Raw genomic sequence first — 144179 nt, forward strand, 5'->3', positions numbered from 1 at the left:
TTCCTTTCTGAGACAGCTAGATGAGGTGGAGTTTGCAAGGAAATGTAAGACAGAGTCTCAGGCGCTTGCTGTCTTGTCAGTAAAATGATACATGGACGCGTGAAACGCCTAATAAAACATACAGGAACCCATCCTTCTTTTGTTGTAAGAACTTACTGATTTCTCAACGGGTAAGTACAGTTCATTGTAATGTTGCCTTTTCAACAGCAAGTGAAATAAACACAAAACCCAGCAGTAGAAAATTCACTCGTTGGATGTATACCCATAAGCAAGGAGAAAGAATAGGATGACAGATTTAGTTCATGGGGAAGATTTCCCAGGAGTTGGAAAGAATGCACAAGAACAGCGCACTCTGATGGAAGCCCGCTGGGGGAGGCGACAAATTCGGGCGACGCAAGTTTGCTCAGCCTGCTAAGGGAAGGAATTAGGAAAAGCCTTCTCACATTTGTCCTCACTTGTCTGGGTTTTCTGTGTGGATTTTCTTCTGTGGAAGAAGAGACTGAGTAACTTTTCATGTAGTCTCCTGGTTTTATGACTGCTTTGCCTGCCATATGTGTCAGGAGGTGAAGACATTTCTGTTCTTTCCGCGGCTGGCAGGTGAATTCCTCTTCACGGGAGGCCCATCCTCGTTGGGGAAATACTCAATGGGGCCACTCAGAGCAGATCAGTCTGGGGCGGGTTTTGGGGGGGGACTGGTGCTGAGGCCACGAGGCCACTGGGGATGGGCGGGCAGTGCAAGGAGAAGGGGTTGTCTGCTCCCCATGGAGGGAGGGAGGTAGAGTTAGGAAGTGGGGGTGGAGGAGGAGAAGAGAAGATATAGGAGATGTCAGGGTGTGGGGTGTGGCATCTGATGACCCCTTTGACTCCTCCCAGACACTATTAACTTCTAGAGATAATTGAATAGAAGGACTAGTTACAGAAGTCTCCAAGGGTCTGAGTTTCCACGTTGAGGGGGAGACAAAACAGAGCACCATTTGTGAATGTAGGAGCTCAGCCTAAATCCCCAAGGCACAGCTGGTCCTAGCTGACAGCTGGGTTCCATAGTTCATCCCTTTAAGACATTTTTTTTTTTTAATATCTAAACCAGTACCCATTGTGTGCTTTGCTAGTGTTCAAATTTGGGCTGAGCCAGTACCAGGTATCTTTTTGGTTCTCCTCAACTCAAGGCACCATGATTCTTTTTATGCTCTAAATTGTAGTTTCTGAAACTCTGGTCTTTGAAGGCCCTCCAGGTGGTCTGTGGTTGCCCAAATGCAATGAGTAGGTTTTGTTCGAAGAGTATTTTCTGCTAGAGATTTGGACTCTCCATAAAAAGGGTACAGAAATAGTTATTTGATGATTATAACCACAAAGACGGTCACATGCTAAGCAGACACTTCAAATGGCGTGGTTGTGGTGGGGGCGGTGTGTGTGTGTGTGTGTGTGTGTGTGTGTGTGTGTGTTCCCTGGTTGCAAGCAGAAGTTTTGAGGTGGGTGGTCCAAGGGATTCTTACAATGTGGTTCATAGTCTAAAATCTCACTTGGGATGAAGTGAAGCCAAACACTTATAAGACACCAAGAAATCAAACCACTTTGTTTGAGAATCTTTAAAATCGGTATTTGAAACTGATACTTCAATTGAAAAAATATCTTGACCCTAGACCTTTGCGATTTCATTTCTGACCATAATGGAGGGATATCTTGGCCACATAACCCTCATATCCAATTTTATTTCTAGTAGTGTAAGTAGCTACTCAGCTCTGAAGTTTAGTGCTGAGCCGTATTTTAGGGGATGGTTTGGGAAGATAGTAGCTAGGAAATCCATCCTTAGAAAAGGTCTTTTCAGGGGCGCCTGGGTGGCTCAGTTGGTTAAGCGACTGCCTTCGGCTCAGGTCATGATCCTGGAGTCCCGGGATCGAGTCCCGCATCGGGCTCCCTGCTCGGCAGGGAGTCTGCTTCTCCCTCTGACCCTCCCCCCTCTCATGTGCTTGCTCTCTCTCACCTTCTCTCTCTCAAATAAATAAATAAAATCTTTAAAAAAAAAAAAAAAAAAAAGAAAAGAAAAGGTCTTTTCAAAACCTTCATTAATCTTTATCATCATACCTATCTTCTAACTTCATTAAAAAAAAAAAATAGTATTCTACCCAGGGGTTCAAAACCATGGCAAGAATGCAGACCATTCAGAGAGCAAGAATTGGTGGCAGTAGAATTTTATTTAATCCCCAGATCATAAAAAGCGGACGTAGCTACAAGGATGATGAAAGAAAAAATGTGGAGGACACCTTCAACAAAACGAGGTGAAAAGGATTTCCCAGGATTCCATACATTCAGGATATGGCTGGGTGTGCCAAAATGTGAGACAGCAGCAAGGCTTGAGAGAGGAAAGAAACATGGGAAAGATCTATGAGCCAGAGGATCTATAAATTACCAGACTAACTCAGCCCTGAAAGAAGACAGCCATGCTAGGAGAACCTCGGTGAGCAAATTGAAAATCATCCAGTAAAAAAGGCTCCAGTCGGTAAGATGGCGGCCGGGCTGTGCGGCTGTGGTGGTCTGGATCACAACCCCGCGGACACACCCATGTTCTAGTTCCTGGAACCTGCGAATGTGTTTCCTTACATGGCGAGAGGGACTTAGTAAATGTAATTAATCTAAGGATCTTAAGATGGGGAGGTTATCCCAGGGTATCCAGGTGGGCACAATATAATCACAAGGGTCCTTATAGGAGGAAGGCAGGAGGATCACAGAAAGGAGATATGACAACAGAAACAGAGGTTGGAGTGACACATTTTGAAGATGGAGGAAGGGACCACAAGCCAAGAATGTAGGTCAGCTCTGGAGGCTAGAAAAGGTAAGGAAGTAGACTCTCCCTCAGAGTCTCCAGAGGGAGTGGGGCACCGCCAATACCTTGATTTTAACCATGTGGAACATATTTTGGATTTCTGACCTCAAGAATTGCAAGCTACTAAGTTTGCATTTTTAGCCACCAAGTTTAGCAGTAATAGAAAACTAAAAAAGTAGAAACCACATCTCCCAGAATCCCCTTTCCTGTGTGGCCTGGTTAGAGCTGGCCAAAAGACAAACTTGGACAAGATGTGGGAAGTGGGAGCAAGCAAAGCAAGAGCCATTTCTCTCTGACAGTCTTTTTGATAAGGTGCCCTGTAGGGTCCATCCAGGTAGGCCTCTCTCCCCTGTGCTAGGTGTCTAGCTCTTCCAGACGACAGGAAGAGCCACGGCAGCCCCAGGCCCCCCATCATATGCTCGGCTGCGAACCCACAGAGGCCATAGCTACATGGAGGCGAGAGCTTCCTAGAGATCCCCTCTACGAGTTTCCCTTCATGGCCCTACTTCAGCATGTACACGTGGCTTTTCGGATTCCATTGCATTCTCCTGCCTATCCCATAAGGCCAGAGCCTTGAGAGGACTAGTTCAATAATGCTGGTGTTTCTCTAAGTGATTCTACCATTTGTTCTGCAATGAATGGGTTTTTCTATTGTCCCAGAAACTCAACAACACTTAATACGGGCTGATTCATTTTGAACAATCCATAAGCTATGTGCTGATATCTCCTTGTGGCTTTACTTTGCATTTCTCTGATAACTAATGAGGTTGGGCATCTTTCCCTATTTTTAGCGGCCTTCTGGATCCCCTTGTTTCTGAAGCATGTCTGACTTTTGCCCATTTTTCTACCAGGTTGTCTCCCCTTTCCTTACTGATTCATGATTCTTTGTATACTCTGGATATTAGCTTTATCAGTACTCTGTATTACAAACATCTTATCCCAGGATGTGGCTTGCCTTTTCACTATCTTTAAAGATTTATCAGTCTTTTTTTTTCTTTTTTTTTTTATGGTTAGTGTTTATTATGCATACTAAAACCCAGCAGTTCTACTTCTGGATGTATGCCCTAGAAAAACTCTTGCACAATTCTCCAGGTACAGGAATATTCACAGAAATGTAGAGGGAGAAATGTAGAAGCTCTGTAAGTGTCCATCGAGAGAGGAGTTGGGGGGTGCCTGGCTGGCTGTCAGTAGAGCATGTGACTCTTGATCTGGGGGTGGTGAGTTTGAGCCCCACACTAGGGGTAGGGTTTACTTGAACAAAAACAAGAAACAGAGAGGCGATGAATCCAGGTGGGCATGTCCCTACACAGTAATGAACTACAAACCCATGTGTCCATATGGATTTGTCTCAAAAAACTACAGTTAACTGAAAAAAAAAATTTATTTTATTAAAAATTCAAAATCAGCCCATTATTATTTGGGGATTAAAAAGAATACCAGAAACCCAGAGGTGTCAAGCTCTAAAGAGAAGGAAGGGGGCGATTCCTACAAACCTCAGGATCATGGTTACCTCTGGAGGGAGGGGATGCGAGGTGAGACCTGCACGCAGGGGCTTCTAAGGGGCTGGCGACACTCTACGTTTCAACCTAGCAGGTGTGGGCACAGCTCTTCCCTTTATTCTTCTTCGTTGAAATGAACATATGTTTTAGATAGTCATTGTTACGTGGTCTATTTTCTCAATAAAACATTTGAACAGGTACGATGCTCCGACAATCATATTTGTCCTGGGTTAAGGTCGCTGAAGGTGAGAAGATTCAGAATAGTTTAGAATGCCAGCTGTGGAGCTGTCTCATCAGAGTCAGGCGGGCCAGGGGTTAAAACTACAGTCTGCCAGCCTACCCCACCCCCCACCCCCCACCTCCCTACCCCCCTGCTACTGAATCAGAATGTCCCGCGGAGGTTTGGGAGCACCCAGTCCCCCGCCTTACTCAGCCTCAGGAGTGGCTCCCTACTGCCCTCTCGTGGCCAGTTTTCCCAACCAAATTGAGCAGAGTAAACCAGCCCAGATGGGCAAGGGTGCAGACTGTCTTGGGATCAGTGGTCTGTCCAGGCTTGGTGGCAGCTCTAAGGACTTGTACAATTGAACTAGATGCCAAAACACAGTATCTAGGACCCACCAGATTGTCTAGTATTTCTATCTGAAGTCCTAGTGCTCTAGCCCGGCTTACTTGCCTATAACGTAATCCATGCTCCTCCTGACAGAGATGATCTCATGGACCCAAAGACCCCACCTACCTGCTCCAGACCCTCTTGCAGCTTGGTTCTCCCTGCCCGTGGAGATGCCCGACTCTGTATCCTGCCTCCCCACCTGGTCTCACCATCTGCACACACCTGCCCAAATTACTGGGTCTCCTTTTCTGCCTGAACAAACACCTGGTCTAACTAGACCCCTCCCTGATCCTAGGCTCTCCTGCACCATTCTCTCCTGCCCTTTGGCTTCCACAAGGCCAGAGCTATTAAGAGGGTAAGAATCAAAAGCTGCAGAGAAATGCAGCCCTGAGGCAGATGAATGCTCTGAGGCTGCTTGAACACACTCAGTGTCTTGCTACTTCGCTTTCCCCCATCCTTCTCTTCCTCAGAGGGTCAGAGTTTCTGATTCCTGATGTAAAGCTTGGAACAGGCAGGTTCATTCAGAAACATCATAGAATTGGTGTCACTCAAAGGAAGAGCCTGGACCAGACCCCAGGGGCAGAATCCAAGTGTGTAGAGTCCCCGCTCACTTTGCCCCATCTCTGTCCCCAGATTAGACCCCGTTAGGATCCTGAGTTTGCTGTACATGGTCATCGACCCCTCTTGAGTGAATAAGTTCTTGCTTCACCCCCAGGAGCCAATAGCCTGCCCAATGGAAGGTGGTATAATATAATAATTAAAAATGAATTTAGAATAGGAATTGGATTATAATCTCTGCCTGCTTATATGCTTGGTAGTCTTAGGACATTGTTTTAACATTTCTAAACCTCAATTTCCTCCCCTGTATAATAAGGATTATATTTAACTCGAGTTTGTTGTGATTATCGAATGAGACAGAGCATGAAAAAAATGCTTATCACATTTCGTACACATGGAAGTACTTAAAAAATATATTTGTTATTATTTATTATGAAGTCCAGGGCCTGTTAGGACTCAATGGGCTGTATCTTAGGGGCAGAGTCGTTTGGGGCCCTCGGAAGCATCCATTGCCCAAAGACTCCTCTTGGAACAGCCTGGAAAAGGGTCCAGTGTGACTCCATCCTTCCTGTTTTCTCCAAACCCCATCAGGGCCCTGGCCCAGCAGCTGGATTCGAACCCTCAGCCCAGGGATCACCCACCCTTCCTGTCTGTCAGTCAGGTAGGCCACAGACCTGCTCCATCAGGAGAGGGAGCCCTCCTTCTGTGTGCTCTCCCTCTGGCCTGCTCCCTCCCCTTCTGGCCTTTGCCTCACCAACACTTTGACCAGATACAGTTTTCCCCACATCCATCTGTTGTCACTCAGAGTCTGGGGACTGAGGCTTCCCGGTCTAGAGAACACTGTGCTTCCTAATCCGGTGTCACATCGTTACAAGCTTCAGATGCAACAGTTGACTCCCTCAAAGCAGCTCTTCAAAGCACCCCAGGGGAACAAAACAAACAGACAAAAAAGCAAAAAACACGTGATGTGCTTGATAACGCTCAGCTGTGAAGCCCTCTGCGTGCGCCCACGTCAGCACGCCCAGCCGACCTCCGCTCCGACCCTCCACCCCGCCTTGCTCACTCAGTGCTCTCTTCCTCCTGCCCTCCCAGCCAAATTTCTGGGGTGAGGAGCACGGATCCTCCTTGGGCTGCTCCTACTTGAAGGTGGCAGTCCAGGCCTGTGAGATGGCCCATTCCTAGGGATGACAGAATTGACCAGAACGCATACCCGAAGCAGCCTCCGCCTGGCTCACTGGGGATATTTCCTTAAGTCATCCCTCTGTTCTCTAGGACACAGAGCCTGGTGTGTTATTGAGAACACCGTGAGCACACTCGCCTTGCTTCTAACCACAAAATAAACTCCCTGTTCGTTGTTAGACCTAGAGGACACCGGAACCCTCATGGCAACTATGTGACCTGAGTTATGGGTCCAGCTCTGCACTTACCGGCTAGGTGACCCTGCTAAGTTACTTTCCCCTCTCTGGGTTCATCTGACAGATGAAGGGGGTGGGCTGGATGATCTCAGAGGGCTCTTCCAGCTCTGATGGGTCACCAGCAGGTTCACCAAGGCACAAGATAGTCACACCTGCTCTTTCTGGAGCACCGTCCTTCCGAGAAGCTCCAGGCATTTGGACGGAGGGGTCTGTCTGCTTTGGTCCTCCATACAACTTCAAGGCTAGGTCCTTGACTCATCGATGACATCGATCCTTTAAGGTGACTTGCTTGAAGCCACAAAGTAAATCGATGTCAGAGCAGAACAGCCTCTCGGCTCTCCCTCCCACCTTTATTCCATCAAGCCGGCCCAAGATGATGAACACCACTGCCACTACCACCCCCAGAAAAATTCCTCCTAGCTCTACATCCATGCAAAAACTTCTTTCTAACTTAAATTTTAACCTTCAGGATGGTGTGTTATTTAACATAGATGATCACCATGCAAAACTCTTCCTTTAACCTGCATGAAAGAACATTTAGAAATTGTGACACTATAGGGCACCTGGGTGGCTCAGTCGTTAAGCATCTGCCTTCCGCTCAGGTCATGATCCCAGGGTCCTGGGATCGAGCCCCGCATCGGGCTCCCTGCTCAGTGGGAAGCCTGCTTCTCCCTCTCCCACTCCCCCTGCTTGTGTTCCTGCTCTCGCTGTCTCTCTCTCTGTCAAATAAATAAAAAAAAAAAAGAAAGAAATTGTGAAACTATATCCATCAGCTTTTTCTTTCCATGCTTTGTCTTTTAAAACACAAGAACTTCAGTTTCAATACACAGCCCCCACGCCACTCGGGGCCTGGCGGGTGCTGATTCGTGGGGAGACTCGGTATTTGTTTCAGAAGCTGAATGCTTAATAGGCACAGCTCCCTGGCACAAAACCCCACCCTGACTCAGCGGAGGATTGAATCCCCACAGACCAGTCAGGCTCCCGGGAGGAAAACCACTGAAAGCAAACATTTTTTTTTCCCCAAGGCAACATTATCTTATCTCTGACTTTTTTCCCTTATCTAAGAAGAGAGGATCGAATTCTTCCTGCTTTCCCAGGGCAATGCTTGCGCTGTTGGAAGCAAGGCTGATTTCTAATTTCCCTCTATGATAATCGCAACTGGCACGCAACTGTATTAAGAGAAAGTAGCGATTTGGAAAATCTCATGGTCAGGAAGTCTCTCTTTAGATATCTGTGCTTTATTGTGTCACCATTATTTTTATGAATAGGCTGGCTTGTCCCAGAAAGTTCTGCGACCCCACCCAGGTAGGAGAGTGGGCAAGAGTTTCTGAAACCCCTAGGGATGGAGGTGGGGAGCAGAGTGCTGGGAGGGCCAGAGAGCAGAAAAAGCTTATGGTTGGGACCCAAAAGAAACAAAATGCTAGACCTTGAAACCAAAGGCCAGGGACACCAGCAGCTGAAGGCAGAGCCTAAACCCAAGGACGGAGTGGGGGGAGGGGGGGGGGGGGGGGGGGGGGGTAGGGGGGGACAGAAACAAGCTCCCTGGCATGAGAAGCGAATGGCCACACTGGCAAGGTGCCAGGATGATACATGAGCCTCCCCAAGAGCTTAGCGCACCCTCAGGAAGAAGGAGAGAAGGTGCATCAGGGTGGAAGATTCCCAGACTTAAAATCTAGAAGTAGCTGAGTTACCTTGAGTAGGTGATTTTGATCTCTTCCATTGCATTGCTAGCCAGGATGGAAAGATCCTCCACTGAGTTCAATTACAGATTAGTAGAGCAAGTGACATTTCTGCATGTTTGAATCTTACAACTGAAAGTCTTATCTGCTCTACTAGCAATATTTTGTTTTACTAAAGGATGTCATCTGTATAAGAATGCACTGACTCCCTAACTCCCACACAGTTTGTGAAGGTAAAAGCCAGAATCTTTTTTCTCTTTTTTTAAAGTGCCATTAGACATGGAGCACCTCAAATGTTTCATGTCCAACCGGAAATTTGTTTATATGTGTACAGAGGAAAAACAGCAAAAGCTGGTTTTGTATGAATACAGATGTGATTTATACAAAACACAGCTCCTTCTTGACCTGCTATATTTTTAGACCTCTGTTAATTATGTTTTTGGCAACATAATATGTTGGAACACATTCTCCTTTTCCATACAGGCATTGCTCCTTCAAGTGCGAAAGCACGTTAGCAGGAGAGCAGGCTCATGATCAGGCGCCCTGTTCCCTAAAGAGAGTTAATTGGCCAGCATTACTCTCAGGAGATAGGAAATATCTGGGCCTGAGCTATTCTAATACGAAGCCAGGTTTAGAAATCTGACTCACTTGTATTGAAACATCTAAAGAGAGACACCAGATCTGTTCATGAAGCAATTTTGTTTGCTCACCCACAAGTCTCTTTGCACAATAGCCTCCCTATTCTGGCTGTTTGACAGAGTCTACCTGCTACAGCAGAGGCGCAAATGACAGTTACTTGTTTTTCTAAAACAGCTCTCTTTCACGATGGCATGGGTATGAGCAGCTGTGGCCATGGAGACGTAAGGAATATCTGGGGGAAATTTTCCTTAATCATAAAAAGAAAGAGATGCAGGAGGATAGTCTCCTTCTTCCCGCCTGCCTTTAGAAGCACTTGTGAGAGGGTATGATTCCTGGAGCTGTGGCAGCCATCTTGCTACATGAGGATGCAGGCCTAGGATGAATGTCAATATGCTGTGGGTTGCAGCCTGGAAATATGGGAAGTGTCTGGCTCCTAATGATACTGTTGAGATGCTGACTCAATCAGGCCTCCAGACTTTTTGAGATGTGAGATAAGAAGAACCTTAAATGTTTAAGACACGTCAAGTTGGTTTTCTATTACTTGCAGCCAAGCAGTAATTAAAAGTCATAGGAAAGAGAACTAATTTCCATAAGCTGTGAAAATAGAATAAAAATATTTTAGTTTGTGCTCTAATTCTCCTGCTGTGATTCTCTGGATTTAGTGTTAGAGTCCTCTTCCCTTTCCCCTCCATCCCATTCTCCAGAGGTAAATGCTTCATTCTCTCTGGGGGTCCACAAGCCCGACTCCCAGCTCCCCTGTCCTCTCAGTACCAACCCCCTCAGTGCCTTGCGTCCCATTCTGGATCTGTTCCTGGTAGAGGTTTCTCCAGAGCTCTGTTTGCAGTGCTTTTAGATGGCTCTTGCATAGTACCATGACAGACCAAATAAATGACTTCCTTATTATCCTGGATATTTGGATATTGTAAACACACATGAGCACAGAGTGGAGAGCTTCTCTACTATTTTTTGTGACCCTGTCACCACGTAGATTTTCATTCTTTGTTTTCTTCTTCCTTCCACAACTCTTAAAGATATTCCCTGTGTATTCCCTTTAATGATCTAATTGACGATCTCAAAAAGTAGTCTAATAAATGCCTTAAACCATAGTGTACAGGATAAACACAAAGTACCAAGAGGCATAGTCCCTTCGAGTTGGAATCTTGAGAATGGTAACAAATGTGGGCCATTTTTTTATCCTTTCTTATCTTTGTGCTCCCTCTCTCTTTCTCTTTTTCTCACTCACAGGAGAAATTGCGAGAAGAACCTCTAATGAAGCACTCGATTTCCCAAATCTGAATTTCATTTGGTTTCTTTTGCATAAAATACCAAAAATGAATAAAGAACAGATTTAACAGTGGTTCCTCCAGTATAAGGTTGCCTGACCTCATTTTTACTTTAGAGAAATTCAGCAGATCACCATCCCTACTGCTACAAGCAAAGTTTCTCAAAGGGTGGTCCGTGCGACATCAAGTCAGAATAATATTGTGAAATGCAAATTTCTGGGCCCCATCTCAGAGCTAAGAATCTGAAGTCTTGGTGGTCAGAGAATCTATAAAATAAGCAAGCAACCCAGATGATGTATATGCACATAAATATCCCAATCTTTCAGTTTACCATTTTAATTATAAATGCTACCTAAAAGATTTAGTGGGCTTTGCAAAGCAGAAACCAGTGACAGTAAACCTTATTGAAGTATATGCATATTTAGAAAGAATTACAAACACTGGATAGTATAATTCTGATGAGAAAAGTAGTTTGATAAACAGAGTGAGCTTTAGGCAAAATTTAGGTCTCTGAGGTGAGGTCAAAAAATTCCATTTAATTTTGGAAACTTGAGTTCTCCTTTCTCAGCTTCCCTCCAATTCCATATTCCATGACCAAATGGGCCTTTCTCTTCTGTAACCTACCTTACCTGGCATTAACCAATTAAAAAAAATTTTTTTAAACAGTCACGTAGGCTGGTTACGTATGTGTAAACTTGTCAAAACTTCAGGTTGAAAAGTAAAGAATTCAGATGCCAAGGCATTTTAATTTATCCATCCATCTATTTATTCATTCAAGATATATACTAGTGAATGTCAAGTATTGAGGATAGAAAACAAATAAGACATGGTCCATGCTTTTAAGAAAAATTATCTAAACTTAGAAATTAAGAACTCATATCACATTCTTTTGATGTTTGGGCATTGCTTAACAAGCCTGCCCGTGGAGTATTTAATTCTTTAGAAAAATGTACGTGTGTTTGACTGGCTACTCACTGTTAATTAAGGGCTTAGATTCCATGATGTGACATGTAACTTCTAGATCTACCAGCACCTGGTGGGGGCGGGGGCGGGGGGGGGGAAGCCATGAATATGTTAAACATCCTACAACAAATAATTCTCTAGTGCCAAAAGTCAAAGTCGACAGGACTGAAGTTGGAAAACCCTGTTCCAAAGAGCTTCAAAGGCAATAATTTGGGAAATCAGGAGACCTTTGTCCCCTTCGTGAGAGCAGTTTGAGTGGTTTCTGCCCTGGGCTGATAAATGGTTGGGGAAGCAGGAAGCGAAGTCTTTCAGTGGGAAATTTTCTCTTACAGTTTCTGGTAGTGTCTGGTGTGAGATAAGGGAGAAACACCAGAGGGGAGGCAGGGTTAAGAAGTTTTTTTAGGAAGGATAATTGGTGGTAGTATTTAAAAATATTTGGATCAATTGAAATTTTCATTTTTCCTTTAGACATTTGATGCCTTTGAAGCCCTAACCTAAGCCACGGTGGCAATGATACCATGTTGTTGAAAGATCTTTACAGTTTTTACACATTAAAAAGGGGAGAAAATAATGCTACTTATTTTTGGTCATGTCTTCACAATCGCAAATATTTAGCAAAAGAAAAGAAGTGCCTTTATGTTGAAAGTTGGATTCTCATAATTATTTTTTTTGAAATTACTGTCGCCCTATAAAGTTGTATTGCATTTTTCTATGTGAATATCTACAGGATTAAAATTAGTTTAACAGTCTTTCATTTATTAAATACAGACACCCCTTGAGTTATACTTCTTATACCATGAGTGACTAGCCAGTCATTACATCTAGAAGAAAAGTTCCTCCCAGTGTCCTTCTGCTTGAGAAATGGGAGTTTTCCATTACAGAGAGAGAGAGAGAAAGAGAGAGTAAATGTCATTACTGTTGGAATTGTCTTTATTATTATTATTATTATTATCATTATTTTTAAGGAGCATGGAACAGTTGTTTTGCCTCAGTTGAGAAATCAAAGAGCCCCGTGGCTGAACGGATAGTTCTTTCCTTGCTAGGAAACTCAGCAGAGGCTGTGGTTGGAGGTAGGATGAAATTTTTTTTTTTTAATTAGTTGGTAATCAGATGCCATAGCTGGAAGATGGGGTCTCTCTTTTCACTGGACAGCTATTAGCTGCTGCAACCAGCTGGGATAAGTCCACTTTTTTTTTTTTCCTAAGTGGAAACGGCTAAGGCCAAAGCTATAGATGGGTGATATCCTGAAATCAACAGTTCTGAGTGAGAATTCAGCTGAAACATACAGTATGTTTTCGTATAGATTATGAAGGATTTTATGGGGTTACCTAGAAAACAAACCACAATTTATAGCATGATTTTCAGAAGATATATTCCAAGTTCCAAACAAACTATAATTATTTTGGATCCTAATACCTCTGGGTTAGTCACTTGTTTTATGAGGCAAGCTTTCTTCTAAAATCATTACAGTGGTGAGTTTCAATTTTCTTCTTTTTCTAGATTCACTGTTCTATGTGTCTTAAGTGTAATGATGGGAGTCTAAACTTTATAAAATGGAAAAAGTTTTAACAATGGTTGGTGAATTAATGTGTCTCTGTTGGGGCACAAGAGGGGATTCTTCCTATAGATTTATTTGCACACAAGAGGCTTTCTCTACTGAACAATTTTTTGAAAGAGATCTGCTCCAAAGGAGAAAATAACGTCTTTATGTAGTCTGAGGATAGTGGGTCTGGGAAACTGCTAACCTAAATTTTCCCCAGCAGAACCTTTTACAAAATTGAGTTACTACCCAAGTTCAAAATGAAATCTTTTGTTCTACTTATGTATAATTGAAACTATCCTGGTATTTCACCTAATTTGTACATACATGTATTGTAACAATATTTTGCCTAACTGATGAACATTTGACTTTATTTTGAACTGCCACAAGGAAACTGACCTTGGCTTGTGAAGTTGACATACAAATCATCAAGAATGTCCCTGAACATTTTCTCTCAAGATGAAGAAAACATGCAGAAGGGAGGGGCAAGATTCCTCTTTACTCTGAATCTGTTGAGTTCCATTTTCAAGTTTATCCAAGGCTGTGCTTTGAACAGGCTGTCTACAGGAAACCAGAGTAAGAATGTGACTTAGAAAGCCTTCTGCAATTACTGAAGAAATTTCATTCCTATCTTCAAGTGTCCCAGAAAAACTGCTGATCATCAAGCAAGGTTGGTATCAATCAGGCAAAGTATATGCCTTTCTGAAAATGACTGTTTCTTCACTGAACAAAAACTTAATTTTTCTAGCCAAACAGGAAGTTTCTAATAAGAATTCCATATTTCAATGATGTCATCATATTTTTAATAAATGGTTTCAACATTGGATTGCTAAGTAGTATTACATAAATATTGTTGCTAATTTTTCTTTCCTATGTATTTTTCTAAAATACCATTTAAGTTTTATTCAGCACAGGAATACTGGATCAACTATTTTATTGCATTTAAGTGATTAATAGCTTATTCACTAATTACTTAGTCTTGTGGAAACAGTTAATAAACTTACTCTTATGCCTTTTCCAAAGAAAGCATTTTTCCCTCGGAAGGTCCAATTTAGTCATAGTAATCTCAGAGTAATTTCATAATTTGGGGGGGGTAATTTTCTTATGTTCTGGGGGTCCCCTAAAAGTAAAAATGCCCCCCAAACACCCCACTTGCATTAGACACAGTATTACTTTTCCTCTTTTCCCCAAGTCTATTCCTAGCCTAACCTGAACATGCTAGATCCACCATAATTCTGTATGTACCCTGTGGCTTAGAGATAATGGTTAACCCCTCGAGAGATGCTCCCCATGGGGTAGAGTACTCTGATCTGGATATTCAGGCCCTCTTGTAAGAGGAGCAGTCAAGGCTGAACCCCATTATTAACTGACTTGGGAGATGCAGACAGGACAATATCACCTGCAGACTCCTGGGATGTGCTTATAAGAGGTGTTCTGATGAGCCTCCTTCGAATGTTCTATCACGCATCAGGATGCCGGCCTCACAGGGTGTGGCTGAGAGGAAAAGCTCGCAGACAAAGCTAGGTTTGACTATTGCCTCTAAAACTGACTATGTGACTGGGGCCAAGTTTCTTCACCTCGGCAAGCGTCCGCTTCCCTACCCGAAACATTACTTGTCTCGCTGGGCTGCTAGGACCATGGAATAAGAGGATTCACATCTGAAGAAGGAAGCAGGAATGGAGTGTAAGACGCAATCAGTACTTTTGCCGTGGCCGTTGTTGCTGTTGGCTCTCCTCTGGTCTCCAGGTCTGATTTGGGAAACTTGGAGCTTCAGTTGTGCTGACTGGCTCCTCCATGTTGCTCTTTGTGCAGCCAGCCATGGACCCCTCTCTCTCTTCATGGTGGGTGTGTTCTTAATTTTAAAATAATGTCTTCAGTTATTTAGCAACAAAATACTTCCTTGACTCCGGCCTGGAGAAGAAGGTAGGTGTTGCTGTTTTGAGGTAGGAGTTGGTGGTGACCTGGTGGCACTCATTATATTTACAGCTCAACCTACAGTTCACAGAAATTCAGGTTGTAAATTAGAACACTCCAAGAGCAAAAATATAATAGATTGGAATGTAAATGGCAATATCTGACCATCACCAATTCCTGAGCCTTAAAGTAAAATCCAGATCAAATTTCTAGAACAAAATAAGAGTATAGCTTCTCAAGGGAATGGAGGCAAAACCCTTGATTGCCTTCTAACTAAACAGTTTCTTTGCCTTTAATGGTCTGTTCCCTGAGTAAGTTGATAGGTGATAAAAAGATTTGGAAATAATTATAGAAGGAAATATAAGAAGAGTTAACTATAGAATAGATTGATAACTGTTACAGGGCTAAAACCAACTTGGTCATTCAGTTGCTTCCTGGAAACAAAACCACTTAGATAAAACCCAAGAAATGAAAAAATAAAACAAAACAAAACAAAAAAAACCCTGATAAACCCATAACACATGCTTTACCACAGGAAGGACTACAAAGTTCTTAATGCTTTTCTCTTGACTATACATATTACTTTCAAAAAATTTTTTTTCAAAATATTTATTTAACATTGAGTATGTGCACTGTGCCACGCACTGAGGATACCAAGATAGATACATCCTTGCCTTGAAGAGGGTCCCAATCTCAAGGCCCCGATAGTCACTGACCAAGCAGTAATAACACAATGTACAAGAGAGAGGCGTCTGCAAGGCAGCAGGGAGGGGTTTTGTGTTTGTTTAATCATTATCTTTCCACAAAAGTTTTGATGGGGGCATGGATGGATACATCTTTGGGGGAGGAGAAAAATGTACAGAGTAGCTTCTCAAGGGAAGCAGATTAAACTGGATGAATTGGTTTTTGACAAGCAGTAAACAGTAGGGCATTCTAGGCACAGAGAGCAGCCTGAAGAGCACACAGACTGGAAAATCTGTGGCTTATGGAAAGATGATAAGGCAGTTTGGCTGTAGCTGAAGTACAGGATGATGCCTAGTAGGGAAAAGCTGGAGAAGCAGGTGAGGACAAATTGTGAAGGGCCAGATCATTGTAGCACTGTGCTAGTTGTGACGGAGAAAAGTGTCTTAATCAGTTCCAGCTGCTATAACAAATTACCATAGGCTGGGGGGCTTAAATGACACTTATTTCTCACAGCCCTGGAGGCTGGAAATCCAAGATCATGGTGCCAGGGTAGTTGGGTTCTGGTAAGAGTCCTTTTCCAGGTTGCAGACAGCTGGCTTCTCACTGTATCCTCACATGGTAGAAAAAGACAGCTCTGGCCTCTTAGTCTTCTTATAAGAGCAATAATCCTATTCACAGGTCTCCAACCTTGTAACCAAATTACCTGCCAAAGGCCCTGCCTCCAAATTGCATCACTTTGGGGATTAGGGTTTAAGTATATGAACTTTGGAGGAACACAAACATTTGTCTATGGCAAACAGAAACTTTGAAACTCCTAATGGTTGTTTTCCACACCCCCCCTTTAGTAGTTCCTTTGACGCTACACTCGAGTAAGGGTGGGGGAGTCATTTCTTCTTTTTTAGGTTATCCCTACAACAGTACCTGGCAAGGGTTGCTCCTCTCTGGGCTGTTTAGTTTTAACTTTACCAAACGTCAATGGCTACCACTATCTCAGTTTCTACCTCTCAGATAATTTTTACTGAGCAAGGAACAGAATCAACAGTACTGGCAGCAGGGAGAGGGACCGATGTTATGTAGGCGTACAGAAGTCCGGCTATTTTACCCTACTTCCTGGACTTGAAGAACAAGTCAGTACCAGCTGCCATCTTCCTTTTGGAGCAAAGAGTTGGTAAGGCTTTGTTCTTAGCTCACACTCCCTATTTTTATTGAGGATCTCTTCTGTGCTGTGCACTGAGGACATAGCAGTGAACAACTCAGTGGGCTGCTTCTGGAAAAGCTTTAATCGCAAGGTGCTTTAAGCTTTTTAAGTATTATAGAAGAGACAGTATCCAAATCATATTTGTATCCAAACCTTATTTAAAAAAACAAAAACAAAAAACCCTATGATCACCCTCCATAACACGTTTACAGTATATTGTATCCTCGTCAAACAAAACAAATATTAGCATTATATTGTAATATCCTTGCGAACCGTAAAATAAGAGTCAAAGTGGTTTTGGAATGGAGTGCTCTTCTAGCTAGTTTCAAATCTTAGAAGTGTTAGCCTGCTGTCTTCCAAAATATAACTTTGTTTTAATAAAATGACTGTCGCTATGGCTAGGCTTAATTCTTTAATGCAGCTTGCTTAAAACTCAAAAAACACCTTATAGTCTCAAGGATCCTATAGAATCCCCATCAGCAAATAGCACTGTATAGATGATAAAATAAGCTTTTTAATTTTTCGTAGAGCAAGATTTTTTTTGGATAAATAGGAGTGATCCGTTTTTAATCCCATTCAGTACATTGGTGGGGAATTTAGTAATCAAGACTTAAGTTCTCTGCAAGCCTAAATTTAAAGCTCAAAGTGGGGGCAATATAGAAAGGAGTGTTTTTGTTTGGCAGAGTTTGTTTTCATCGTACAACCCACAGAAAAGTGAAGTTGGGTAAAATCTCTTATGTTAGGGATCTGAGAAGCCTGTGGTTTTCTGCTAAAAGCAACTCAGAATGGTGGGGGTATGAAGAGGTTGGGGATTTTAGTCATTAAGATGGGACCTGAGTTAAAGTTAAGAAACGTGGTTTCGGACACGATTACTTATTAGTGTAAGACGTCTGCGCTACCCTGTAATGCAGATCAAACTTCAAGGTTGTGCCTAGGAGGGCAAACAAAGAAGGGTATACAGGGCGAGGGGTGAGTTTGGACGCGGGAAAGAGCCAGGGGCAGGCGGGTTTGGGGAGCTGCAGTGATGGGACGAACGCGCTGGGCCGGGCGCCCGGGGGAGACGGGCTTGGAGGGACGGCGGCATCCCGGCAACAATATGCGGTGCGGGCCGAAGCGCCGGCGGAGCGCATTCTCCTTCTGGAAAAGGTGCGCTGGGCGCCGGCCCGGGTCTGTCGAACCCCCGCGGGAAGAGGCGGGAGCCGTAGGGCGAGCGGCCGCGGGCTCCTCCCCCGGCGCCTCCGCTCTCTAGGTCAGGACGCGGCGGGCCGCGGGGCCGAAGGTGGGGACCCGCGGGCTCCGGGCTGCTGTCCGCCGTCCGCCGCTCCGCTCCCGGCCGCAGGTCCCGGGTCCCCGTTCTCCGACCGCGGAGAGGCCCGCGCGGCGAACTCAGGTGCGTGCGGACGTGGGCACTGGGCGGCTCGGCTGGCAGAGGCCCGACGCGCCCGGGGTGCGGAGGGCTGAGGCGGCACTTCCGGCGGCCGCCGCGGCACTTCCGGGTCCCGCGGGCGTTGCCGCCGCCAACTCCCTGCGAGGCATCCTTCCGCCGGCCGGCGCCGCGTTGCGCCTTCCCGGTGGCAGAGTCGGCTGGCGGTGGCTTTCCCTTCCCAGGGCAGCCCTGTCGAGCCGGCGTCTGGAAGCTTCAGTCCTGGAGCTCGCGGGTGTTTCCACGCAGGCCGCCCGTCGTGGGTGCTTGGGGAGCTGGCGGTGTGCTGCCGGCCCGGCGGCTCCCTGCAGACCGGAGGGGTTGCAGCCGGAGACACTGGGTCGCCTCATAGCCTCCGCTCCTGGGTCTTACCTTTCAGCCTCCGGCAAACATTTTCGTTGTGTTGTGTTTTGCTCTGACTCCGATCCTCTACCTATTTTACTACAAAAGGAAGGCCAAATTTTCAGTGCCACAAATATTTGCAAATAAGGCAAACATCAGCGAGCCCTGAGTTTAAAAGAAATTATTAAACAGGGAAAATAGTGAGAACCTAATGAAATAGGAGTATTAGAATTCACTTAGAAAGTACTAGGTTATCCAGGTCGCCGTGAGGAATCTGATTGCCAATTCAAGGTCTCAGAGGTAATCCTTTGGGAAACAAACCGCAGGCCTGAGTGTAACCCATGATGTTCCTTTCCCCTTCTTGCAAAATTTTTCATACATCTTCCAAGTACCAGAGTTACATTTTTATGTGCTTCCCCCTAAGATTCTGCTGATGAGTTAAATGAATATATATGCTAGATATTGCTGAAAACATTGTAATTTGATAAAGCACAATTTCCATTTCTAAAAATTAATTTTAATGTAGAAATTTCTTTAGCGTTAACATTTTGGTGATTTATTACTTCAGTAGGATTCTTGGTTCTCATCTGCAAATAATTATGTATTACCCATTAATTTTAGATGCCAATATTTTTTATTAAAATAATGTCTCATTTTCTATCATTACTAGCACCTTACAAACCAAACTTGTAAGGGGAATAATACTTAACATTTGATTATCTAGTCAATATATTTTTTAATTACTGTTTTTATATTAAAGTATAGTGTACACTAATTTGATAATTAAACATATAAAAGTTACATAAAAAATGTAATATAACCTTTGAAATTATACTGCAGGTAAGCAAGTATTCTGATTTATTACTTTGCTAGCTACTTTTTTTTTTTTTTTAAGATTTATGTATTTTTAGAGAGAGCGAGTGAGTGCAGGGGACAGGGGCAGAGGGGAAGGGGAGAGGGAGAGTCTTGAGGCTCCAAGGTAAGTCAGAGGAGGGGCTCGATCTCACTACCCTGAGCTCATGACCTGAGCAGAAACCAAGAGTCTGGCACCTAACCAACTGCGCCACCCAGGTGCCCCTGCTAGTTACTATTTTTAATGAGTGACATTTTTCAGATTGGTGGCTTAGAAGCAGGTGTATTTTGTATTGATATAAAATTGAAACATAGCTTGCTCTATTAGTCTCTAATTGTGGTTATTCAAAAGCAATACCTGCTCCACTGATTGATTGTTGTTTTTCCCCCAGTTGATTTTTATAGTTCTGAAATCCTGAACATCTCTGCCCAGTTCAGCATCCTCCTTCATATCCTTATGGATGCTTTCTGAATCTTCCTCATGCAGCAGTACATCCAGGAGTTATCAGGGTAACAGATTTCTTGTCCTAGTCAGATGGCCCCTTGACAGCTGTATGCCTCAGTTTGCTTACCTGCAATAGAGATAATAACAGGACCTGCCTCCAAGAGATAATTTGGAATCGGTATAATTCCTAAAGAAAAGGTCAAACATGGGCGCCTGGGTGGCTCAGTTGGTTAAGCGACTGCCTTCGGCTCAGGTCATGATCCTGGAGTCCCTGGATCGAGTCCCGCATCGGGCTCCCTGCTCGGCAGGGAGTCTGCTTCTCCCTCTGACCCTCCTCCCTCTCATGCTCTCTGTATCTCATTCTCTCTGTCTCAAATAAATAAATAAAATCTTTAAAAAAAAAAAAAAAAAAGAAAAGGTCAAACAAAAATTCATGCTCCTGGCCACCTATTTATACCTGGGACAGTCTCAGGGATAAGATCGCCTTCCTAGGTAGATTTTGACTTCAATTTATTTACTTGATTAAATGAAAATAATTTCAAACTAGGCTATGTTTTTTCATGTAAAGTTCAAGGAAGGCCCAGCAGGAATGAGCCAAGAAAGCAATCAGAATAGGAAGATTTCTTTTAATAGACCTCCGGATCAGCATATGAACATTCTGCATTAATCTTTTTATTGACAAAAAGCCAAGAAGATCAAGTTTGATGCATGGTTATTAGATGTAATACAAATGGAAGTCATGGGCATGTAATGACTTTTCTTAATATCTGTTGCCTTTTTGCAATAATCTTTCAAAATAATTTAGTTTGGAGATAAATTTTTTGTGCGTGGAAATAAGTATACAGCTAATAATAATTACCCACAACTTCAGCTGCATTGATCCCAATCTACTGCTGGCCTGTCTCCTGTTTGGGATAGGCGAGGACAAATGGTTAGACTTACAGTTCCGTTTTACCAATTAGGTAAAAATGCTTTTTGCTTAAAAAAAATTAATTCCAGGCAAACTTCCCTGAGGTCAGGCAGGCCAGATTAAGCACACAGCCTTTCTCCTAGAATCTTTGGCTTTAGAAGAAGGGATTCTTAATTCTCTTGGATATAATATTCACCAACATCTGAGGTAATTTCTGGGAAGTTACTATTTTAAAATCATTAGTCCTCTTTTACACTGAGACCTGTAATGAAATGGAGCATCCAAATAGGATCCTCCCTGCATTCAATGCATATCCTCTATTATATTACTTAAGGAATCTGAGAAGACATTCTCTTAGGCAGACTTCTTGGAAATAATCTTCTTATTCACTCTCCCATGTGGCACCATTTGAAACACCACATTCAGTTGCTCATTTAAAGTATAAGAAACAATGGCTTGCTCAAGTATGTGAGATCATGGGATAGAGACCATAGGAAGGTACGTTTCAGGTATGCAACTGAATTCAGAATTCGCATCTTTCCAGTGCTCCTTCCCCTGTTCTCACGCTCAGCTGTTTATTTTGTTTCCTAGTTCACTTGGAACAGTGAAGCACCCACAGAGAACTTTCATAAGCTCCTACTGTCACATCTACCCACCTTCCTGAATCTGCTCACATAATCTGCCTTTTCTTTCATTCCTATGAATGAATGGTTTGTGTTTCCATCAAAGGTCAACGTCTGTGCCTGGGTACTGCAGACCATCCGTCCCTCTGCCTTCTCAAGGTTACTGCTGCAGTGATTCTCTGATCTTTTACTTCATCATTTTATCTTCCTTTTAAAAAAAAAATTGGATCTTGTCCATGCCCAAATAGAAATGCTATTATTTCTCCATCTTTTTGGCACCATTTTCCAATATAGTCATGACATCATTTCTTCTCTCCTTACTTGCTGTTTGCCCATTTGTTCTTTTTTCTCCCTCTTCTGACTTCTTTTGGCTAATTGAGTATCTTTACTATTACATTTTTATCTCCACTCTTGGCTTATTATTTATACCTTTATGGAGTTTTTTAAACTGTTCTTGTTTGTTTAGTGTTTGCCCTTGGATTTACAACTGTACATCTTTAACTTACTATTATGACACTGCATTATAATCCAAGACCCTTACAACAGTATGTCCTATTTTATCCCCTCCCATACTTTGGGCTATCGTTGGCCTCATTTTTTACTTCTACATATGTTATAAGCCCCATAGTTGGTTCATATCATTTTTTTTTAAAGATTTTATTTATTTATTTGAGAGAGAGAGAATGAGAGACAGAGAGCACGAGAGGGAAGAGGGTCAGAGGGAGAAGCAGACCCCCCGCTGAGCAGGGAGCCCGATGCGGGACTCGATCCCGGGACTCCAGGATCATGACCTGAGCCGAAGGCAGTCGCTTAACCAACTGAGCCACCCAGGCGCCCGGTTCATATCATTTTTGCTATAATAAGCGAATGTTTTATAAAGAAATCTTAAAGTGAGAAAAATGACTTTTCATATTCACCCTCGTATTTGCCACTACTGATGTAATTCATCTTCTGTGTAGATTCAGGTTTCTATCTGTTATCATTTTCCTTCTGCCTGAAGAACCTCTGTTAGCATTTCTTGTAGTGTGTGTCTGATGGCAATGAATTCTCTCAACTTTTCTTTGCCTAAAAAAGTCTTTGTTTGGGACGCCTGGGTGGCTCAGTCATTAAGTGTCTGCCTTGGACTCAGGTCATGATCCCAGGGTCCTGGGATCGAGTCCGGCATTGGGCTCCTTGCTCAACCAGGAGTCTGCTTCTCCCTCTGCCTGCTTGTGAGCTCTCTCTCTCTCTGACAAATAAATAAATAAAATCTTTAAAAAAAAATAACCACTTAAAAAGTTTTTGTTTTACCCTCATTTTTGGAAACTATTTCACTGGGTATAGAAATGTAAGTTGACAGTTTCTTCCAGTACTTTAAAGATGACACTCCATTGTTTTTTTTGCCTGAATAGTTTCTAAGGTGATTCACTGAGACAATGTGCGCTATAATCTTATCCTTTTTTCTCTGTACACATGAGGTCATTTTTCCCCACTGACTACTTTTAAGATTCCTTCTTTATCACTGGTTTTCAGTGTTTTTGTCTAATTTGGAAATTTTTTGGCCATTTTTCTTTCAAATACTTTGTATACCCCTTTTTCGTCCCTATAACTTGAACTATATATGTTTTATTTAGACTGCTCGATATTGCCATAGGCTGTGCTTGGTTTTTCATTTTTTTGTTTCTTAGTCTTAATATGTGTGTGTGGTGTATGTATATACACATATTTTTTAATTTAAAAAATTTTTTTTAAATTTAAAATTTAAAAAATTTTTTCATTTCTGTGTTTCATTTTATATGATGTCTTAGTCCATTGGAGCTGCTGTAACAAAATACCATAGACCGGGTGGCAACAGAAGATTTATTACAGAACAACAGAAATTTATATCTCACAGTTCTAAAGCTGGGAAATCCAAGATCAAGGCACTGACAGATTTGTTGTCTTATGAAGGCCAATTGGTTCATAGACGGCACCCTCTCCTTATAACTTTACAGAGTGGAAGGATGGAGGGGTATCTGGGGGTTCTGTTTTATGAGTGCCCTCATCTCATTTATGAAGACTCTGCCTCCTGAAGGCCCCACCTCCTAATACTATTACCATGGGAATTAAGATTTCAACATATGGATCTAGAGGAGACACAAACATTTAGTCTGTAGTAGATGGTTTCTGTTGCTTTGTCTTCGGGTTTGCTGACTTTTTTCTCCAGAATGCTTTTTCTTCTATTAATCTCATTCAATAAAATTTTATTTCAGATATTTTATTTTTCATCTCCAGAAGTTCTATTTGGTTCTGCTATTCTATTAAGTCTGCTTAATACCTTCTATTTCTCTCATCATGTTGATGTTTTTCTTTAACATATTTTTAATATTTATATTAAGTAGTGAACATATTTGTAATAGTTGTTTTAACATCCTGTCTGCTAATTACATCATCTCTGTCATATTCCTGCTTCTTTATGTATTGAGTAATTTTTGATTGGATGATCAACATTGCGATTTTATGTCATTGCATTCTGAACGTTTTCAGTTCCTTTAAAGAGTTTTGGACTTTCTCTTGGATGCAGTTAAATTTTTTGTGAATTAGTTTGATCCTTTGGAGGCTCGTTTTTAATCTGTTTTAGAGCAAGTCTAAATAAATCTTAACTCTAGGATTAATTAAGCCTCATTTCCAAGGCATCACCCTTCTGAGATCCCTACTGAAAGTCTCAGATATTTGGTAAACACTCTCTACTCTGGCTGGTGGGAATTTGTGTAATCTTTAGGAATAGTTAGGTTTATAGCTTCCTGGAAATTGTTCATTTGCCTGGCCTGATGGGGTTTGATTATGCATGTTCAGACTGGTATTCAGTTAAAGATTTAAGGAGACTCCTACGCATATTTCTAGAGCTCTTTCTCTACATACTTTCCACATCTTCAGTACTGTGCCACACGAATTCTAGGTCCTTTAGTTGCTCTGAACTCTGTTCTCTGTTCAGCTCAATAGACTACCAGGCTTTGTTTGGTTTTCCTCTTCCTGTGCCATAGTCCAGAAATGCCTCCAATTAAAAACCCAGGGAGATCATAGGACTTCCCTCATTTGTTTCCTTTTTCTTGGGGATCATGGGTAGCAGTGCTATATCAGTCTGCTCCTTGAGAAAGTGTCAAGAAAAACAAACCAGAAATTTCATGAATTTAAATTCCTATAACAGACAGTTTACCATTATTTGTAACATTTCTCTCAAATTGCTAACAAAATTTAATAAGGGTGTTTGCAAAGTACTGGATATTGATGGGAAGATAATTTGGGGAACTTCAAAGTCTGTAAAGAAGCCTCACTATATTTTATTCTAAACACAGAAGTTTATTATAGTACTAACATACTTATTGCCATTTTAAAGTCTTGGAAGGAAAAGAACTTTATATTATTATAAATATGATATTTATATTATATTATATTTTATATACTTATTTATATATTTAATATTATATATTTGTATATAATATTATATATGTTTATTTAATAATATATTATGAATTTTACTATTGTTTTCCATTAATGGTCTTCTGATTTTAAGAACAGAGATAAACAATAAAACTTGTGAAGATGGGATATACCAAAGAAAAATTATGGTGCATTTAGTCAAAGTAGCTGAGTTTATGTGGAATTAGGCAGACTAACGCTTGAGCCTTGAATGTAAAACAGTGAAAGTTCAGATGGAGAGAAGAGTCAAAGAAAGGACATTTTTGCTACCTTAAAAAAGAGGAAAATTTGAAAGAAAATAAAAACATTAAGACCTCAGACAGAAATAGAAATGTAAAGAGCAGAGGCATTCTGGGTCAAAAGGAGAAAGGAGATGAAGCCTGCATGTGTTAGCATTTTTGCTCTGCGTGCTGAAAAAAAAAAGAGATGAGGTGGGTTATAAACTTGCCAGAGCTCTCTGATATATTTTATATTCCAAATCCTTGGGCTTTTATAATGTTTATTACTCTAAGTATATGTGTGAACTGGGTACTAAGAAAAAGCTCCTTGGACTTCCTTAAAGACTGGATAAGACTCAGAAATCAGCATACTAATTTTATACAGATAAAGGGTGCAAACACAGTTAAGCACAATTTGAATTCTCAAATAGCTTTTTTTTTTTCAGAAATGTATAATGATGCTTTTACCACTATACATCATACTCTTTAAAAATTCGGATCAGTCATGTAGAATACAAATTCTGAATTAAAATTGAAACTTTACACTGGACTTCAGTGATATCCTTAAAGTAAATCTTTCGATGGGGCCACATACATTTTAGGGGTAAATATATTATACTTATTTATAAATTTTAGTTTATGATTTATCGTGTGTGTGTGTATGATGTAGACTTGACTTCTCTTGATTGAGAAAGCTTTAATATTTTTGTCTTGGGCGAAGACAGAAACAACATTCATTTACATTTATGCTTTCAATTTTAGAAACAAAACCCAAGAAATGCCTCATTCCACAAACAAAGAACTGATACTTGGTATCATGGTGGGAACTACTGGAATCAGCTTGCTTCTTTTGTGGTACCACAAGGTTCGTAAATCAAGGACAACATTGAATTTACCTAACGTTCTTTCTCTGGGTAATAAGTTTGATTCTGTGACTTTTCAAGATGAAATGTGTAATGGCCAAGGAACAGCTGCAATCTTTCAAGGAAGGCAGCTTCAGATATTGGAGAAGTTAAACGAATTACTGACAAATATGGAAGAACTCAAAGAGGAAATCAGAGTTCTTAAAGAAACGATTCCAAAGCTGGAGGAATATATACAAGGTGAACTTGGAGGGAGGATAACTGTTCATAAGATAAGTCCTCAGCACAGAGCTAGAAAAAGAAGGCTTGCCACAGTTCAAAGTTCTGGAACAAGCAATAGTTCAGAGGAAGCAGAAAGTGAAGGAGGGTAAGTTTCTTGATGATGTTTCCCATGCTGAATTGATTATTTATCTCATTATTGCTATTATTTAGATACCTTCATTATACATTTCCAGTTATGTATTTTGCTACGAATAAGATTAAAAAAAGAAATGATTTTTTGGCTTACATCATAATTAAAACTATATTCAATAGTGGTCTGTATTTAAGATAGTTTAGACTGCAATGACAAAAAGAATATAAGTGACTTACTAGCACCAGGTGCCATCATGTGAATAATAAAAAAGTCATTAATTGTTTGCCAAAATGTGTAACCTATTTTTATATGTGGCCATGGTGTCACCCCTTATATAAGAACTGTACAAGAAGTGCTCTCAGCTAGAACTTTCTGTGATGACGGAAAAGGTCTAAATCTATGCTGCCAGTACGGTAGCCATTAGCCACCTTAGCCATTAAGCACCTGAAATGTAGCTAGTGCAAATGAGAAACTGAATTCTTAATCTTATTTAATTGTAATTAATTTAAATAGCCATGGGACTAGTGGCTTACGGAATTGGGCAGTGAAGACCTAAAAAGATCTGAGAAGGTACAAGTGATTCAGTTTCATCCTCACCATCCTCAATGGTAAACCTTTGAATTCTAAAACCAAGAACATAAAAAATATTCTTTTAGAAGAAAAGCAAATGATTTATGAGTTTAAAAAAACCTGTGCCCAGCTAGTGTTTCTGAGGTGTAAAATAGGCAAGTAAATAAAGAATCACTAGAGGTTCTTTAGGGCAGGGACACTATGTTTATTTTGTTATATTCTTAACACCTTGCTCTTGTACCTAGCACAGAGTAGATGCCAATAAATATTTCACGAATGAATGAGTGTTCTGCTAAATCACCATGGAATTGGGAGAAGAGAGGGGAAGGGAGAAGAGAGGAAACAAAGGGTAGGGATAAAAGTGTGATTTCATAGATAAAGAAATGTAAATGGTGGAGCAAGTCTTTGATATCATGCTAGGACTGGAATTACTTAGCATTTTTATATATGAACTGGAGACATAACTCTATGAAAAATCTTTCAGATAGGGAAGAGCCACAAGTGGTAGATCTAGATAACAGGAAGATTTTAAACATTTGTGTTCCTGAACAGCGACAAGTTGTAGACTGATTTTAAAATTGGCAGTGGAGTCTTTAAAAGGAATTGAAAAGAGTTCTAAATATTCCAGAACTGTAAATCTGAAAAGGTCCTGTAAATTATTAAGGGTATAGAGAACAACAGCTTTGTACTCTAATGAGGACAAAGATCCCAACACAACATTGGACATCGATGAGTTATTGAAGACCAGCAATGGTTATCATACCTTTATGTAAATCTAGGGCATTTCCTCATGAGGAATCCTGTGTGCAACTTTGGCAAGCACATCTTTGAAAGGACATAATCGATCTTAAGGACTAGCCAGAGAAGATCCCCTAGACTGGGAGGAGAGACGGCAGTCCCGGTAAAGGAGTGGAGGCCAAAAGGCTGAATATGCCCTTCATCTAAAAAGACCCAGGTTAGATTGAGCACAGGCTTGTTCAAGAACTTCTAAAATTCTAGGAAGAGAGGCAACCTTTCATAAGTTTAAGATAAGTTTGGGACAATCAGAGAAAGACAATTATCATATGGTTTCACTCATATGTGGAATATAAGAAATAGCGCAGAGGACAATCGGGGAAGGGAGGGAAAACTGAATGGGAAGAAATCAGAGAGGGAGCCAAACCATGAGAGACTCTTAACTACAGGAAACAAAACTGAGGGTTGCTGGAGGGGAGGCGGGTAGAGGGATGGGGTAACCGGGTGATGGGCATTAAGGAGACCCCGTGATGTGATGAGCACTGGGTGTTATACGCAACTGATGAATTATTGAATACTACATCTGAAACTAATGATGTACTATATGTTGGCTAATTGAAATTAAAATTTAAAAAAAGGTAAGTTTGGACAAATGAAAACAAGGTAACTGTGGGACTTAATTAACTTCAAGTAATGGTATAGGCATTCACTGTTTATGTGAGTTCAAGAAGGATTTGTGAAATTTCTAAGTAAGAGTCACAGATGGCTAATAAAAACTTTAAGACTGATGTCAGGTAAGACATTCCCTCTTCTTGCTCGATCCTGGGTGCCTTTGTTAGCAGTAGAATAATACTAGGATAGAGGCAAGGGAGCCCTAATGACTTGGACTAGATTACAGTGAATGGCCCTTAACACCGCAGAGGGAAACTTTTTCCTGTTTAGCTATACTTCAATAAAATAAACAAAACAAGCAAACAGACACTTAATGTGGATTTTTTTTGAGAGAGGAATAAGATACAGAAAGATTTAATACCTCTTTCTAAATAAAAAACCTAGAGAGAAAGTTTTTAAATAAATAATGTACTTTTTAAAAACAAGGTCTCGGGGTGCCTGGGTGGCTCAGTTGGTTAAGCGTCTGCCTTCAGCTCAGGTCATGATCCTGGAGTCCAGGGATCGAGTCCCGCACCGGGCTCCCTGCTCGGCGGGGAGTCTGCTTCTCCCTCTGACCCTCCCCCTTCTCATGCTCTCTCTATCTCATTCTCTCTCTCAAATAAATAAATAAAATCTTTAAAAATAAATAAACAAAAACAAGGTCTCTATAAAGTATATTTGTGTAAATTTTAGATTGCCTGTCCTGATAAACCTCCCAGGGGACAGAAATGACTGGTCATGGTAAGATACAGTCCTAGCCCCATTAACATATTTAAGTTGAGATGTATACATCTTAGTGTCCTTGACAGCAAAATTAAAACATCAAATGATAATTGCATATTCCATATGTAAAGTTTATCTTTTACCAAAGGTTCCTGGAGCTTTTTGACTTCTTTTAGTAAAAAAGGTGCCAGTCACAATTTGCTGACACTGTTCTTTTTACACAAAAAGAGGGAAGAAATGAATTATATCCTTAGGTGGTATCCAAACCTTGAGTGGGTCGATCAGTAGAATGCATTTTCTGCCAACAGTATGTTCTGCATGCCTGTCTTCGTACACAGCATCATTGTGGACATAGGGATTTATGCCTTTTTTGGACTTAGCTAATTTCATCTACTTCATGGTGGAGGTGATGGTGCCAGAGGCTCAAATTCTCATAATGTGGCCATCAGAGGGCCTGTCAAGTTTTTTCCTTTTCCTTCTTAGCACTAGCGAGAACATCTTGGAAGGCATCTGTGCTTCTTGGTAATACTATGTTTTGACGGATTTTGTTTTTGTCCCTGATCCAAGACTTGGAGTCAGCCACTGCCTTGGCAGCGCTGGTTCCTTTCAGGGACAAATAGTACTAGACAGTAGCAGCTGGGTGTGCAGACACATACTGTTTGTAGGCAGGATGATACCAGAGCTTGTTTGGGCCCATTTAGGGTCAGGGTAAAGAAAAATAGTTTTAAATATTTTCCACATCATGAGTTCACATTGGTGTTTTCAGCTTAAACAGAAGTCCTTCCTTATTTCTGAAAACTTTTTAGCTTGTTTTCCTTTTCAAGCTGCTCACTGCTCTTTTTTCTGCCAACTTTTATCTCTATTGCTCTATCGAACCATGGGTTTAAAAAGTTATTTAAATCACAATGTTATGTGGAGGTGCCTCAAAAAATTAAAAATAGAGCTACCCTATGACCCAGCAATTGCACTACTGGGTATTTACCCCAAAGACAAAGATGTAGTGAAAAGAAGGGCCATATGCACCCCAATGTTCATAGCAGCAATGTCCGCAATAGCCAAACTGTGGAAAGAGCCGAGATGCCCTTCAACAGATGAATGGATAAAGAAGATGTGGTCCATATATACAATGGAATATTACTCAGCCATCAGAAAGGATGAATACCCAACTTTTACATCAACATGGATGGGACTGGAGGAGATTATGCTAAGTGAAATAAGTCAAGCAGAGAAAGTCAATTATCATATGGTTTCACTTATTTGTGGAATATAAGGAATAGCATGGAGGGACATGAGAAGGAAGGGAAAAATGAAGGGGAGGAATTGGAGGGAGAGATGAACCATGAGAGACTATGGACTCTGAGAAACAAACTGAGGGTGTTAGAGGGGATGGGGGTGGGAGGATGGGTTAGCCCGGTGATGGGTATTAAGGAGGGCACGTACTGCATGGAGCACTGGGTGTTATATGAAAACAATGAAGCGTGGATCACTACATCAAAAACTAACGATGTATGGTGACTAACATAACATAATAAAATAAAATTTGAAAAAATATTTAAAAAATCACAATGTTATGTAAAGCTTTAGAAAGCTCTCTTTCAAAAGATCCATCTTGTTCCACTTTAGATTAAAGTAATATCCCATAATAAATTCATAGTTCTTTGTTTTAAGTGAGCTTTACGAAGGATAGATGTGTTTCAGGAAGCTTGGGTGGCTCAGTCCGTTAAGCGGCTGCCTTCGGTTCAGGTCATGATCTTGGGGTTCTGGGATCGAGCCCCGCATCGGGCTCCCTGCTCTGTGGGGAGCCTGCTTCTCCCCCTCCCTCTGCCCCTCTCCCTGGCTTGTGCTCACTCTCTCTCTCTCTCAAATAAATAAAGTCTTAAAAAAAAAAAGGACTAGATGTGTTTCAAAATGAAACATTTTTATTAGATAAATCAGGGCTGTATAAAAATCCTACAGGCCTTCTTTCTTTTTTTCTTGACGTAGGTATTTTCCTTTTAGTGTTAAGTTCATATGATAGCTTCAGATAGTATCAACAGACACACGATTATTTGAAAAGAAAAACCCCACAAATCTACCCCCAAAAGAACACCAAGCCATAATACAAGCCACAGTACCTAGTACCTTAGATATTACTCTACAAATAATAGAGGATGGTGATGCCGGCAAGACCACAGGCAGAAACAGGCTTTTTGAGATTTTATTTAAAACTACTTAAATTTTCAGGGCACCTGATGGCACAGTCAGTTAAGCATTCAACTCTTGATTTCAGCTCAGCTTATGATCTTGGGGTTGTGAGATCGAGCCTTGCCTTGGGCTCTATGCTCAGCGGGGAGTCTGCTTGGGATTCTCTCTCTCCCTCTCCTTCTGCCCCTCCCCTGCTCGCTCATTTGTGCTCTCTCTCAAATAAATAAATAAATAAATCTTTTAAAAAAATCCTTGAATTTTCATTTCATGAGCCAAAATGTAGTCTTTGCTTTTTGTTCATTTGCATTTTTTATTCTTACTATTATTTACTTCTGCCAAGTCAGTTTTACTGTTGGACTTCAATTTCTCAAGCCTTTGAAAGACAAATTCAGATATTCATGATGTACTTCGGTATTCTTTCATGTTGTAGAAGAGCACATTTGCACACAAAAAAATGTTTTCTGTTTATGATTTTTAAAAATAAAACCTTACCACATAAATGAAATCCTTTTTGTAGTCCTTTCTCTTGGAGGTAACCATTATCTTAAAGTTGGCACAGATTCTTCCTTTGAAAGTTTGAATGTTTCTCCTATATGTGTGTGATTATATCAACAATGAATAAATGGTGCTTGGTTCTTAAAATTTACATAAATGGCATTATATGGTATATAACATTTTATAACTTGCTTTTGCATCAAATGTTTCTTTAAGATTTTTCCAGATTGACATATATAAATTTATTTCACTCTTTTCAGTTGCTATTTTGCATTCCATTGTATGAAATGCCTTAATTTATTTCCCTATGGATGGATGTTTATTTAGGTCACCATCTTTTGGTTCTTCTAAACAATGCTTTATTGAACACCTTCATATTTCTTTAGGCATATGTGGAATAATTTCAAAGTTTACACTTAGAAGTGGATGCTGAGTTATAGATCAAATATAGTGTTATGATATATTACTAAACTATTCCTCAGAGTGTGCCAGTATATGAGAATTCTTATTTTCCCATACAAATTTATATAGTTAGACTTTTTAATTTTAGGCAACCTGATGGAGATGAAGTAGTAACTAATCATTATTTCCATTTGCAATTCCCCCGAACACTAATAAGATTGGGCATCTCATCATAGTTTATTTGTATTTTGGTCTTCTCATCTATGAATTTCTTTTAAAAATGAAATAATAAAGGAAGGTAACACTAACAGTTGGTGTCCTCTTCATTGATTCTCTGAGCGTGTCCATTAAACAATGTAACAGAATGTTAAAGAGAGATACTGTGTTCTAATTTTAACCAGAGTCCCAAAGGCCAAGAACAGAGTGATAAGGGCCAGGTCCCCTTGCATTCTAGACCCTCCTGGGCAGGACTTGCCAAAAGATGGAAGCCATTGCCAGTGTGAGCATTCACCCACCAGTAGCCTGTGAAAGGAAGCATTTCTTCCGGGAAAGTCGTTCCTGTGCCGGGCATCCCACCAGTATGTGTATGATGCTGAATGCTATAGGAACAGATGCCATTGCTCAGGCAGAATGTGTCGCACGGGAAGAGCGACAAGGTAGAGTGCAGAGCCTCTTGGCACTAGCACTGAGGGAGAGGGCAGAAGTGGGATAGCATGCCTTTGGTGTTCTATCTAAAAAGTCATTGCCAGACCCAAATTTATCTAGGTATTCTCCTGTGGTGTTGTCTCAGAGTTTTACAGTTTTGCGTTTTATATTTAGGTCTGTGTTCCATTTGGAGTTAATGTTTGTGAAGCGTGGAAGGTCTGCATGACTGACCACTCTTTGTCTAGGCCATATGTCAGGATTGTGGGGAGAAACCCTGAGGAATGAGGTGATGTTCCCCTCCAGGACCAACAGCACATTTAGCAGATTTGCTTCTTGGGGTAAGTGTAGTGGGTTCCCTAAGCTCAGCATTCCTTTCTTTGTAACACAAATCAGTGCAAATGCAGGAGTCTCCAGGCCCTCTGCGTTGCCCTTGTGGGACCTGAGGTCTGGGAGAACCAGCACAAATATGCCAGTGATCATACTGCTGGATTTGCTGTGCATAATAAAGTCCTCTTCTGACCCAAGAACCATGTGTGAGACATTAACTGATTAAGGTATTAGCTTATATGTAGGGTAAAATCAGATCACCAAACTGACAATTATATGATGAAAATGAGAGAGCGTTAGGCCTTCGAAAACTAATTTGTTCAGAGGTTTCCCAAAGAAGATTATTAGGAATGGAACAAAATCAGAAGGTGGTAGCAGGGTATTCAGGATATCGAGAAGTAAAAACGTTTATATTTGAGGCAGTGTTTTATGTCATCACTGGCTTGACACACATACCTGTTATATGGATAGGGCTTCAAGTTGGTTTGGAAAAGGAGATGACAATATTTCTTTTCTGATAACTCTATTACCCTTGTCTTTAAATGGATATAAGTTGTTTCAAGGAGTTAGAAACAGTAACACAGCAGATCTCTGTAATCTGTGCATCTGGCCCACATGATCAGATGGCATGCTTTACTGCCAACATAGATAAAGCTTATCTCATTCTGGGGGGCAATGATGTTGGCTATTTCGGTTTGTTGGTTTGTTTTTTTTCCTTCTCCATATATCTTTGGACCAAAGTCTGTAATGGTGACTTTTCCATATCACTGGAGGGTATAAAAACCCGGGGTGAAGAGTGTTCATGTGAAAGTAGAATGAATTAGTAAGCCAGGGGTGTGTTGGGCGGCCAGTGAGAGAGACAGTCCCAAGCAAAAGATCGTGCAGATATTATATATGTTACTGCCTTCATCCTGTTTTCTCGTCCCTTGATTTATTGGCTGACACCTTGAACAAGGTGAAGTCAGAATACACATTCCCCCGTCACGTGAATTGCAGCTTTTCAGAAAGGCAAGCCACAGAACAGTTTTATCCAAACCTGATGTCATAAGATTCTAGAGTCTGCTGTCATCACATTCTGTGTTATTGCCATGTTAATTCCACACGCAGCTTGAGTGTTCAGTCTTCTGACCTGTTCCACCTACACAGGGCATTTTATGGCTTAAGGATGATGGCTTAGGAAGGAAGGGAGAGATTTACTTTGGATTAAATTTAATATGGGAAAATGCTTAAGGTAAGCCTTTAAAAAGAAAAGAAGAACCCCCCCACTGTTCGATATGTTTCATGTGCTAAAGAACATTGGCATGTTCATGAACCCAGCTTTAACGCTTCCTTTAGTTGCCCACAATAACTGAGTATGAGGACTACCTGGATGTTTATCTGAAGTATTCTCTCCAGAGAGGTCCTACTTCATCCATGGTTAATATTTTAAAATGTATTAGTCAACAGGGCATACATTTATTCTACTTATCTCCTTTAAATATAGTAGTTCGAGAGTCTCAAACAGATACTATGATTTACTATTTTTAAAAGAGGAAGCCCTCTCCTTTCCTTCAGGGGATATTTTCGTTCTTGTGCCTTGTCATATGTTTCCCCTGGTCTGTCTTTCTGCCTGTTTCCCTGAGTCTTTCATCTGATCTTCCCAAGGTTTAATAGATTGGGCAGGTACTGTGTAGGTAGAGATAATCTTTCAGACTTGGGCATTTTGGGAGGATACATCTATGTGACCATCAATTCCGCTGCCATAATTCTCTCATTCCCTATTGTTTCCATATTGATAAAGTGGGTATTACTCTCCAGGAGGCTTGGCAGGTCTCCACCTCTGCTCCCTATTTTTTTTTCCTCATTTGACACTTTTCTCACTCTAGCCGCAGCAAACAGGACCAGAACGTGCAACCAAATTATCCTGCAGATCCAGTTACTTCAGACCCCGTGCAGCATGGAGCCTCTTCTTTCACTCATCGAACTCTATCTCTTGATCCTAAAAGAGCTCATCTGTCTGTAATATGTAATGTCAGTTCACGTAGTGAAAGTAAAAATTTATCTTCTTCATCAAATTTATCTACTCACTCATATTTCTCTGGAAGAAGACATTATTTACTTGCTAAACTTCAGAAAAGCTGTATTTTCCCTGACCATCAACACAGTAGAGCTAACTTTGATTCTCAAGAACAAAGAATCTTCAGTGATTTAAAATCAGACCATTTTGGCCTTCGATTCCAAAGTTTTTTCTCTGCCCCTAAACTAAGTATAATTTCCTGTTATGAGAAAGCTAGTTTTTTTGATCTTCAATCAAGTGATCGTAGCATCTGCATTCATCATAATACAGATGAAATTGAAATGGTTTGTAAAAACTCAAGTATTACTGGTGCTGAAAAATATCTAAGCTCTTGTTCTCCTGAATATAACATTACACATTTTATGAGTTTTGGAACAAAAGCTAATCCTTCAACCTATCCACACACTGTTGGCGGAAACACCTGTCAACACAGCACAGCAACCTTAGTTTCTCTTCCAGCTGTTCTTTCCTATACCTGTCAACAAAACGAAACTGCCACCGATATTGAAGAAAGAGGCCAATCAAGGAAAGTTGCCCTTCATCCTGTTCTCAAAGTCACCATACAGATCATTCTCCACCTGTGGTTCAGCAGCATCCCTCTCAAAGAGTAACTTCCCCTGTTTTCTGTAATGTTGGATTTTCACTTTATAAAAAAATGCTAGTCACTTTATCCCACCTCAAAAGGACATTTCTTTAGATTCCTTTGAAGATGAAAACATTGCTATTCCATCTTATGATGAAGACACATCTTCATCCAAAGCAATTCCTAAAATAAGGTCGCCTCAGACTTTCCACTCTCTTAGAAGGGTAGCTCAAATCAGAAAATTTTTCCACAAGGCACACTCTGTAGAAATCACGGCTCAGCTCTCCTAGAAGTCTCCCATCTCACTAAGCTTCACTGCCTTTTCAGAAAAAAAGACCTCCACATTGCAGTCTAAATTTAACTTTAATCGCTATGTTTTTTTTTGAAAGGTAGCTTATTGACATTATTGGAATTTGGAAGTCAAAGGTTATTAATCTTTTTCAGGCTTTTAACAGATTGACTGCTGACAGGTTGACCAGCCTCAGATTTCTGGATGATTATTATAATATTTCTGTGGTCTGAAAAATACCATCAAGCATTGATATATAAGTCTTCTGGATGTATGACATTCTCTGAGAGTTTTAACATCTTCTTTTATCCTACTCTAGTCATTACAGACAGTATTCCTACCTATGTTACCTATAGAGTTATACTTAGCAATTTACAAATTTTCATTTGTATCAGCCTTGTTTAGCTTCATTTCTCATGCCAGATAGCCTGGGGACAGATGATACTTTTACTAATACAAGGATCAAATTATAAGTAAAAAATATTGTAATAGAAATATGTAGAATATATTGAAACCAGGTATTTTAACTAAATAATTTTAATACACATTTGTGTGTGCATGTCTGAGACTTCAGAGAACTCTGAGATCAGAGGTAATAAATGCGTATATTAGTCTTTATTTTTCAAAGTGAATATTTTTTAGATTTTTTTCCAAAATTTTCACTTTAAAAAATTTTTAAATAAAAATTCTATTTTAGAGCACCTGGGTGGCTCAGTTGGTTAAGCGACTGCCTTTGGCTCAGGTCATGATCCTTGGAGTCCTGGGATTGAGTCCCACATTGGGCTCCCGGCTCAGTGGGGAGCCTTCTTCTCCCTCTGACCCTCTCCTCTCATGCTATTTCTCTCTCTCTCTCAAATAAATAAATCTTTAAAAAAAATTTTATTTTAAAAAGTATCTCCCAAAACTTTATTTTTGAGTATCCTTCAATTTTTCCCACTATATTGAAGTCTATAGATATATTTATCAGAATGACTAATGAATGAAAAAATGCATATAGACAACTAAAAATACTTAAGTTAGAATATAGTCTTTGTAGAGGAAAGAAATTGGCATTATGTTCAATTATTTATCATGATAAAATGCCTCCTAAACCTGTATCATTGGGCTAAGATATTACTTTTACTTTTGTGTTTTTCTCCAAGTTTTAGCATGTATCTTAAAAAGCTTTTTTTCTACTTCGTTTTTTTAAATTGTAGTAAAATATACATCACATAAAATTTACTGTCTTAACCATTTTTAAGTTGAGTGACATTAAGTACATTCATATTGTTTTGCAACCATTATCACCATTTTTCTCCAGAACTTTTTTCCTCTTCCAAACTGAATTCTGGACCCATTAAAATCACTCCACACTCCCCCCATTCCCCCCAGCCTCTGGCAGCCACTTTTCTACTTTCTGTCTGTGTGAATTTGATTCCTCTAGGCACCTTAAAGAAGTGGAATTATGTCTTTTTGTAACGGCTGTTTCACTCAACGTAACGTTCTCAAGGTTCATCTATGTTATAGCATGTGTCAGAGTTTCTTTTTTAAGGTTGAACAGTATTTGTATGTATAGACCACATTTTACTTATTTATTCATCTGTTGATGGACACTTTTGTTGCTTCTACCTTTTAGCTATTGTGAATAATGCTATGAACATGGGTGTACAAATATCTCTTCAAGACCCTGTTTTCGATTCTTTTGATTGTATATCCAGAAATGGAATTACTGAATCGTATGGCAGTTCTATTTTTAATTTTTTTTGAGGTACTGCCTTATTTTTTCCATAGCAGCTGCACTATTTTATGTTCCTCCAAGAGTTCATAAGGATTCCAGTTTCTCCACATCAATGCCAACATTTGTTCTTTTCTGTTTTTTGACAGTAGCCATCCCAGTTGGTACAAGGTGGTTTCCCATTGTGGTTTGCATTTCCCTAATGTTTAGTGACACTGAGCATTTTTTCATGTGCTTATTGGCCTTTTGTATATCTTCTTTGGAAAAATGTCTATTCAAGTCCTTTGCCCATTTTTTAACTGGGTTGTTTGCTTTTTGTTGTTGAGTTGTAGGAGTTCTTTATATATCTCGGGTATTAACCCTTTACCAGATATATGATTTACAAATCTTTTCTCCCATCATGTGGGCTGCCTTTCACTCTATTGATTATGTCCTTTGATGCACAAAATTTCATTTTAATTTTGATATCTAATTTATCTAATTTTGGTGTCTAGTTTACCTATTTTGCTTCTGTTGCCTGTGCTTTTGTTGTCATACCCAAGAAATCATTACCAAACACAATGTCATGAAGCTATTCCCCTATGCTTTATTCTAAGAGTTAGAGTTTTAGGTTTTACATTTAGTAAATGATTCATTTTGAGTTAATTTTTGATTTTTGCATAGAGAGAGTCCAATGTCATTCTTTTGCTTATGAATATCCAGTTTTCCCAGCACCATTTGTTGAAGAGACTACCCTTTCTCTATTGACTGGTCTTGGCACCCCTGTCAAAAATCATTTGACCCTATATGTGAAAGTTTATTTCTGGGCTTTCTATTCTATTCCATTGATGTATATGTCTGACTTTATGTTAGTCCACATTATTTTGATTACTGTAGCTTTGTAATAAGTTTTAAAATCAGGAAGTGTGAGACCTCCAACTTTTTTCTTTTTTCAAGGTTGTTTTGTCTATTCAGGGTCCCTTGAGATTTCACATGAATTTTAAGATGGATTTTTCTATCTTTACAAAAAACATTGTTGGGATTTTAAGAGGGATTGTACTGACTCTATCAATTGCTTTGGGTAGTATTGACACCTTAACAGTATTAGTCTCCATATCTATGGCATGGAGTTTCCGATTGTGTCTTCTTTAATTTTTTTCAGCAATGTTTTATAGTTTTAAGTATACAAATCTTTCATCTCCTTTGTTAAGTTTACTCCTAAGTATTTTATTCTTTTTGATGCTATTATAGTCATTTTTTATTTGCTTTTTAAATTGCTTCTTGTTAATGTATAGAAACACGTCTGATTTTTGCAAGTTGATTTATATTCTGAAACTTTGCTGAATTTATTAATTCTTACAGTGTGTGTGTGTATGTGTGTGTGTGTAAAATCTTTAGGATTTTCTACATTTAAGATCATGTCATCTGCTAAGAGATAATTTTATTTCTTCCTTTCTGATTTAGGTGTCTTTTATTTCTTTTTCTTGCCTAATTGCTCTGGCTAGGACTCCTAGTACTGTACTGAATAATAGTGGCAAAAGCAGACACTCGTGTCTCATCCCTGATGTGAGAGGAAAAGCTTTCAGTCTTTCATCATTGAGTATGATGTTAGCTATGGGCTTCTCATATATGGCCTATATTATGTTGAGGTAGTTTCCTTCTATTGCTAGTTTTTTACACTTTTTTTAAGTAGGCTCCATACCCAGCATGGAGCCCAGCATGGAGCCCAACATGGAGCTTGAACGCACAACCCTGAGATCAAGACCCATACTGAGACCAAGAGTCAGATGCTCAATCTACTTACTGAGCCATGCAGGGACCCCAGTTTGTTACACATTTTCATCATGAAAGGGTGTTGAATATTGTCAAGTGCTTTTTTCTGCACCAATTGAGATGGTCATTTGGGTTTTTTCCCTCCTTAATTCTGTTAATGTGGTGTATCACATTGATTTTCATATGTTGGACCATCCTTGCATTCCACTTGGTCATGGTGTATAATTGCTTTCAAATCCTGTTTGCTGGTATTTCTTTCAGGGTTTTTGTATCAATATTCATCAAAGATGTTGGTCTAGTTTTCTCTTATAGTGTATTTGTACAGCTTTGGGATCAGGGTAATAATGGCCTAATAGAATGAGTTAGGAAATGTTCCTTTCTCTTCAATTTTTTGGGGAGTTTGAGGAATACTGGTTAATTCCTTAAATGTTTGGTGGAATTCACCAGTGAAGCTATGTGGTCCTCGGCTTTCTTTTGTTAGGAGGTTTTTGATTACTGATTTAGTCTCCTTACTAGTTAGATCTGTTCAGATTTTCCATTTTTTCCTAATTCAGTCTTGGTAGGTTGTATGTTTCTAGGAATTTGTTCATTTCATCTTGGTTATCCAATTTGTTGGCATATTATCCTTCATTGTACTCTTATAACCCTTTTTATTTCTGTAAAATGGATAGTGATACTCCTCTTTCATTTCTGTTTTTAGTTACTTGATTTTCTGTCCTTTTTTCTTAGTCTAGCTAAAGGTTTGTCAATTTTGTTGATCTTTTTGAAGAACCAACTCTTGGTTTCATTGATTTTCTTTCTTTTTTTTTTAATTCTCTATTTTCATTTCTGCTTTAATCTTTTTATTTCCTTTCTTTTGCTAGCTTTGGGTTTAGTTTGCTCTTCTTTTTCTAGTTTCTTAAACTATATATTTAGGTTGTTGATTTGATATCTTTTTAAAGATAGCATTTACAACTATAAATTTCCCTTTACCCCTGCTTTCACTGCATCCTGTACATTTTGGTATACTCTGTTTTGCTTTCTTTTGATTCAAGGTATTTTCTAATTTTCCTTGTGATTTATTCTTTGACTCATTTGTTAAGTGTGTTATTTAATTTCCACATATTTATGATTTTCTAGTTTTCCTTCTGCCATTGATTTATACTTTCATTTCATTGCAATCAGAAAAGATGCTTTGTATGATTTTAATCCTTTCAAATTCATGAAGACTTGTTTTGTGATGTAATAATATATAATGTATGCTGGGGAATGTTCCATGTTCACTTGAGAAGAATGTGTATTCTTCTATTGTTGAGTGGAGTATTCTGTATATGTTAAGTCAAATTGGTCTATAATGATATTCAAGTCCTCTGTTTGCTTATTGATCTTCTATCTGATTGTTCTATCCATTATTAAAAGTGAGATATTGAAGTCTCCTACTATTATTATGTTACTGTTTGTTTCTCCCTTCAATTCTGTCAATGTTGGCTTCAAATATTTAGAACCTCTAATGTTTAGTGCATATATGTTTATTATCGTTAACATACTCGTGGTGAATTGAATCTTTTATAATTATATAATGTCCTTCTTTTTTCTCTTGTAAGTTTTTGACTTAAAGTCATTTTGTTTGAGGCTAGTATAGCCAACGTTATTATTTAGATGAAGCATCTTTTTCATCTCTTTACTTTCAATTCAGATGTGTCTTCAGTTCTAAAGTGAGTCTCTTATAGCTAGCATAGAGTTGATCCTGATTTTTTAAATTTATTCTACTAACCTGTGCTTTTTTGATTGGAAAATTTAATCCATTTACATTTAAATAATTAATTAGTAATTTAAATGAGTTACCAAATAACTACTAATTTATTTTGTTTTTTTAAAGATTTATTTGTTTATTTGAGAGAGAGAAAGTATGACTGGGGAGAGGGACAAGGGAAAAGAATCTCTAGCAGAACCCCCTCCCGCCCCCCCGCCACAGAGCATGGAGCCCAACATGGGGCTGGATCTTACAACCTAAGATCATGACCTGAGCTGAAATCAAGAGTCAGATGCTTAACTGACTGAGCCACGCAGGCACCCCCAAATAATTACTAATTTAAATTTATTAATAGAGAATAACTCACTATTGCCATTCTACTATTTGTTTTCTGTATGTCTTATGGGTTTGGGGCCTTCATTTCCTCTGTTGCTGCCTTCTTTGTATTTACTTGATTTTTTGTAATGACATATTTTGATTTACTTCTCAGTTCCTTTGGTGTGTATTCTGTAGATATTTTCTTTGTGTTTACCATGGGCATTGCCTATAACATCCTAAAGTTATAGCAATCTATTTTAAACTGATACCAGCATAATTTCAATTGCATGCAAAAACTTCTCCTTTAACAGCTCCACCCATCATTTAGTTACTGATGTCACAAATTATATCTTTATATATTATGTAGCCATAAACAGATTTATCATTATTTTATGCTTTTCTCTTTTAATACTGTAAAAGAATAAAAAGTGGAGCTATGAACCAGAATTACAATAATGCTGGTATTTATATTTATCCATGTATTTAGCTATGTCAGAAAACTTCATCTTTTCATATGGCTTCAAGTTGCTGCTAATGTCCTTTCATTTCAACTTGAGGACTCTATCATTTCTTGTGGAATAGATCTAGAAGTAAAGAACCCCCTCAGCTTCTGTTTATCTGGGAATGTCTTAATTTCTCCCTTATTTTTGAAGGACAGTTTTTGCTGGATATAGAATTCTTGGTTGACAGGTTTTTTTTCTTTCAGCACTTCAAATATATTATCCCACTGCCTTCAGGCCAGAAGATTTCTGCTGAGAAATCCATTGATAATCCTACAGGAGATTACTTATATGTAATGAATAGTTATTCTCTTGCTGCCTTCAAGATTTTTAAGATTTGCCTTTAAGTTTCTACAGTTTGAAGATGTGTCTTAGTGTGGATTTCTTTGAATTTATCCTAGTTGGAATTCACTGAGCTTCTTAACATTTATATATTCATATCTTTCCTCAAATTTGGGGAGTTTTTGGTCATTATTCCCCAAAATAAGCTCTCTATCCCTTTCTCTCTTCTTCTGGTATTCTAATAATATGTATATTGGTCTGGTTTATGTTATTCCACAAAGTTTCTTAGGCTCTGTTCACTTTTCTTCATTTCTTTTTTTTTTTTTTTTAACTTTTCAGATTCAAGAATTTAAAATAATCTGTCTTCAAATTCGCTGATCCTTTATTCTGCTTGTTTGAGTATGTTGTTGATTCCCTCTAGTGAATTTTCCAAGTTACTTATTTTTTCAGCTCCAAAATTTGTTTGATTTTAAAAAATAGTTTCTAGCTCTTTGTTGGTATTCTCATTTTGTTCATATATTCTTTTCCTGATTTCCTTTTGTTCTCTCTTCCATGTTTTCCTTTAGCTCTTTGAGTACACTTACAACAATTTTTGTTTTAAAATTTGTTTTAAGTCTACAGCCTGTATTTTTTTTTTTAAAGATTTTATTTATTTATTTGACAGAGAGATAGAAGAGCACAAGCAGAGGGAGTGGCAGGGGGAGAGGGAGAAGCAGGCTCTGCACTGAGCAGGGAACCCGATGCGGGACTCGATCCCAGGACCCTGAGATCATGACCTGAGCCGAAGGCAGACGCTTAACCATCTGAGCCACCCAGGCGCCCCAGCCTGTATTTCTTTAGAGTCAGGTTCTGGAAATGTATTTTGTTTATTTAAATAGTCCATTTTACCCTGTTTCTTTGTATTGTTTGTGATCTTTTGTTGCACATTTTGGGGTGGCTGGGTGGCTCAGTCGGTTAAGTGTCTGACTCTTGATCTCAGCTCAGGTCTTGATTTTGGGGTCATGAGGTCAAGCCCTACATTGAGCTCCATGCTGGGCATTAGCCTACTTAAAAAAAGAAAAGAAAATTACACATTTGAAAAAACAGCCATATATCCTCCCTTTGTAGATTGGCTCCATGCAGCGGAAGACCCGCACTAATTAGCCCAGTGTGAGGGCTTAAGGATTTCTCAGGTCTTTTCTAGGCACTAGTTTTCCCTGGGCCCGTGTGTGTGTGTTTTCCCCTAATTATCCCATATAGCTGACTGCTTTTAAATATCTTAATTTCAGTGATCTTACCACTGTTCTTAGATGTCTCATTGTATTCCTCTCCCCATAATCTCTTGCATGAAGGCACCCAGGAGTTTGCAGTCCCCCTCTAATTCTCACATGCCACAGTGCCTGCCACTGCTTTCAGTGACCTTCAACCTGATGTCCAAACGATACCTTCATTTCTGTCTGAGCTCTGAGGCAAGCAAAACAGAAAGCAGTCTCTCAGGAAGCCATTAGACATGCCAGAACATTGCAAATAAGATCCACTCTTTCCCTTCTGTCCCAAGGGAGGAGCTGGGAATTGCAAACTTCTCATCAATACTATATGATGCCAGGGAGGGGTGAGGCAAGGGTGAACAAAAACAGCATGAAGTTTCCTACCATTTTGAGTATGTTTTTTTCTTGATTTGGCATTCACTTGGTTGCTACAAATCCTTGACTAGCTTCTAAATCTCCCATGAAGCTGTTTCATTCTGTCTATTGTCCATCTAGTGTTTCCATGTAGGAATGAGGGCCTATAGCTTCCTCTCCACCATCTTGCTGACATCAGTCTCTCTTGGCACGTATATTTTGAAAAGAAAAAAAAAAAAGTTGGGGGAAGTGAGGTATTGGATAAGGCTGAGCAAAAGGAACTGAATCAGGGTGCCTGATATGGCGAGATGGCAGTGTACTGTAACCAGGCATGTTTTTGCCTATTCTGATGGAACTCACTATGGATTGACTTTTGTAAATACACTACTTTATTTTCGTAGAAAATAATGTCATTTTCTCTTTAAATAGTGCAATGATACCTTCAGAGATGCTATTGTTGCTATTGAAGCAAGTAATTGATTATGCAGAAGAAATGAAGGGATAGGGGAAATGGCATAGTTCTTATTCAAATTGGGAGCAGAAAATAGGGCCAGAAAAGTACATGAAGTTGCAAATGTTTGTAAGTAAATTTGACATTTTAGAAAGATGAATCTCTCCAGACCTGCTAAAAGAGTGTTGGAAAATTCTGTTTGACATCAGATAATCTATGAATTGCCTTTTTTTTTTTGCCCCTGTACAAATCTCAGCTTTAACCCAAAATTAATACATATGTTTGATTTTCCCATGCCTATTTAGATATGCCCTATTTATAAAATTTGCTTTTAAAACTTTCTTATCACTTTTGATAAATGTCCAGTTATACGTAGAAGATTCCTGTCCAAAGTAGGAAAACAGTTTCCCCACACTTGAGTGTTTCTAAATGTGGGGAAGAGACTAGCTTAATGTTCTCTCTTGTTTTATTGGCCAGTTTGTCTATTGTTAATCTCAGTACCACTCTGACTTCTTATAGCTTTATCCTTTATGCTATAGTCCTGATAGCTATTATTTAGAAGTGTCTTTGCTCTTCTTGCACTTGCTCTTCCATATTAATTTTAGAGTCAGATAAGTTCCATAGGAAAAACCATTGTGGTTTTGGCTGGAACTGCATTAAAGTGTAGTTAAATTTGGGGCCATGTGAAATTGGTTTAATGTTAAGTTTTTCTATCCATGGATATAGTATCTTTGTCCATCTATTTAGATATTCTTTAATGTCCTCAAATAATATTTTTAAATTTTCTATAAAAACATAAAAAAAAACTGTGGAATTTTTTCCCTAGGTACTGTGTATTTTTCCTGTAAATGTTACATTTTATGAAATTACATTCTCTAGGGTTTCCTGGGTGGCTCAGTCAGTTAAACAGCTGCCTTCGGCTCAGGTCATGATCCCAGGGTCCTTGGATCGAGCCACGGGTCGGGCTCCCTGCTTGGCAGGGAGCCTGCTTCTCCCTCTACTGCTGATCCTTGTGTGCTCGCTCGCTCTCTCTGACAAATAAATAAATAAAACCTTTAAAAAAAGAAAAAGAAATTACATTCTCTAACTTGTTTTATAGATATAAGGACATGATTGATTTTCAAAAACTGATCATAAGTATTGATTAGCTTTATTTACTTATCTGTAAATTTTGATAGGATTTTTATTCTATTGCATAAACTTCAAATAAAAATAGTTCTATTTCTTCTTTCCCAATTCTTATAATTTTTGTTTTCTTTTAATATTGTGCTAACCTGTAGTACATTGTTGAATAGAAGCAATAATATTAAACATCCCTTTCTATTTCTTATTTTAAGGAGAATGCTTCTAATTTTTCATCATTAAGTGTGAAATGTATTATAGTTTTGTCATATAACCTTGTGTTCAGAAGTCCCCTTCTACTCCTTGTTCATGGGTTTGCTATTTCTTTGTCCTAAAATGGAGCTGAATTTATTGAGAAAAAATCTGTAATCACTGAAATGATCATGTATTGTTCTCATTCTATCTGTTGTGCTAAAGAAATGTTCTAATGTTAAACTGTGCTTGTAATTCCTAGGAGAAATCCAGTTTAGTTATGATGCATTCTTTCATGTTTGTTACAGTTTTTTTATATTTTTGATGTCTGTGATATCTTTCGTTGAATTTTTACATCTATATTTACGTGTGAAATTGGTCTATATTGTTCATTTCTGATACTATCCTTATTTGATTTTGGTGTCAGTTTTACCAGCTTCAAAAAATGAGCTGAGGGGTATTCCCTCTATTTGAATTTCTTGGAAGAATTTGGGTAAATCTAATTCTTTGGATATTTGGTAAAGCCTGGGAGAAACTGACTGTCTCTAGATCTCTCTCTCTCTCTCTCTGTCTTTCTCTCCTCATGTGTGTGTGTGTGTGTGTGTGTTTTGAAATGGATATACAGATTCTGGTTTAATTTATTTAATGGCTATAGGAATATTCACATTTTTGTTCTTTTTTCTTATAAAAATAAAGTCTTTATTGATATATTCTTCATATGCTGTATAATTCATCCCTTTAAAGTGTACAGTTTGGTGGGGTTTAGTTTATTCACAGAGTTAGTTGTATAGCCATCACCGCTATCTAATTTCCAAACACTTTCATCACTCAAAAAAAGGCCATGTACCCTGTATCCGTTCATTCTCTATCTCTCCGCATCCCCAGGCCCTGTCAACCATTATTCTTACTTTCTGTTTCCATGGCTTTGCTTATCCTGTACATTTCATGAAGTGGAATCTTAAAATATGTGGCCTTTCACTAAGCATAATGTGTTCAAGGTCCATTCATGTTGTATCATCCAACAGTACTTCATTCCTTTGTATTACCAAATAACATTCCATTGTTTACTCATTTTGTTTACCCATTCATCAGATGAAGAGCATTTGGGTCATTTTCATTTTTTGGCTATTTTGAATAAAGTTTCTATGTACATTCCTATACAGGTTTTTGTGTGGACATAGGTTTTTCAGTTCTTTTGGATGTGTACTTAGAAGTGTAATTGCTGAGTCATATGATAACTCTATGTTAAACATTTTGAGGAACTACTGAATTGTTTTCCAAACTAGATGCACCATTTTATCCCATTAGCAATGTAGGAGGGTTCCAGTTTTTCCACATCTTTGTCAACAGTTGTTATTGTCTCTTTTATTTTAGCCATCCTAGAAGGTGTGAAGTGATGATTCATTGTGGTTATGATTTGCATTTCACTAATGACTAATATTGAGCATCTCTTCATGTGTTCTTTGGCCATTTGTCATCATCTTTTGATGAAATATCTATTAACTCCTTTCTTCCATTTTTAAATTGAATTATTTGTCTTTTTATTATTGAGTTGTAAATCCATCTGTATACTTGTTAGATATACATCAGTATATTTGTCAGTATACTTGTTAGATATATGTCAGTATATTTGATTTGTAAGTATTTTCTTCCATTTTTGAATTATCTTTTCATTTTCTTGATAAAGAAAATTTCCTTTAAGCACAAAAGTTTAAAATTTTGTAAAATCTATTTTATCTATTTTTTCTTTTGTCACCTGTGCTAGACCATTGCCTAGTCCATGATCACAAATGTTTACTCCTGTGTTTTCTTCTAAGAGTTTTATAATTTTAGCTCTTACATTTAGGGTTTTGATCCATTTTGAGTTAATGTTTATATATGGTGTGAGGTAAAGGCCCACCTTCATTCTTATGCATGTGGATATCTATTTGGCCCAGAACCATTTGTTGAAAATAAAATTGTAATCCTCCACTAAGTTGTCTTGGTATTCTTGTCAAAACAAATTGACCATAAACATAAAGGTTTATTTCTGGACTCTAAATTCTTAATAGGTCCTTAATCCCTATTCCATATGTCTATCATCCTTATGCCAGTACTGTCTTGACTACTGTGGCTTTATAGTAAATTTTGAAATCTGGAAGTGTGAATTCTCTAACTTTTTTCCTCTTTTACAACATTATTTTGGCTGTATTGGGTCCCTTGCATTTCCACATGAAATTTAGGATCAGCTTGTCAATTTCTGGGGGAAAATGTTGTCAGCAGAGATTTAATAGAAATTACTTTGAATCTGTAGATAAATTGGGAGAATGCTGCCATCATAATAACTAAATCTTCTGATTCATGCGCATGAAACTTCATGTACTTAGATCCTATTCTTTAATTTCAGCAATGTTTGATAGTTTACAGTATATAAGTCTTGCACATATTTTGTTAAATTCAATCCTAAGAATTTTATTCTTTTTTTTTTAAAGATATTATTTATTTATTTGACAGAGAGAGACACAGCGAGAGAGGGAACACAAGTAGGGGAAGTGGGAGAAGCAGGCTTTCCGCAGAGCAGGGAGCCTGATGTGGGGCTCGATCCCAGGACCCTGGGATCATGACCTGAGCCGAAGGCAGATGCTTAACGACTGAGCCACCCAGGCGTCCCGAATTTTATTCTTTTTTAAAAAGAGTATTTATTGGGCGCCTGGGTGGCTCAGTTGGTTAAGCAACTGCCTTCAGCTCAGGTCGTGATCCTGGAGTCCCAGGATCGAGTCCCGCATCAGGCTCCCCGCTCAGTGGGGAGTCTGCTTCTCCCTCTAACCCCCTCCCCTCTCATGTTCTCTCTCACTCTCTCTCTCTCAAATAAATAAATAAAATCTTTAAAAAAAATTTAAAAAAATAAATAAATAAAAAGAGTATTTATTTATTAGAGAAAGGGAGAAAGGGAGAGCGAGAGAAAGGGCATGCACATGAGTGGGAGAGGGGCAGAGGGAGAGAATCTCAAGTAGACTCCCTGTTGAGCGCAGAACCTGACCTGGGGCTTGATCTCACCACCCATGAGATCATGACCTGAGCCAAAATCATGAGTCTGACACCCAAATGACTAAGCCAGCCAGGTGCCCCAGAATTTTCTTTTTTTTAATAGTATTGTAAGTGAAATTGTTTTCTTCATTTCATTTTTGGATTGTTCATTAATAGATGTATAGAAATACAATTTACTTTTATAAGTTGATCTTGTATTTTGCAATCTTGTTGAACTTGTTTATTAGTTCTAATAGCTTTTTATGGATTTATTAGGATTTTATATGAACAAGATGATGTCAAATGTGATTAGAGATCATTTTACTTCTTTCCAATCTGGATACTTTTTATTTCATTTTCTGGACTAATTGATTGGCTTTTCCTTGAGCAGTTTTAGCCAATTATATTTTTCTAGGTGGTTGTCTTTCAAAGTTTAAATTTATTAGCATAAAATTGTTCATCATAGTCTGTTATTTAAATCTATGCTCTATCTTTAGTAACAATGGTTCTTTGTTTCATTCCTGATGCTGTTAATAATGACTTCTGCTTTTCTTTCTTACATTCTCTTATGTATGAGATATATCTTTTTAAAATTCTTTTTAAACTTTATGACATACAGAGTACATGTGGAAAAGCATACAAATAACAAGTACACAGATGGATTTTCAAACTGAATACAGTGGTAAAGTCAGCACCCAGATTTAGAGACAGAATATTATTAGTACCTCAGATATTCCCAACATGCTGTTATCCAGTCACTCCCTGGCACCAAGAGGATAACCCATCTTGATTTCCAAATGCATACATGAGTTAAAATTATGTTTCTCCTTTATCTAAATGAAATAATACACTACATACTCCTTTGTGTCTAGCTTCTCTCAGTTGATATTAGCTTGTGATATTCATCCATTTTGTTGTGTGTGGTTGAAGGCCATTTATCCTCACTACTAACTACTCTTGCACTGTGTTAATATACCACAATATGTAAGCTTCCTATTCCTTTTTTTTTTTAATTTTATTATGTTATGTTAGTCACCATACAACACATCATTAGTTTTTGATGTGGAAACTTCCTATTCCTAATAGGCATTTGGTACTTTTCCAATTATAGACTATTATGATTGGATAAATATCTGTACACATTTCTTTTGTGTATATACCTAGGAGTGAAATGACTAGATCCATAGAGTATGTGTATGCCAGCTTAGGATATATTGCCAAACATATTTCCAAAGTGGTTGTTCTAATTTATGCTCCCATCAGCTATATATATATAAGAGCTCCATTGGCTCCACATCCTCACCAACTTTTGGTATTTTTTGTCTTTTCATTTTAGCCATTCTAGTGGGCATGTAGATGGAAATGTTTCAATTATTTTTAACTTTGAAGGTTTTCTCACCTACTTTTTAGTGGTGATTTCTGACTTAGTTGCATTGTGAACAGAGAATATGTTCTACACCACAGATTGCTACCATTTGTGGCTTGCTTCGTGGCCTTGTGTATGTGGCTGTTTTCATAGATATGTCATAGATACGACATTGTTTTCCAGGGGCTCAATGTCTAGCTCTATATATGTTAGTTGGATTTGAGCTTGTTAATTTTGGCATTTAAATTGTATCCTTACTTTTTCTTACACTTTATCAGTTACTTAGAATGTGTTAAAAATCTCCCATTCTGATAGTAGATTCAATTTCTCTTTGTATATGTTAATTTTTGTTTTCTGTGTATCTGAGACTTGTGTTTTTAGATGCATAGAAGTCTAAAACTGCTCTTTGTTTATCATAAATTGAACCATTTAGTGTTGGTGTCCCTCTTTAAGTTTAATGCTTTTTGCTCTAAAGAATATTATGTCTGATATTAAACTAGTTACTTCCTTTTGTTTATCATTTTCTTATTATATCTCAGGTATGTAGAATTGGATTAAAAACTACTTTTAGGGGGCGCCTGGGTGGCTCAGTTGGTTAAGCGACTGCCTTCAGCTCAGGTCATGATCCTGGAGTCCCAGGATCGAGTCCCACATCGGGCTCCCTGCTTCGCAGGGAGTCTGCTTCTCCCTCTGACCCTCCCCCTCTCATGCTCTCTCTCTCTCTCTCATTCTCGCTCTCAAATAAATAAATAAAATCTTTAAAAAAAAAAAAAAAACTACTTTTAGCTCTTACAAACTCTAAGGACTGGTCCATGCATGTGCCACTTTTATTCATTTAGCTAGTTATTATGAATAATGTAAAAGCATCCATGAAACTACCTCCTAAAACAAAGGATAGGACCTAGACAAGAATCCTCATCAAACCATTTGGCTCCCGTGCCTTCCCTCATCTGAAGGTAACGGTTACCCTGAGTGTATAATCTATATTGTTCATTCCTTCCTTTTTTAATAATATCATTTTATTGCAGGTGTGTGTATATTCCTTAAGATGCACATTTAATTTTGATTGTTTTTATGGAAAGGGGATTGTGTTGTATATAGTTTTAAGAGCTTATTTTTCCACTTAATAATAAGTTTGTTAAGATTCCTTCATATTTTGCACATCACTGTATGTCTTTCATTTTGACTGTTGTATAATATTCATTCACTCTTTGGTGGGAATTTAGGTTGTTTCCTGGTATTTGCTATTTGAAAGTACTGCTGTCTCTATTATACATATCTTTTTTTGCACATATGCAAGCAAGAGACCAGGTTACTGGGTCCTAGGGCATGTGGAAGTTCACTATTAAAAGATAACTCCAAAGTGCTTTCCCAACTGGGTTCACCAGTTTGGATTCACATCAGATCCTGTGGATTAACTTCATCCCCAGCATTTGGTATTGTCAGACTTTTTACATAATATCTCTCTGTGGTCTTTATTTGTATTTCTGTAATTGCTAGTGAACATTGAACATCTTTTCTTATGTTTATTGACTATATGTATTTTCTCATTTGAGAAACCCTATTTATATCTCTCAAGCATATTTCTATTGAGTTCACCGCGTCTTTTGTTACCTAATTTTAGGAAAGCATTTATGTGTTCTTGTCATCAATGTTCTCCATGTGGGTGTGTTGCAAAACATCCATTCCTGGTTTTTAATTTGTGTTCTTATATTTTTGAAATTGTCTTTTGATTAGCAGCAGTTTTTCATCTTAATATAGTTAAACTGATTAGTCATTCATAATTAATCATTTATAGTTAATGCTTTCCTATCTTGGTTAAGAAAATTTTTTGCTCCTGGATGCCTGGGTGGCTCAGCCTGTTAAGCGTCTGCCTTCGGCTCAGGTCATGATCCCAGGGTCCTGGGATCAAGTCCCACATCGGGCTTCTTGCTCCGCAGGGAGCCTGATCCTCCCTCTGCCTGCTGTTCCCCCTGTTTGTGCTCTGTCTCTCTCTCTGACAAATAAAAAAATAGAATCTTAAAAAAGAAAAATTTTTCTCCAAAGACTGAAAGATATTCACCTATAGTTTCTACTTAGAGTTTAGAAAATTATTTTTAACACTTAATTCCTTTTATCATCCAGAGATATTTTTATAATATTATATGGTAGAGATTCAATTTCATTGTTTTCCATAGGAATAGCCATTTTTTTTCCTGGCCATTCCCTTACTTTCCCAGTGATCTGGCAGGCCAACTCCATCATGCACCACAGCTCCATATATATACAGATCTGCTTCTGGCCTCTTATTTCATCAGTCGCTTATCTGTTCTTGTATTCATAGCATACTGGCTTGTATTTTAAAAGAATCACTCTGCCTATTATAATATAACTTTCAAGAGATTTGATCATTATTTATTATTTCTGAATTTTAGGTATATTACAGCTAATACTGACACAGAAGAACAGAGTTTTCCAGTCCCTAAGGCATTTAACACACACATAGAGGAATTAAATTTAGATGTCCTTCTTCAGAAGGCTGATAATTTACGTATGAATGAATGTAGCAAAATGGAGAGTTTTGAACTACTTTGTGATCACAAAGAAAAGGTAAGAGATATGAGACAATAATGTTTGTATAGTTTTAATTTTTAATTTAATCTGCTGTCCTATTCATGTTATGACTGTAACATTGTGTTACAGTTTACACAAGCTAAATGGTTGATGCAAATTTTTCTATAATCTAACTGAAACTTTTAAAAAGTAAATTATAAGAGTTTATTAGGCTCTAAGATCATGAAAATGAGAACCAGAGGTATGATTATACACATCTATTTTTATTTGATTATTAATTTGCCATATTTGATATGTACTTTATAACAAAGAATAAGACCTGTTGCTTCTGTTGGGGCAGGAAAAGCTACATTTTAAGTTTACTGTCTTAGAGTTATTAGAATAACAGCCATCAGTTTCAATGTGTTTCTACTAATGGTCATTTTTCAACATTTAAGGTTGGGCTGAATTGAGAAAGCCCATCCCTCCCACTACTACCACCAAAGAGAAAGAAAGAAAGAAGGAAAGAAAGGAAGGAAGGAAAAGAAGAGAAGATAAGGAAGGAAGGAAGGGAGGGAGGGAGGGAGGGAGAAAGTTCTCAGTATCCCAATGAGCAATCAATCTTTCTTTCCTGTGAGCAATTTAAGTCTTAAATCCTTTGTCTGAGGATTTAGCAACTCCAAACACAAGAATTATGATTATATTTGTAGGTAAAAAATGTGACTGCTCTTTTGAGTATATGTGATCTTTAATGCTCACTGAGGCATTATAATGAAGGTAGGTAACTTAGAAAGGAAAATAAAAAGAGGATACTATAATCCAGGGAAAACTCGCAGATTCTGGCACCTATCAGTTCTCTCTTATATGTTGGTGTAGAGCTAATGTCTGGGTAACACTCCTTAGTTTTAAGATCTAAATGTAACACTATATTAAATCACATTTTGTAGCCATGAGTATTTGAATTTAAAATGTATGCACATGAATAGATTCAGTCATCCATAAATATCAGTTCACCTGCCTAATTTTTTAAAAGTTGCAGTGGAAAGCATTTATAGTCTGGTCAAGTTACTGAGTTAATCTAATATATTGTTCTATCTTTTCTTTTCAGTTTAGAGATGAAATAGAGTTTATTTGGCGGTTAGTTCGTGCTTACGGAGACATGTATGAGCTATCTACTAACGCACAAGAAAAGAAACATTATGCTAATATCGGTAAGTATTTTGTAAAGATTGATTATCCTCAAGTGACAATCTATCCTCAAGAGACAGGCATTATCTATAACAACCCATTAATGAATTTTAATTAAAGTATCTTAGCTAAAACCAATATGTTTAATCCATTTTAATATATCCTAGTACTGAAAAATAGACATAGTCTAAGGACAGAAAGGGTTTTTTAGGACTAAAGTATATATTCTTTAAAAATGTTTGAGCATATTAGAATAAACAACTGGGGCACCTGGGTGGCTCAGTCGGTTAAGCGTCTGCCTTCGGCTCAGGTCATGATCCCAGGGTCCTGGGATCGAGCCCCATATTGGGCTCCCTGCTTGACAGGAAGCCTGCTTCTCCCTCTCCCGCTCCCCCCTGCTTGTGTTCCCTCTCTCGCTGTCTCTCTCTCTGTCAAATAAATAAATAAAATCTTTAAAAAGAAAGAAAGAAAGAATAAGCAACTGAAAAACTCAAATTTCAGATATTAAAGTTTATAAAATCACAGACAGACAAAACATTCAGAGGTAATATTTGAGGAGCAAAAGAGGCAGAGGATAGTTGTCTTCAGCACAATTAAAATAACCCTCCCTGATTCCTGTAAGGTAGAACTTCAGGTGCCACAGAGAAATAGCTACTCAGGGTTCAATGCTTTTTTTCAAAATTCATCTTGATAAAACAAGATTAGCCTTGAGTCAATCCTCATTTATGCTAAGGGATACAGCATATGGTGGTTTATTATACTGTCCTCTATACTTTTTTGCATATTTTTGAAATTTTCCATAGTAACAACAAAAGTATAACAGCTGGAATGTCAAATCTTTTATATATATCTCACCTTGACTCTCACTGAATATCAAAACCCTTTCTTGCAAAAAGCCCCGTAGCTGCCATTTCTCTGAGCTTCAGCATAGTAATCTGACATCAAAACTTCTTTAATTCTTCTTTTATTCCAAACCTCCTCTTTTCCAAGCTTTCTTTCTCTAAGATAGCATAAGGAAGAAACAGCAAAACATAATGATACCACAGACCTCATTCCAGTCTTGTTCACTGTCATTTTTATTTCCAAGAAGGTAGTATCTCCAAACTCCTTGTAATTGCATTCCTTCCACTTGTAGATTTCCTTGCCCAGTGACTTTTGCACAAAGAGAAAAAACTGATTTATGTTTGTATCTACTGAGAAAATCACAGGATATCTATGTAAACTGTTTCAACATTCATCCATATTACTTTTATTTCCCATAGGCATCATGGGCATCAGGGCTCCTCCTGTGTGTGATAGGAGGTAGAAATGGTAACAAAATCACATGTTCTGGGGTGCCTGGGTGGCTCAGTCATTAAGCGTCTTCCTTCGGCTCAGGTCATGATTCCAGGGTCCTGGGATCGAGCCATGCATCGGGCTCCCTGCTCGGCAGGAAGCCTGCTTCTCCCTCTCCCACTCCCCCTGCTTGTGTTTCCTATCTCACTGTCTCTCTCTCTGTCAAATAAATAAATAAAATCTTTAAAAAAAAAAAAAAATCACATGTTCTCAGCCTCTACACAAGCCGATGGCTTTGTGGGGAAGCAGTATTATTGAAATAACCATACATATAAAGAAACAGACGGAAATCCATTGTGAGGAAAGGAGAATATGGGACGTTAAGGGTGATAACACCAAGGATTTGAAGGCAGGGGCTGGGGGCTGATGAAGAGAAGGCTTTCCTGGGGAAGTAAGAGTCTCACAGAGGTGAAATTACTGGGGATCTCTATTTTTAAATGGAGTAGAATTGTAATTGAGTTAATATATGAGGTGGTAAAAATGGAAAAAGAAATAGGCTGGAGGAAATTGGCGGACAAAAATGGAGCGTAGATTGGAATAGGATCTATTTTAAAAAGAGAGAAACGTTTAAGATGTCAAGAAAAAGGAGTGAAAGCCTCAGAAGCATTCATTCATATATTGAAATATATTAAAAAAGAATTATTTTTCCTCTCCATTTAAGAAATATTTATTTGAAATTACCGTGTCCAGGAACAATGTTAAAATGAGGGGTGGAGGGAAGGAGAGAAGGGAGAGAGGAGGGAGGTGAAGGTGATTAAGACGATTCTACACCAAGGAACTTGCTAGAAAGATCAACATAGAGACAGCCCATCATACCTCAGGGTTCCGGTAGTAAGTGCTTGGGAAAGGTGATGACAAAAATAGGTTCGAGCTGAGCCCAGTGTTGGAGGACACTGGACCTCAGCATGAGGGAGGAGGAAGTGCGAAATATTATTCCCCATAATAGCATACTTAAAATTCTTTAAAAAAAAAAAAAAGAGTGGGGGGGTGGCACCTGGGTGGCTCAGTCAGTTAAGCATCTGCCTTTGGCTCAGGTCATGATCTCAGGGTCCTGGAATCGAGTCCTGCATCGGGCTCCCTGCTCAGCGGGGAGCCTGCTTCTCCCTCTCCCTCTGCCTGCCACTCTGCCTACTTGTGCTTTCTCTCTGTCATTTAAATAAATAAAATCTTTAAAAAAAAATAAAAGTAAAAAATAAAATTGTTATGCCAGGGGAGGAAGATGTGATCGCTGAGGAGTGCAGAATTCTTTCAGGGTACTCATGCTGGGGTGGAGCATTATGCAGCACATCTTTCGAAGTACTCTGATCTTAATTTGTATTCCAAATAAAATATGAATCCTATATCTAAAGGAACATTATTATACTTTCCAGAATTAAATGATCAATACAAGTGCCTCAAATAGACCACAAAGTACAGTGTTGTAAAGGAAACAGCTTTCCTTTCAGACTTCTGGTGCATGGGTGAGGCTGCATGCTCCCCAGCTTCCTTTTATAGTCTCAGGGTAATGGACTCTCTGTTTTAGGCTCGAGAGAGTGCACCCAAAGCTATTTTTGTTCATTTGGCCAAGTAGCTAAAATATTGATTTTGTTTCTTATATTTAAATGTATGTTTAAAATTATGTTTTTCAATCATTTATTTAAAGATTACTCTTTTAATATATGTGTACGATATAATGTCAGTTAGTATTAAAACACTTCACTTTTTTTGTTATCTTATTAATAGGCTCTATGAGCTAATTTATTTATTTATTTTTAAATTTTATGTTATTATGTTATGTTAATCACCACACAGTACATCATTAGTTTTTGATGTAGTGTTCCATGATTCATTGTTTGCATATGACACCCAGTGTTCCATTCAGTACGTGCCCTCTTTAATACCCATCACCAGGCTAACCCATCCCCCCACCCCCCTCCCCTCTAGAACCCTCAGTTTGTTTCTCAGAGTCCATCGTCTCTCATGGTTTTCTCCTCCTCCGATTCCCCCCCTTCATTTTTCCCTTCCTACTATCTTTTTTTTTTTTTAACATATAATGTATTATTTGTTTCAGAGGTACAGGTCTGTGATTCATCAGTCTTACACAATTCACAGCGCTCACCATAGCACATACCCTCCCCAATGTCCATCACCCAGCCACCCCATCCCTCCCACCCCCCATCACTCCAGCAACCCTCAGTTTGTTTCCTGAGATTAAGAACTCCTCATATCAGTGAAATCATATGATACATGTCTTTCTCTGATTGACTTGTTTCGCTTAGCATAATACCTTCTAGTTCCATCCACATCATTGCAAATGGAAAGATTTCGGGGTTTTTTGATGGCTGCATAATATTCCATTGTATATATATACCACATCTTCTTTATCCATTCCTCTGTTGATGGACATCTTGGCTCTTTCCATAGTTTGGCTATTGTGGACATTGCTGCTATAAACATTGGGGTGCACCTTCGGATCACTACATTTGTATCTTTGGGATAAATACCCAGTAGTGCAATTGCTGAGTTGTAGGGTAGCTCTATTTTCAACTTTTTGAGGAACCTCCATATTGTTTTCCAGAGTGGCTGCACCAGCTTGCATTCCCACCAACAGTGTAGGAGGGTTCCCCCTTCTCTCCACATCCTCGCCAACACTGTCATTTCCTGACTTGTTAATTTTAGCCATTCTGACTGGTGTGAGGTGGTATCTCATTGAGGTTTTGATTTGGATTTCCCTGATGCCGAGCAATGTTGAGCACTTTTTCATGTGTCTGTTGGCCATTTGGATGTCTTCTTTGGAAAAATGTCTGTTCATGTCTTCTGCCCATTTCTTGATTGTGTTATTTGTTCTGTGGGGGTTGAGTTTGATAAGTTCTTTATAGATTTTGGATACTAGCCCTTTATCTGATATGTCATTTGCAAATATCTTCTCCCATTCTGGCAGTTGTCTTTTGGTTTTGTTGACTGTTTCCTTTGCTGTGCAAAAGCTTTTTATCTTGATGAAGTCCCAATAGTTCATTTTTGCCCTTGCTTCCCTTGCCTTTGGCGATGTTTCTAGGAAGAAGTTGCTGCGGCTGAGGTCAAAGAGGTTGCTGCCTGTGTTCTCCTCTAGGATTTTGATGGATTCCTGTCTCACATTTAGGTCTTTCATCCATTTTGAGTCTACTTTTGTGTGTGGTGTAAGGAAATGGCCCAGTTTCATTCTTCTGCATGTGGCTGTCCAATTTTCACAACACCATTTGTTGAAGAGACTGTCTTTTTTCCATTGGACATGCTTTCCTGCTTTGTCGAAGATTAGTTGACCATAGAGTTGAGGGTCCATTTCTGGGCTCTCTGTTCTGTTCCGTTGATCTATGTGTCTGTTTTTGTGCCAATACCGTACTGTTTTGATGATTACAGCTTTGTAATAGAGCTTGAAGTCCGGAATTGTGATGCCACCAGCTTTGCTTTTCTTTTTCAACATTCTTCTGGCTATTTGGGGTCGTTTCTGGTTCCATACAAATTTTAGGATTATTTGTTCCATTTCTTTGAAAAAAGTGGATGGTATTTTGATAAGGATTGCATTAAATGTGTAGATTGCTCTAGGTAGCATTGACATCTTCACAATATTTGTTCTTCCAGTTCCATGAGCATAGAACGTTTTTCCATTTCTTTGTGTCTCCCTCAATTTCTTTCATGAGTATTCTATAGTTTTCTGAGTACAGATTCTTTGCCTCTTTGGTTAGATTTATTCCTAGGTATCTTATGGTTTTGGGTGCAATTGTAAATGGGATCGACTCTTTAATTTCTCTTTCTTCTGTCTTGTTGTTGGTGTATAGAAATGCAACTGATTTCTGTGCATTGATTTTATATCCTGCCACTTTACTGAATTCCTGTATGAGTTCCAGCAGTTTTGGGGTGGAGCCTTTTGGGTTTTCCACATAAAGTATCATATCGTCAGCAAAGAGTGAGAGTTTGACTTCTCTGCCAATTCGGATGCCTTTTATTTCTTTTTGTTGTCCGATTGCTGTGGCTAGGACTTCTAATACTATGTTGAATAGCAGTGGTGATAGTGGACATCCCTGCCGTGTTCCTGACCTTAGGAGAAAAGCTCTGTTTTTCCCCCATTGAGAATGATATTTGCTGTGGGTTTTTCATAGATGGCTTTTATGATATTGAGGTATGTACCCTCTATCCCTACACTGTGAAGAGTTTTAATCAAGAAAGAATGCTGTACTTTGTCAAATGCCTTTTCTGCATCTACTAAGAGGATCATATGGTTCTTGTTCTTTCTTTTATTAATGTGTCACATTGATTGATTTGCGGATGTTGAACCAACCTTGCAGCCCAGGGATAAATCCCACTTGGTCATGGTGAATAATCCTTTTAATGTACTGTTGGATCCTATTGGCTAGTATTTTGGTGAGAATTTTCACATCCATGTTCATCAGGGATATTGGTCTGTAATTCTCCTTTTTGATGGGGTCTTTGTCTGGTTTTGGGATCAAGGTAATGCTGGCCTCATAAAATGAGTTTGGAAGTTTTCCTTCCATTTCCATTTTTTGGAACAGTTTCAGAAGAATAGGTATTAATTCTTCTTTAAATGGTATTTGGTAGAATTTCCCTGGGAAGGCATCTGGCCCTGGGCTCTTGTTTGTTGGGAGATGTTTGATTACTGCTTCAATTTCCTTAGTGGTTATGGGTCTGTTCAGGTTTTCTATTTCTTCCTGGTTCAGTTTTGGTAGTTTATACATCTCTAGGAATGCATCCATTTCTTCCAGATTATCTAATTGGCTGGCATATAGTTGCTCATAATATGTTCTTATAATTGTTTGTATTTCTTTGGTGTCGGTTGTGATCTCTCCTCTTTCATTCATGATTTTATTTATTTGGGTCGTTTCTCTTTTCTTTTTGATAAGTCTGGCCAGGGGTTTATCAATCTAATTAATTCTTTCAAAGAACCAGCTCCTAGTTTTGTTGATCTGTTCTACTGTTCTTTTGGTTTCTATTTCATTGATTTCTGCTCGGATCTTTATTATTTCTCTTCTCCTGCTGGGTTTAGGCTTTATTTGCTGTTCTTTCTCCAGCTCCTTTAGGTGTAGGGTTAGGTTGTGTATTTGAGACCTTTCTTGTTTCTTGAGAAAGGCTTGTATTGCTATATACTTTCCTCTTAGGACTGCCTTTGCTGCAAAGATTTTGCAACAGTTGTGTTTTCATTTTCATTTGTGTCCATGATTTTTTTCAATTCTTCTTGAATTTCTTGGTTGACCCATTCATTCTTTAGTAGGATGCTCTTTAGCCTCCATGTATTTGAGTTCTTTCCGACTTTCCTCTTGTGATTGAGTTCTAGTTTCAAAGCATTTTGGTCCGAAAATATGCAGGGAATGATCCCAATCTTTTGATACTGGTTGAGACCTGATTTATGACCTAGGATGTGATCTATTCTGGAGAATGTTCCATGGGCACTAGAGAAGAATGTGTATTCTGTTGCTTTGGGATGGAATATTCTGAATATACCTGTGAAGTCCATTTGGTCCAGTGTGTCATTTAAAGCCTTTATTTCCTTGTTGGTCTTTTGCTTAGATGATCTGTCCATTTCAGTGAGGGGTTGTTAAAGTCCCCTACTATTATTGTATTGTTGTTGGTGTGTTTCTTTGATTTTGTTATTAATTGGCTTATATAATTGGCTGCTCCCATGTTAGGGGCATAGATATTTACAATTGTTAGATCTACTTTAAGTATGATGTAGTGTCCTTCCTCATCTCTTATTGTAGTCTTTGGTTTAAAATCTAATTTGTCTGATATAAGGATTGCCACCCCAGCTTTCTTTTGATGTCCATTAGCATGGTAAATTGTTTTCCACCCCCTCACTTTCAATCTGGAGGTGTCTTTGGGTGTAGAATGAGTCTCTTGCAGACAGCTATCAATGGGTCTTATTTTTTTTTCCAATCTGATACCCTGTGTCTTTTTGGGGGGCATTTAGCCCATTTACATTCAGGGTAAATATTGAAAGATATGAATTTAGTGCCATAAAACACTTCACTTTTTAATTTTTTCCAGTTTAGGTAGATTTCTACACAGGATGGTCCTCTTAATGGATAGAGCTATAAAATACAGAGTGTTCTGCTGTAACAAATTCACAAATAGAATAATTTTAGAATAAAAGATCCTTATTTATAAAGATTATCTCATCCCCTTATTTAGAAGAGCATTTTGCAGATCACTGGATATTCTCTTCAAGGCAACAACAACAAAAATGTGGGGCAGAGTAAAAGGAGATGGTATAAGACAAAGCAGCCCATTTTTGAAAAAGATTTTCAGAATGTTGCTCAGTTTTGTTGCAAGCATTTTGACTTTTCAGGCCAATAGACAAACCTATCCAAAGTAATTATGACCTTATGAAAAGTTATCCTAAAACTAAGGGAAATGATTTGGGACGATTATTTATGTACAGAGCCTGTTCATTGTTGTGCATGATTAGGTAGGCACTTCTCTGGGAAGCCTTCTCTTTAGATGGACTTAGTTACTCTGTTCTCTGCCTTGCTCTCTCTTTCTTCATCTCGCTTTTAGTTTTTGCATGCATTTTGTTTGCTTCTATACCTGCTTTCTACTGAAATGTGAACCCTTGGAAGTCAAAAACTGTGTCTTAATTTGACTTTTTATTCCTAGAGGTTATGATGTGGCACTTAGAAGGCATGCAGTAAATGTTGGTTAATTACAGAACAGTCTTTATTAATGCTTTCAAATAATGATTGAATGACTTTTCCTGCACTTGGTTACATCACTTAATCCAGTGAGCTTAAAACTTGAGCATACAACAGAATCTCTAGAGGCTAGTTAAAACAGATTGTTGAGCCCAGACTTTGTTCGGAAATGGGTCTCCCTTGTAGCCCCATATTTGCTTTTCTAACAAGTTCCCAGGTGATGCTTCTGCTTTGGGGACCATATTTTGGGAACCACTGACTTAATTCAGTAATTCACCTCCCACCAACTCGCATGAAGGTACTAAATGTAAGAATATTTGTCTTTCAGGAAAGACGTTAGGGGAAAGAGCGATCACTACAGCACCCACGAATGGACATTGTCATCTGTGGTAAGTACATAGAACTTACGCAGTCTTTTAAAATTTTCATATACCTCTATATAAGTTACAATTGATTTTTAAGGTATTATTGACTCATTTTACCTGTCACATTCACTGAAAAATCTATTTAGTAGATAGCACAGTAACTGTTCTTATTCTTATGTATTTTGTAGTATGTACATTTTAAATACATTCACTGAAAATTTCATAAGTGAATCTACCAAGTGCAGCGCCTTTGAACATGATAAATTCTAATTAAATATAATTTAACGTTTTGTTTGGAAACAACTACTGAAGTGATACCATGTTCCTAAATGAAATGTTGGAAGAATGCTTCAAAGAATAAAAGCATGTCACTCATTTCTTATACCTTAGTGAGTCCATGTGTACAAATTCTACAGGTCAAAGAGAAGCCACTTTTAATATAAGAAATATAATATAAGAAAGCTCAAAGGGAATTTAATTTGTGGGGTAGGTGAATATCCTTGGGGAAACAAAATTATTCTTGAATATGTTTTGTTTTGGATCCTTTGTATGTTTAAAATTATAAAACACAAATAAGAAGAAATATATTGTTTTAAATTAACACTCTGTGGTTGCATTTTTTTTAAAGATTTTATTTATTTATTTAAGAGAGAAAAAGAGCATGAGCCGGGTGAGGGGCAGAGGGAGAAGCAGACTCCCCACTGAGCAGGAAGCCCAGTGCGGGGATCATCACAACCTGAGCCAAAAGCAGACACAACCAGCCGAGCCACCCAGGCGCCCCTGTGGTTGCATTTTTACATCTTTTAGTTCCTTACGGCAATACTGGTACTTCAGGTGCTAGGAAGATAACAATAATAAATTAATTTGTGACCCTTCTCTCAGACCTAGGCTTCCAAAAATCTACTTCTCTTCAGGATTATTTTTATTCTTCTGGAGCACTTTTAGAAAAAAGTCTCTCTCAAAATGGCTCCCTTTCTGCAGGTCCGCATTTGCCCCATAGGAAATTCATTTTCATTCCACCAGCTAACTCTGAAATGCAAACCATTTTCCCAAAGCAGACCTGTTTCTTTACTCTGCCACCAGCAGGGGGAGCTCCACTCACACGCTCATCTTAAAGCTTCTCTGGTTCGGAGTCCCCTAAGGGACACGGGCCAAAATAATCAAGTCTTTTGATCTGCCCTCACTTGGCTTAAGATGAGGCGGAAACCTCCCTCCTAACCCCGTCCCATGAGAAGGTGGGAGGTAGAACCCACAGTCCCCTAACAATGCTATCCACAGGAATCCTTTACTTTCCCTTCTATAGCCTGGAGAAGGGTGAAGGGCTGAGCCTGGCAGAACCTGTGAATCATTTCCTTAGCATGTCATGTACTGGCAATAGAGCATCTTGTTTTAGGAACTGGAGCACCTAATAAAGTATTGTTCTATGCCCCTGGTACCTCTGCCACAACTCTAGGAGAAAGGCAGTTTTGCAGTTAACATCCTGGTACATATCTTTAAGATCATTTTCCCAGTATGCAAGGGTCTTGGCTATTATTTATATAGCCAAATATACCTTCCCATCTAATTTGCACATTAGTATTAATAAATTAACATATGTATGCATTAAGGTACTTCTGTTCTTCCACTTTTAGTCGTAACTAATGAATTTGTACTGATAAGCCACACGCTCTTCATCTCCTTTGATACTGGAGCTGTTTGGGAGCTGGTTGGCCAGGTTTAGATGCAGAAAGAACCCCCAAGCCCTACTCTTTTTTTTTTTTTTTAAATTAAAACATAGGCTTTATATTTTCATCACAAAGATGGCTGATATTATTAATTTTCAACAGATATCCAGGAAGAACAACAGTTTATTAGCAAATAAACTGTTTCAGTGAGCTATTGTCACAATAATGCTGAATGGTGCATATGGTTTTAAACCACAGTCATCTATCCTTCGGGATGTGCATGGCTTGCACAGCCCTGCTGTACACCTCTCAGCCTCTTTCTGAGATGAGCCACCTAGATGGGGCATGTTCTTTTTTTTTTTTTAATTTTTTTATTCTTATATTATCCCCATACATTACATCATTAGTTTTAGATGTAGTGTTCCATGATTGTTTGTGCATAACACCCAGTGCTCCATGCAGAACGTGCCCTCAATACCCATCACCAGGCTAACCCATCCTCCCACCCCCCTCCCCTCTAGAACCCTCAGTTTGTTTTTCAGAGTCCATCGTCTCTCATGGTTCGTCTACCCCTCCGATTTCCCCCGCTTCATTCTTCCCCTCCCGCTACCTTCTTCTTCTTCTTTTTTTTTTCTTAACATATATTGCATTATTTGTTTCAGAGGTACAGATCTGAGATTCAACAGTCTTGCACAATTCACAGCGCTTACCAGAGCACATACCCTCCCCAGTGTCTATCACCCAGTCACCCCCTCCCTCCCACCCCACCCCCCACTCCAGCAACCCTCAGTTTGTTTCCTGCGATTAAGAATTCCTCATATCAGTGAGGTCATATGATACATGTCTTTCTCTGTTTGACTTATTTCGCTCAACATAATACCCTCCAGTTCCATCCACGTCGTTGCAAATGGCAAGATCTCATTCCTTTTGATGGCTGCATAATATCCCATTGTATATATATACCACATCTTCTTTATCCATTCATCTGTTGATGGACATCTTGGCTCTTTCCACAGTTTGGCTATTGTGGACACTGCTGCTATAAACATCGGGGTGCACGTACCCCTTCGGATCCCTACTTTTGTATCTTTGGGGTAAATACCCAGTAGTGCAATTGCTGGATCATATCCCCAAGCCCTACTCTTAACTCTGAGCTCCTCCTCCTCATCCACATCCTCCCCCTCCCACGGCATTGCTCTTCCTCTGTTGTCCTCTTCCTTCTCCCACACATAGATCTGCATCCATGAAGAATCACATTTAAAATGTACAGTGGATTTCAATCCTTAGTTTGAGGGCATTTATCTGTGTAAGCTTCAAATTTTCATAGAGGAACAATGTTGTGTCTTCTCTGGGGGCTTCATAAGTACCTTGATATCTATCTTGTAAGAAGAAATTATACATAACTCTGCCCTAGTAGGCTACCCAGTCTGTTGTATGCTAGCCTGGCTACTTTTCTTTTGTTCATCTTCTTTCACTTTTTGTTGTGAATGGATTGCCTTGTTTACAACTATGGTATTTGACTCCAAATTTAAATCTTATATATACACACACACACACACACAGAGTAATGATCCAATTGTGTTGCACATGATTTCTTATTCAGTATCAGTTTTAAATTAAAAAAGAATGTTAAAATCTATTCAGTTGATAAAATTTAACAAATTCAAATGTCAATTTTATCTTAGTTCTTAGAATGTATTATAATGTATGTAGCGAATACAAGAGTTTTCATTCAGTTACATAGGAGAGGTTTAGGGTCATTATAAAAGAGAAATTAAAATTTTGACTTGAGAAGCAGTGGTTAAAATTTAGCTTAACTGATTCCATGATTAATTGTAGTAAAATATCATTAAAAAATCTTTTTCAGGATGTTAAGACATATTCTCATTCATTCAGCATAAATGACAAACTACGGTCCAAGGCCAACTGCCTATTTTTGTAGTTTTATTGGTGCCCAGCCACACCTGTGCATTTGTGTATAGCAATGAGGTTGAATAGTTGCGACCTTGACTATCTGACCCCAAAGCTTAAAATGTTTGCTACAAATTCTGTTGTTTTTGTTGTACCCAGCCTAAAATACTTCTAGAACCAAGAGAGTAAAGTCACTGTGGATTTACAGTTTGTTAGCACAATAGGCCTGACCTTAATTACAAATAATGTCTTACATATTTGTTGTGCTCTACTGTTCACAAATTATATCCACATGCCTTACAGCACATGAGTCACAGAACAACCTGTTTCCATTTTATAGATAAGGTAGTGTGTCTAGGGGGTGTATGGGGGGAATATGCTGATTAGTATGCAAGAGTCACACAATAAATAGAAAAACAAAAACCAGATCTTTTATTCTTACTCAGTATTTTTTCTATTACATTATTTTTCCACTGCTTTCCCACAGTATAAATAGCATTTGTGCTGAATCAGAAGTATGCAGGGAAACTAATGGGGTTATTTTAGTAGTTGTTAAAACAAGAATGTTGGTCATTTATTAAAGATATATTCAATATCAATGCAAAGAAAATCAGAATTTTTGTCAAAGCCTGTATGGTGAGAATGACCTCTAGGTGGAGGTAATAGACCATATTGTGAATTAACATTCTTCAGAGTTCCGGTCCACTTGAGATGGTTCACAAAATAAAATTTTAAATTACATGTTTAAAGATGAACAGCATAAAAGAACAAAAACACAGAGATACACAGAGACATAAGTGGAACTGATCGCCAGAAAAGAAGTGATGATCCTTTGAGAAAAAGTGGTCAGATGAACTTTGAACTTAGGATATGACAGAAGATAGACAATATTTTAGACTTTAAAGAAACAGACTTCAAGGGGTGCCTGGGTGGCTCAGTCGGTTAAGCATCCGATTCTTGATCTCAGCTCAGAAAAAAAAAGAAAAGAAAGAAACAGACTTCAAAAAAGATTATGAAAAGCATTAAGACTGATTATTTATAAGGGAAATACTCATATTTCATATAATGGTATTCATAAGTCCTAGGGGTTTTTTTTTCCCTTTTGTCCTCACTCAGAGTAGCTTAAAGAGAGTTTGGTGACAGAGCAGTGTCTGTGCCTAATGCTGCGCACGAAGTCATTCTGACGCTGATGTTTAGCATCAGTAGATAATGGATCCCACCACTCCAGATCAGTGAACATACATTATTTTCTTTTGATTCCAGCACAGATATTTGAGTTGTTCTATAAATCTCTGGATTAGAAAGTTCAAATAGATCCTTCAGATTTTTCTAAAAATGTGACATGATTTGTTTTTTATTTCTTTGCCAGCATGTAGAGTAGGGAAATTGAGCTAGTATATCTGGATTTAAGCAAGGCATTCATGTAAGTTTACCAATAACATTCTTGTGGACAAGATGTAAAAATGTGGGCAAGCCTCTGGGTTACCCACATAGAGAGAAGGGTTCAAGCCTCAGCTATTCAACAGAATAACTGTTGGCAACATCATTGTCAAGCTGGTGGTGATTCTAGGGTTTCAGATCTGTATCTTAGACACTAGAGTGTTCGGTAATTTTGTCAGTGGGTAAAGATATAATAGATATGTTTATAAAAGTTGCAAGTAACACAGAACTAGGAGGAAGAGGATGTATGACAAATGACAATAGTAATTCAAAAGATTTTCACATGTGTGAATTAATAGGGATAAATGTGGAAGGAGGGATGGAGAGAAAAGTGTCAACATTTAACTTAGGGAAAAACAGACAAGAATTTGAATAAAGCATGGAGTTTAGTTAATAATAATGTACTACTATTGGTACATTGTAAAAATTATGTATCAGTATTGTTTGACAGTATTGGTACACCTGTGATAAATGTACTCTAGTAATGTAAGATGTAAACAGTAGGGAAAACCCAATATGGGTATATGGGAACTCTCTCTAACATCTTTGCAATCTCAGGCTATTTTAAAATAAAAGCTTATTTTTTTAAAAAGTGGCCTAAGGTTTTAAGTCCAAATGCGTCAGAAAATGATAATGCCCATACAAAAATGGGAGAATTTGGGGAAGTAGTTGTATGGAATTTTGCTCCACTTTCTGGAACTCCCCGGGAGGAGTGATAGAACAAAATGCCAGAGAATTTCAAAAGAACATGGTGAGGCTGGAGGTGACAATAGCAGTTTTACAAGGAAACTCATGAGTCTTTTTCCAGTCATCTTTCCTACATGCTCGATCTCTGGTGGGTGCAGAGATGTATGTGTAATGTAGTCTGGTTATGGAATTTGTGAGTAGTAGTATCTCCTAATCTAGTTAAGTTCTCAGATCACTTTTGATAGCTTGGTTTAGTCATCATTCTTGTTTGTACTCTAGCAGATTTGGTTGATTATATAGAAACTGAAAATTCAGAGGTCAAACTAGTCATAACTGAAAAGTGGCTGTTTTATTGGTTGTCGTAAGTTGTGTGAATTATGTGATCTTTTGTGTTCAGGAAGGGTCTTACTGTTCCAAATTAAGAAAATCGTTCACTTCATTTTTGTACTTGAAAGTTATGCTTATCTACAGAAATGATTGAGATAAATACCCAAAATTACATCTTTCATTTCAGTTATGACAATGCAAGTAAAAATTAATACTTACTCTTGAAATATTTAGGTAAATGAATATTTTGCCTCAGACAGAAACACTCTGAAATACTCTGGAGATTTTGCACAGACAGAAACATTCTAGATATAAAAAGTAATATATCCCAGATTTTGGAGTGAGCAAATTGCTGAACAAATATTGCACCCAATTTATGTCAGATAATTATTTTTTTTTTAAAGATTTTATTTATTTATTTGAGACAGAGAGAATGAGAGAGACAGAGAGCACATGAGAGGGGATAGGGTCAGAGGACGAAGCAGACTCCCCGCCGAGCAGGGAGCCCGATGCGGGACTCGATCCAGGGACTCCAGGATCATGACCTGAGCCGAAGGCAGTCGCTTAACCAACTGAGCCACCCAGGCGCCCTATGTCAGATAATTATTGATGTAACTTTTGTATTCCCCGTGGGGGGGGGAAGTAAACAATTAATGGGATGCGCTATTCTAATATGCAGTGTTTCCAAGGAAAGATTGAAGGTCATGGGGAATTTTTCGGAAAAGTGTATTCTGAAATTACCTTTGACATTGTTTTAGTCATGATATTTATTTTTGTTTTCAGATGACGTTAAGGGAGGCTGTGAAATTTTTCTTTTTCTTTTTATTAAGGAGGAACAGGGATATCATGATACAATATATTTTTCAATTTATTACTTGTGTGACTAGACCTTTTCAGAGAGCCTCTTTGTGACTTTGCTGTTGATGATGGTGATAGCAGAAGTTCATATTTCTTGGAACTCACTATGTGCCGGGTAGTAGTCTAAACACTTATGTGTTTTGGGTGTTTTGCCCTCACGACATACATATGAGATAGATGGTGTTAGTCTCCCCAGTTATAGGTGAGGAAACTGGCCTCATGTTCATGTCAGGTGTTTTTTATTTTTAGGGCCCTTGCATCTATATGACTACTTCTCTCAAATATTAATGAATGCTTTAGAGATATTTTTTAAATGTTACATTTGGTGGTATTTGATTAAAAGTTCACACGCTATTCACTGTTTTTACCCTTTTCAGGTATGCGGTTTTGTGTGGCTATGTATCTGAGTTTGAGGGCTTACAAAACAAAATCAACTATGGACATCGCTTCAAGGTATTTCTTGATATTAAAAATATTTTAATGTAGCTATATGTTCCCTTAAAAGATATAAATCAAATTATTCAATGAATTAATCTTAAGGAATTTATCTTTTTTATTTAAATGAAGCGACAGTTTTTTCATCATACTGTGTGAAAAAGAATGAAACTATATGGGAGATTGAGGATTATTATTATTCTGGATCTTGAAAGAAGTCACATAGCAGATGAGTATTACTTTTTCTAAGACTGAGGATTAGTCTTTTGGTCATGAACTCACCAACATCATCAACATGACTGGAACTAATTAGTCAACACTTCTTGCGTATTGATTTGGTGGGAGGAATAGAATCCAATCTAAGACTTAAACTTAACATGATAAGTGAATAAAATAAATAATGTATATGTACATCATTTATAATGTACCTCTAGCTTTGATAGCTCAATATAAATGGTCAGAGTTTGCCTTCCAGCTCCCTGTAACAATTATAATAATGTCAGGGGAGTAGATTCCTCCACCACCTAGCTCTGCTATTCTTTCCCCCGTTATATCCCCATCACTTGATATTTGCAAACATGCTTCCTAATAGTAAGTATTAGCTAGGCAAGGCATGGGAAGACAAAAATGTCACTCGGATGTTTTCTATTTTTATGTGACATTTGCCTTTAAATTATCCATAGTTTAATTAAATCATAGTCACAATCTGGTTCTACTTGTGAGCAGTCATTCCTGATAATTGAATTATTGATAAGACTTACTTGTATTAATGATAGGGATTGAGGAGGAGAACCAAACAACAGTGTAAAGCCCCTTTGAACTTACTAGGCATACTTCCATTCAATGCTACCTGGAATCTGAGTGATGGTATTTGTTTTGGATTTTTTTTCAGGAACATCTAGATAAAGCAATCCAATTTTTACCTGAAGAACCCTTTTTGTATTACCTCAAAGGAAGATACTGTTATACTGTGAGTTGAGTGTTTTGATCTATAAATCTTGTTTAAATATACTATGATTACGGGATATATTTCCAATGAACACTTATTCTTTAAGTGTTTTACCTAGTGCCTACTGTAGGGAAAATGATAAAATGAGTACATATTTTATGAGTTTATGATTGATTTGTTTATATACTGTGTTACATACAGTATATGATTTTATATATATATATGTGTGTGTATGTGTGTGTGTGTGTATATACACACACATATATATCTGTATTTTTCGCCTGACCACCTCTCTGTTTCCCCTGGCAGCAATCACATGTCCCCTCTGTGCTCTCAGTTGGTGATCAGCCACCTACACACATGTGTACTACTCTTTGTCTTGTGAGAGGGCTTTTTTATTTATCAGAGCATGTTGAGCATAAATTATGTGCCCACTGTTCTTGTCTTCAAAGAACTGAATTTAGAAAGACACATGAAACATATAGAAATAAATCAAGGCAGCTAGCTAGTCTAAGATCCAGTGTCTTAAATGACGTTAGTTTATAGAGAATTAACAGAATGTGAAAATCTATCTTAAGAGATGCATGAAAAATTATTCTGAAGAGAAATGCTATTTCTGAATGAAAAAATTAGCATAAGCAAAAGAAGAAGCTTTTTAATTGAGGTTTGAGGATTAAGAATGGAGAAGGAAGCTCTTTTATTGAACACCTGCTATGTATCAACTGTGTGTCAAATCCTTAAAGCATCCCTGTAAGCAGTTTTTATTATGCCAGTTTTAAATATTAGGAATCTGAGTCTTCATTAAGGTAGAAGACCCCTCAAGCTTAAAAACCATTGACCCAACCTCACATGAGTCTGGGGCTTGAATGTACATTATTTGTTTAGGCTTAAAAGAAAAAAATCTGGAAAGACCACATCTACATGGAGGTTAAATAACATGCTACTAAACAGTGAATGGATCAACCAAGAAATCAAAGAAGAAATAAAAAAACACATGGAGACAAATGAAAATGAAAACACAATAATCCAAAATCTTTGAGATGCAGCAGAAGTGATTCTAAGAGGGAAGTGTATAGCAACACAGGCCTACCTCCAGAAACAAGAAAAATCTCAAACAACCTAAGCTTACACCTAAAAGAGCTAGAAAAAAGGAGAACAAAACCCAAATACAGCAGAAGGAAGGAAATAATGATTAGAGCAGAAATAAATGATATTGAGACTAAAAAAAAAAAATAGAATGGATCAATGAAATCAGGATTGGTTCTTTGAACAGATAAACAAAATTGATAAATCTCTAGCCAGACTCATCCAAAAAAAAAAAAAAAGGACCCAAATAAACAAAATCAGAAACAAAAAGAGGAGAAATAACAACTGACCCCACAGAAAAAGGATTATAAGAGAATATTGTGAAAAGTTATATGCCAACAAACTGGACAACCTAGAAGAAATGGATAAATTCCTAGAAACATAAAACTTACTGAAACTGAAACAGGAAGAAATAGAAAATTTGAACGGACCAATTACCAGCAATGAAATTGAATCAGTAATCAAAAAACTCCCAACAAAAAAAGTCCAGATGTCTTCACAGGTGAATTCTATCATATATTTAAAGAAGAGCTAATACCTGTTCTTCTTAAACTTTTCTAAAAAATAGCACAGGAAGGAAAACCGAATTCATTCTAATAGGTAAGCATTATCCTGATTCCAAAACCAGTTAAAGACACAACAACAAAAAAGAAGTACAGGCCAATATCTCTGATGAACATAGATGCAAAAATCCTCAACAAAATATTAGCAAGACAAATCCAACAATACATTCAAAAAATCATATTCACCATGATCAGTGGGATTTATTCCTGGAATGCAAGGGTGGTTCAGCATTTGCAAATCAATCAGTGTGATACATCACATTATTAAGAGAAAGGATAAAAACCATATGATCATTTCAATAGATGCAGAAAAAGCATTTGACAGAGTACAATATCCATTCATGATAAAAACCCTCAACAAAGTTGGTTTAGAGGGAACATACCTCAACATAATAAAGGCCTTATATGAAAAATCCACAGCTAATGTTTTATACTCAGTGGTGAAAAACAGAGCTTTTCCCCTAAGATCAGGAGCAAGACAGGGATGCCCATTCTCACTACTTTTATTCAACATAGTACTGTAAGTCCTAGCCACAGCAATCAGATAAGGGGAAGAAATAAAAAGTTTCCAAATTAGTAAGGAAGAAGTAAAAAATTTCACTATTCACAGATGAGATGATACTATATATAGAAAACCCTAAGGACTCCACCAAAAAACTACTAGAACTCATAAATGAATTCAGTAAGATCACAGGATACAAAATCCCCATGTACAGAAATCTGTTGCATTTCTAAAAAGCAGAAAGAGATATTAAGAAAACAATCCCATTTATAATCACAAAAATAATAAAATACCTAAGAATAAACTTAACCAAAGAGGTAAAAAGACCTGTACTCTGAAAACTATAAAAAATTGATGAAAGAAATTAAAGATGACCCAAAGAAATAGGAAGACATTCCATGCTTATGGATTGAAAGAACAAATACTGTCAAACTGTCTATACTACCCAAAGCAATCTATAGACTTAATGCAATCCCTAGCAAAGTACCAACAGCATTTTTCACAGAACTAGAACAAACAATCCTAAAATTTGTATGGAACCACCCAAATAGCCAAAGCAATCTTGAAAAAGGAAAACAAGATTGGCAGTATCACAATTCCAGGTTTCAAGTTATATTACAAAGCTGTATTAAACAAAACAGTGTGTTACTCACACAAAAATAGATGCATAGATCAATAGAACAGAATAGAAAGCCCAGAAGCAAACCCACAATTACTTGGTCAATTAATCTTCGACAAAGGGAGACAAGAATATACAATGGGAAAAAGATAGTCTCTTCAACAAATGATATTGGGAAAACTGAACAGCTACATGCAAAAGAATGAAACTGGACCACTTTCTTACATCATATACCACAAAAACTCAAAATGGACTAAAGACCTAAATGTGAGGCCTGAAACCATAAAAATCCTAGCAGGGAGCACAGATAGTAATTTCTCTGACATTGGCCATAACAATATCTTTCTAGATGTGTCTCCTGAGGCAAAGAAAACAGAAGCAAAAATAAACTATTGGATCTACATCAAAATAAAAAGTTTCTGCATAGGGAAGGAAACAACCAACAAAACTAAAAGACAACCTACTGAATGGGGAAGGTATTTGCAAATAACATATCCAATAAAGGGCTCATGTCTAACATAAAGAACTGATACAACCCAACACTCAAAACCAAATAATCCAATTTAAAATGGGCAGAAGACATGAACGGACATGTCTCCAAAGAAGAAATACAGATGGCCAGGGCACCTGGGTGGCTCAGTCATTAAGCATCTGCCTTCAGCTCAGATCATGGTCCCAGGGTCCTGGGATCAAGCCCCACATTGGGCTCCCTGCGCAGTGGGGAGCCTGCTTCTCCCTCTCCCACTCCCCCTGCTTGTGCTCCTGCTCTCACTATCTCTGTCAAATAAATAAATAAAATCTTAAAAAAAAAAAAAGAGAGAGAGATACAGATGGCCAACAGACACATTTGGAAAGATGCTCAACATCACTCATCATCATGGAAATACAAATCAAAATCACAATGGGATATCTCGTCTCTCATTGTGAGATACCTCACATCTATTAGAATGGCTAAAATCAAAAACACAAGAAATAACAAGTGTTGGCGAGGATGTAGAGAAATAGGTGCCCTCATGCACTATTGGTGGGAATGCAAACTGGTGCAGACACTGAAGATAGTACAGAGGTTCCTCAAAAAATTAAAAATAGAACTACCCTATGATCTAGTAATTGCACTACTCAGTACCCAAAGAATACAAAAACTTTAATTCAAAGGGATACATGCACCTCAATGTTTATTGTAACATATTTTCAATAGCCAAATTATGGAAGCAACCTAAGTATCCATCAATAGATGAATAGATAAAGAAGTGGTATATTATACCACATAATGGAATATTATTCAACCATAAAAAAGAATGAAATTTTGCGATTTGCAGCAACATAGACCTAGACTATAATGCTAAGTGAAATAAGTTAGTCAGAGAAAGACGAATACCATATGATTTCACTCATATGTGGAATTTAAGAAACAAAACAAATGAACAAGGGAACTAAAAAGAGACAAACCAAAAAGCAGACTCTTAACTACAGAGAACAAATAGATGGTTATCAAAAGTGAGGTGGGTGAAATAGATGAAGGGGATGAAGAGTACACTTCTATTGTAGAGCACTGAGTAATATATGGAATTGTTGAATCACTATATCGTACACCTGAAAAGAATAAAACACTGTATGTTAACTATACTGGAATTAAAATGGGGGATAAAAGGAAGCAAAAAATAAATGATAATATGAAATTTAATTTTGGTGGTTGCTGGTTAAAAAAATTTTCTCCTGGATTGTAAATATGTATACTGGGCCCTCACTCTATACTCCCTCTGGGTTAAGAATCCTTCTTCTATTTACACTTCTGAGATGCTGTGTTCTGGGTCAGGTTGGCAGGAAGGAAGCAAAGTTGGGGTCTCCTCCACTCTGTGCAAAGAAACTCTGTGCAAAGAAATACTGTGTGGTCATCTCAGAATGCTGAATCACATAAACAAACAGGATCAGCATTATTCCCCATCCCTTTCTCTGATTGAACACAAATCTTATCATGAGTATTTCAGATTGATTTGGTAACCAGTGCTTTTAGAGCTCATAGTTTATTAGAACTATAAAAAAAGGAAGGTAAAATATTAATACCATAAAGATGATCTCTGTCATGTATATTATGTATGGATATGTTTATATTTATATATTCTATGCATATACATACATATACACCTACACACACACGTCTAATTGAGGAGAGATGATTCTTTCAAAAGGGGAACCACTTTCTAAGAATGATGTCGCCTCCATGTTTGCAGGTCTCGAAACTGAGCTGGATTGAGAAAAAAATGGCTGCTACTCTGTTTGGAAAAATACCATCCTCAACTGTAGAAGAAGCTTTGCAAAATTTCCTTAAGGTATATTTTGTCTGTCTGTTATTTTAGTATCTAACTGGCTACTACCTGCACCAATCCCTCCTACCCTTCTCCGTGTGTAGATCTCTAACACAAGCCCCGGGTTGAATCCTAGTTTTGGCGTGTCCAGACTGCTTCCCCGAGCAGCTAGTTATGCCCTAGGTCCTATGTGCACAGCCCTTGCTACCAAATCCAAGAGCAGCTCTCCAGGTTGTGTGAGTATGTGCAAAAGCATTCATGCCCTGATTATTAGACTTGTTCCGCAATACTCCCAATTAGCCTAATATAGAAGCAGTTTGATCTTGAAGAACTAAAAGATACCAAAAGGGAGAGTTATATTTTAAAAGCCATTCCATAAGTTGCAGACAGTTCTATGGAACATGGGGCATCAGACCAAACCAGTATTTTCATTCCTATCTTAAAATGTATAATTGCTAGGCTAATAAAACTCTAAACAGTAATAATGTATGTGTGCATATAATCAACTTCCTGATGGGCTAATCCCTTTATCTTTCTCTGGAAGCAATTATAGAATCTTATAGACACTAAGATGTCTTTTCTGTAACAATATAGACAAAATCAGGCTCTAAACTGTATTGTCCAACATATTATACATGCTCATACTTTTTTATTGTATCTCAGGGTTTGATTTTGTAGAACTAAGAAGGAATTTAAAGAACATATATTCTAAGAGCGGAAATAGGTTTCATTGCACTTGCCATTTCTGAACGAATGAATCGTTAGCAGCTACCTACAATGCCCTGTGGAAAAAATAATTGTTCTGAGATCAAGCATGAGCCCAGTGGAAAAGATTGCAGGATGTAAAAGCACAGGGGCCAGACATGTCTTATTTTTTATTTAACGTGATCTTTTTTATTTTATAAAGAGGAAATCAAGACCTCAGGAACTTAATTTTTTCTAGTGTCACACAATGGCAGACCGAAGATATGGATGTAGTCCAAGACTGTATCATCACCATTTCTTTACCTTTTATCTACCACGGAGAATTAGTTCTTTCATTTTACATTTTATAAGAATATAGATCATGGTATATTTAAGATAGTTCATAGATGGTGCTAAGCTAAGGAAAAATGTCATTTGGACTTGAAACTCATTTCTTCATAGTATCAAAGTTATAAATGGGAGCTCAGGTTTTCAGGATGTTACACAGAAGTTCTTAAGGTGCTAATGTACCTGAAATATTAGCCAGATAAGATAAAAAATGATCAGAGGCACAATATTGTAGAGGTAAGGATTGCAACCTCTAGAACCAGCCACCTGATTAAATCTCAGTTCTGCTGCTTACCAACTGATTAACGCTGGACAAGTTTCTGTTTTTTTAATTTAATTATGTTACCTTAATAACACCCAGTGCTCCATTCAGTACATGCCCTCCTTAATACCCATCACCAGGCTAACCCATTCCCCCCACCCCCGCCCCTCTAAAACCCTCGTTTATTTCTCAGAAATCCATAGTCTCTCATAATTCGTCTCCCCCTCTGATTCCCCCCCTTCATTTTTCCCTTCCTACTATCTTCTTTTTTTTTTTTTTAACATATAATGTATTATTTGTTTCAGAGGTACAGGTCTGTGATTCATCAGTCTTACACAATTCACAGCGCTCACCATAGCACATACCCTCCCCAGGGTCTATCACCCAGTCACCCCATCCCTCCCACCCCACCCCCCACTCCAGCAACCCTCAGTTTGTTTCCTGAGATTAAGAATTCCTCATATCAGTGAGATCATATGATACTTGTCTTTCTCTGATTGACTTGTTTCACTTAGCATAATACCCTCTAGTTCCATCCACATTGTTGCAAATGGCAAGATTTCATTTTCTGTTTTTTTGATGGCTGCATAATATCCCATTGTATATATATATATATCACATCTTCTTTATCCATTCATCTGTTGATGGACATCTTGGCTCTTTCCATAGTTTGGCTATTGTGGACATTGCTGCTATAAACATTGGGGTACACGTACCCCTTCAGATCACTACATTTGTATCTTTGGGATAAATACCTAGTAGAGCAATTGCTGGGTCGTAGGGTAGCTCTATTTTCAACTTTTTGAGGAACCTCCATATTGTTTTCCAGAGTGGCTGTCATTTCCTGACTTGTTAATTTTAGCCATTCTAACTGACCTCATTGAGGTTTTGATTTGGATTTCCCTGATGCCGAGCAATGTTGAGCACTTTTTCATGTGTCTGTTGGCCATTTGGATGTCTTCTTTGGAAAAATGTCTGTTCATGTCTTCTGCCCATTTCTTGATTGTGTTATTTGTTCTGTGGGGGTTGAGTTTGATAAGTTCTTTATAGATTTTGGATACTAGCCCTTTATCTGATATGTCATTTGCAAATATCTTCTCCCATTCTGGCAGTTGTCTTTTGGTTTTGTTGACTGTTTCCTTTGCTGTGCAAAAGCTTTTTATCTTGATGAAGTCCCAATAGTTCATTTTTGCCCTTGCTTCCCTTGCCTTTGGCGATGTTTCTAGGAAGAAGTTGCTGCGGCTGAGGTCAAAGAGGTTGCTGCCTGTGTTCTCCTCTAGGATTTTGATGGATTCCTGTCTCACATTTAGGTCTTTCATCCATTTTGAGTCTACTTTTGTGTGTGGTGTAAGGAAATGGCCCAGTTTCATTCTTCTGCATGTGGCTGTCCAATTTTCACAACACCATTTGTTGAAGAGACTGTCTTTTTTCCATTGGACATGCTTTCCTGCTTTGTCGAAGATTAGTTGACCATAGAGTTGAGGGTCCATTTCTGGGCTCTCTGTTCTGTTCCGTTGATCTATGTGTCTGTTTTTGTGCCAATACCGTACTGTTTTGATGATTACAGCTTTGTAATAGAGCTTGAAGTCCGGAATTGTGATGCCACCAGCTTTGCTTTTCTTTTTCAACATTCTTCTGGCTATTTGGGGTCGTTTCTGGTTCCATACAAATTTTAGGATTATTTGTTCCATTTCTTTGAAAAAAGTGGATGGTATTTTGATAAGGATTGCATTAAATGTGTAGATTGCTCTAGGTAGCATTGACATCTTCACAATATTTGTTCTTCCAATCCATGAGCATGGAACGTTTTTCCATTTCTTTGTGTCTTCCTCAATTTCTTTCATGAGTATTCTATAGTTTCTGAGTACAGATTCTTTGCCTCTTTGGTTAGATTTATTCCTAGGTATCTTATGGTTTTGGGTGCAATTGTAAATGGGATCAACTCTTTAATTTCTCTTTCTTCTGTCTTGTTGTTGGTGTACAGAAATGCAACTGATTTCCGTGCATTGATTTTATATCCTGCCACTTTACTGAATTCCTGTATGAGTTCCAGCAGTTTTGGGGTGGAGCCTTTTGGGTTTTCCACATAAAGTATCACATCGTCAGCAAAGAGTGAGAGTTTGACTTCTCCTTTGCCAATTCGGATGCCTTTTATTTCTTTTTGTTGTTCAATTGCTGTGGCTAGGACTTCTAACACTATGTTGAATAGCAGTGGTGATAGTGGACATCCCTGCCGTGTTCCTGACCTTAGGAGAAAAGTTCTGTTTTTCCCCCATTGAGAATGATATTTGCTGTGGGTTTTTCATAGATGGCTTTTATGATATTGAGGTATGTACCCTCTATCCCTACACTGTGAAGAGTTTTAATCAAGAAAGAATGCTGTACTTTGTCAAATGCTTTTGCTGCATCTACTGAGAGGATCATATGGTTCTTGTTCTTTCTTTAATTAATGTATCACATTGATTGATTTACAGATGTTGAACCAACCTTACAGCCCAGGAATAAATCCCACTTGGTCATGGTGAATAATCCTTTTAATGTACTGTTGGATCCTATTGGCTAGTATTTTGGTGAGAATTTTCACATCCATGTTCATCAGGGATATTGGTCTGTAATTCTCCTTTTTGATGGGGTCTTTGTCTGGTTTTGGGATCAAGGTAATGCTGGCCTCATAAAATGAGTTTGGAAGTTTTCCTTCCATTTCCATTTTTTGGAACAGTTTCGGAAGAATAGGTATTAATTCTTCTTTAAATGGTATTTGGTAGAATTCCCCTGGGAAGGCATCTGGCCCTGGGCTCTTGTTTGTTGGGAGATGTTTGATTACTGCTTCAATTTCCTTAGTGGTTGTGGGTCTGTTCAGGTTTTCTATTTCTTCCTGGTTCAGTTTTGGTAGTTTATACATCTCTAGGAATGCATCCATTTCTTCCAGATTATCTAATTGGCTGGCATATAGTTGCTTATAATATATTCTTATAATTGTTTGTATTTCTTTGGTGTTGGTTGTGATCTTTCCTCTTTCATTCATGATTTTATTTATTTGGGTCATTTTTCTTTTTGATAAGTCTGGCCAGGGGGTTATCAATCTAATTAATTCTTTCAAAGAACCAGCTCCTAGTTTTGTTGATCTGTTCTACTGTTCTTTTGGTTTCTATTTCATTGATTTCTGCTCGGATCTTTATTATTTCTCTTCTCCTGCTGGGTTTAGGCTTTATTTGCTGTTCTTTCTCCAGCTCCTTTAGGTGTAGGGTTAGGTTGTGTATTTGAGACCTTTCTTGTTTCTTGAGAAAGGCTTGTATTGCTATATACTTTCCTCTTAGGACCACCTTTGCTGCATCCCAAAGATTTTGCAACAGTTGTGTTTTCATTTTCATTTGTGTCCATGATTTTTTTCAATTCTTCTTGAATTTCTTGGTTGACCCATTCATTCTTTAGTAGGATGCTCTTTAGCCTCCATGTATTTGAGTTCTTTCCAAATTTCTTCTTGTGATTGAGTTCTAGTTTCAAAGCATTTTGGTCCGGAAATATGCAGGGAATGATCCCAATCTTTTGATACAGGTTGAGACCTGATTTGTGACCTAGGATGTGATCTATTCTGGAGAATGTTCCACGGGCACTAGAGAAGAATGTGTATTCTGTTGCTTTGGGTTGGAATGTCCTGAATATACCTGTGAAGTCCATTTGGTCCAGTGTGTCATTTGAAGCCTTTATTTCCTTGTTGATCTTTTGCTTAGATGATCTGTCCATTTCAGTGAGGCGGGGTGTTAAAGCATTGGACAGGACAAGTTTCTTAACCTCTCTCTCAATTTAATCAATGACATGGAGATAATAGTACCTGACTCATAGTGTTGTCAAGATTCAATAAGTTAATACAAGGAAATTGCTTAGTGAGTGCCCATCACCTAGTAAGCTCAATAAAAGCTCACAGAATTTTAACTCCATTAAATTGTAAACATGCTGGCAAACCATCTTGGGGACCTCTCCATTCAGCATGACTTAGATTCTGTCTGAAAATGCATTTTGTGGTGTTTGTTGAAGGAGTGAGAAGGCATCAAGAAAGCCTCCCCCTGTACTGACTGCCACAGCTAAGAGTCCTTAGGAGCCCAGGGTGCTAAGGACGAAGGCTGGGGAGTACGTAAGAAAACTGGGAGGTGGAAGGAACTTGGCTCCCACACTCAAGGGGAGTCTGCAACCCTTGGTCCCAGCAGGAGGTTGTGGTTTTGGACCCGACTCCTGTCTCCAACTCTTTCCCTCCAAAGAGTGTTCACAGGGGCCAGGAATGTGTCCCCAGGCCATCCAGCTCAGTTCTGTAGTGATCCAGAGCACTGGCTTTAGAATCAGTTTGAGACCTGAGCCTTTTCCTGTCTATATGACCTAGCCATGTTTCTTTATTTCTCCTAATCTTAAATTCTTCATCTGTAAAGCAGGCATAATAATACCTACTTTATATGGTTTTTGTGAAGATACATAAGATAATACATGTAATTTTCTTAGCCCAGGGCCTAGCACATAAAGTACTCTAACTAAAAGTAAATGTTAGCTGCTATTATTTTGCTCTTATAACTGGTGAAATCTGATCCTCCACAGCATCACAGCATCTGGGAATGTGGTTTTAGACAGGAGTCATCTGTGAATCCCCTGTGGGAATTCTTTCAAACTATTGTATGCTTCCCACCTCATCCAAAATTCTGTCATGATTCCCTCTGGCAGTGGTTCTCAACTTTGGGTATACGTTAGCATCATCTGGAGAGCTTTAAAAAATGCCAGCCCTGGCCACCACCCAGACTAATTATTTCAGAATCTTTGAATATATTAAGGTATAGTTTATATACAATAAAATGCACCCATTTTAAGGATACAGTTCACTGAAGTTTGACAAATTTATATACTCGTGTAACCACCACCATTTTAAGATACAGAACATTTCCATCACCCTCAAGAGTTATCTTTGCCCCTTTGCTGTCAATTTCCCTCACCTTCTGCCCCTGGCAACCACTGATCTGATTTCTGTCACTATAGATTAGTTTAGCCTATTCTATAATTTTATATAAATGGGATCATAGAGCTTGTATTTTGTGTGTATCTGGCTTCCTTTGCTCAATGCAATGTTTTGAGATTCACTCATTTTATTGGTGTATCAGCAGTTCCTTTTTACTGCCTAGTAATATTCCATTTCATGGATATACCGCAGTCTACTTATGCATTTGCCTATTGGTAGACATTAGAGTTGTGTCCAGTGGGCTATTGGAGTTATTATGAATAAAGCTTCTATGAACATTCATATGCAAGCTTTTATGTAGACATGTTGTAAATTTTCTTCGGTAAGTTACCTGGGAATGGACTTGGGTCATAAGGGAAGTATTTTAAAAGCTTGATCAGCATTTTTAAAGCTCTCAAAGCTCTTCCTGTGCAGCCAATGGCATGGTAGAGAGCCCAGTGCCTTGAGTGTGTGTAGTAGGATAACAGCTGTAGCAATGTTGGGAGATCGGTGGCCCTGGTGTCCCCCCGCTGTTTGCAACATATGATCCCTGGATCCCCCTTAGTGGTTTTACCACCTGCAGAGCCTTCATCTATGTCCTGATATGATGGAGGGCTGCTGCTTGAGGTTATGAGATGTTCTTAAAACAATGCTAATTTATTCAGTAATGTTTATTAAGCACATACCTGGTAACACAGTGTCAAATACAGGGAATACAGAAATGGTCAACACAGCTCCTGCCTCCAGGGAACTTGTACAGCCATGACCAAGTTAACAACTACAATATTCTCCACCCTGTATTATTATAGAGTGTTCTAAGAGCCTAGCTAGAAACTGCTTCCTAACTAGAACATTCTACTGAGCAACACTACCTTCCTTGTTATTCAGGTAAGCCCTTTGGTAAAAAGTCAGAATCTGCTCCATTTTAGGAAGTTGGTATTGTGAGTAGCCTATGTTCCTTTGGCTTCTTTTTTTTAACCATGAGCACAAAAGGAGATATTCTAATTTATAGTTATTATAGTTAATTAAACATAAGTGCTAAGGTGTGTATGCAGAATTAAAATGCCAACTTTAAAAAAATAAGAGGCTGCTTGTGCTCAGTAAGTTTTCCAGACAGGATTTGAAAAGAACTGGGCAACTGTTGGACATAGAAGAAGGTACAATTGAACAAAGTTTAATTGAGGTCTTCCTTATTAGAGTGATTTGAGAAATGCACTTAGTAGACTGAAAGAGTTGAGATGGAAATAACTGGACAAGAGAGAAGCAACAGAACCAGAATCCATCAGCACTGTGGATGGCTCTCTAGGCTTTTCAAGGCTCTGGCTAGGACTGGACTTGACAATGTCCTTGCATCTGTTGGCAGCCTTGCAGTCTCACTAACAGGTTCTTGGCCAGATCCACACAGTGTTCCATCTATTTGGTCCTAAAGAGTTACACCCAGTCTGGCTCCCCAGCCAAAGAGACTTTCTTCTCCTCCTCCTCCTAGGACCTTTGCCTTTGGATTTTATAGAGAGTAAATGTCCTTTACCAAAGATGTACACTCCTCAGCACAGGAGTGCCTAGGTCTTAGATTTCCCTCCATTAGTATCCATCTTTAAAATGTATGTATCCTTTTACTCAGCAATTCAACTCCTAGGAATCTCTTCTACAGACATAATCACATGTGCACAACCATATAGGAGCAAATATATTCATCAGCCATTATTAGTAAGAGTAAAAAAATGTCTAATAGAGAATTCTTAATTTAATTATGGCATCTGTGCAGTATGAAATACAGCTCTTAAGAACAATGAGGTAGATCTGTGTATGCTAACGCAAAAATGTATCTGTGGTGTGTTGTGGGAAAAAAAGTTTTGGACCAATAGTAAAAATGGTCCCATATTAATTTTTTTTTCAAAAGCGAATTTTTTTTATTTGTGTATACTTGTTAAAGGTCTGGTGGGATGCATGTCAAACTATTGATAGTGCTTACCCCTGGAGAATGAGATTGAAATTGAAAATAAAATTACAACAAAGAAACTATCACTTTTTAATTTTGGAAATGTCCGTATTATTTGTACCTTGTAAAATAAACATATCTTTGTAAATTTTTTAAAGTAACCTTCTTCTCTTGGGTTCTGCATCTCTCTGGGTTGGGTTCTGGGGTCAGACTGGGAGCTTATATTTGCATAGGCCCTTACAACTGCAGAAGATGACTCTGACCGAAGATTGACTTAGGTTCTAAGAAGTGCTTTCTAGTAGCAATGCCAGATGCCTGAAAAAAATTCTTATTCACCAGAGATATAGAAAGGGAACTGATGCATAAGAGTTTAGTAGATGAGGAGTAAAGTGCCTGCATAATACCCACTTATTAAAATCTGCAAGTAGGTCTGCTACTTGGACTGGTTGTTTCACGGGTCAGTATTTGCTTTAAAAACACTTGATGCAATGGACTTTGGATATGATTCAATTCATGGGATGTGTTGAAATCCTAAGAAATCAAATATTAATGCAGTGGAGGATGCTTGTCATGGGATACCAGTCATCCTCTCCTCATTTCCTAAATAGATTGTGAATTGGATAGGACTTGTCCTGGGAGATGTATCACCAATTGTTTTTGTTCTTGAAAGGAAAAAAAGAGAAAGGATAGGTTGTACAAAGGAATCCCGAAATCTCAAAGCATCGCATTGTTTCGTAAGCTTTATGAACATAATAATAACTTGATTTTAATAGACAATCTCAAAAGTTCTATTTCCACTCAGAGGATACTTGAACTGATAAAATGATTCTGATGTAACACAATCAACCTAAATTTTTAGGACAATTTGGTTAGTATTTGATTTATTGAAATATGTCCTCTTTATTGGTGGTGGTGGTGGTTGTTTTAATATTGTCCCATTATTCTCTTTTCTGTTTTCTCTTAAAATCAGGTTGAAGAACTACACCCTGGTTTTTCTAAGTCCAATTACTTGTTCTTGGCCAAGGTGAGGAAGACCACTGTTTTGGGTTGTTGTTATTTTTTTTTAATATTTTATTTATTGGGGCGCCTGGGTGGCTCAGATGGTGGAGCACCTGCCTTCGGTTCAGGTCGTGATCTCCAGGTCTTGGGATTGAGCCCCACGTCAGGCTCCCAGCTTAGCGGGGAGCCTGCTTCTCCCTCTCCTTCTGCCTCTCCCCCTGCTTGTACACTCTCTGTCTCTCTCTCAAATGAATAAATAAAATCTTTAAATATATATATTTTTTATTTATTTATTTTTTGAGAGAAAGAGAGAGAGTGCAAGCGGGGTGAGGGGCAGAGGGAGAGAGAGAATCTCAAGCAGACTCTGCACTGAGCGGGGAGCCCTACTTGGGGCTCAATCCCGTGACCCTGAGATCATGATTTGAGCCGAAACCAAGAGTCAGACGCTTAACCAACTGAGCCACCCAGGCGCCCCAGGAAGAGCACTGTTTTAAGATCACTTTGAGTCCATTACATAAAAATGTGCTTGCCTTTCATATTGACTATTTTTCATTTCTAGTGTTACATCGATCTTGAACAAACAGATGACGCTATGAAGTTTTGTAATTTGGCAGTGTTGCTTCCTTGTGTTACCAAAGAGGTAAGTCCCAACAGTGACAATGAGGGCTGTTATTTTATTAGTCCTTTTCTGGCTTCAAAGATAGCTTAGAAACGTCTGGATTTTTCTTCCATACTAAAACTTTGGATTTAACATGTAGTATGAAGTTTTTAAAATTGCTTCAGGTAACCCTTCACCAGCAGACTCCCTGTATCTTTCAGGGACACACAAATCATGGGCTAGCAGTTAAAACATCCTAATGCTTGTTAAGGGATTAGGCTAAACCCCTCTGGGGGAAGGAAGGAGGACAGCCTAATTCTGGGGAGCCGATGATGATGAAGCTGTGATAGGCAGCAGACAAGTAAGCAGGCTGCCCACCTTGGAGTGAGAGAACTGTCCACGTGGCTGCGATCTTCAGGCCTAGCTCGCAGCAGGGGAGGGCTATCCTCTAGCAGGAAGAAGATTAAAAATAAGGTATTAGCATTTTCTCAGTCTTTGAACACCTACCACTAATGAAGAAGAAACTATCGCATTGCTTCTTGCCCTTTTGTTCACTAATTCAGGGTTCTGGATGTACTCTGTTTTAGGAATTTCAGAGTTAACAGTCCAGCCTGCGTTCCTGTGAGCTATATATTGGTATTGTGGGAACAAAAGAAAATAGATAAATGTTTTCCTTCTCCCTTCTCATACCATCAAACATTATCATCCTCTGAATCACAGCTAAAAGAAATGCCTCAAGGGGCGCCTAGGTGGCTCAGTCGGTTAAGCGTCTGACTCTTGATCTCAGCTCAGGTCTTGATCTCAGGGTCGTGAGTTCAAGTCCCACGTTGGGCTCTGCACTGGGTATGGAGCCTACATTTAAAAAAAGAAAAAGAAAACAAATGCTGCCTCAGAAATAAGCATCCCTCTTCTTCTCTGTTGAAGCAACGCTGGCTCCAATGTTTGTGATCTCAAATATAAGCATGTAAGGCATGCCCACAGCCCTCTAGAATAGCCCACAGCCCTCTATAGCCTAGAATATAAGTTATATATCCAAATAACTATAGGTCAGGGTGGAAAGCCTGAAGTGCTAAGAGAGGTACAAATAATTGGTTATGGAAATAGTGAAGATGGAAATTATTTTCACCTAGAAGAGATTAAGTAGCATCAGAGGTGGGTTTTGATGACATGGAGGTGTGAGTGAAGCACATCGCAGATCATGAACAAAGGCGCGGTGGTGGAAAAGCGAAGATTTGTGTGCTTGAGGGAAGGGGGTGTTCAGGACAGTCATGGGAAATATGGATGATGGAGAAGGGGAACAAGACCTTCCCGGAGCTTCAGGGTTCGGGGAGGGCCGTGTCTGTAGACAGGGCTGGCCAGCCTCCCCCGGGGCCTTCCCAGCAACTGCCAGCACTAGGTCTCGGATGGCTTCTAGATTTGGGCTTTCCTATGAGGTTGGTTGTCCTTCTCCCTCAGATCCCTCGGTGGGTTCCGTTGGTCAGTTCTGAGCTCAACAGCACAGACTCAGTAGCGGCACTTCCCCACGGAAGACACTTGATGTAATTTTGGGGGCAGAAAAATACATTTTGTCCCTCTGGCTGCCTGCTCCATATCGGTCATGGGGACCCTACCATCTTTCCCATCTCTCCTGAATGATGTCACTTAGGTTACATGCAGTCATCTTAAACTGAGTATCTATGCATTCTTATTAGAATTTGAGATTAGACTACAGTATGATAATGAAGTTTAATACCTGGTGTGACATGCAAACATTTGGGCACGGAATTTAGTGCTCTCACACAAGGGCTAAATATCGATGACCCCCAAGGTTTGGTCCTTGGTTCCTAAATCTCCCCTCTCCTCTCCCCTTTCCTCCTCCCTATCCCACAAGCCTGTTGTCCATGACTTCAAATGCTATCTCCCTGCCGGGAGTCCTCAAATTTGTATCTTTAGACCTCCCTTCTGAGCTCTAGACCTGATTGTCCACCTTCCCGTGTGCCATCTCTACCTGGATGTTTCAGAGACATCTCAAGCTTAACTCGTCATCAGGCCTTTGGATCTGTTCCTCTCCATCTTCCCATCTACTAAACAGCATGTTCATTCATCAATTAGGAACGCTGGGAATCATCCTTGACCCCTCCTTCTACCTCGGCCCCCAACCCAGACACCCACCCAGCCCCCAAGTTCTCAGAATTCCTCTTCTAAAACATGCCATGAGCCACCCAACGGACCTCTCGTTCTGCTGCCACCACTCCAAACAGGAAACCACCCGAGTTCACCCAAACTGCGCTGTGGGAGCCTCCCACTGGCCCCACAGCTTTCTTCCTCCCTCCAGGTCATTCTTGGCTCTCCATAGCAGCTGAGGCAACAGATTAAACAAACCTCAATCTGTCCCTTCCCTACTTGAAAGTCCTAAGTATGTAGCATGTCCTTCACGGCTCTGATGCATGTTCTCCACTCTCCTCACCTCTGCACCATGCTCTTCCCTGCCTCACACCGTCAGGCCCTGTTGTTGCCTCTTCTGGAAACACTCCCACCCAAGCCCTCCACCCCCTTCACCACCTTTATTCCCACTCACCCTTTAAGCCTCACCACAAATGTCATTTCCTTAGGAAAGACTTCCTTGATGCTCCCAGGCAAGAAAGTACGTTGTGCTTTTCCTTCAAGTCATTGAGCAGGGCTGTGGTTGCCTCGTTATGTGTGTGATTGTTCCACAAGAATCTCGGCTAGGTGGGTCTCATCCATACCTCTATTCCTAGTGCCAGGTGCCATGCCTGGCATATAATAAGCACTCATGAGTCCTGGTAGGAAGAATCAGAAGACTAATAGCACGCAAATAAAAATACTAGTGCTAATAGTGCTAATAAGTAGGACTGGATATGAATGTAACTAAGAGAGCTGGGCCCTGTGGAAATACTTATGTAATAAGCAAAATAGCATTAATGAATATTTCCCATGTTACTTTTTTTTTTCCAGTGATGTTTCCATTTGTATTTTCTAGGAGGTTTGGTTTTGTTTTGTTTTTTTCAAGGAATTAAATGTACTGTCAGGAATATCTCCATTTCTTTTTCAATTAGCAAATAAGCTGAGGAGAGTAATCTGTAGTACCCCTTATCCCTGTAAGGTTTTCCTGATGGAAATATGCCTCATTAGTGATTCTGCTGACCCGTCTATTAATTTCCAAAATGTCCAGCAGAGCCACTCATTACAGTGACGGCCACCGGGCCATTGGTGCGCTCTCCCTCACGTGAACTTGCCTGACCTGTGTGCTGCTTTCTCGTGGTGCTTGTAACTGCTTCCTGGCCATGTAGTCACTTGTGACCTGTCTTCCGTCCCTTTCAGGGAGTGCTAACTCATCACACTGCACTCAATATTGGGAATGTCAGCCCTTGGGCTCTAGGGCCCAGATTCATGCATGTGAGCAGCATTATATTGCCAGAACTTGAAACTACAGTATTTTATTATTCATGTGGACTTTTCTTGATCCCAGGGAGGTAATCTCAGGTCCTGAGAAACATTCTGTTTTTAAAAAAAAAACAAAACCAAACCAGGATTCCTATGTCTAAGGCAGTATGAGAATGCTTGATGAATGAAGTCATGACCACACAGCAGCCTGGGAGTTCTTTGCCTGGAGGAAGGGTCCAAGTGACTGACCTGGACTAGGCTGCAAGCGCTCCGGGTGCGAAGCAGTATGTAGTATTGTGTGTTATGACGAGGGGTGCGCTAGTCTGGTAAAGAAACAGATTGTTCTTAAACGGCTGTAATATTTTGAAGTGACATTAATTGCTCTTCTAAGACAAAGTCTTATAGGACAGTAAATAAAATATATGAGAAACAACTCCAGGAAGAAGAGGACACCAGAAGCGCTCAAAGTAAAGACGACTGTGTCCCGGCTCACAAGTTCTTGGAAGTTACCTGTTGTTTAAAATCCTGGGCTGTACCTCCATGCTGTTACATAGATTAAGAATCATCCCTCTTATTAGTCACCATGCTTAGCAATAAAATCCTAAGCCTGCTTTTAATTTTCTGTCTTAATTAAGACCTCATATTTGATTTTCTTCATTAAGAGATTGGTTTTTCAGATAAGTTTATAAAATAGAATTAGTCTACAGATGTTCACTCTGCCTTCCTGTTAAGGGAACACAACAGCTCAGAGTGATGAGTGGGTTACTTACTGAAAGCCAGCAATGTTGTTCAGCATCTCATTTTTTAGAAATTCTGATTTACCTATTTATTTCTGGTTTGGATTTATTTCTTATAGATTAACTCATCTGTGCCATCCATGCCTGGAGAATTCATTCTTCCTGGTACATTTTATTTATTTATTTATTTTTTAAAGATTTTATTTATTTATTTGAGAGAGAGAAAGAGCACAAGAGGGGGGAGCGGGAGAGGGAGAAGCAGACTCCCTGCTGAGCAGGGAGCCCGATGTGGGACTTGATCCCGGGACTCCAGGATCATGACCTGAGCTGAAGGCAGTTGCTTAACCAACTGAGCCACCCAGGCGCCCCTTTCCTGGTACATTTTAAAAGAAAGTAATAAGGCCACTAAAGGATAGACAGACTTTGCTCACTCTCTGAACAGACATTTTCATTAGCTGCCGGCTGGGGGTGCTACTCTGTTTACAACTCCCTATTTCTACTCTTTTGGCTCTTCTCTTATGTTGTTTGGCATTCCAAAATATATTATTCGTTCAGCTTTCTTGATATATAATGGCCTTGGTTGTATTTTTTAAGTTGATCTTGAAAAACACCTTAAAGAGATTTCTTAGACCTCCTTTTAATAATTTTCTTAAAATAACTGATGACACAACATTGGTTTGGAATCAGTCATTCTTAAGCAGTACCCAGTCTAGTCAAGTTGATGTTTGATAATCATTACCCAAATGCCAGCAGTATAACAATGTAATATAAGTAGGTCTCTCTCTTACTTATCCAAAGTCTTCAGCAGAGAGTATTGATATATTTTCCCATATGTGCTTCTTTCTTGTGGCACTTGAAATCTCTTCCTGGCATGATAGTTATTTGTGACATGTCTTCTGTCCCTTTCAGGGAGCTCTAAGCTCATCACACTGAACTTGTTATTGAGAGTGTCAGCCCTTGGGCTCTGGGGCCTAGATTCATGCATGTGAACAACTTTACATTCCCGGAATTTGAAACTACAGTGTTTTACGGAGAGAAAGTGTGCTGTCTCAGCAGAAAGGTTTGGATAGTTTGAATCTGAGGAAGAAAGGAATAACCTGAACTCAAAACCATAACCCGAGTCCTCAGCAGACAACGTTTACACAAATATGGCCAATATATCGAGTGCTTGAAACATAATGAAGACCTCAGAATTAATCAGATAGCTGTGCAGTTGACATGCTATGAAGGAAAAAACTTACATACAGGCGAGTATCACACCATGTGAGTATAACTCATGTGGCAAAGTCTTCAACTGGAGATTATCACTGAAGGGTCAGCATAGAATTCATATGTAGAAAAATGAATTGATGGATGGATGTAGGCAGACGTTTAGCAGCCTCTCCTCTCCCCCTTAGTAGCAGAGATTTCACACTGGAGAGGAGCTCTTTGACTATAATGAGAATGGGGAAATAGCCACAGCTCAGCTGACTCAGTCTGTGGTACTGGAGAGAACCGCTACAAATGTAATGAATGTGGCAAACTCTTCAGCCAGAGAGCTAACTTTTGTTTATATGAGAGAATTCACACGGGAGAAGAACCCTTTGCCTGTAATCAGTGTGGAAATGCCTCCAGTAACAACTTATCCTTTAAACAGCATGAGTGAATTCACACTGCAGAGAAACTACATGAATGTCATCTATGTGGTAAAGCCCTTAGCTGATGCTCTAAGCTTAGCCATCATGAGAACACATACTGGAGAGAAACCCTATACATGTAATGAGTGTAGAAGAACCTTCAGCCTCAGACTTAACCTTTACACAAGAGTTCCCACAGGGGAGGCACCCTACAGCCTTCAGCCAAAGCTCAAGCCTTGGAAGGCACAGAACACTGAGCAAAACAAGAAGGAGAACAGCAAGTCTTTACCAGGAGGAGGAAGCCATTTGAGAAATACCAGATAATTCATGTTAGAGAAGCAATTCAATGAAGTAAATAGGAGAAACCCTTTCCTCACAGAGTAGCATTCCAGGACATGTGAGGATTCTCACTGTATTAAACACTCTCAGTATCGTGAATGAAGGAAAGTCTTCAGTGACCACACATACCTTAGTCAGCCTTCAAGTTCTCACACTGGGGAGTCCCTCAGCCTTCAATCCAAGTAGAAATGCCTTTAACTGCAGTTTATATAAGGAAACTCAGACTGGAGAACAAAACTATCAAGAACCCTTAGAATACAATTCAACATATAATTTAGACTTTTGGCAAATGACATGGCACTGAAAATAATGTAGTGTAAAAATGCAGAACTGTAATGCATTCTTGGAAATGTAGAATGCAGAATTTGGTAAAACGTAATAGGCAGTAAGATAATCCCTCCTCAGCGGATTAATAAAAGTTGTTGATAAAAAATCTGATACATTGGTATTTGTCTTCAAAAAATCATGAAACGTTATGCTGAGTAATCAGGCCATTTTCCCTTTGTTACATCACTGTTGAAAGCTGATCAGTTTCTATTCTTTATGCAGCTCTAAACGTATTTACAAAGACTGTTCAATCAGAAAACAACTTTTAATGTAACTGAAAAGTGTAGAACACAAAATAATGTGTTCTAATGATTATATTAATGTTGAAATATGTATCTACATGGCAAAGGTGAATGGAAACATGGACAAACAAACACTATGTGATTCAGATATCTCAGGTGATACTGATGTGAGTGGTATACATGCCCTACTTTATAAGACACTAAAAACAAAGGCTTGAAATAGAAAAATATGCCTAAAAGGATTGAATCAAATGTACAATACGGCTGAAATGTTGAGTCCTAGAGGGAGAAAAGAGATGAAAGCCTTGTATACCTTTTTCTTAAAGGCAAGGGGAAACTCTTACAGGGTCTTAAGCAACAAGTAACACAATGAGATTTGGGGGAGGGCACACTAGCTACCATGTGGAGACTGACTTGGCTTGGAGGGGAATAGAACTGGAAGAAGGAGTACCATTTAGGTAACTCCTGCAATAACACAGACATGAGCCAGTGACCCGGACTAAGATGATGACAGTGAGGAGTGAAAGGAGAGCACAGATTTAACAGATTTGTGGGTGGTAGTCTCTACAAGACTTAGACATTGAATTTCCAGGAGATAAAGGACTCAAGAATGAGATCTCGGTTTCCGGCTTTAGAAACTGTCCAGGATAGAGGGAGGTACCCTTTAAGGATCCAGGGAACATTGGAGAACCAGATTTGGTAGAGAAGGTGAGTTCAGTTATGAACCTTTTGAGTTTGTGTCTGTTAGGTTTTCCAATCCATAAAGTGATTGTATATTTGTCAAATAACTGATGTCTGAAGCCACAAGATGGCAGAGACCACCCAGTAAAGTGAGAGTATTTGAAAGCCAGTGGGCCAAGGATCAACTCTGAGAAACCCCAACATAAGGGAAGGGGAGGAGGAAAAGGAAGCTACAGGTGAGATGGAAAGAAGTGGCCACAGGAGACGGGGCCTCAGAAGCCAAAGGATGGTGGGAGTGGTCACCTTGGTCAGACACTCTGGAGAAGTCAGGATGGAATGAGCTGAATTGAATGATGTCTGTGTTACTGGTGATCTTCACCCAGACTGTTTTAGTGGAGCAAGAGAAGCAGAGACAGTGCAGAGCACCAGAGGTGAGAAAATGCAGTCAGTGCATGTCGGCGCCCTTCCAGTAATTTGGTGGGGAAGAGAGGAGAGAGGTCAGGTGGCAGTTAAAGTGGTGCTGGAGTTGAGAAATCATGTTTTTTTAGATGGGAAATGGGGAAGCATACTTAAATGATGAGAAAGGGCCAGCAAAGAAGGCAGGGTTCGAGAAAGACTGGGGAGAGAGGAGATAATTGATAGAATAAGGTCCTGAGGAAGTCAGAAAGGGATCTAGAGCACATCATGGTCCTCTTTTTTTTTTTTTTTGTCGTGGGTTCAATAGAAAACTCGATGGGTTTGTAGACTTGTGGGTTCGTAGAGAACCAGGGCAGGTGCCACAGAGGGAGAAAGGGTTTTGATCTTTTGCTAAGAGGGTAGTTGGATGTAGAACCTAATGTGGGTTGAAAATAAGTCAAAGCAGGAGAAAGCTGATAGAGAACAATAAGGAAAAAATCACTTAATAAACCTGTAGAAGTTGAAAAATTGGTGTGATTGGATAAATGACCCAAAAAGGTAGGCAGTTGTGTTCAGAGAGCAGACTGCCTGTTTCAGAGGTAGAGCAGTTCTAGGTCATGACGCAGCCCAGGGTGTGCTTACGGGGGTGGTGGGGAAGGACATCGGAGATGAGGAGACCAACTCCTGGGACGCTGGGATCCACGGGCCATGGGGCAAGGATGTCCCAACAGTGATGGCAGACGGTGTGGAGAGTGACCCAGGTGCCGAAGTCAAAAAAATAAACGTAAAAGGAGAGTGACCAGGAGTTTAACAGCTAGAAGAAATGGTAGAGGGCAATTATCTTCTACCATTGGCTCCAACCCCTCCACCAGTAATATCCCTCATCCTCTCCTCTTCCCCCCAAAATATATTCTCTCAGCAAATGCATTACTGGTTATGCAAAAGTGACTTCAAAACAAGTCTACTAGCAGGAGTGCTAGGAAGCTATGTAGAAATGTCTGAGAAAAAGGGGGTAAGTGGGAGGTTGAGTCAAGGAGGAGAATTCATAGGAGGACAGTATTGGGGGGAGTACCAAAGAGGATTGATGGTGTAAAGGATGTATATTTTGGATGATAACAGAGGAAAGCATAATTGGAGGTGGTGGTTTTAGCTGGCTTTTTGGGCTAAAAAGCCCTGCCAGTGCCCTCTATACATAAAAACATAAATAAGTAGAATACTTGGATGGAAGCCCTGGGAAAGAGGTGAAATGGGAGGCGTGTGGTGTGAGTGTGTGAGTGTGAGTGTGTGGGTGTGCACATTTGCTGCCAGTTGAATTGGGGTGGAGGTTAGAGGAACTCTTCTTTGTGGTGCATGAGTATAAATATTGCTATGCTGTGATCTTAATTTTGAATCTTTCATTATGGCTTATGCATTTTCATTTCTTTAGGCATCTAATTGAAATAATTGTCTCATTGATGTCATTATTCTGTAAGAAATTGATTCCTAGAAATTGATGGGAAATGTTACTGTATGTTCTAGCATCAAACCACTAATAGTAGACATCATCCATTTCGGGACTTCTAGGTGCCAGGCACTCAGCTAGCCATGGGGTTACAAAGATAAACATGGATTACAGCTTATTTTGTATAAGTTTTTTTAAATAATACATTAATACCCTAAATTCATTAATCACATTTTCTCACAACCTTCAAAAAATATTGATTTGATAGAAGTAGACATCCTACTGACCAGACACTACATTATGATTAAAACTATTGAAGAGCTTCCAGGTTTAAAAAAAAAAATCTAATAGCTACTTCCAAATATTACTTTGTTCATTTTTCCTCATCTGTTTATTTTCATTTGTTACATCCCTTAAATTCTTTCTGATTAGGTACTTAATACATATTTGGGGGTTTGTTTTGTTTTTTTAAGATTTTATTTATTTGAGAGAGAGAGAGCACGAGTAGGTGGGAAAGGCAGAGGGAGAAACAGATTCCCTGCCGAGCATGGAGTCCGATGGAGGACTCCATCCCAGGACCCGAGATCATGACCTGAGCTTAACCAACTGAGCCACCCAAGCGCCTCTCAATAAATGTTTGTTAAATGCAAAAGTGTAGAGGAGTACCCTGCCATCTGAATTTATCGCCACTGTTTCTAACCACCACACTTGTTTTAAAGAAATAACAATACATGTGCAGTACTAGAGAACATATTACATGGTTTTTCATCTTAAATATAAACTACTTGATAGAGTCAATAATGAAAAGTATATTTGCTAGTCTGGATCATGCAGTGGAATCTGAGATTTCTTCAAATCCTGCTGCTAGGGCTGGGACTTCTTCCACATGGTACAGTTGAAGAAGAAAACAATGTTAACCATTAACACACTAGTGAGATCGAATGTGTCCGCTTACACGAAAGGCTCTCTTCTCGCTGTCTTCCCACCACTCCAGACCTGGTGGGGGAAACCCTGGAAATAGCTCTCCACATGACACGTATTCTCAGAGATCTGAATCATGCCTGGATCTAAGAAATGTGTAATTTCTTTGGAATGGTCCTTCAGACAGTATCGCCTCACTCCACCAAAGATTGCTTCAAAGTACCCAGAGTAGCAGGATCAATGTGTGAAATTTCATTGTGTGCTTGTATTTTCTTTATAGGATAAAGATGCACAGAAAGAAGTGAAAAAAATAAGCACTTCCTTGAAGAGGTAAATAGAAGAACTTACTCTTCAGCAAATCAGATGTGGTCTACTAAACTTTAATCCAAGTTGTGTTTTTTTATTATCCTTTTTTCTTCTTTGACGTAAGGGTAGTATGCTCAGATTTGAAGGTAAAACCACATTTCTGCAGAGTGCATTCCAATAGTAGCATGACAAAACTAATCATGTTGTTGGCAGAAATCAAGTTCCCATAATGTCAGTACAAAATTATCTTTAAACATGTATGATTTATATTTTTCCTATCAATTAGCTATAGTCTTCAGAGTATTTCTTTAAATAAAATATTTAAATCAATTCAATAAAGTGAACTGCTTCAATGGAGACTTTACAAAACAAAATTTCATTAATGTGGATAAAAAAAGGGAAAAACAGGCAGAGGTCATGAACAAGTTGTTGACAGAAGAGGAAAAACGAAAGAGTAAACACATGGTAACTAGTAATCGGAAATGTGAATAAAATTACAGTAAGATACTGTTTTGTCATCAAATTAGCAAGGATTTTTTTCTTTCAAGAGATATTCAGTGCTGGTAATGATGCCCACAAGTTGGAACATTCTCAACCACAGCTGGTGAGAGGGTATTTTGACACAAACATTTGGTAAAATGTGTCCTGAGCCTTAAAAATGTATTAATTCTTGAATCTTGTAATGTCATTTCAGGGAAATAGTCCTAAGGAGAAAAGGACAATTATTTATGCACAAATGTTTATAACAGCATTATTTATTATAGCAGAACACTATGTCCAACAATAAAAAAGCAGGTAACCGTATTAGAATCTAACCATATTAAAATATAACTACAACAGGATATTATTTTGGCATTGAAAAAATTACCGAAATTGTGCAATGCACAAAGCATCTTAAGTGCAAGTACAAGGCAAAATAGTGTATACATATCATCTCAGCTATATGAAAATGTGTGCAGAAAACCATCAATCGGAAAGACACTAATCTGGTAGCAGTTCATATTTCTGTGGAGTTGTGTTTTATTTCTTCTATTTCCCGATTTTTAATAAACTAAAAGGATTTTTTTCATTGAACTTAGCTAGCAGTGATCTGTAAAGATTCCTCACTACACTTTAACCAGCCTCATCCTGGAAATCAGATCAAAACTTGAAATTCCTTCTTGCTATCCCAAATATATGCATGCACTTATACACTCAAGATTTCAAGCCCTGGCCTAGAGATGCCATTTAATCAAACTGAGCTAGTTCCTCTCTCTTTTACACTGACCCATGGAGATACCTGAATCGGTTCAACTGACTCTTGTCCAAACTCTGACACCTGGTCTAATGTTGACAGCACTGGCTGGAAGGGACAGGAGTCTGGCAGTTTCCTGCACAGATAAGCGGTGTCCACAGGCTATAGGATGCCTCTGGCTCTCTCTGAACAGCTCCAAGAATGTGCCAGTTGAGACAGGTGACTGTCACTAACAGCAAATGAGAGAATCAACCACGTTGTGGGAGCAGCTCATTCCAGCAGAGAGCAGTGCAAAGACTTCTGCTAGGAATTATGAGGGACATCTAACCAATCTCCGTTTGTTTTAACAAAATTCCTCTTTGGTCCCTGGAGTCAACATGTTACAATGGGAGTGTAACACTCCCAAAAGTTACTTGAACCTTTAAAGCAATTGACAATTGCTTTAAATTTGAGAAATTGACAATTTCTCCAGTAGGATGTTAGCAGAGGAAATCTCCCTCCCCATCATGGTTATACTGGGTCCCCTTCAAATGAACATTAAAGCCCGGCTGTCTAGGTCACAACAGAACAGTCTCCACATTAAATCTTTTAAAATCATTAAACCTTTTAAAAGCTGAGTATTTTTCTCAGATGGCAGCACTATTTGTAGTTTGGTATACTTACTCCAGGGAATTTCCCACAAAGTGAGTCATGTGAACTGACTGTAGCTTGCTTTCTATGGTTACTTCACTCGCCATTCGTGCTATTGACCTGGGAGAAGACGCTATGTCTCCAGAGCCCTTCCGAAATGATCCTGGGGGGTCTCTAAGGCCAAGCCAGTGGTGCGCCATCCACCACAACAAAATGCACCAACTCCTAACCTTTCAAGAGACTTGACGCACAGCTTTGAAAAGGGGAGGTTCTGATCCAGAACTTCAAATATATTCAATTTCAGAAGATAATAAACTGCATGTTAAAATTTCTCATAAAACGTTAAAGAAGTCAGCGTTCTGCTAAAGTTTTAGCAATCGTCCTATCAATGTAATTTGCAAGCTTAGTTATCTTTCTTACTAAATAACGAATGACCTTCGCTGGAACATGAAAAACTCCATTGTGCCTAACAGTGGTCCAAAAGCTTTTCATGTGATAATATGGGTGTAATTTTGAATTGTAAAAAGCAGTGTTAACAGCTGGATGGGACCGTGGAGACAGTCTTCTAGACCAGCCTTCTCATTTTCCCCAGGAAACAGTCTAAGCTCTGATGCGTAAACCACATGGAAGGGGTCAGGGAGCTGGGGACTGGGGACTGGCCGAGCCAGGACTGGGTTCCAACTCGGAATCTCGTGCCTTCTGCCCTCTTCTCTGAGCCCAGGGCTTTTTACGTTCAACTGATTGAAGCCCAGCATGTCTGTTGTAGATTAGGGGCTCTGGGAACAGTAATACTGCATGGCATTAACCCGTGGTTCTGCCTGTTTTAAGTGCTTTACCTACATCAACTCATTTAAATCTCACAGTGGCCCGAGAAGAAGGAACTTTTGTTTCACTCTATTTACAGACAGGGCAGCTAAAGCAGGAGATATTAAATACCATATGGAGCACAGCATGAGATTTGAACTTGGGCAGTCTGCTCCAGTCCGTGCTGTAGTCTGAACCACCGTGCAATCCTGCCAGCAAATGGGGGGTCAAGGGGATGTGGGGTTAAAAGACAAAAGGTGGAAGGAGAGAAGGGGGAAAAGGACAGGAAAGGAAGAAAGGGTTTATTAAGAAAGGAATGGTAGAGAGAGATGGTAAGGAAAGAAGGAAAAGAAGAGAATAAAGGCAAAGAAAAATCTTTCCTTGTATTTTTTGGATATTGATACCCATTTTCTGGTTTCACATATATTTCCAACAACCTGTTGTGTATCTCGCCTTATATTAAGTCTGTTTTCATATTCCCCCCCTTCTTTCCCAAGATAAGGAAGCAAGAAAAAAGGAGGTGGTGAAACCTGCTTTCAATGACTCGCTCCCCTCGATCTGTGTGGCGGGAGAGCCTCAGGAGAAACTTTATGACCTATTGTTGGGCAGTTAACAAGAATATTTCATGTCACAGTTAAAGACAAGGTCACATTTTAGAACCAAGTATCATTAATATCTTGATGCTCCATGACTTTTGCAGCTCCCAAACCAGGATTTTGCTCTAGGTGCCCGAAGTCACATCATTAAGTTCTAAAAATAGCTTTACTGAGGTGTAATTGGCATACCAAAATGCACATATTTAAGGTGGATACTTGATGTGTTTTGAGATATATATAGATATAGATACAGATATATAAATATATCCCTGAAACCATCATCACAAGATAATGGACATTTCCGTCACCCCAAAAGTTTCTTCACACCCTTTGCAACCCCTCCCTCCTGACTCTCCCTGTACCTCCCATCCCCAAACAACCACTGACCTGCCTTCTTGTCATCATAGATTGCGTTTTCTGGACTTTTATATAATTGGGATTGTACATTATGTTTTCTCTTTTTTTGTCTGATTTCTTTCACTCAACAAAATTATTTTGAGATTCATTCATCTCATCGTGTATACTAAGAGTTCATTCCTTTTTATTGCTGGGGGTATTTTATTAATGGATATACCAGAGTTGTTTCTCTCCCTTCACCTGTTGATGAACATTTGGGGAGTTTCCAGTATTTGATTATTACAAACAAATCTATGAATATTCATATAAATTCTTTAAATGGACACATGCTGGGGCGCCTGGGTGGCTCAGATGGTTAAGCGTCTGCCTTCGGCTCAGGTCATGATTCCAGGGTCCTGGATCGAGTCCCGCATCGGGCTCCCTGCTGGGTGGGGAGCCTGCTTCTCCCTCTGCCTCTGCCTCTCTCTCTCTCTCTCTGACTCTCATGAATAAATAAAACATTTAAAAAAATAAAAAATAAATGGACATATGCTTTCATTTCTCTTGGATAAATACATAGGAATAGAATGTCTGAATCATGTGATCTATGTTTAGCATTTTATTATTTTATTTTTTTTAGCTCTCAAGTTATTTTATTTATTTTTTACTTTTTTATAATTTTTTTTATTGTGTTATGTTAGTCACCATACAATACATCATTAGTTTTTGATGTAGTGATCCACGATTCATTGTTTTCATATAACACCTTGTGCTCTAAGCAATACGTGCCCTCCTTAATAACCCATCACTGGGCTCACATATCCCCCCACCCCCCTCCCCTCTAAAACCCTCAGTTTGATTCCTGGAGTCCATAGTCTCTCATGGTTTGTCTCCCTCTCTGATTTCCCCCCTTCATCTTTCCCTTCCTTCTCCTAATGTCCTCCATGCTATTCCTTATGTTCCACAGATCAGTGAAACCATATGATAATTGTCTTTCTCTGTTTGACTTATTTCACTTAGCATAATCCCCTCCAGTTCCATCCATGTCAATGCAAATGGTGGGTATTCATCCTTTCTGATGGCTGAGTAATATTCCGTTGCATGTATGGACCACATCTTCTTTATCCATGCATCTGTTGAAGGGCATCTTGGCTCCTTCCACAGTTTGGCTATTGTGGACATTGTTGCTATGAACATTGGGGTGCAGGTGACCCTTCTTTTCTGCATCTGTATCTTTGGGGTAAATACCCAGTAGTGCAATTGCTGGGTCATAGGGTAGCTCTATTTTTAACGTCTTGAGGAACCTCCATACTCTTTTCCAGAGTGGCTGCACCAACTTGCATTCCCACCAGCAGTGTAAGAGGGTTCCCCTTTCTCCACATCCTCTCAGACATTTGTTGTTTCTTGCCTTGTCAATTTTTGCTGTTTTAACTGGTGTAAGGTGGTATCTCGATGTGGCTTTGATTTGAATTTCCCTGATGGCTAATGATGTTTAGCATTTTAAAAAATAGTCAAACTGTTTTCCAAAGTGGTTATCCCATTTTATATTCCCACCAGCTATGAATGAGAGTGCACCTTCTTAACAACATTTGGTATCGTCATTCTCCAAAATTTTAGCTACTGTTCTGTGTGTAGAGATATCTAATTGGGGTTTTAGTTTGCATTTCCCTAATGGCAAATTACATTGAGCATATTTTCATGTGCTTATTTGCCATTCGTATATCTTTGGTGAAGTATTTTTCAAAATTTTTGTCCATTATCTTAATTGAGATACTAGTTTTCTTTTTTATTGAATTTTGAGAGTTCTTTATATATTCTGTATGATAGAAGTCCTTTATTAGATAGGTAATTTGCCAATGTTTTCTCTCTGTCTGTGGATTTTAATTTCCTTAACAGTGTCTTTGACAGGACAAAAGTTTTTCATTTTGATGAATCAATTTATACTTTCATGTATATTGTTTTTGGTGGTGTATCTAAAGATCCTTGCTTAATCTGAGGTCATAAAAATTCTCTCCTGTATTTTCTTCTAAAAATTTTATACCTAGGGTTTTACATTTAAGCCTGTGGTCCATTCTGGGTTAATTTTTGTATATGGCATGAGGTAGGGATTGAAGTTTATTCATTGTGTATGTGGATACACAATTGTTCTAGCACCATCTGTTGAAAAGACTTGTTCCCCCACTGAGTTGCCTTTGCACCTTTGTCAAAAATCAGTTTTCCATATATGTATGTGGTTTCTATTTTGTTCCATCGATCTATTCATTAGTATTACCGCCAACACCACACTGTTGATTACTGTACTTTTATATTATCTTGAAATCAGATATTGTTATTCCTTCAGCTTTGTTTCTTCTCAAACTTGATTTGGCTATTCTAGCTTCTTTGCATTTCCATCTGAATTTTAGAATCAGTTTTTTAATTTCTAAAAAAAAAAATCTAGCTAGAATTTTGATTGGCATTTTGTTGACCAATTTGTCTCCTCAACTCAAGGAGATTGTGGGACTCCTCTCAGGCTCCCCTTATGTGCATTGTTGCCTGGAAACTCTCTCAAGGCAGTAACCCCAGGGAATTGTAACAAACAAGCTCACCTTGTTTGTTACAGTCTCTCAGGAATTACTGTCCTTTCTTTCCCACTGTCCAGTATCTTGAAAACCATTGATTCATACATTTCGTCCATGTTTTGGATTTTGAAGAACAGAAATTGTAACTTCAGGGACTTGTCATTCTGGAGCACTTTCTAATCCTCTAAACCATTATTTTGTATACAACAAACTCAAACATATTAAATTGCTTTTTAAAACAAGTTTCTATAATGTTCAAATGTATCCATTCTATAATATAAAACAAGTTGAACAATTGTACTATGAAATTAATTATTTAATTAGACTTTGGTTACAACTCAGATAATTTGTTTTTAAACAGCATTCTTAAGCGTTGGCAAATAAAGTTTGCATATGAAAAATTATACCTTTCTTCCTTCTATAATACTTTACATTTACACAACCCAGCGAATTTAAATTTGGGAAATTTGACTGGGGAAAAGAATCTGCTAAAAATTATAAGTAGAAACAGCATTAGGAATTATTAATGTCACTTAGCTGTGCTGTTCACAGAGCCCTAAGTGGGCAGCCACTTCCTGTCAGGTGGACTAGTCCCACCGTGGTGTGTATGAAATTCATCTGGAGCCCAAAGTTGGCTGTCCTAATTTTTAAAAGGTCCCAGTCAGGGGCACCTGGGTGGCTCAGTCGGTTAAGTGTTCAACTCTTGATTTCAGCTCAGGTCATGATCTCAGGGTCCTGCAATCAAGCCCCGCATTGCGGACATCTCTCTCCCCACCCCAGGCCTGGCTCAAGTGACAGAAGCTCCACCATAAAACCTTCCTGATCCACATAACTAGATGTGCTCTCTCCTTCCTCAAAATAGCAAGGCACTTTTTGTGTCCTTTGTGAGCCTGACCAGCCATCAGATCTTCAGCAAGGCGAGGACAAGAATCAGGTATTCGTCACTTTTGTATGCTCTGTCTAGCCATATGCACTCAATTAACATGTGTTCAACTAAATCAAACAACTCAAGGGGCACCTGGGTGGCTCAGATGGTTAAGTGTCTGCCTTCAGCTCAGGTCATGATCCCAGGGTCCTGGGATCGAGCCCCACATCGGGCTCCTGGCTCACCGAGGAGCCTGCTTCTCCCTCTCCCTCTGTCTCTCTCCCTGCTCATGCTTTCTCTCTCTCTCTCTCTGTATCTCTGTGTCTCAAATGAATAAATAAAATCTTTAATAAATAAATAAATAAATAAATAAATAAATAAATAAAACAACTCAAGAAACACAAAAGCACTTCACAGCTCCTACAGTTCCTAAAAGAGAAAATTAAGGGTCATTTCTACCCTCGGAGATGATGTGGGAGCGAGCAGAAGGAAGGAGGGGCAAGCAGGGCAGGAAATGGAGCCACCCTGCAGCTCAGGGGCTAGGCCTGAGGCAGTAAGCTCAAGGCAATGCCAAGACCAGCCCTTGACTTCAAATTCCTAGTACTCTCTTTCTCCCCTAAAAACAACACAGACACGTGGACGTTCCATTTTATTTTTTACTACCGCCTGCATTGAATGGAATATGGACCATATACTAGACTTAATCATTGTGGCATTTCTAGGACCCAGTTGTTGTTTTTTTCTTTTTGAAATTTTAATTCATATTCCATTTCCAGGCTTCAGTTTGTAGTCTCTTGGTTTAGTAATAAAGTAACTCCTGCCATCCCCCAGTGTGGAACTTAAAACGATCTAGAGAGGTGACAGAGGACCGTTCCTGACAACCTAGTGACAGTGAGCACTGCTCTTGGAGGACACCTAGCCCTTGAGCTTGCTGCTAACAGATTGGAAAATTTTAAAATGAGATGATTTTTATTGCTTTAGGGACCAGTCCTTCTGCATGTACATCTAGTGATAGCACATATACTATGTTTATAACATTGTAAAAGTTGTCTTTTAAATGCAAAAAAGTCTCTGCTTTATATTCATATCAAACTTCTGCTTTTTCAAAGTGCTAGCACCAGATTTAACATTTCAGGGCAAACTTATTACTTGCTGAGATTGGGAAGGACATGGTGCCATCTTAACTTGCCTGTGAGGGAACTGGAATGAGGTTAGATTTGCTGGAGGTCACATACCTAGCTCATGAGAGAGTGGAGCCTGGACCCAGGTGCCCTGACTCCCAGCCCTGGCATGTGCAGTGAGGGAGGAAATCATATTCAGATCCATACAATCAGCCTAAAACCATTTTAGATTTATTGTACTTAGGAACTCTTTCTTTTTCCTTTGTTTTTATTTACCTAAAAAGTGCCTATAGCAGTCTCCTTTATTTGTAAAAACAAAGACTTCTGGAAGTTCGTGTAATTGTTAACTTAGCCAACGACACACAAGTATCTCCCACAGTGGGGGAAATGGTTCATTGGAAAGGAAAACAGTAATTAAGATGGGCTTTGGATAGGATTTGGATGTCCATAGAATATAAATTCATGGGAATGTCCTGGAAAGGTGCCTTACTCTATTTAGGGAACAATTTGCATACATCTGGTTGTGGTGATTTCTCTACAAGATGCTGCTCACAGTCTCACTTTGTTTCCGGTTTAATTTGAGTGTAATTATGTGAATCATCACTGTTCCATAACTATGATTTACATTTCAGAACAGACTTAGTGGAGATTATGATCTGTCTCACAGTTGCAAATCTCCCCTCCCCAAATCTAGACTGTTCCAATGTGGCTCACTGAGTTGGCTGAGAAGCTTGGGGGTGAGGGGAAGTTTATTTGGATTTTCCCAAACTCAGCCATGTATTATGAACAGCCGGTATCTTTACAAAGAGGATAACTTGCTGGGGGTGCAGACGCAAAAGCTGCCCACCTCCTTCTGACCTCCCACCTTGTCTCAGACCGGAAATGCTCTCCAAGCAGGGACACTCTTCAAGATGCACAGGGCCCACGAAGAATGCTCTTCCGAACCACAGTTAGCTAGACTCCCAACTTAAGATTCTTGTCCAAGGGAGGAGCCAGTGAACTGAGTTGGGTCTCAAAAGTAGCATCCAGCCAAGCAGACTGTGCACCGTGCCTGCCAGGCTCTGACTCAGCCTCTACCCTTGAACAGCACTGTAGCAGATGTGGGGCCGAGCTGCTCACTGTCCATCACCCCCAGGCATTTCTCACAAGTGAGTGTGATCTCTCACTGGTGCCCCTGTCCTGAAAGCCCATTCATCAGAGGAGGGGCCTCCTCCTTCTCTTCTTACATCAGCGTCATTGAGGTATACATTACATACAACCAAATGCATTCATTTTAAGTGTCAAGTGTGATGCATCGGGACGAATTCATACACCAGTTTAAGCCCTACCACATTCGAGATATAAAATAGGTGCATCTCTCCAGAAAGTTCCCTTGGGTCCCTTCCCACTCCATCTCTGGCCCGCACCCCAGTCTCAGGCAACCGCAACCACTTTCTGGTGCTATAGGTTAATTGTTTTTGAGCATATCACATAAATGGAATCATTCCTTCTCTGAGCACATTTTTGAGATCCATCCATGTTATTTGGTGTATCAGTAGTTCATCCCATTGTGTGGCTGTGTAATACTGCATAACCCGAATGTCATAAATCGCTTATCAGTTCACCTATTCGGGATTGTTTGCAGTTTGGGGCTATTATGAATGAAGCTGATGTGAACATTCATATACTAGTCTTTCAAGGACATGTTTTTATTTGGAAGGAGGAGGCAAAAACCTAGGCATGAAGTTGTCACATGTTCGATTTATGAAAAACTGCCACACTGCTTTTCCAAGGGCAGCGCCATTTTGCATTCTCAGAAATGAATGAGAGTTCCAGTTGTTGCACATCCTCACCAACACTTGGCACAGTCAGCCTGTCTTTAATTTTAGCCATTCTAACAGAAGTGTGGTGGCATTGCATTGTGGTTTTAATTTGCACTTTGCTGACTAATGACTGAGCATCTTTTCATGGGCTCATTGGGTATCTTTCTTCCTTGACTCGCTCTGACTAGCGGATGGCACTAAACTCAATAATCCTACAGCCAAAAACATCCTTCTCACCTGCTGGTAGGTTTCACTTTTTCCTTCTTGCCCTAACACTGACAGCACATAAGGAAGCTGACAGGAGCTCTGATTTGCCTCCCATCCCGGGACGAGGTCATAAAAACAGACCTTCAGAAACCCCACGGAAATAAAGGTGAGCAGCCAGATTGAGCCTGTGACATTGGAACAAAGTTGGGAGAAGGAAGATGAATTATATGTCCCTCTTCCCCACTTTGCTCCGCTATACTTACAGGAACCCCCACTGATACAATCCCGACAACCAGTCATGAGTTTTCTGACCTCTTGCAACACAGTCCACGCTTCTGATTTCGTTATTCAATTCTGTATTTTTTAAAAGATTTTATTTATTTATTTGAGAGAGAGCAAAAGCAAGAGAGAGCACAGAGGGAGAAGGAGAAGCAGACTCACCGCTGAGCAGAGAGCTTGATGCGGGGCTCAATCCCAGGACCCAGCTCAGGTCATGAGCTGAAGGCAGATGCTTAACCGACTGAGCCACCCAGGTGCCCCACAATTCTGAATTTCTTTGAATTGTTATTGAATCCATATGCACATGTAGTCACTCCTTAAATAGATTAAAAGGCACTCCATTTTATCTTGCTTTTGTGTTCCCATGGTGCTCAATGAGTACTTTTAAAGTTGAATTAAATTTGCAATTTTCAACATATATGTTTATTTTATATATATATATACACATATATAAACATGTATGTATATGTATATGTATATATTTAGAGAGAGAGAGGAAAAGGGAAGGAGAGAGAGAAAAGAAGGAAGAGAGGGAGGGAGGGAGGGACATGGAGGGAAGGAAGGAGACTGAGATTGAACTTACTCTAGATTATAGAGTATTCATTCTATGTGGACCCAAACTTTTCATCTCCAGGACTTGACAAGATTCCTCCCCCAACTCCCTACTCTTGTTGACAATGTAAAACAAACCACAGTTAGCCTGGGTATTATCTTTATGGAATAAATCAGCATATTGTTTTGAGTTTTTGCACTGCATGTATTAATTTAAAAAGAACACGTCTTGGTTCAGTAAAAATTTGCAGAAAGCCAGACATCCTATAAAAAGAATTTGTTGTTTCAGATGTTTATCCCTCTAGCCATCTTTTTCTTTTTTATGACTACAAAGAACACTTGTGTTTCTTTACTTGTCAGAATCATCTACTCAAGAAGACTTCTGGCAGTGGCCCCGACAGGAAGTCTCACTGTGCTGAAGCAATGAGTCTTTATGAGGTCTGGTTCCTTCCCATCCTTTGAGTGGTCTGCCCATAGGTATGTCACCACCTTGCCTCTGCCAGAAAGAGCGTCTTTCAACCAGGACACTCTCTTTGTCCAAGGCATGCTTCAGAGTAGCAGGACCCAGGCTACATAGGCCCACCCTCCATCCCTCCTCTGTCATATTATGGTGCCTCCACGATGGGGGGTGTGGCTGGGGAAACCCAGCATGTCGCTGCTTCCCTGAAACCATCTGATGTAGAGGAAGACATTCAGAGGGCCATAGAAATCAGACTTTTTCAGAGGTGAGCTAAGACCTTCCAATGATTGATGCTTAGTTAGCCAATCTTCCATCAACTAATAAGATAACCAGTATCCATAACGATGAACCTAAAGCATTCAAGATCCTCAAGTGCCTTCTGCATTTAAAAAAAAAAAAAAGGCTAAATTATATGTGGTAAATGTTAATATTTTAATATAAGTAATTTTACTGCAATCTTGTAAGCCCATTGGTGTCCAAACTTTTTTGATTGCATGCTTGATTCAATCAGTTTTTAAAAGTTGGCATCCCCCAACATATTTACATTCATTTATTTATAAATTACAAATATTAAAACTCTATTAAAATATTCAGGATAAAACATACACACATAGAACTTTTCAAAGTATAGGATAGCCTCCTTTCTTGATTAAAAAAGAAATTCTTTAAAAAAAGAAATAAAAAGATACTTTCTTAAAATGATAAAAGATATTTATTTGAGTCTATCATGCTACTAATTTAGAATTTAGAAACATTTGTACTGGGCGCCTGGGTGGCTCAGTTGGTTAAGCGACTGCCTTCAGCTCAGGTCATGATCCTGGAGTCCTGGGATCGAGTCCCGCATCGGGCTTCCTGCTCAGCAGGGAGTCTGCTTCACCCTCTGACCCTCCTCCCTCTCCTGCTGTCTGTCTCTCATTCCCTCTCTCAAATAAATAAATAAAATCTTTAAAAAAAAAAAAAAGAAACATTTGTACTGAAGTCGGGGACAAGACAGGATGATATCATTACTATTATTTAATATTATTCTGGAGGCACTAGCTCTAATTTTTGAAGATTTTATTTATCGGGGCTCCTGAGTGGCTCAGTCAGTTAAGCAGCTGCCTTTGGCTTGGGTCATGATCCCAGGGTCCTGGGATGGAGCCCCATACTGGGCTCCCTGCTCAGCAGGGGGCCTGCTTCTCCCTCTGTCCCTCCCTCCCCCAGCTTGGTCTCTCTCTCTCTCTCTGTCCCTCACTCTCTCTCAAATAAATAAATTAATCAATTAATTAATTTAGAGAACATGAGCAGGGGATGGGCAGAGGGAGAGAGACAGAGAATCTCAAGCAGACTCCAGGCTGAGTACAGAGCCCCATGTGGGGCTTGATCTCACCACCCCAAGATCATGACCTGAGCAGAAATCAAGAGTTGGACACTTAGCCAACTGAGCCACCCAGGCGCCCTGGTACTAGCTCTAATTTAAAAAGGCAAGTAAATTACAGAGTCCATTTGGAAGTAATATATTAACAGAGTATAATAAATATCTTATTTATGTAGGTAAATCAAACTATATACACAAAAACCTGAGAAATAGCTGCAAAACTATTTTCAAACATAAGAGAGTTTACTAAGACAGTGCGGTGTGTAGAGATCAAGAGCCAGGTCGGAGATGTAATGGAAGGTGAGGCGTTATCTACCACAACCACAAGACCGAGTCAAATCTCTAGGAGTCAACGTAAGAACTGTGCCTGATACACAGCAGAAATCTAAGGGCCTCAAGGGGGTGAACAAGTAGAAAGACCTACTATATTTTGACTAAGAAGACAGCATCCTGAAGTTCCCAAAGCTTCCTCAGTTAATCTACATATTTAGCGTAATTCCCATTAAAATGCCAACAAGATTCTTTTTGTATCCTAAGATTCAAATAGAAAAACAACAGCAAGAATAATTGTGGAGACTCTGAAAAGACAAGGAAGGAAGGACAAGCATACCAACCCGATAAGAAAAAATGTAGTATGAAGCTGTAAGAATTAAAGCAGTATTGCATGGAGCCCTAGGTGTTATGCACAAACAATGAATCATGGAACACTACATCAAAAACTAATGATGTAATGTATGGGCTGTGAGCTCCTTGCCGGGCCTGTCTCTGCAGATACTCACTCAACAACAGGCACTGACCGCATTCTTACGTGTGGGCAACGTCAGGGACACGACAGGGTTATGGGGATAAAAAGCAACATGGAAACATCTCGGGAAGCTGTGAATAGCCCGTAGAGGCTCTGTCTCGGCAGGAGGGAAAAAATATAAATATAAATATGTAGATTAACATAACAATAAAAAGATTTTTTTTTTAAAAGCAGTATTGTGAGTGAATAGCTGAACCGCTCAGAGAAGCAGAATAGAGAGGCTGTAAGTACACCCAGATCACATGCCAGTGTGATAGAGGATCAAGAGGGCACGTCAAATAGCTTAGGCAGTAAAGGAGCCCTTGGAAGAAAAAGAGGGTGGGAAAGATGGACGAGACTGTAAACTTGTTTCCCAGCAGGAGGCAGCGGCATCCTGAGACCAGTCCCCCCGTGGCACGGTTGTTCACTCTGGGCATTGCCCATGTCATAGGGATCCTCCCATTCCAAGCGCACAGGACGCGGTAACTGCTCCCTGAGGTCCGGACGCTCGTTAGCCCTGAACACCACAGCCGGGGAAAGTATGCCAGCCAGGAAGGAATTCAAGGCTCAGAGGCAATGAGGACAAGTGGAAAAAGAGCCTCGCTGGGCGCACACCCAGGGGACTCTTGCTGACGGGGCCAACTTGAGGATTAAAAAAAGAGGTGCCTGTGATGGAGAATTGCGGAGATCTCATCACAGAGAGATTGAGGTGTCACCCAGGAGCATCCATCCCCTGCAGGACAGTCTCACCAGGAGGTTTACTAGGAGCACAGCTCAGTGTGGTCAGCAAGCCAAGAACGTGTTGTTGGGGATACTTCTTCCTGCTGTGCCCAGCTCATAGGCTTCCCCCAAGAAGGGCACGAAATGACAAATGTGAGTACACTTTGCAAACTCTGGTCAGAGGGAAGTGTTCCCTTTGTGCTGAGCCTTGCTTGTAACAAGCACGCCCCTCACCGTTGTCACCTTTCCTGTCCCAAGGAGCCATGGGCTTTGTAGACCCAGCAAGAATCCAGATACTCTCCCTCTGAAGGAAGGTTGGGAGCCACAGAATAATCAGCACCCTGTCCAAAGGCAGGGCCCCGGGAGGAGCGTTCCCCACCCCCCGACCCCGGGAGCGTCCTGCTTCATTTGCCTTCATCTTGGCAGGCAGCAAAGTCTCTTAAGGAACTTGATGAAAGACACAGAGCTCCGGCCTGAGCAGGGGAGCTGCGAGACTTTCCTGGACGCGGAGCCAACATCAAAGTTCTCTTCTTCTGTGCTGACATGTGTAACTCTTTAGCCGGTCTGATAACACATACAGAGACAGACTCTCAGGTTCCTGCAGGGAGAAATCAGAGCCAGGATGTGCCGGACTGAGCTGGCAGATATGCCAAAAATCCACGGTGCTGATGGCCACGGCCGCCTCGGGGGTCCTGGTGTCTTCATGATCTCTTTTCAGAGAGAGAGGGTAGGAAAGGGAGTGCAGAGCAAAGAACTTGGGGAAATGTGCCATTTTATCCCTGGAGTTCATTTATTTTCCATAAATTGAGGCTTCCAGGGAAAGGTGGCACGATATAAAAGAGAAACAAATACTGCATTCAGAATCGGATTCAGGTCCAGACCCGCTCTTGCTCCGTGCGCAAAGTTGCACCAGTGACTTAAGCTCCATGAGCCTTCATTTCCTCATCCCTAAAACGGTGCTAAAAATTCCTACGATGCAAGATTTTGTGATAAAGATTGAGTAAACTCAAGTAAAATAATTGGCATAGGGACATGGAGAGGATTTCTCAGCTTCCCTCCTGCCGGGACAGAGCCTCTGCGGGCTATTCACAGCTTCCCGAGATGTTTCCATGTTGCTTTTTATCCTCATAACCCTGTCGTGTCCCTGACGTTGCCCACACGTAAGAATGCGGTCAGTGCCTGTTGTTGAGTGAGTATCTGCAGAGACAGGCCCGGCAAGGAGCTCACAGCCCAGAAGCGCAGAGGAAGGGCCCGACGGCATCCACGGACTCGGTGCAAGTCCTGGGGGAAGACAGCCCGTTGCTGCCAAGACCGTGCCGCGCGCACACTCGCTGGGGAATCCGTGTCGGTGTCCTTGACTTAACTGGGTCTCAAAATGAGTTCAGAATCCTGGTGAGTCTTTCCTGGACCCACATATTTTGTTCCATCATCCTTTCAGGTTCCCATTGGCTGCTGAGAGCTTGAAAGTAACTCAAGGCAGGAAACCCCCAAATGGCTCACTGCGTGAAATGCTTTACCCACTCCGGCTCTTGTCCTTCTCCCCCACAAGGTCATTATGCCCATTTTATTTATTTTGTGATAAAACACAGGCCCCCCAAGGCTAAATAACAGACCTCCCGCAGGCCTGAGCTGGGAGTCACATCCAATGCGGCCAGAAAGAGAGGTGAGGGAATGAGAATTTCAAGAAAAGATTAAATGCAATACTTTGGAGTGTTTTGTAAGCCTGTAGAGCTCGGGAGCCTGGTAGTTTTGACTTCGCTTGCAAGTCTGGCGTCCAGGACGCTGGCTGTCTTCCGTCCCTTGTCTCATCTCTCTTCTCCTTCGTTCCCTTGTTTCCATTTTTTTTCCCGCAGTTAGACCACGGAAGGCACTTACTGGCTCCGCTGAGCCAGCGGAAATCTCCCGATCCCCGAGGGAGGCCTTCAGGGACTTTCCACGGAGGCCTCAGCCTGGCCTTGAGGGGAGCCCTGCGCGGAGGCGGCCTGGTCCCCGGGTGGGCAGGGAGCCTGTGGGCAAGGCCGCCGCTAGCTGCCAGTCTCTCTGCACCAGGCACTTTGGCCTTCCTTCCCTTGGGGTGTTTTTGGTTTTTCCCAACAATCACATAAGCCGAGTGTTCTGTGTAACTGGTTCAGTTATCTTGGTACATGGGGGAAGGAGCCAAGGAGAAAACTGATACTCCGTGTTGTGTAAGCTGTTTTCTGGGAAATTCAGCACTGTCTCCTGCGTGGCTCAGGGCTACAGCCCCTCGTCTGCAGCCTGCGCATTCGGGGCCGTGGCCGGTGGCTTCCTTCCATCTTCCTGCGCTGTGGTGCAAGCGCAAACCTTCAGTCTTTGTACCCACAGCTTCTAGAATGAAACCTGCCACACAGCAGGCACCCGGCAAAAGTCTTTTGAAATCAAAAGGGAACGTGGGTTGATGACACTGGGGGCTTCTTGGAACCCCACAGGGTTGAGACTAACAGGTAGACCTCGGACAAGTAGAGGCAGATACTTTGGTCTCACCAGACCCGATTGTGGAGTCCGTATCTGAGGACCGTGCGTCATGTCTCAGCATCGCCCATGCCAGCCCTGCCCTGAGAAGTTCTGCCCCTCTCAGCACCAGGAGGGTCAGGCCCGTGTTTCCGGTTTGGGTATGTCCCCTAGAAGCCAAGCAGGGTTTTTTTGCACCCAACCTTGATTTGAAATGTTTAAATGATGATGAAAATACAGTAATGATTTTTTTTAAGCAACGGTTAAAAGCCAGATGCTATTCAGCATTCCATATATATACGTTAATTCATATATATTTTTTTTCTAATGCATATGATTGTCGTAGAAAACTCAGTCTTCATTTTAGGATTGTCCTTTAGGGTTTTAGTCATTTGGGCTTGTTCTCATTTTACAAGTGCAAAATCTATTGTCCAGAGAGGCTAACGAACTTGTCTAAGGTCATAAAACTAGTGAGTCACAAAATGTGATTCTAATTCAGAACTGTCTGGTTCCTAAATCCATAGATCGGCCATGGCGTCGACGGCAGGTGACATGCAGTCTGTAAAGTTTTTCCTGAGCATCCCCAGGCACTCCTGTTTTTTCACTTCTTCCTTGGAAGCTGTGACTTCCTTTACTTGAGGGGCACGGTCCCTCCAATGTCACCCCCCTGCCCCTCTGCTACGTCCGTCATTTCTGTGTTGATGAAAACATTCCCCCTCCCTTTCACTCCTCTTATTACCAGAAGGCCCCACCTCCACTCACAGAGCAATTAGGTTTACAGACAGATGAGGGAAGACCCCTCTCCCTCCCTTGCCACAAAACCACCCACTGTCTAAGTCTGGACCGTGTGTTTCCTAAGGGGTCAGGAAGGACAGCAGGGAAGGATGCTGGGCTGGCCCTGCCCTCCCAAGGCCCTAATGTCTCCTGTTTCACCCCCTGCCCCCAGATGCCAAGGATCAGGCCTTGCTGTGAGGATTCAATGAGACAAGGAATGGGAACATGCCCAGCACCATGTCCGACAAACCCACAGCAAGCCCTTCTCACCCCCCGCCCACTTCCCGGCAGCCCCTCCTCTCCCCAGGCTGTCCCCCCACCATCATCCTGCCAGGGGGCTTCCTGCGCTTCCAGCACAATCCACAGGCATGTCCCAGGCAGGTGTAAACCCTTGCCCTCCGGCACCCGGTGGACCAGCAGCAATCGGCGTGTTCAAGTTGGGGTGAGAGCCAATGTGGGCTGGGAAGACAGAGAAATTCCAGAAGGCAAGCTGTGGAAAGACTGAGGACGTAATCTTTCTTCACATATGAGTGATTTGTATGCGAGTGAGTGTGTATGCGTGTGTGTGTGTGTGTGTGTGTATATGTGACTCGGGGAGGAATTTAAATTTGAGATCTTATTCCTCCATTTTACACATGAGGGGATGGCTACTTAAAGAGGTTAACTTGCACAAATTCACACATTTCTACAAACTGACAGAGACTAGATTTGAACCCAAGGTTTGATGAAAGCGCTTAGCCCCGATTACATGGACTCCACGTCCCTGGCCCAGCATCCCCATGTGCTGTGCATCCCACGTTCTGCTGCCTTCTCAGGGACTTCGCCCCTACAACAGGCTCCTTTCTGTCCTGCCTCATCCTCTCCTCTCCCTGTAGGACCGCTGTGGCCAGCATACACACCTGCCTAAGCATTACCTACTTTGACAAAATATGTCCCTTGACCGTACGTCTCCTTCCACACGTCCCCACTTACAGCCCCAATTTCTCTGATTCTCCTCTCGTGTTTGTGAAAAGGCAAGCAACATCACCAGTCCATTATATTGTTTTCAGATCTCAGATGTTCTCGTGGAGTCTTTAACAGTCCATAGGCCTCTGCCCTGGCTGACTGGGATGCAGTCTAGTCTTTAATTGGGCAGAACAGATGCCCTGGATATTCCACCATGGTTCAATTTCTAAGAGAGCTCCTGGTCACCTCATTATGAACTTGGAAACAAGAGAAAACATGACCCTGCATGAAGGCCACATGTATTTCTTAAAGTAAGATCAGAGGACCATTCACTACATGGCTCTGAGTGATGACCATAACCTCCTCATCTACTGTATTGGTATAATAACATGTTGTTCTATTGAATTATTGTGATTTGTGTTATTATCTATAGGATCTATGTAGACAAAAAACCAGGATCTCAGGCTCACTCTGAGAGCAAGCTGCTCCTTAAAAGACATGAGTTTAAGAAATTGAAATCAGTTCTTATTTAATTTTGGAAGATTATGCCTAGGATTGTTATTTATGGTTTCCCCCCAACATGCTTAATAGAAGCAACATAATTTGAAGTCAAATAGCAATTCTTAATCTGAGTCTAGCTTCCTGACTGTGAGAGAGATTCACCCAACTTCAAAACTCAAGTTGGACAACCCTCCCACCCCCAACACCATGGCTGATGCCTAAGTATCAGAAAGAAATGAGAGAGGGCAGCAGCATCCAAACAAGGCTCATGGGTAATCCTGTGCTTTTGTGAATCTTCCACCTAGAAAAATTACCTGGAAAGTATCATAAAGGGCTTGTTATTTTTAAGGGCCAGAATCGGAGATGGAGAGAGGGAGAGCAAGTTAGAACATGGCCTCGTGGGGCAGGCTACGCCCCGGGGAGTGAGCCTCTTCAGGAAAGACATCCCCAAGCCCGGTGACAAGGATTAAGATGTCCTTCAGGGCATGAAACCTCATTAGCTCAGGCTTCACCAATCTGGAATTTATGTAGTTAGACCAAGTCTGGTTTGATGTTTATCTTTGAGTTGCCAACCCCTTTCTTCAAGGTCATGCAGAGTCATAGCAAAACCAAATTGCCAGGGGAGTGTTGAAGATATAATTGACCCCTGGCAGTCAGGTGGGATGTGTCTGGAGGTGTTTGTGAATGGCAACAGAGTTTTACATGCCCTCTGTACCATGCAGTCAAGTGGAAATGGAAATTCTGAGTGACCTTCATATTCTTAATAATTCTCCATAGGCACTGATGAACCCGCCTAAGGATCCTTCTTTGTTTGATGACCTCTCTGTCTTTTTATTGTCATCACCAGCAGTCGTTGTTTGTCCTGGGGACATGTTCTACAAACTTTTTTTCTTAATCAGTTCCCAAGAATTACAGGACCCTGAGGTCAAGTAGAAAATGTTAATGCTATTTTGACATGGGCAGGTGGGCAGTGGACTGGGTTCACCAGCTAATGGATTCACTCCCATCCTCCAGCCTTGCTGGCCATGGCATTCAAATCTGTGCCTCCGAAAAATCACTGTATGGAACAGATCCTCGGTCACTAACTCCACGATTGCCAAATACATAAATGTCAAGGCTCTTTGTAGAACAAAGCACTGGTTCTAAATCCCAGTTGTGTATTTTAATCACTGTGAGATTGAAAGTCATTTGTTCATAAAAATAAAGTACCAACAAGTACAAATAATAATGTCTCTTAAAAATATATGGCTTGGTTAAGCAATCGACTCTTGATTTTGGCTCAAGTCATGATCTCAAGGCCGTGAGATCGAGTCCCACATTGGGCTCCAAGCTGAGCGTGGATCCTGCTTGGGATTCTCTCTCTCCCCCTGCCCCTCCCTGGCATGCTCTAAATAAATAAATAAATAAATAAATAAATAAATAAATAAATAAATAAAGCAGTTGATTTAAAATTATTCCTATAATAATATAACTTTCTCACTTGAATCATGATATGCTTTTTTGAGTGAGAGAATGAATAGTGCTTTCCAAATACAATTGCCAGAGACACACAGTCTGTCTTACCTAAGACCAAACAGCCCACAGGTGGCTGTTACTGGCGTATTGTTAACAGCTGGATATCTCAGCACTATTAGCTAAAATGTCCTGGGCCGTGTGGGAGGTTTCATGGGAGTGCCAAGTGCGTACACAATGTCGACCCCATGTGCCAGTTGAAGAGAGAGTACAAGCTGTTTCCAGGGGCTCCAAGACGAGCTATTTATTTATCCACAGATGCATGAAAAATCAAATTAAAAGTCAGTCTCATCTCATCCCCGCAATGGTTCCCAAATAGCATGTTACTAAGTATACAAGCAAGGCCCCACTCTATCTGGATTATCACTTACCCCCAAGCACGTCAGATTCATTCATCCAGCAGGTATTTACTGAGCACGTACGAGGGGCCAACACCGTCGCAAGCACTGGAGACCCAGCAGGGAACCAGGCAGACCACCAGGACCTTCCATACCTCAGCGCCTATCCAGGACCTTTTCAGCCCCCTTTCCCAGTATCTTGTCTCTCTGGTCAACCCTAAGCATCTTTCGAGGCCCAATTCACATGGAACCTCCTCGGCAGAGCCAGTCCCAACCCTCATCTCCCCACGTACCTTGGGGGAATTGGGTCTTTTCTGATCTTTATTCCCCCCTGGCACTTCATCCGGAACTGTTGCTGCGTCCATCCCACTGTGTTCGGGGTGCTCAAGTGTGTCTCCTTGAACAGAGAATAAACACCACTGAATCAGGAAATGTGTTTGTTTTTATAGTAGTTTTCTCTTATAACAAAATCTAACAGTGCTTAACAATTCTTAGAAGCATAAGTTGTGGGGCACCTGGGTGGCTCAGTCATTGAGTGTCTGCCTTCGGCTCAGGTTGTGATCCCAGGGTCCTGGGATCGAGCCCCGCATTGGGCTTCCTGCTCTGCGGGAAGCCTGCTTCTCCCTCTCCCACTCCTGCTGCTTGTGTTCCATTTCTGGCTGTGTCTCTCTGTCAAATAAATAAATTTAATTTAATTTTAAAAAGATCTTAAAAAAAAGAAGCGTAAGTTGGATGTGAATAAATGATCGGAATGGACATAAAATTATACTTGATTTACTCCGCTCTGCATGGAAGATCCTATGAGAGTTGCTCAAAAACACGCTTCAGAGTGTCCCCTGTGACCATGTAAGAGGAAGAATTTTCGTTTATTTGATTGGTTCAATTATCTCAGGCTATGCATAGTAATTGTGAAGGGCACTTTTTCAGATGATATAAACCTACAGAAACCAAATCGTTCGGGGAAGAGGAAAATAATTGAGCAAGAACTTCAAGTCCTGACGCCACGATCTGGTTTTTTTTTATTTTGTTTCAGTAATGTTACCACACTGGGTGGGTCTGAATGTTGCCTGAAGTGACTGCTATGTTCTCTAGTCTGTCATTCAATGCCTACATTTTCAAACAATCTGGAATATTGCCTTGGTAAAAAAAATGCCTGTCACCCGTTTCTGCTCCTGAATACCCTCGTCTGGGGTGTTGGCTTTGTGGGCTCATGTCTACCTGCGAAGCAACCTCAGCCTCCCAGAGCCCACCCAGAGCCCAGGACAATTCAAGACAGAGGGGAAAATGGTGCGCGGGGAAGTGTTCTGTCAAACATAACGTGCTTGAGGACGATGAAGAAGTTATTATCAATACTCGCTGGTGCCTCCAGAAGTGGATGGTATAGACCAGGACTGGCACCCTTTTTCAGAGAGTAAATATTGTCGGCTTTTCGGGCCCCGTGGTCCGTGTCACAACTTCTCAACTCTGCCTCTGGGGAAGGAAAGCAATCATAGACAAAAAGCAAATAACTGGATGTCGTTGGGTCCCAGCATAACTTAACTTACGCATACAGAATTTTGAGTTTCATGAAATGTTCATGTGTCCCTAAATACTATTCTTCTTTTGATATTTGCCAACCATTAAAAAATGTAGAAACGAGTCAGAGCTCACAAGCTGGAAAAAAATAAGCCATGGGCCGGATTTGGTCCGTGGGCTGTGGTTTGCTGACCTCTGGTGCGAACCACAGAAGGTGGCATCTATCTAGATGGCCGGTGGCCCGTGGAGCCCCTGAGGCTGTCCCCGCGGTGTCAGAAGAAGCACTCCGCAAGTATTCAAATCGTAGTAGCGGCCTTGGAGAGCTAGAGCAGCTCTTCCAGATTTAATTGATTTCTGTGGAAATAATTGTGCTCCTCACATGCCCTCTTCCTTTGCCCTGAGTTTATTTTCCCGCTGGGAGTGTGGGGTCCTCCACCTGTGAGTGAGGTCCAGGCTAATGCGAGTGAGCACCTACGGGCTCAGGGGAGAGGGTAAATGAGCCCAGGCAGAGAATCTCAGATATCCGAAAAATCACATTCGATCACTCATCAATCTGCAGTAGAGCTCTTTAGGTCAAGACTTCAAGCTTTGTCCCACAAGGGGAAGCGGCATTAGGAGAAGAGTCTCCCTGCATTGCCGCTCCCAGGCAGAGGGGAAGCATCGGAGAAGGAACCATTCAAGTGTTGTCAGTCCCAGCCCTGTGCAAGCAGAGGACTGTCAGCACCGGAAGTCTTTGTTTCCAGGGGACTCAAAGGGGAGGGAGAGGTAAAAGCAGAACCCCAAAGCCTTGGGAACTGTCACTGTTAATCTCCTGGTGTGGAGCTAACTTTCCCATCAGGTTATGACTGTATAGAGGCCCTCTCCTCTAGTTATCTCAAGGTGCTGAGTCCTGTGCTTTTACACTGAAGTAATGGGCAGTTTTCTGTTTCAGATCCACCTCCTCCAAGAAGTCTTCCTTGATTTCTTACCTGAATTGGAAAATATAAATCTCTCCTTCCTTCAAATTCCTGCAGTCCTTTATCTATATCTACCTCAAGGCTTTTGATACATATCTTTTCACATTATATTTATCTTCAGACCCACTTGCTGAAAGAAGCAAGTTCTCTGAATTCAACCCGTGTAGCATGCATTTCTTTTCATGGTGCCTTACTCCAAGTAGACACTAAATAGATAGCTACCACTTGGATAAAAGAAAAAAAAAAATCCAATACATTGACAAACTGATTCATCTACAGCAGTGCTGTCCAATAGAACTTTCTGCTGTGATGGAAGTGTTTTATATCTGTGCTGTCCACGGCAGGAGCCACGAGCCACACATGGCTACGGAGCACCTGAAATATGGCTAGTATAACTGAGGAGCTGAACTGTAACTTTTTCAATCTTAGATACTTTAGATTTAAATAGGCACATGTGACTAATGGCTATCTTATGGGACAGCACAGGTCTATACGACAACAATTAACTAATTGTGTGTGTGTGTGTGTGAGAGAATGGATTATTTCGGGCAGTGATCAGATCACACAGATGTTGTGTAGAAAACCTAGCAGGATGATTGGATATTCTACTTCCCAAGCAATATTAAGATGTCCATTCTTACATTCTGTGGAGTGAGGTCTGTTAGAGACAGACAATAAACTGTAAACAAGATGGAAAGGTTAGGCTTATGTTATATTAGCAGGAAATACGTGCTATGAAATAGGAAAAAAGGAACACAGAAAATGTAAAGTAAGATAAGGTGAGCTGAGAGTGTCTGGCCGGTGGTCAAAGTAGGTAGGCTTCATCAAGAAGGTGAGGTCTGGGGCACCTGGGGGCTCCGTCGGTTAAGGGTCTGCCTTTGGCTAGGGTCATGTGATGGTCCCAGGGTCCTGGGATCAAGCCCCACATCGGGCTCCCTGCTCAGTGGGGAGCCTGCTTCTCCCTCTGCCTGCCGCTCCCCCTGCTTGTGTTCTCACTCACACACACTCTCTCTCTCCCTCTGACAAATAAATAAATAAAATCTTAAAAAAAAAAAAAAAAAAGTGAGGTCTGAGCTCAGACTAGAGGGAGGGCCGGAGGAGAAGGTTGGGCAAAGAAAGTGATAAAAGAGCTGAACTCCGCAGAGCCCAGTGGCAGCTCTGGATCATGGACTGAACCCCCTGCCACATGGTCACAGAGAAAATGAGCCTGGTGGGGCCCTGAGGAGGGAGGACAGTTCTGGGTGGGTTTTGTTAACAAAGCCTTGATAGGTATTTCCAGAACCATCTCGCGAAGTTAAAAAAGAAAACTAAGTGGCAAGGAGGCTTGCTCCACTTTTTACCACAATGAATTTCTGAAAACCACGTTGGAAAACACAACAGTAAAAAGCCAACCTTATTCTTCCACCTCTTCGTCCAGCCTGTGTTTCCCCACTTTTTCCCTCAATGTCAATGCCAAGTGCTGGGAAAGCAGCGCGCCAACTGGATCTGCTCAGAGGCTATGGGAACTGCAGAAGTAGAGTCTGAAGTTAGAATGATGATTGCTGAAAAGGGAAGTAGAAGAGCCGAGGTGCCCCGTGGCCCCCTGAAGTGGGGTAGCAGTGAAATGTGGGGGGCGGGGGGGGGTGGTGAGCACCCGAGGAGGCGTCAGAAGGCCCAGCACAGAGCCTGCCAGCCCCAAGGGAGCTGTGTAACACTCTCAGAACTGGGTGTGACCCGCGCTCTGGTGTCCCAGCGCCTGGACAACAGCCAGAGCTGAGTGATACAACAGCAAAGCAAGGCCCACAAAGAAAGCCTCGCCAGACGCGCAGTACGATACCGGGGATGCGAGACCCGGGACACAGTAACCCCAGACTGCTTGCTCTTCTCCGCAAGCCCACGGAAATCAGGGTGGAAATCCTTTTCAATCAGATACAATAAAAGTTTCATTCAAGGGCCAGAGATAGAGTCTGTGAAATATTCCAGAAGAAAATCCCTTAAGTGCTCCAAAGAATCAATTTGAAATCCTTTGCTGCTCGTAAAGTTGCAGAATCCGCAGGCCATTTTAATTTGTACTTTTCAAGTTTCAAGTACGTTGTCAAGTACGTTAGCACCAACATCCGTATGTACACAGAGGGCCGACTCGCGGGTGGTTCTCCAGGAGTTGCTTCCGCGCTCCCCGGGGAACAGGATCGGGAATGAGTTTGGGAGTCAGAGGCAGGAAACGGTCTGGACCATATCGATGCCATGCGGCAAAACCAAAAGCCAAAGCTGATTAAGGGCTTGCCTACAACATCTGTCACTGGGCGTGCTGAAGTGATTTTATTTCAGACTGTGGCCTGTGACTCATTAGTGACCACAGAATCAATTTAATGGTTGTAACCAGCTTTTTTTTTTGTAACTAATTTATTGTCTGAAAACTCAGTGCAGGTTATTTCCTTCACATAGGGTGGGAGGAAGAGGATGCTTGTCCTTAATTCTACTCCTTGCCACCTCCTTCCCAGAGGCTACTCCTTCTAGACTCCCCCAACACGCACACGCACACACATACACACACTCCACTCTGTTTCTTTGTCTTTAGAGCACCAGGGCACTTACTACTAACTGAAGTCTTCTTTCTTTTCTCTCTCCATGTCCACTCCACAAGAATATCAGCTCCAAGAGCTCAGAGCCAGGTATCTTCCTCACTGTTCTGTCGCCAGTGCCCAGAACGGTGCCTGCCACACAGTAGGTGCTCAGTGAACACTCACAGCATCCATTTAAATTGCACCAAGTGGCAGGTTCCAACTCACGACTTTTAGCTGCTGTTGTTCATTGCAAACGCTGGTGTCCTACTTTCCGGTTCTGCTCTGAGGGCCTGCTACCACCCGTTCCCCTCACCCTACAAGGACTCAACGCAGGTGACGCTGGTTCACACCCCTGGACTTGACCTTCTTTGTTCAGTGCTTCTCTGTCTTCCAGCAGCTTCTGTCCTGTCTGCCTGCCAACCTCCATTCAGCTTCACTGAAGCTCATTTGCACCAACTCTCCTTCAAAACTATTTTTCAGCCTATTTTAATGTACAGTTTTATAAATTTTAACACACGTATAGATCTGTGTAACTATATTGCCACAGTCAGAAACCCCCCCAAACTCCAAAATGTTCTGCAGTCACAGCCTCCGTCCACCCCTAACCCTTGGCAACCAGGGATCCACTCTCCATCACTTTACTTTTGTCTTTTTGAGACCATCACAAAGCTGGATTCATACAGTATATAACTGTTGGAGGATGGCTTCTTTGGCTCACTGGTGTTCCCTCGAGATTCCTCCAAGCTGGTGCATAGATCGGCTGAGTTCATTGCTTTTTTATTGCTGGGTGTCACCCCTCTGCGTGGATGTACCAAGATTTGTTTAGCCAATCACCTGTGAAGCACACTAGGTTGTTTCCAGTTTGGGGTGATTATAAATAAAGCTGCTATAAATATTAATGTAAAGCTTTTATGTGAGTGAATTTTCATTTCCCTAGGATAAATATCTAGGAGTGGGATTGCTGCATCACACCGTACCATTTTGCACTCCCCACCAGCAATGTTTGAAAGCTCTAGCATCTTCACATTATCTCTAGCACTTATTATGATGAGGTGTTTGTTTTTTAATTTAGCCTCTATCAAAGGTTTGTGGTGGTATCTCCTTACGGTGTATTTTTAATGAAAAATAATAAAGTAGATTTGAAAACAGATCACATCACAGAAAACAATGGTGAATGCGATGTTTTTAAAGATTTTACTTATTTATTTGACATCGAGACAGAAAGAGAGAGAGAGAGAGCACAAGCAGGGGGAGCGGCAGGCAAAGGGAGAGGGAGAAGCAGGCTTCCCACTGAGCAGGGAGCCCAATGCAAGACTCGATCCCAGGACCCTGGGATCATGCACTGAGCCGAAGGCAGACGCTTAACCAACTGAGCCACCCAGGCGCCCTGGTAAATTTTATTTTTATATAAGTATGTGAGTACAGTCACACACATAGGTACATACTAAGTCATAATGCAAAATATATTTTATACTGCGGATTATGGTAAAAAAATGTTTGAAAGCCACAGTTCATACCACAGAAGGCAGACCCAGGATTGGCATTTCGGCTTGCTTCAGAGTGAGTTAGAACCTCAAAACCTTAACTAAGCTCCACATTATGGCAGGGAGAAGAAACCGAGGTCAGACTTCAAGGGCATAGATTGGGAATGCAGTCAGGAAAGATGGTGTCATCAGCGCCGAGAAGCAGGTTTAATAGAACTCACTCCTTTGTTCATTCATAACTGTATATGCAAACCATCATTCAGTAACAAGCTGTTGGGACCCGGGGCCTGCTTTAATGATTGTACCATCGAAGAGAGATGTGATAGAACTACAGATGTATCTACAGGACGTATTGAAAAATGAGGGTAGACGGTTCTTAAAAAAAAAAAAAAAAAGGCTATTTAATGCATTATACCTCCCTAAACGGTATATTGCATGTATAAAATAATGAGGTCATTTCCATGTGTTGGTGGGGACGTAGGTGTAGAGGGACCGTCGCGCGGCTGACGGGAGTGTGTCTGGTTGCATCCTGGAGAACATGCTTACAGTCCCTAAATCACGTAGACACAAACTTGCTGACCTGACAGTTCTGATCGTGGGTATGGTGTCTATTACAAACTTCTCACAGGTCCACAAGGGAACATGTACAAAAACGTTCCTTGCAGCATTATTTGGGGACACATGAAATCGGAGGCCATTTGGGTGCCCATTCCCAAGACCTGGATAGAGAAAATGTGGTGGATGAATGCCCGGAAGCACAAGGCAGTGGGCAGAAGTCACGGGATTGGACAATATTGAAAGTATCGTACGAAGAGAAGACTAAGCGGCAGGATGAGATATAGAGAGCACTTACATAAATTAAAACCACATGTATACAAAACAACAATGCAAATTTTGCTGGAACACACGCAAACAAAAAGTACCCATGAAGCACCAAGAGAGGGAGAGAAACAAAAATAGGCAGGTAGGAATAAAAAACAGAATTAAAAATTTTTAAGAGAGCCTAGATTTTCCAGGCTGGTGGAGTGACTCTTAGCTCTGACCTGAAGGGATCTCAGTGGCTGTTGGGTTTGTGCTGTTATATTGTGCAATTTGTACAATATTGTGTTATTTAGTATAATACTTACTTAGCTAGTTAGTTGATTTAGACTCTCATCACCTAGAGGGATCTCAAGTCATCCAATACTAGTTCCAGCAGCTCCAGGAAGCTGTTTTCAAAGGCAGGCTTCCCGTCAACATGCCAATCTCCTTCATGCCTTGGTTTTGTACTCTCGCTGGTGGATGTTCTGTGTTTACCCTACTCAAGTTCGCTGAGAGCAGGAAACGTTCTGATTGGTCACATTAGCCGATATCCAGTGTGGTGTCCCCCTATCAGAGAGAATTCTTGCATCAGGCCACTTCACAGGCAACTGGTCCTACCTATGAATGGCCTTTGGCTCAGGCAAGGATCCTTAGCCCAAACAGATTATGGAAGTTTTAGGATTATAAAACAAAGCATGACCTTTCTTTTTCTTTCTTTTTCTTTCTTTCCTTTTTTTTCTTTCCTTTTCTTCTTTCCTTCCTTCCTCTTCCTTTCTTTCTTCTTTCCCTTTCTTTTCTTTTTCTTTCTCTCCCTCTCCTTCCCTCCCTGCCCCCCTCCCTCCCTCCCTTTTCTTTCTTTTTAATAAGGAAGTTTAAGGATGCTTTTCTCAGAAGAGAGGAGTGTTGTGAGTCTTCCTGGCACTTCACAATGTCAGTTACACCCTGAATGCCGTGGGGAAGGTGCCCTAGACAGAGGAGATGCATGGTTGTGAAACCCAAGGATCAGAGGGATTGAAACAGACAGACTAGACTGTCCCCCCAAACACAGCCAGGTCGGAAGGTGACACTGCAGCACAAGAACAACAGGTTTTGGAGTCATGTCTGGGGACCATCCAGACACTGCCAAATACTCAGTGTAGGAAACGCTTCATTACTGCCCCCCACACAGAATTCTTGCGTGGTTATGCTTAGCGTGGTGATTCAAACATAATACGTGCTCAGTGTACTCTGGTTGCGGGTCTTCCCCTCCTACCCTCCTCGTGTTGGGAAGTGTCAGTGTAGACCACGCAGCCTGTGTGTGAGCATCAGCAGCTCCAGGCGTCAGCGGTCGTTGGCCTGTAGCTTGCCCAAACCTATTTAAACCAGGTTTTCTCCAATCTTTCCCGTTCAAAATAATTGCTTCTGAATGTATTCTTTTCTTTTTCTTCCCTTCTCTGAGAATTACAGCTCGTAGGTCAGAACTGGAGAGCAGGGAGCGTGTGAGTCACTGAGGCGAAGGGAGGGAGTGTCAACAGCCCAACTTCTGCAGAAAAATGGACTGGCTTCAAGGTCAGAGAAATAACCTCTATGCGTTTGCAGCAATCATGCCTGTCTTCTGTCTAAAGCTACATCTATTTCCCACCCTGCACTCCAGCCTTATATTTTAGTGGATTGATTGGGTAGAATTCAACTCTCCTTGACATTTTTGCAAACGCCTGACCCCACTTACAATTTTGTTAAAATTTCTCCCGTGGAAAAATGTATTTCACTTGTCCCAAAACTTTATGACCATTCTGAAGATCCTATGTTAGCACATTTGGAGAACAAGTGGGTTTTCTGTTAAACTCATTTATAGCCATACCTTTTAGTTGCTGCAATGATGTTGTCAAGCCAAGTCATCAATAACACTGTGTGCAATTTTACTTCCCAATTTCTTTTTCTGTTTTCACGGTAATAGGAGCTTCCGTCTGGACGAAATGAGAGCCCTTGGCACTCTACACCCTGTCATCTGGGCGGGTGGGGAGGAGAGAGCCTGGAGAGTCCCAGCAGCGGCCCTGGGAAGTCACATCTTTCACCCAGTAGAAAGGTCAGCAGGAAATATTTCCGCAGAGTATGTGACAGAATGCTCTCCTCTATTCTATTTTTATTGGACATTAATTGCATTTATTAGTTAAGGCACATGTACCTTAAAAATGAATGAACGAATGTGTATCAACCAAATTGAAAACAAAAGCTTTCAAAACACACACACACACACACACACACATACAAAAGCTTTCACGACAAAAGGAAACAAATGAATGAATGAAATACTAAAAGAAAGGACTGGCGTGCTGCTGAGGGGTGAGAGCGCATCCTGCATTTTTTAGATGAAGCAAAAATAAAAGGTCGGAGTCTTAAAAGTCTCAGTCTAGTCAATCTTTCAAAATTAAAAATCAACTCCCACTTTGCTAGGTGTTTGCCACTGAAATTTAACTTCTGTGTTGGTTCTCATAAACTCAAAAATATAGAGATCAGGAATTTGATAGGAAACTGAACGCTGAAAGCCTATTTAAAAAAAAAAAAAAGCAAGCAGCCTAAAATGTCAAATGACCAAATAAAATGTTTACAGTGCAACATTTTAATTCAAGCACTTATAAGTAGTAGTTGAAATGAATGGATGCATGTTGAAAAAAATGTAGCATATTAGCCACAACATAAAGTAAAACTTTGTAACAAGATTATGAAGGTGATTTTTATTATTTTGGTAATGGTGTCCAGTTATAGGTAATTACAGATACAGAATGTTTTTAATCTGGTATATGAAATAGTAAAAGATACATGTTAATGCTGTGTCACCAAAACGTATTTCAGTTACAACTATGTATGATAGTTGCTCTGTACATGTTAAAAGCAAACATGATAAAATACAAAAATAAGAAAAGGTTAAATAAAAAGTTATCGTTGAGCTATAAACATCTACTAAAGTACCACACAGTGTGTCATAGCTAAGGACATACAAATTCATATAAATGCTATGCAACTACTTGATCTAATATAGATCTAATAAGGGAATATTAAGGACATAATAGCATTTCACAGGTGAAGGCTAAGTTCTGAGACATGAAAGCTTTCAGAGAAGAAAAAAAAAAAAGCTTTCAGGTAACCCACAAAACAAACCTGAGACATCTTTTTGTTTGGAAAAAAGTAATCTTCTTGCAAAGTCAAAGCTTCAGTATATAAAGGAAGCATTTAAGAAACAATATACTTTAACTATCATCATAACCTGGAGTAGATATTCTGACTACAATAGTGACCAGCAAATACATTCTTTCTCTGGAAGAAATAAAATAAGGTTTTCTGATTAAGCCAGTAGCTGGATTATTGTAGCCTCCAAGTTTGGTTATTTGTATTTGTCTGTTTTGGGTTTTGCTTTCCTTCCTTTAACTAGATTATAAAATATAGAATAACCTAGTTGTATTTAAATAAGCCAGGTAGCCTCCAAGAGCCCACCTCACTTCCTATATAAGCACAGCTTCTCCATTGCCAGAAGTCCCAGACAAACTGAGCCTACATCCGTACAAACAGATTCTAGCACATCTGGACTTGGTTGACTTAATGAGGCATCCAGATTGGTACATGATTACTCTTGGTACCACACATGTCTCAGAGTAAGTGGGCTAGGGCAGCCTAAAATTCCTGTCTCGGCCCTGCTTAGGGGTGGAGGGTAATCACGTTTTCGAAGACCTGGTGACAAAAAAATTTAAATGTAGTGAGTAAGCCCGATTTCTACAGTTAGTTGGCTTTGGTGCCTTTAAAAATACTGACACAGTTCTACATACTCAAGAGGTAGAGCTATGAGATCTTATTGACTAAAATTATACGAAATGTTTAATAAAAGAATTCCAAATTACAAAATTGATCTTCTGTGTTGTAGATTTTTTTAAAGTCTGCTTGGGATTTAACGTTGGCCCACAAAACATTTTTCTAAATGTTCGTATTTCAAATTTTGTGCTTCAGATGAATTAATTTGCAATGAGTGGGGAAAAGCTTAACCATATTTCTTCCTTTTCCTCTCTTTTCTCACCACCCCTACGCACAGCCATCAGACACTCTTCCCTTTGTAATTTTGATTAAGAGATTCCAAAAAGCTTAACAGAATGTAAGAAGCAGTAAGCTTTCAGGACATGGTACACCTTCCTCTGCAAGTTCACATGCAATGGAAGTTAAAGCTCCAACCTTTACTTTGAACTTTTGCCATCTTCCATCATGCATTTTTTTGTGTGTGTTTTTTTTAAGGTTTTCAGGCTCTTTACATAAATGGAACATATGTATTTCATTCAGGCTTCATGTTTTCACAGTTACCAAAGTGACTGCTCACCGGGCCGGCCATCCTGAACAGTGCGCCCGATCTGATGGGCTCCAATGGAACGTGATGCAATCTTCAAAACAGCCTCCTAACACTACCTTCTGATTCTGACTTTCCAAAACACAGACATGAACACTATTTTTTAAAAAATCATTTAAGAAACTAGGCCTATCATGATGGGAATCTCCCCCCTGGTTCTCTAATAAAGAGAACATCTAGATAATTCATTGCATTTTTCCCTACTCATCAGGCAGACACAGGTTAAATTTCTCTGCCTTGCCCAGGCTAATGGTCAGATTTCCAGTAACTTCAACTGGAACTCGACAATCAGAATGGCTTTAAAATCTAATTAAAATTTAAGCATGCCAAGAGTTTGGAATTATAACATATTAACTACATCGATTTCACAAAAAGATTCTAGATTATGAATATAATTTTAGAAAATATGTTGTAAAGTAATAAGGAACACATCTTAGAGATCCAATTTTGAGACTTTTTAGTTCTCATTCAAGTTGCAGATGAGAGAATGGACTTCGCTTTACCTTGGTTTCCATCCTGTTAAAATAGGATCATTTCATGTATTTGAGCCCAAATTGGTTGAATTGTACTTTTTGATTGGTCTTTCTTTTGGAAAAGTGTACATTATTCAAACTTTTCTTAACCAAAATAGCTAATACTATTTAATAATCTACTAACTAATACATATTGCTTATGAATAATTATATATGTAAATATATTGACTAGTATTTGGTGACTTTTTTAACCTATGAAACTTCCTGAAATCAGTGCATTATAATCATATACTGTAAAGCTTAGCTGGGCTGGTAAATCTTTTTTTTTTTTTTTTCTCATCATTGAAATTCTGTACTTTGGCAACAACAGAAGTATGACTTCGGCTTAGAATTTTTTTACAATTTAACAACTTACACTTTAAAATTCCTGATAAATCATTGAAGCCTACTATAATCACTGAATCAACCACACTATTAATTTCTTTATAAGCAAATGACTTTATGATTTATGCAAAAAAAAGAGAAAGCATATCACTAGGCAAAAAGACAAATCCATCCCTAGATACTACAGCCTCCCTAAACTATTTTTCATTGAAGAGGTGAGAAAGGAATTTCTGGTCTTTACCCTTTTCCCTTATCACCCTCAATCCCATGTCTTACACTGAAATTACTTGCCTTTGCATATTCAACAATATATTCTAAAACTTTGCTTACTACGATTTTCCTACGGGGCAGATTTCAGCAGCGGATCATCCATCTCGGACCCCACCCACGGAGGCATGGTCACTGAAACTCTTCTTCATTCGGTCATTTAATTCTTTGGCTCCAAAACCCTTCCACGAGCTCCTTCAGAGCCCAGCGCTCCTCTGAGCACATGTGTGAAGCACATCATCTGCCGGTCAGTTGGTTTATGCTCACTCTAGAGGCTGAGAAAGTGGCGCCGAGGAGCTAGCAAAGTCTACTCCCCATCCCCCCCCCTTGAGTACTTCTAAAATTCGAGCTCGCTTCTTTGTGGCTTCTCACTGGCAGTCTTCCTCGGCTTGAAACTTTTGGACAGCACTATCGAGGAGCTCCATGGACTCTCTGAGAGTGACGTTGATTCGAAATGACTTGGGTTTAATGGTCAGACCGTAATTAAAATCCATCTTCGAGGGTTCGTCTGGATTGGCCTTGAAATTGCACTCGTGAGCCAGGATGGAAATGAAGAGAAACAGCTGCATCTTGGAAAGCTCTTCCCCAATGCACCGCCGTTTGCCCATGGAAAAAATCATCACGCTGCTGGCCAGGTCCTTGTCGATGCAGCCGTCTTTGTCCAAGAACCGGCCCGGATCAAAGTCCTCTGGGTTAGGCCACTTCGCTGGGTCATGATTCACAGACCACTGGTTAACAAAAACCACCGTGTCCTTGGGAATGTGGTAGCCCAAGACAGAGGCGCTGGTGGTGGTGGCGTGAGGAATGGTGACGGGCACGAAGCTGGAGAAGCGCATGGCTTCATAAAGAAAGGCCATGACGTAGGGCAGGTTGGGCTGGTCATCCAGGCAGGGTAGCCGGTCTCTACCCACGACTTGATCCAGTTCGGCCTGGACCCGAGCCTGCACTTCAGGATACCTGTTGGGTTGTTAACGCAGGAGAAAATAAGTGAGGAAAACGAATCCTTCTTTCGTCTAGAAAGCACATGACCATTTATTTTAATTTCACCTTCTTTATCTGAATCAGTGGCTGAATTAACACTACCAGCCCCCAAAAAAGAAAAGAATCCCAAACATCTTCCTAATTTCTCACTAAATTACAGGATGGATAAACTAATAGTTACATTTCCTGTAATAAGCCTCACCTGGCTAATGCTCTCTTTCCTTTCGTAAGTCAAAAACAGTCTTAAGTTTTCTAGCCTGAAAAAGCTCCTAACGGACAAAGCCAACTTCTCCATGAGCACAAGGACCCACAAAACTTTCCAGGGGCCCATGAAAATGTTTTCATTTCATTCAAAATCAAAACAAAAAAAAAAGAAGAAGAAGAAAAAGAAGAACTATTAGGTCAAAGAAAATGTTTTAATATGTAATTTTAATATATTTATCTTTATTCCAATTAGTAATAAATGTCATTAAAAATCTCTTATGGGGTAAGCTGTCTACAGAGGCAAGAGCACCCAGGACCCACAAAGGTAAAAAAGCAGCCCCAAAAGTGGATCCTTTTTTTCTTTCATCTCCCAGGATAATTCTAGCACATACACTCCTCTCACTTCACACAAATTGGTATCCTGATAGATAAAGCTACACATCTTCTAAACATAAAAGGAAATTCCCAGCATTCAAGAGATGATGGTACAAGCTGTAATGCTTATTCACTGTTGGCAATACAAAAATACTGTCTTTTTGGAAAACAAAATCTGAGTACAAAGCAAGATGCAGAAGGATAACTCCTCCCCACTCTTTTTAAACCCAGTAATCCATGCCTAGAAATGTATGTGCAGGAAACAACAGGTACAAAAATATATAACTACAACAACAGCTGAAATTTTAAAAATGCAATCAACACTATTAAAAGAAGTGATCAAAAATAATGGGGATATTATGACAAAAATACTAGGGAGCCATCAAAAATCGCTAAAATAAAGTTTAAAAGACAGGGAAATGTCCATTACAATAAGTGAAAACGTCAGAAGTTAAAAAAAAAAAGTAAAAAATTATTGCATCTCTGAAAAAAACTTAAACATGTATGGTATGAAATTATGGGTGATTTAAAAAACTGCTTCATGAACATCATACTTCAGGGGTCTGCAAACTTTTTCATGAAAGGCCAGATAGTAAATATTTTAGGCTTTGCTGACCAACCCCCCGTCACAACTATCCAGCTCTGCCTTGTGCTAGGAAGGCAGCCACAGACAATACATAAATGAACGGGCATGGTTGTATCTTGCTAAGAAACTTACATACAAAAATGGGTAGTGTAATTTGCCAACCTCTGTCATACTGTCTTTTCACTAAAAAGAAGAAAAACGTATTCATCAGCTATATTGAATTGAAAGTGACTCCAAAATTGTTTAATTTACTTTTGCTGCCCAATTCAGTTTCTGATTTAAAAAAAAGGCGGTTTCAAAAGATGATATGCTTCTGGTGGGATGCAAAGGACCTACTGATCTCATTTTGGGATGTCTTTTCCCGATCTATTATTGACTTCTTTGTATTTGATTTCTGCTCATTGCCCATATGTGTTTCTGTGCTCTTAATACTGAAAAGCAGTTGTTAAATATACAAAAAATTCCATTGATAAAAGTAGTTGCACAGGATCTAAGGACATAGAGGTTGCAGGATTCTAATAAGAAAAGAAGCAGTCTTTGCCTCCCAATGTCTGGATTGCCAGCAAATTCAGCATCCCCCGCCGCTTCCTTCTGCGCCAAGAAATGGTACAACCAGGACTTCAGGTCTCTCAAGGCAACCAAGATGTGCCTTGAGGGAGCCATCTGCCTCTGGAGCAGGGTTCCCAGACAAAAACAGGCTGCTCTGTTAAATCTAAATTTCAGATAAACGATGGTTAATCGTTTAGCAAGAGCATGTCCTGTGTGAATTTTCTTTTTTATTTTCTAAGTCTGGCAACACCCTATACCAGCAACCCGTTTGCGTCCTGCGTGTAGAGCTTCCCAGAGGTCTGCGATCGCAATCCAGGTGGGCACTGCCGACCAGCCTGCCAACCGAGCCGGGCCCGGGGACCAGAAAAGTCCGTCCGCAGGCGCCCCCTGGATACCCTGTTTGCCTTCCGAGGCGCCGCTGTGCGCTGGGTAAAACTGACTGCTTCTGCGATTTTCTTTACCCGGACGCTACTAACACAACTAGCGCGGCGGTTTCGTAAACCCAGCACAACCTGCTAATTTCTGGCCGCCTTCCTAAAGCTTCCGTGCCGGGTAAGCGCGGGCGGGGCCGGCCTCCGAGCTCTCCCTCTGCCCGGGAACAGAGCCCGGACGCGCGGCTGGCTGGCAACGCCGGGGCTGGGCGGCCTCTGATCTGCGCCCGGGACTGGCCGAGCCGATTCGCTGCTGTGTTTATTGAACATATTGCCCGTTACCCTTTCTTTCGGAACCGTGCCCTTTTGCTTCTGCTGTGCCAAGGAGGCAGAGATCGGGGCTGATCTGCGGACACTTAGAAGATCTTGCCCTTCAGGGGGCTCTCACAAATTTGTCCCCAGTTGGAGAGGTAGCGAGCGACAAGGTCAAAGATGCGGGCGGTCGGGGCCCGGCTGGGTTGGGTGCGCGCGCGGTCTCGGCCCGCACTCTGCCTTCCTTCCCGAGCTGAGCTTTCGCGCCGCGATCTCAGCTTCGAGAGGTGCAGAACCTTCGAGAGGTTCTGGCGCAGAACCCCAAACCCTGGGCGTTCGTCGCGACCTCAGCATATCCTAGTCCCGCTCCGCCTTTTACAGGGGAGGGAAGGAAGGCCCGGCCCACGCCTGCTGGAGGCTTTACCTGGTGAAAAGGATGAGCAGCCACTGCAGCGCGGTGGAGAGCGTGTCCTGGCTGGCGCCGAAGATGTCGGTGACAGTGGCCGGCACGTACTCCAGGTCCTGCCGCGCGCCGCCGTCCTCCGAGCCCTCCGCCGCCTCGGTTCCCGCCGAGATGATGAAGGCGTCCATCATGTCGCGCGGGCCGGCCCCGGGCTGCAGGCTTTCGCGGTGCCTCAGGAACTTGTCGAGGACGAAGTTGCTGAAGTTGCGGTTGAGCTGCTCGAACTCGCGGAAGGCGGTGCGCACGGGGTTGGGGAAGCGCTGCAGCCAAGGCAGCACGTCCACCAAGCTGCCCGCGCCCACCGTGCGCCCGAACTCCTCGTTGTGGCTGAGCAGCTCGCGGAACTCGGCGTCGTCGTGGCTGTAGCGGCAACCGAAGCACACGGCGCTCATTACGTTGGCCACGGCCACCACGGTCAGCGGCCGCGGGTCCACGAAGGCGCCGCCCGCGCTGCCGCGCACCAGCAGCGCCACCAGCTCCCGCGCCTCGCCCAGCACGTGGCCCTCGAGGACGCGCCGGCTGCGCGGCTGGCGCGTGGAGAAGGCCCGCATGGTGCTGTGCGCCGCGCGCCGCCGCACCTTCCAGCTCTGGGAGTACGGGCCGAAAGCCAGGCTGTGGCCGCCCGACACCACGCGGAAGGAAGCGAAGCGCGGCCGGTCGGCGAAGGCGGCGCCCTGCTGCACCAGCGCCTGGCGGATGGCGCGCTCGCCGTTCAGCACCACCACCGGGCAGTTGCCCAGGCGGATCTGGAAGACGTCGCCGTAGCGCCGCGCCAGGCGCGCGAACGAGAGGTGCGGCGCCGGGCCCATCGCCGCCGCGTTTCCGATCAGCGGCCACGCAAACGGGCCGGGCGGCGCGGACCCCGGCTGCCGCCGCCGCTGCCGCAGCAGCCAGTGGCCCACGTGCACGGCGGCCAGCACCGAAAGGAGCAGCAGGAGCGTGGTCTGCTGGGACGACAGCGCGCTCGGCTGCAGGGGAGCGTCGGCACCGAGGCTGGTGGCCATGCTGGAGGGAGAAGGGCGGAGGCGTGACGCTCAGGTGTGCAGAGAAAGAAGCGGGCGCCCCACGCCCCCACCCCTGGCGTCCGGCTACGGTGCGCTGTTGGGAAGGGAGGAGGTCGCGCGTAGGTCAGGGCGGGCTCACTGGGGAAGCAGCAGAGGACGCTTCCTCCCATCCCAAACCCATTCCTCTAAGGAGACGGGAAAGAGCGCGTTTCCACCTCTCTGTGCCCCGGACTCTCCTTCCCCACCTCAACCCCCAGCTCCGTAACGGTTCCAGCAATTCGGGGACAACCCGGAGGGCATCAAGACGGAGGCGCTCAGTTCCCTCTCAGTGCCTACCACCCCGGCCCGGTAAGGCCGCGGGAAGGCGGCTCCGCGGATAGACTGACCTGCAAGGTGGCGCGGTTTCCAGCGGCGCGGGATCGACGGCTCCGAAATCGGCCCGGGGCCTTTGTGGAGGGCAAGACGTCTCCAGGAAATCGGAGGCCTCGCCTGGACACCTGCTGCTCTGGGAGCTTGAGCACCCACTCTGGGGCCTCTAGACGTCGTCCGAGCCAGGGGCACTGGGATTGGGCTGGGGACCGAGAAGGGTGTCTCCTTTGCCGAGCCCCGCTATACCTGGGGCCTCGGCAAAGCGAGGGTTTTCTCACAGAGTGCGGACTGAGACTGGGGGTCAACGAGTGCGGCCAATTCCCAGCCCTCAGGACCCCCGCGTGTCTCTGACAGCTGGTGTCGCCGAGGCGTGGCCCGTTTGCACGCAGCCACGCCGGAGTCAAAACGCGCCATCCCGCCCGGCTTTTAAGGTCTGCGGAGGGTGGGGGGAGGAGATGGCCGAACCTGGCGGGGCGGGGCTTGCGGGGGGCGGGGCGCCGGCTCGCTTCCAGCGGCTCAGACCCCGACCCCGGTCGCCGGGCTCCCGCGGTCACGCTAAACGGCCGCGATTCTCCCGACGGCCTGGGCGCAGTGGCTGGCGGCTTTGCTAGAAGCTACGGTGTGAATTTCCCGTTTGCCGGAAAACCACACTTAATCTGTGGCTCCCCATCGAAGCCGCAGTTTCCCGGAAGCGCGCTGGGAACAGAACCTGCGGGTCCCGCGGCGCTCTCCGTGGGAGCGCGCCCCCCGCCCGGAGCGCACGACCCCCCTTCCCTCTCGGTGACTGAGCTCCGTTCCCCGAGACAAACCCGCTCGGGCTTGTTGGGCGCCCGGGCCGAGAGAGGGAACCTGTCGGTTTGGGAACGCGGAATGCCGGGTGGTGGCGGCGCTTGCCTTTTACAGCATCCCTAGTTGTTTTATTTATTGGAACTTCCGTGCAAACAATGAGGCTCTTTGGCGCGCAAAGTTCTGCTTCCCCCTCGCGCAGCGAGATCAAGAATCCCCGTAAGACTCCGCTCCCAGACCCCGGGCCCCGGCCGCGCTTTGCACACAAAGGCCGGTGCTGGCCGCGCGCAGCTGGTCGCGAGGTTTCCCGCTTCGCAACCCCCCAGGTGGCGCCGCCCACTGCCCCGCGCGGGGTCGCGCTGGCCGCGTCCGGGACCCTCGGCGGCCCAGAGCCGGGAGCCAACCTGGGGCGAACGCGCGGCGAGGAGCGGAGGGACGGCGCTCTGATGATCCCGGAGGGAGGGACGATGGGGAGGAGGAGCAGGAGGCCGTTCTCCTCGCGCCTATCAATTCTATCGGGTCGAAGTTTCCTCAGCTGTCCCTCCCCCTTGCGTGCAGAGCAGGGCTTTGCGTGCGCGGCTTCTGGAAAGTCTCGGGCTCTGGTCATATCCTTGGGCGCTTCTCACGGCACCTGCCACGCCGAGGCGGCGGGGGCGGCGGCCCAGGGCGGGGTGCCGGCCGCCACCACCCTCAGCGGCGCACGCACGGCCGCACCCCGGCTGGCCACCGAGGCGGACGCCCTTGACCACCCTATCCGGGGGCGGATGTGGGCGCTGTGAACTCGAGATGGAGACGCTTCCTTCGAAGGGGGGAAGCCGGAGGTGCTCGCGCCCCGGTAGCTTCCCCGGCCGGCTGCGCCCTTCCTTACAGGCTGGTACAAAGCATTTGCAAGCCCCTGGGGAGCAAAGGTCTTCTCCGCAAGGCTGGGGAAAGGGCGAGCCCGGGGAAGGGTGGGATGTATGGTAGTTGCCCATGCTGGAATTGTATCTCCGGGCCTCTGGGATCCTCAAGCGTCAATATAAAAGTTGGGCGTTTAACACGTGACAACTCTGCGCTTTGAGTATTACCCATGCTAGACATCTCTATTGTTCTATTGCTTCTCAGTTTACAGATGTGGAAACTGGTGTTCGGAGAGGTTATGTGACTTAACGAAGATCACACACACTGCAATACAATTACAGTCATACAGTATAATCTTGGGGCGCCTGGGTGGCTCAGTCTGTTGAGCCTCAGACGCTTGATTTCGGCTGAGGTCATGATCTGCGGCTTGTGAGATTGAGCCCCATGTCCACCCCCCGCGGGGCGTGGAGCCTGCTTAAAATTCTCTCTCTCTCCCTCTGCTCCTCCACCCCTCTCTTTCTCCCTCTCTAAAAAGTAAAAATTAAAAAAAAAAAAACCAATATAATCTTAAATGATTTCTCTTTTCAAGGAAGTGATTGAAATGCTTGATGGTTTTCTCCCCTTCCCACTTCTTACCAGCTATCAAGAGGTGAAGCCAGAATTTGAACCCCCTGAGTCCCATTCTAGATCCATCGTACCCGTTTGTGTGGAAGGAAATCCTCAGATGAAAAAAGCACAAACACTATGCTTCCTGACTGCCTTTAAAAAAAAAAAAAAAATTCAGCTGGAAGAATTTTTTTAAATAGTTGTTTTTGTTTACAGAAGTGAGGACTCTGAGGATCAGAAAGAAGAAATAGTGTGGTCACCTTTTGCAATAAAATTGGATGAGGGAGGCCTGTGGGCTATGCCTCATAGCTGACCTGGAAATAAGTGGTTAAATTTTAAAGAAGCCTAAAGAGGTGTCTGAAAAGAGACACCTTCAGTGAGAGACTGAAACCAACAATAAAACATCTGACCCGATAAGAAAATGCTTTTTGTAAAAGTCTCCATTCAGCAGTTTCTGAGAGGTTCTCTGAAAATGATTTCATACACTGTAATGGAGCAAATCCATGATGAAGTTATTTTTGAGCAACTGGGTAAATAAGCACTGGTTTCCCAGAGCTGTGCTGGCCTGCACATCCTTTGAAATGAGTTTCATAACCTTACAATGTCCAGCTTTAGCAAGACCCTTGCCTAATAATTCAGTTCAAGACGACTGCACGCATTAATCTCTCAGTAGGCATTAATTTAATAGATGGGAATTGTCTGTGGGCTTATGCCAATTCTGAGCCATCAGACATTCCTGAAAGCCTCTATCCCAGCATCCCTACCAGAAACAGAGCAAATGGGGGTTGCCTTTAAATCGAGTACGTTACTGTTTTCAAAAGTATAACCCAAGGCTATTCCTAAGCCCTCTTGTTAATAATTCCTGAATAATGCTGTATAATTTTTAGATAAACTAGATGTATGCCCGCTTGCCATAGACAATAATTTTTTTTTAAAGATTTTTATTTATTTATTTGAGAGAGAGAATGAGAGACAGAGAGCATGAGAGGGAGGAGGGTCAGAGGGAGAAGCAGACTCCCTGCCAAGCAGGGAGCCCGATGCGGAACTCGATCCCAGGACTCCAGGATCATGACCTGAGCTGAAGGCAGTCGCTTAACCAACTGAGCCACCCAGGCGCCCCATAGACAATAATTTAAGCATATCCTCCAAGCTATGGTGCCTTGGGCTCAGCTCTTGTTCTAGGACATGCTCTAAAAAGCAGAGTAACCAGTTGGGCCCATGCTGTCAAAAAGGCAGGTCCTTATCGATTATGACAAACCCAAATGACCGGCTATGATAACAGCTTCTTCAGAATTTGCAGGTCTCAGATTCTCTCAGACTTTGTGGTGGAGGATCCATCTGGTACTGGACAGAGACGTAGAGTAAATCCTAGGTGGCCCGTGGGGACCCCCGACCCAGCTCAAGGCAGAGCCCTCTTGCTAGTGAGAATCCACACTAGGCTCTTTAGTTACCAACACAACTTCTCAACCAAAGCCAGTAGTATTTAAGGCCCTGGGATCTCCTTTCAGTCAACAGCACAGGATATGGGCATTTCGCCCTCCCAGATCCCAAACTTGAATTATGTGGTGCAAATAACTTTCAAAAGAACAGCTAAGCTAGAGAGAGAGTTTAAAGTGGAGGTTTAAAATACCTTATATTACACTGATTCCAAAGACCAGAAATCGAGCACAAGCTTGTTTAAGCAGACCAGGAATGCACTGGCTCATGTGCAGAGAAGGGTAACTGTGGTACCTTACAGGATGGAAGGATCTGGGGCTGCTCTCCCCTATCTCTGTTATGCCGGTCTCTGCTTGGGCTTTGTTCTGGAGACTCTCCTTATGTGCTGGGAAAGCTGGCCAGAGGCAGCCCCAAATGAACCACCCCAAGAAAAAGAGAATGTCTCTCTTCCAAGGTCATTATACAAGACCCTGGAAGGACTCTGACACGCCAGGCCAGCATCAGGCCACCCTGTGGCCAACGGTCTAGGTCTGATATCAGGAAAAGAGGAATGTGGGAAGAGAGAACATGCTACGAAGCCAGAGATAAAAGCCCTCTCAGTCCTCATGTATCTCACTTCTGTCCATCACTCCCTTTTGGGTTGAAGAATACCCCAAACCTATTATCATCATCATCATCATTTTGTTTTGTTTTGTTTATATTTTATTTATTTATTTGGGTTGGGGGAGGGAGGGCGGAGGGGTAGGGGGAGGGACAAGCAGACTCTGCACTTAGCGTGGAGCCCAACATGGGGCTCCATCTCACAATCCTAAGATCATGACCTAAGCCGAAATCAAGAGTCAGATGCTTAATGGACTGAGCCACCCAGCCTCCCCCTTCATCGTCATTTTAAATCAGCAAATCAGATAGATGCGTTACACCTGGAGCCAACAGCCAGGAAAGTCAGCCCTTATGTCATCAGGCTAGAAGTCGGTTTTCTTGATGGGCTTTCCCTCTAGCATAATCCTCTAGCATAATGTCAATTTTGCGGCTGCACACCGTGCTCTCCCAACCCCCTCCAAACACACATATGCACATGCACTGAGCGGAGAGAGGAGTAAAATCAACAGTCTCTCGCAAGTCTTCAACATATAGGATGTGCAAGAATCCATCATCAGACCCATGCTAGCAGGCAGAGAAATAGCAGTCGGGATACAGCAAGTGTCCCAGGCGACTGAGAGTATGGCAGAGAGAGGAGGAGTAGGAAGCTACAGATCATGTGCTGGGAAGAGGATTCTTAGCAGGTAACATCAAAACCCTGTGCCCCACCTGACTTGATTCTGCTTCCTTCCTCCTGGTCCACACGGGCTAAGAAGCACAGAGCTAACAAATCTTTCTTATTTCATCTAATCTAAGAAGTTATCATTTGTGGATGCACTGTTGTTTTATGCATTAATGTAAACACAGGGGGCTGCCATTTCTAATTATGCCACCGATTAATAAGACATAGTCTAATTTCCCAGAGGTTAAAAACACTTTCAGTGTGTTTTAGAATCGACAAAGCACCGTGGGCGCTGGCGGTGATCCTCTGGGTTCTCTGCCTTTGTATTCAGTAGTAGTGGTCCTGAGAGCTCTTAGATGAGGACATTGGAGCCCGGAGTGTTACCTACCAAAGCCATAACCCCTTTCATTTTTTTTTTTTTTTTTTTACTTGATGTGAACAATTGATGTTTTTTCAATTCCATGTAAAGCATAGGGAACAGCTTTGCTTTGGAAGATTTTGCTAATTTTATTGACCTGAATAAACCCAAGAAAATGGTCACCTCTAAATCAGTGCAGCTTAAGACCATTTTCTTAGCCCTCCTCTCCTTCTGACCCGAGCGCCCCACTAAGCTCTTTCCATATAGTCTGGTATTCATTAAAGCCACAAAGCTACAGTGGATTATTCCAGTTTCCCACCAGAATACTTTCATGTGTATTTAGAAGTGAATGGGCATCCGTGTTTGCAACATACTCTCAAATAGTTCAAGAAAACAGAGAGGGAGGGAGGGAAGGAGGGGGAGAGAGAGAGACAGAGAGAGGGAGAGAGAGAGAGAGATGAAAATCACAAAGCAAATATGGTAAAATGTCCATAACTGGAGAATTTGGGTAAAGGAGAGTTCCTTGTGATGTTCTTGCGACATGTCTGTAAGTTTGAAATTGTATCAAAATTAAAAGTTACTCAAAAAAAATTAAAAGTTACTAAGAATAGAAACTAGGAGCATGAGAAGGAATTATCTCCCTGACATTATGATCTAACATTGTCTCCTCAGTTTTGATTGAGAATCTCTTATGAGAAAGGACAGTGACAAGAACCGGGGATTGGCGTGTCCATGGGGCTCCTTCATCTGTTGCGGCTCCTGGAGTTCTGGGCTAGGAGAACGTATGGACGTGCTCAACGGGGATGGTTTTCCCCAGTTTCCTCTCTGATTTGCCCCTTCCCTTCTTTGCTGTCCTTGCTCTTTGAATGCTCTAAGTGTATCTGGGTTTTTGATCTCCTTCAAGTCCTTTTGAAAGTGAAAGGAATATAGTATGTAAACAGCCTCTGCCCCTGGTCCCACTGTGTCTTGTTTCCAGGAGATAAGCCACTTACCATTTCCCCGCGCTGCATAAAAGCCACCAATGGCGTGGTTCTCGGATTGCTTCTTCCCACTTCTGTCAGTTTCCTTCCTCCTCAGCCTTCTTTCTTCCCCTTGCTCTGCATTTTTCCTTCTTTCCTGCCTCCCCTTCTCTCCCCTTCTCCCTTTCCTTGGGTCTGTCCTTGCCTCACGTCACCTGCATTCCCTCCAAGACCTCTGTCCTTTCTGGAGCGACCACCGTCTCTGCTCTCCTTTGTCTCCTTCTCTCTCTCCATCCTCCTGCCCACCTTTTCTCTCTCCCCAGACAGTAAAGAGTTAGGGGTAGAGGAGAACAGAGAAGAGGAGTGAAGAAAGTAAGAAAAGAGATCAGGGAGATAGAACAACTAAGAAAAGAAAAAGGGGCAAAATATCAAAGGCTGGGGCTAGCAGAGAACCCAGTGATCGTTAGGGTAGTCTCCCACCCAACGGGACTCTCCTGTTCCGTGTTTGTGGGGGGAAGCAATCACTAACTCAGGACGGTGATGATCCAAAGGAAGGGAAGGGACGCCAAGGTCTGAGGTTGCTTCTGTACCTTTGTTTCCTGAGTTTTTACTACCAGCCACCCAGTTCCTGAAATTCACCATTCTCACAGTGGAACTAAGCCTGCTGTCCACTACTTGGGTCAACAGAATGCAGGTGACGTGAGGCAAGGACGGACCCAAGGAAAGGGGGAAGGGGAGAGAACAGGAGGCAGGAAAGAAGGAAAAATGCAGAGCAAGGGGAAGAAAGAAGGCAGAGGAGGAAGGAAACTGACAGAAGCAGGAAGATGCAATCTGAGAACGGAGCCATCGGCGGCTTTTATGCAGCTTAAATGTCCTAACTTCGGTCAAGCAGAGAAAACCTTTAGGCAGATGAAGGATATTGTTTTTCATTTTTGTTTCCTAAAAATGAATATTTACCAGGTTACCAAGAAAATGCATAAAGCAACAATAAGTAAAGTGCAACCACCAAACAAAAATGTACATTGGGGTTCAGCGAAATCAGTGTCTAGCTGTGGGCTGCTGACTGGTACAGCTTCCAGATCTGGGATGGATTCTTGGTTGAGGATCCAGATTCCAGTCTTCTTTTACTCCATGAACCTCTTAGCATTGAGGGTTAGATCTGTTTTCCTTAACAGGTTTTCTTCTCTTTCCTCAAAGGGACAAAACTTCAGGTCGAAAACTGCAGTCATATGCAGGGCTTAAGAAAATATTGGGCAGTTAAATAACTTACGTGGTTATCCCTCCCCTGCCCATTCCCAAAAGGGAACGCGAGGGCTGGATAATTATACATTGGCTTTTTGACCATCAACCCCCGCGGGATTTTTCTGTTCTCCAAGGGGTGTGTTCATTTCTCAGCCGTCGCCTGGCCTGTTGGTGGACTACTCGGGTTAGAAAGCTCCAGATGTTAGAAGGTTCTTTCCAACGTTACCAAAGAATCTGGAGTGAACATTCTTGTCTTCTGCTGAACTTAGAGCTACCCTTAGGAGAGACATGAAGCAAGACTAATGTCCTTTCATGTAACAGTCCTTCACGTGTTTGAAGATGGCTGTTACATTGCCACAGAGCCATCCTTTCATCAACCAAGAAAGGCTCCAGCTCCTCAAGTCATTCTGGGTTTCTAGAGCTTTATCCAGCTTGTCTGTGCCTTCTAGACAATGTAGTCCTTCAATATGTCTAAGTGCATACCTGAAACCGAACACCATACCCCCAAAGGTGTGGGTGACATCCTGTCCAACCCAGAGGGACGCAGTTACTTCCCAGAAGACTCAGTGTTCCTTTTAACGCAAACTAAGGTTTTTGTACTGTTTTAAAAATCTGCATTCCACCGTTGTGCCCATACTAGGCTGGTGATCAACCAAAGTCTTCAGCTTTCATTATAAGACTTGATACCATTCTGAGCCTTTAAGTGCCCTTAGGCAATCAATTTTTTTAAAAAAAACTAAGAATGAGGTTTGCATTAATTCCTATTAAATGCATCTTGGGGCTTTAAGACAGTGTTCCGGTCCATGGAAGCTATGTTACTCTTGCTGACTCTCAGGGCCAGAGACCAGGAGCGGGAAAACAACATGGGGATAAATATTTATTTATTTTATATAAATATATATTTATTTTATATTTACAACATGTATTTATTTTTATATATGTATGTATATATATAAAGTATATTTTCTTTTTTGGTCAGATAGAAATTTTTAAAACACACAAGTAGCACATAAATAGATTCTCGCTGCAAATGATTTAATCAGAATATAAGAATATGCAGGAAAATGGGAAAGCCCATACTCCCACCCCTTCTCAGATGTGACCCCGGGAACCATGTACCTTCTGTTTACGTACATGCATATGTTTGTACGTATGTATGTATTTTTAATACAAATGAGATTGTAAATTACTGTTCGGTGACTTTTTTTTTTTCCACTTGGTGACCACAATAGAAGGTATAGACCTATCTCACGCTTTTGAACTATTGTATGGTATGACTATAGCATAATTCATTCCACCAACTCTTAGATGGTCATCCGTGCTGTGTCTCACTTGTTATAGACTTCACCAGAGATCCTTCACTTTTCTGTGCAATTCTATGTACACGTGCAAGTGTGTCTCCAGTAGAGATGTTTAAACCATGGGCATATGCATTTTAAAGGGTCTTGTTACCCCCCCTTTGTCTTCTGGAAAGGTGCACCAGGTTTGCATCCTCAGGAACCTGGGGTTTTATGCCGAGGAGTCTGTGCCAAAATCCTCTTCCTTTTATAAAGAACCATGCTTTCATTTAGCTTTGCAAATGTAGAAAGAGAACAAACAAAACAAAAAGCTTACTTGTCTTTCAGACCTCTTCCTTATTTTGAAGAATATGTGTGCTTGTGTTTGGATGTCTCTTCTTGACAGATGAGGGAAATCCCCAGATTAAAGCCTGTGAAGCGTCAGAGGGGGAACATTCAGGATCTCCACATCCCTGTGGAAGACATCACAGATGCCTGGGTGGGAGGGTGACCTCGCTGTGCCTTGATATCCCCTCTGGGATAATGGCAAGTCTTTACAGGCTCCTGGGCTCAGGCCCAAGTGCCTTCTAGGCTTGTCTCATCCTCCCAAGGAGATTAAAAACAGTAAAGCCAGCACACCCCCCTTATCAGGAGTTTGGCTCCGGGGACCAGGCACTCTTGGGTGTGAGGCCCAGCGTGTTTATTTATCAGCAGTGACCTCGGCCAGCTTATTGAACTCTGCTGAGCCCACATTTCCTCCTCCGTGCAACAGAGGCAACACTATCTTATCCCCACCTCCGAGGGCACTCGTGGAGATTAAATGAGATACTGTGAGGGAACCAGTGAGCGAAGAGCGAGCTGTCGGTAAGTTAGCCCTTACTATTACTGATTGTTGTTGTTTACTACTACTACTACTACTAAACTACTACTAAACTACTACTACTACTTTTGGTCAGATATAAATTCTTCCTCCT

General features: G+C 40.9%; 2 protein-coding genes across 2 annotated transcripts; one reads left to right on the forward strand and one right to left on the reverse strand.

Moving 5' to 3' along the window:
• Window positions 1–16485: 16485 nt before the first annotated feature.
• On the forward strand, window positions 16486–95889 carry RMDN2 (regulator of microtubule dynamics 2). Its single transcript, XM_021697608.1, has 11 exons — window positions 16486–16773; window positions 25817–26284; window positions 52383–52557; window positions 53609–53711; window positions 62011–62071; window positions 69312–69387; window positions 70262–70339; window positions 75320–75418; window positions 84573–84626; window positions 85161–85241; window positions 95564–95889. Exons 2-11 carry the CDS (start codon window positions 25833–25835, stop codon window positions 95615–95617), a joined length of 1233 nt encoding a protein of 410 aa, XP_021553283.1. The 5' UTR covers window positions 16486–16773; window positions 25817–25832; the 3' UTR covers window positions 95618–95889.
• Window positions 95890–126434: 30545 nt separating this feature from the next.
• Window positions 126435–134843, reverse strand: LOC110587203 (cytochrome P450 1B1). Its single transcript, XM_021697384.2, has 3 exons — window positions 134457–134843; window positions 133028–134071; window positions 126435–130182 (listed from the first exon to the last, which is right to left on the reverse strand). Exons 2-3 carry the CDS (start codon window positions 134068–134070, stop codon window positions 129594–129596), a joined length of 1632 nt encoding a protein of 543 aa, XP_021553059.1. The 5' UTR covers window position 134071; window positions 134457–134843; the 3' UTR covers window positions 126435–129593.
• Window positions 134844–144179: the final 9336 nt, after the last annotated feature.

The sequence above is a fragment of the Neomonachus schauinslandi genome, chromosome 10 (genome assembly GCF_002201575.2).
Source record: "Neomonachus schauinslandi chromosome 10, ASM220157v2, whole genome shotgun sequence".
Lineage (NCBI taxonomy): Eukaryota > Metazoa > Chordata > Mammalia > Carnivora > Phocidae > Neomonachus > Neomonachus schauinslandi.

Coding starts and splice junctions, on each gene's coding strand:
- RMDN2 (XM_021697608.1), top strand. CDS start 25,833: ATGCCTCATTCCACAAACAAAGAACTGATACTTGGTATCATGGTGGGA. Junction 62,072..69,311: donor AATGGACATTGTCATCTGTG/GTAAGTACATAG, acceptor TACCCTTTTCAG/GTATGCGGTTTTGTGTGGCT. Junction 85,242..95,563: donor TTCCTTGTGTTACCAAAGAG/GTAAGTCCCAAC, acceptor TTTTCTTTATAG/GATAAAGATGCACAGAAAGA.
- LOC110587203 (XM_021697384.2), bottom strand. CDS start 134,070: ATGGCCACCAGCCTCGGTGCCGACGCTCCCCTGCAGCCGAGCGCGCTG. Junction 130,183..133,027: donor CTGCTCATCCTTTTCACCAG/GTAAAGCCTCCA, acceptor ACAACCCAACAG/GTATCCTGAAGTGCAGGCTC.